We start from the raw sequence: 144,179 nt of genomic DNA on the forward strand, positions 1-144,179 counted from the left end.
GCAGATCTGTCAGGAGATAAGCGTTGATGGACAAGATGCAACTAACATTGCTATTTACTCCCAGACACGTAGCTCTGAACTCCATAGATGGAAACATCCAACAGTGAGACTTTGAATTTAACAAAAGAATGAGAGAACAGGACTTGAGGATATACTTAACAGTGAGCAATAAACCTTCAGGATGAAGTGAAAGTTAAATGCTTCTCATCCAAACGCATACATTTAAAACACTCAGCCACAGCCATGCCTGCTCCAGGGAACGTGTCTCTTCTGTGCACATGGGATGTGTGACATTGACTGCAAAGGCTGAGCCACTCCCTCCTATCAGCTGCCTCCACCTTTGCCAGTGAATAGACACCTCCAACCGGCATGTAGTAGGTAATATTTATTGGATAAATGAATGAGGAAAATCTACGGCTGTATGTCTTTTATCGAAATGTTCTTGGGCCACAATAAGAAATGCTGGCCTCTGATAAAAAGGTAACAGAGACTGTCTTGTTGGTGTTAGTCAGTCTGAGCCACTAAGCCTACCCTCGATGTTTCTTTCCTCTGCATGTCATCTCAACTGGCCTTTCAAGGTATCCAAATCATCTGGGCCTGGAGAATCTCAAGACCAAGTACAGTAAACAGCTTTCTCTCAGAGCATGGCCTGGCCTGGCCTACCAGCATGGAAGACTAGCATCTCAGTTCCTACTAACTTCTATTGAGGGCTAAAAAAGCACTTTTTCTAGTCCCATGGCTGATTTGTTGTTGATTTCTAGGTTCAATTTATGAGCTCAGGATGGACTTCCATTCCCAAGTAGAATACCAAAATCCCCAGGTTAGCTGTCATGCCCAGTATCCCCTAAATCGGGGCTTTGCCCCTCTGCATCCAGACATTCTCTCTTTAGCGCTCTAAAATACCTTTCTGCTAATCCATCCTTCCAGTCAACTTCTTCTTAGTCCAACTTTCAGTCGCTAAGCCGTCTGCTTCTTCTTGTTCCTGTTAGTCAGTGTTAAAGCAAACAGAAGTATGTTTTCATGGTTTGTGTGTTCACTGCACACGGAGGCACCTACCAGGCGATGTGAGTACACAGAAGACACGACACGTTTGCTCCCTTGGTCTATACCATCGGGAGAGCAGGAGAAATAGCTGAGAGGGGTGAGCTATTTCAGCTCCCAGGACACAGATGTGTGTATCATCTGCTATCCCCACCTTGACTCCTGCTCCCCCTGGGCTGTGCTACACAGTCGTCAGTTATCCTGCCCTAAGTGAGACCTCTTGGCTGCTGTAGCCCACTCTTTCATTTACGTACCTCTCTTCTGTATTTACTATGTACCTGCACCAGGTCCTGCTCCCTCCCACCTAATCCTTCACAGTCTTTCCAGCAGTTGTTTTTCTGAAACACAATGTGAGTGATCCACTTAAAATCTTTCTGTGGCTTCCTATTGCTTACAGAAAACTCTTCCACAAGAGGCTCTTCATCTACCCTTTCCCTTTCAGGCTCATATGTCCCCACCCCTCTTGCCCTACTTCAAACATACACCCCCAATGCATATGGCATCCAAACTCACGTTACTCCTGCCATATGGAATGCCTTTCCCCACATGCTAAACTGCTTTAAGACCTCAAACAGCACTTCCCCTGAGAAGCAGCCTTTGCTGACCATTTGGTCAGGAAGACATGTGCGGGGCACCGTGCTTGCTGCGAGGGAAGAATGCCCATCTGGCAGCTCACTGTTCACCAGCCTTCACCACAGCCCTGGCAAGGCTGCACACACTGTCGTTTTCCATTTACCCCTGCTGAAGGGGGCTGAGTTTTACAAGGACAGTCTACTCGACATGGTGCAGGTACATAGTAAATACAGAAGAGAGGTACGTAAATAAAAGAGTGGGCTACAGCAGCGAAGAGGTCTCACTTAGGCAGGATAACTGATGACTGTGTAGCACAGCCCAGGGGGAGCAGGAGTCAAGGCCAAACAGTACCTCTGTGATGACTCTGGTATTTTTAGGGTTGGGTTAGGCAATATCCTCTTGCTAAGATTGGTTTCGACTCTGAGAAATACTTTCTTCAGTTGTAAAGTCCCAGATAAACTGCTTTGTACCATTGGAGAAATAAAGCCTTTGATTGAAAACTAAAATTCCCCCAGCCCTCTGAGCAGGGCTGGGGGAGGGAAGCAGGTGTAGGAGAAGGTCTGATCTGTCATACTCTTCAGTCGCAGCCATAACCGTGTCGGGTAAGACAATCTGATGTTCTGATAACGTTGATAAAAGTAACTTGAAGATTGGGTCACAGGAAGCCCACGATAAATGCTGAGAGGAAACAAGTTCTTTTTGAAGTAGCCTCTTCATAATCATTTTCCCACACATTTGTTCAACTTCCGAAGGAGGACTGAATACCTGATTTGCTTTGCAAATGACACAGCTTAAAAATAAGAAATTCAGATAACAACCAAGTGTTTGGAAGGCTCCTCTTACTTGCTTTAAATTAATGCTGTGGCTTCAGAACTAACTTAACTGTTCCTGTAAAGCACAAGCTGGGGTATTTATTTATTTGTACACCACCACGTTTTTAAATAGATTCAAAGTGATTTACTGGGAGAGATTAAAACAGAAAATAGCAACAACATTATTTAGGACCAAAGAAGAAAGGGAGTAGGAAATGGTGATCCAGATGCAAGATAGACTACAAGTAAGCAGGCCGTCAGATTTTGCAGCCCTGTCAGCCCGAGCAAAATGAAAACACATTACCTAACTCTGTTACATAGGAGGGAGTAAAACAGTCCAATTAGGCAGATACTTAGCTTTAAAAGAGATTTCTCTTTGAGGATCTACAACATAGACAGTAACAGGTTTCCTAAAGGAGCACCTTAGTGGTATTTATTGCATGATGGAAGTGAGTATCACAGCTCCAAAACTCAGCTGGGGAGGAGGGACAGAGGGCACAGAGGGCACAGAGGCAGCATTACTATTATCTTGCTTATGCAATGGCAGGCCTTTATTTTCATGTTCTACAAACATGTAGGATAGTTTAATATAAACTGGAATTTGGGAACAGGAAGAGAGCAAGGCCTGGAATGGCCCGAGGATGCCTCTCCTATGCAAAAAAAAAAAAAAAAAAAAAAAGTCCTTTGAGACACAAAATTACAGCTAAATAGGAGGAAAGTTCGGGCTTTTGGAGTATACCACTATAGGATGACTATTGTTAACAATAAAATATTATACACAGAGGGTGCCATAAAAGTATACACATTTAAGAAAGGAACAAACTGTATTAGAATTGTAATACTCAAGCCACATATAATGTCTGTGATTACAAGAGATACAAAATAATAAACACAGGTATATACTGAGTATTACAATTTTAATAGTTTTTTCCTTTCTTAAAATGTGAACACTTTTTTGGCATACTATCTATTTTCAAATAGCTAGAAGACAGGATACTGAATTAAATGTTCCTAAGTCAAAGAAATGATAAATGTTTGAAAAGATTGATACGCTTATCATCCTGATCTGATCTCTATACATCGTATGTACTGAAATATCACTATAGACCCTAGATATACAATTAGGTGTCAATTAAAACAATTTTTTGAGGTTGGGTGTGGTGGCTCATACCTGTAATCCTAGCTAGGACTTTGGGAGGCTAAGGTGGGAGGATTAATTGAGGCCAGTAATTTAAGACCAGCCTGGGCAATAGCAAGACCCCCATCTCTTAAAAAAAAAAAAAATTATTTTGAGATAGTCTCACTCCATTACCTTGGGTAGAGTGTCATGGCATCATAGCTCACAGCAACCTCAGATTCCTGGGCTGACGCAATCCTCTTGCCTCAGCCTCCCAAGTAGCTGGGACTATAGGTATCTGCCACAACACCCACCTAATTTCTCAATTTTTAGTGAGACGAGGTCAGTCTGCTCCCAAACTCCTGAGCTTAAGCGATCCACCCACCTCAGCCTCCCAGAATGCTAGGATTACAGGCGTGAGCCACCATGCATGGCCCCCAACATTTCTAAATTAGTCAGGTGTGGTGGTGTGTGCCTGTAGTCCTCACTACTTGGGAGACTGAGGCAGGAGGATCACTTGAGCCCAGGAGTTGGAGGATACAGTGAGCTATGATACACTGCACTCTAGCCCAGTTCACAGAAAAAAAAAAAAAAAATTTTTTTTTTTTTTGAGACATAGTTTCACTCATAGTTTCACATAACCTAAAACTCATGGGTTCAAGTGATCCTTCCACCTCAGCCTATGGAGTAGCTGTGACTACAGGTGGCCACCTTAATGCTGGGCTAATCTTTCTGTTTTTAGTATAGGCAGGGTCTTGATCTTTTCAGGCTGGTCTTGAACTCCTAGTTCAAGGGATCTTCCTGCTTCAGCCTTCCAGAGTGCTAGGATTACAGGCATAAGCCACTGTGTCCAGCTTGAATTTGAATTCTTTCTTTTTTTTTTTTTGAATTTGAATTTTTTAAGGCTGCCTAGTACAGTGCCTGGAAATCAATGTTTGTCAAAAGAACATATGGTTAACAATAATCCAAGCAACATTATTGTTTTGGAGATACTGTAAGTTCATGAGGAATTTCTGAATGAGGTCGTGCTATTGTTATCACCAAGCAATGTTTTCTCTTACCTTTTAGTGAGATACATTCTGCACACACACTCTTTATTACCTAAGAACTGGTTTCTATTCTCTAACACCTAACAAAAGGATAACAAAACTTGGATAAATATATTTTTGCTGAAAAATAAATTTTATCAGAGTTTCTGTTTCATGATTTCTGTTTATTTTTTTATTTTTATTTTTTTTTGAGACAGAGTCTCACCATGTCACCCTCAGTAGAGTGTCATGGTGTCATAGCTCACAGCAACTTCCCACCCTTAAGTGATTCTCTTGCCTTAGCCTCCCAAGTAGCTGGGACTACAGGCGCCTGCCACAGCGCCCGGCTAATTTTTTGTTGCAGTTGTCATTGTTTAGCTGGCCCAGGCTGGGTTTGAACCTGCCAGCCTGGGTGTATGTGGCCCGCACCCCACCCACTGAGCTACAGGTGTCACCCCATGATTTCTGTTTAAAAGGCTGACAACGTTAAGAGTTTCTGAATATGAAATTACATAAGTATCTTTTAAACATACAAAATTAAGATTTCAAGCACAAAGAACCTGCTCATTAATGTCATATTGAAAGGAAACACAAAGATAGTTCAGAAAAGAGAAAGACCACAAATACAGGCCTTAGATAAAAGACTTTTATTCTTATTTAACCATGCTGCACGTATACCTACAATATCAATATATACAACTTGAACAAATACAACTTATACATAAAATACAATGAAAGTGTGGCTTCTGAAACTGATGCAATAAATTTACTCTACAATTTGTCATTTTGGCCAGTATACAGCATTATAGTAATGTTATTAAAGTTATTAATAATTTTAAATTAATCAGACTACAGTATAAGTTCAAAGGCACTAGAAAGATCTATGTTTTCTTCTAGTATTTTAAGAACAAAGAATAATTAAAAAGGAAAACAAATGTATACATTAAGAAATTGGGCAGACACTGGCACACTTAAATGTAAACTCCACCCATTCCTTAATTCACAGCCCTGTAGGAAAGAGAAATACCTTCCTTAAGAGTTAAGGAGAAAGATATTAAAAATAGACTAAAACAAAACAAAACAAGAAAGCCACCCCAAAACCATAATCATAATTTTAAAAACATGTTACGAATAAAATACCACCACCCTTTCTCCCAAAGTAACATTAAATTTCCTGCTGCAGAAAAAATTCCCCTTTCTCTAGAAAAGTATATGAAATAACTTGTCAAATGGATTCTACCTGTGGGACCAACATGTAGATACAGACTCTCTCCTTGATTAGCTTTATACTTTACAAGAATCTAAACAAAAAATGGAGAATGTTATTATATTTTAATATCCTAAGTATTAGTATATGTAATTATAAGAACATACTATAAACCAATAACTCTACCAAGACACCTTTTAATAAATAAATATTACTTTTTAAATTAAAGAGGAAAAAAAGATGCCCATTCAATAACCTATATATCTATATGAACTCATTTTGAATTTGCATATTTATTTCAAATAATGAGCAAGTTTGTTCATCTATATCCTTTCATAAAATTAACACTGAAGTTACAAAATATTTCTTTTGTGGACAAAGACATCATCGATATGAAGATATCACAGAACTGCTATAACGAACTGAATGAATAGCACTAAAGTCAATGTCCCATATTTTCATATGGATATTCAGGCCTGGCTTGAGTAGCAAATTTTGGTATTTTGTAAGACAGATATTTAACGTCTATCTAGTATAATCAGTTTTAACATATTGCTTTTTTCAAAAAAAAATTGTTATAGAAGCCTGCTTTAAAAATTTCTCAATTGACTTTTTACAGATTGACTTTTTATTTTGACTTGTTTTTGTTTGTTTCTTTCTTTCTTTTTGAGACAGGGTTCCGCTCTGTTGTCCAGGCTGGAGTGCAGTGACATGATTATAGTTCACAGCAATCTCAATCTCCTGGGCTCAAGTGATCCCCCTGCCTCAACTTCCCAAGTAGCTAGGAGGCCTATACCACCAATGCTTAGCTAATTTCTTTTATATTTTGTAGAGACAGCTTCTTTTTTTTTTTTTTTTTTTTGCAGTTTTTGGCCAGAGCTGGGTTTGAACCTGCCACCTCTGGCATATGGGGCTGGTGCCCTACTCCTTTGAGCCACAGGCACCGCCCTTTTGTAGAGACAGCTTCTTACTATGTTGCTTAAATTGGTCTCACACTTCTGGCCTCTCAAAGTTCTAAGATTACAGGTGTGAGCCATTGTGCCTGGCCTATTGTGCCTTTTTATAGATTTCTTTCTGTGGTAGGGTGGGATAGAAAAAATGTCTGAGATACTCGCTTAAATTCCTATGATGTTTTAAAGCTTAATTCAAAAGTTATTCCTCTCCTGTTTAATTGAATTGTTGAAGTCTGGGAACGTGGACTTTTAAAAAGAAGCACTGATCTTTTTTATCTACTAGCAAAATTAAGTTCTCTATAGAGTAATTTCTAACACCATTATGTGTACATCATCAAAAACATTTTACAATTATCAAAATATTCTGCTCACACAGCTTTTATAAGACATGTATTCACCTCAAGTCTCCACAGTACCTAAACAATGACCCACAGAATAAGTTATAAACTTCTAACTATCTAACACATTACAAAGAAAATGCTGCCAGTGAAATGCAATTCTAATTACCTAGAAAATATTCACCATGTACAGAACATTGAGTCCACTTCTGGAACGTACTTTAAATTTACGGACACATTTTTACCATCACTCATCCCCACTGTATAACAACTTTGTATTATAAACTAATATTTAATCAAACTTACTAAAATATTAATTTAATAAATACTAACTTATGAAGTCTCAAAACCTTTTCAACCAATGTGTTTCATGGCTAATTACATAATTTTAAAACCCGTAAAACATATATTATGTGGTTTAGGAGTAGAGTAGCTTTCAAAAGAAATCAAAATTCTGTAAGCAGCCACAAAAGAATGATTTTATTACAACTTATTTAACTATAAAATGAACATAATTTTAATTATAGAGAAATATGGTCTAACTAGATTAATCAATAGTTAAAATTAGGGAAAAATTTTTTTTATAAAATATGAAAAACAAAACAAAGTGTTTTATTTTATTTATTTATTTATTTTATTTTTTAGAGACAGAGTCTCACTTTGTTGCCCTCAGTAGAGTGCCATGGTGTCACAGGTCTTGGCAACCTCCAGCTCTTTGGCTTAGGCAATTCTCTTGCCTCAGCCTCCCAAGTAGGTGGGACTACAAGCGCCTGCTACAATGCCCGGCTATTTTTTTGTTGCAGATTGGCGGGGGCCCGGTTCAAACCTGCCACCATTGGTATATGGGGCTGGCGCCCTACTGAGCCACAGGCGCTGCCCAAAACAAAGTGTTTTAAAGACAGGACTAAAAGACATTTTTCTTGCTTAGCTGCATTTTCTGGAAGATGTATACCCTTAATTGGGAGATACAGAGTAATTTCCATCAAAATTCAGAACTCAGAAAAATGCATCCATAAGTCACACTTCAAAGTTAATATTTAAAAATACACAGACAGGCAAGGATAAATGGCCTCCACTTAGCTACTTAATTTTCTGCCACCATGGCCCCGTCATATTTAGGTGCAATTCAACATTTCAAGAGAACATGAAATCAGAACGACAAAAATGTGTATTTGATTTGACTCAAAGTAGCCAGTCAGGAGAGGTCCAGATAAAACACATTTTCAACTTTTTTTAAAACGTATATTTGCAAAGATTGTTGAGTTATAAAATTTTCTACAGGAGAACAATAAGATCAGTCATTTCATACTTAAAATGCAATGAATACTGGAAAATCAGAACATGTTTAAACAGGCTGGAAGGCTAATGTTAGGTCATTTATTAGATAAGCAGCTCAAACATTCATATATAACAGTGCAACATAGGACAATCTGATCTGCTACTTTCTGTGTGCAAAACGGGAGAATCGTTTTTCTATTTTGAAATTGTTTTCTAAATATACAGTAGTTAGGTAAATAGCTAACCGATTTACAAATACATCTAAACTATACCTCTCTATGGTATGAACTCCTTCCCCAACTTCCCTGCACAGTTCAAGTGAAGAGCAGAATGATCTCTGAACAGTACCGGTTGTACAATGTTATATGAACTCCATATATATAGACTAAAAGTTATTAGGCAAATTAATATATCCAGTCTTACTCCATCATTTATAGCTTCTCTTATTTGAACTTACTCAGAAGTCTTCAGTGTTTTAATTAAAGATTCTGTCCAAGCATGAGAATATCATTAATTTTTATTGTAACTTTAAGTCTGTAACATTTACTGAAGTAAAGAGTCAATTACAGTTTCAGGCTTTGCAGAACGCTTTCTGTTTGGAGAAGAGAAAAAGCAAGCATGAACGCTTTCCTAAAAGAATGAAATGCAAACACTTTACAATATGTAGCAGAAAACACAAGGTGGCCATGGAGTCTGGAAACAGACTAATTTTCAAATGTTTGATCATGTTTTTTTCTTTCTTTCTTTTTTTTATGAATGCTGTGGCATCATAGCTCACAGAAACCTCAAACTCCTGGGCTCAAGAGATCTTCTTGACTCAGCCTCCCAAGTAACTGGGACTGTGGGTGCCCACTACAATGCCCGGTTATTTTTTTGTTTTCTCTTCTTAGTAGAGACAAGGTCTCACTCTTGCTCAGGCTGGTCTCGAATTCCTGGGCACAAACAATCCACCCATCTCAGCCTCCCAGAGTGTTAGGATTACAGGTGTGAGCCACTGCAGCCAGCCCAAAATGTTTGACCATGTTAAGTGATCAATTAATTCCTACCTTTTCAGCTAGGGGAAGGTCACCTAGAGTAATATAAGTGGATAGAACCCCACCTTATTATGCCAGAGTAATGAGGGACTAGGCGGATGGTAATTTCCAAAACTGGACTAGACAACTGAGGCCAGGCCAAGAGGGCTGCACGCTTGCCATGTCTGAATCCCATGATTATCCCTTCTGGGGTATCCTAAAGGTAGAGGTGGATTTAGTGAAAATCAGAAACAGAAGTCATTTGAGGCAATACCTCACATATGCATGTTCAGGGATTAATGGAAATGCTATCTATAGTAATGTCCCGTATTTATTACAATTTTTCCCAGTGCATTGAACTATGTGTTTCTAATGAGGAATATCACTTTGAACATATCATGTAATGTAATGTAATTGATAAATCATTTATTGTTATATAGATTTGCCCGTGTTTATAGCTATCTATCATTTTCTTAGGGTTTTCATAATATGCAGGCTAATTGTAGTATACAGAGATGCTTGGCTTACATAATGTTGGTCCATACATTTTTTTTCAGTTAAACTAAAAAAGTACATATTTTAAAATAAGCATTCTGGCAATTATATTTAAATATCTAATTATTCATTTATGTTCACATGGTAAAAAAAAAAAAAAGGTAACTAAAAGATGAAAGATCTTATGTAAATAACCCTATTTTCTGGCTTCTTAGAAAAGAGAAGATCCAGAAACAAGCCCCACTATTCCCACAACAAACGAGGACGAGAACAGCAGCCACTCACTTTAGACAGAGCTGCTCTCCATTTTGCCCCAGTCCCCACCACTGCCTACTTTTCTCCTGAGGCTAAAGGGCTTACTATTTATCATCACACTCACACTGTCACTTTTCCTACTTACTGTAAAGAGGAAAATATCTCTATTAAAAGTAGAAAAGTAAAAAAATACATCTAAAGGACTAGTGTTTCTTAGAAATTATTTGCTTCATTCATTCATATTTGTGGCTTCTGTTGGCATATAAAATTCCTCATCTAAATACTAAAGAATGTAAAAATCTATAACCAGGCATGGTGGCAGCTGCAGTCCTAACTACTCGGGAGGCTGAGGCAAGGGGATCACCTGAGCCCAAGAGTTGGAGATTACTATAATCTATGATGCCATGGCACTCTACCTGGGGCAACAGAGTGAGACTCTGTCTTAAAAAATAATAATGTAAAAATCTATACACTTTAAATATGCCACTGATTCTCCCCTACCCCAAGTTCAACTATCTCAAATTTGTAAGCGTTAAGTTATAAATGAACACTTTAAATATTGTCTGTGAGATTATGTAACATAAAAATATCAAAACTATACAGCCTCATCCTACATGTAACTCAAAAGTCCACGTACTCAAAGTAGGGGGAAAAGCAGCTTATTATTTTCTACCATTTCAGGATTCCCAAAGTCTCCCAATTGGCTTAAGCAAATGGAAAATTATTTGATCTACGAAAGAGAGAAAAGAAATGAGGTCCAACCCTGGGCTCCCGCATCCTGGTTTCCCTGGGCTTATGTGATGATACACGGAGACGACCCAACAGTCAAAACCAGTGCCCAGAGAAGAGGAAAAGATGACCAGAGAAGTTTTCCTTGACTGAGGAAATCAAGGTTCTTGAGGCAATGTTTATGATAGAAAAACTAACCAGTTGAGTATAAAACCTTGGGAATCGAACCAGGCAAATTAATTAACATCTCACTAGAATTGATGCAAGAATTAAGGAATTAAACAAGATAGTATGTGATCTATTATACACTTGGAAAGAACAAAGCAAATCAAGAATAAATTTTACTACTCTGGAGGGCTAAGGAAGTTGAAAGACTTAATTCTTCACTCAAATTCTAACTAAACAAGGAATTTGATTTTTAATATAACAGCCAAAATATTTATCATGTTAACTAAATAAATTTTAATGTCCTTTAAAGGTGTCTAACTAGAACATCTTATATCCTTCATGTGAAGGGATTCAAGGGGCCCTTACCTTCTCCCTGTCTTGGGCCGTGCCTTCCCCTTTGAAGTCCGTGGCCTCTCTAATTTCATCAGAGACTGACGTAGACTCTCCTCAGTATAGGCAAGATACACATGGGAAAGGTCCACTTCGAAGGGCTAAGAAAAGAAATGCACACAGGGCACTCTTCCAGGAAGAAGCTGAGTTAGATTTGGGGGAAGAATTAAAATACTAAACAAACTCCTAGAAAAACACCACAGAAGACAAAACCAAACAAATAACTAAAGACATCTAATCCCAATATTCAAGGTGTAGTCACCAAACGGTAAACAGGAATCCCTCACATACACAAATTTCCTTAAAGAAAAACAGTTGCTGTTTTCCCTAAAGCTGCTCCCTCTTCTTGTTAACCTAGAATTAGAACTAGCTTTGAAAAGGAAGACAGACACATTTCAGTCTCTAACCATGTCCCCATGACCCAATGAGGTAATGAAAAGAGGGCTCTACTCAGTGACTCTACAACTGTTGTAGAAATGATAGGCCTACGATCAAGACTGATGGTGAGTAGAACTGTCTTAATAATCACCCCATCCTAGAGCCTTTATTCCCCTCAAATTAATCCATTTTTCAGCAGAGCTGATTAACAGATACCAGGTTGATAACACAATTTAATGACTCACATTTCTATAAAGCAACTGTAGTTTAAAAAAAAAAAAAGTATTCTTACATCTTTCTCCTTTTTATCAGGTACCGGGGTTTGCTTCCTCATATTATTTCCTGTGTATGCAACACATTTCTCAAAAAAAAAAAGGACAAAAATGTCTTAGTAATTAATACCATGAATCAGGCAAATTACTGTGCGATAACCTGTTATACTTGTGGAACACAATCTGAATGCTGGAACAGGCAAGCCCAGCATGTACCCCTGACCTTGACAATTTCCACCTAGACCATGATCTGTGTGTTTTAGTTAATTAGTTATTATGCAATGTAATACAACTAATTATAAAAATATCCTATCTGCCCTACTGGATTCTCCTCTAGATTCTCCTCTGGACCACCTCCCTCTCCATTGTAACTGGCACAATTTCTAGTCCACAGGAAGTACTTTGCAAGTATTTTGTGAAAGGATAAAGGCAATACTCACTAGCTGCCATTCTCCTATGTCTTCATTCCAATGGACATAGTTTTCAATCATTTCCTTTCAAAAGAGTCAAAGATAAGTCTATTTTTAATATGGAATAACATTTATGATATAGAAAAATATCCATAGAACTAAAAATCTCAATGCTAAGTGAAAAAAAGTTTTAAATCTTAACATTATATATTACATGACATTACAAAATAAGTAAATAAAAGCAGGCCATCCAAATAGCAACAAGGAGAGCATACTATCAATTTAGGATTAATTCTGTGCACTTGACGCCAAAGGGAAAAAAGATACCAAAACTTACTTTCAGACAACCTTCTTAAAGTTTATTGAGATTCAAAATAAGTTTTTTTTTTTAATCAAGATGTTAAAGTTTACTAAAACATATTAGAAAGACAGAAATTTTGAGTTAAAAAATTTTAAGAATTAGCATCTATCTGGAGATGGATATGGTTGTACAACAATGTAAATGTACTTAATGTTGCTGAAACGTACACTTAAAAGTAGTTAAAAATCTACAATGGAGGCTAAGGCAGGAGGATCCCTTGAGTCCAGGTGTTTGAGAGCAGCCTGGCCAAGACAGTGAGACCTCGCCTCAAAAAATAAAAAGGTTAAAATGGTAAATATCACATCAATATATATTTTGCCACATATCCACACACACAAAGAATCAGTATCCACATGAAAGGAGAAAAAGGAAGCACAATGGTTCCAAATTCCACTTATATGGTAAAGGACAATGAATGAAAAAAATAGGACCTATACCTTAATTTTGATTGCATTTACATGAATCTGAATTCTTCCAATGGGCTAATATTCTTGTTTAGATACTTAGGTACTCAAACAGAGAATTATGTACTAAGAAAAGTTAACAATGAAGGTGAGATGTGATGGCATTCATTCAAGAAAATTTTTTGTTCAATAACTGAAATGTAAATATTTACCATTGCTTAAATTGAAAATTACATTTCTTTGTTCCTTAACCACAGCCAAGTGACTTAGTATCTAGGTCAGAGCTTTACTGCTACCTGATAATCCTGAGGTATAAAGTTATCAATAATAAGCATCTGAAGTCGAAGCTCCCGGCTAAGCTGCCGAATGTTCTCCAGAAGGCCTTCAATTTCCCTCTGATGTTCTTGTTGAAGATCAGCCATCTACCAGAAAATCCACGAAAATACTATGAACAAACAAGATTTTAAACACAAAGCAGTTTCATTTCACATAGGATGCTAGTCTAAGAGAACTTGTGAGAGCTTACCTAGTTCTTTCACAAAAATAATGGACAGAGTGACACTATGACTATCTAGTCCACATTATTAGCTAAGGTTGGAAAGAAATTATTTAGCCAATAGGTAAAATTGAAAACAATAAAAGAAATATTTTATTTCTTTACAATTATTAATGTAAGCACACACTATTACTTATGGATTCTTAATCAAAGGAACTGCTTTTTAAAAAATTCAGAACTATATTAGTGTGTCATTTCTAAGAGACCAACCTCGGACTTTGCAGCCATCAGCATTGTCCAAACTTTCTTTAACTTCTTAGTCTTTCCCTGTGCTTCCTCTTGCAAACTGGTATATTTTTCTTCAATATCTAAGCGTTCTTGCTATGATAAAAATTAGTAAACTTCAGAATAATTTTCTTCATTAAACCATAAATCTAATTATTTAACATACAACTGTTTAGCAAAGCAATCCATAAATCCGCTTTAAAATTTCATCAAGATGATAGATTCTTAGCTTTTCACTAGAAAAGTTAAGTATCTTACACAAAATAATAAACTAAAAACAAAAAGTCCACATTACCTCTTTTTCTTCAAGTTCTCTGCGAAGTTGTTCTGCTCTTTTCCTTCTTTCTTCCAGTTCCATGTTAGATTCTTCAAGAAGTTTCTCTTGTTCCTCAGCTTTGGCCAACAAATCAACACCACCAACAATTACCTTTTTCTCCAGTGCAGATAATTTTTCTAGCAAAGATTGATGCTCTTGTCTGTTAATTAAAATGAAAATACCTTGTGGCTCGGTGCCCATAGCATAGTGGTTGCGATGCTGGCCACATGCATTAAGGCTGGCGGGTTCGAACCCTGCCCAGGCCAGCTAAACAACAATGACAACTACAACAAAAAAGTAGCAGAGTGTTGTGGTGGGTGCCTGCAGTCACAGCTACTTGGGAAGCTGAAGTAAGAGAATCACTGAAGCCCAGGAGTTTGAGGTTGCTGTGAGCTGTGACTCCACAGCACTCTACTGAGGGCAACACAGTGAGACTCTGTCTCAAAAAAACCAACAAACCAAAAAAAACTTGTATTTACTGATCATCCACTATTCTAATATCATTTCCCAAAATTTAACAAGTATTTGGATATATGATTGCAAAATAGAAACATAATTATGTAGTATTTCCACCAGACTATACGACTGTGTAGAGATAATTATTAATCTATAATTAATTTAAATTCACCATTTTTAAATAATATTTTTTCCTCCCATACAAAGATAATCAAAACGGATCTGATTTTTAAAAATGTAACACATACGTTAGGTTCTTCTACCCCAAAACAACTACACAGGAAATAAAAATCAAGCTTTTAATTAACTACTCAGTTTTCCTATTCATACACATTCTATGACAAATATTAGAAATTTAAATCATGGGGTGGCCTCTGTGGCTCAGTGGGTAGGGCGCTGGCTCCATATACCAAAGGTGGTGGGTTTGAACTCTGCCCCGGCCAAACTGCAACAAAAAAGAAAAACTAGCCGGGCATTGTGGCGGGCGTCTGTAATCCCAGCTACTTGGGAAGCTGAGGCAAGAGAATCACCTAAGCCCAGGAGTTGGAGCTTGCTGTGAACTGTGATGCTAAGGCACTCTACCGAGGGCAATATAGTGAGACTCTGTCTCTAAAAAAATTTTAAAAATAAAAACAAATAAGAAATTTAAATCATGAGTACTCACTGGGCTTTAAGTAGATCTTTTTCCCGTTTCTCCAGTTCAGCTCTAGCCTTGTTTCTTTCTTCTTCTTCCATGTCAAGCTTTGTTTCGAGTGCTTTTCTCTCCTCATCAATTTTTGCTTGCATTTCAACCATTTTATCTGGAGAAACTTTCTTTTTACCTATTTGAGTCATTTAATTGCAATAATCACTAAAATGAGTCAATGTTTCAGACTATAAATTACCTTCAATACAGAACTTCCTATACTCAATAATACAAAAGCAAATGTCAACATTTTAAGGAAGTCAAAACAATAATATCCTTCATTTCTATTTATTATGTTCCTAGAACTTAACTCATTGCTAAAGTTAAACTGTTGTCCAACTGTGCAAAGATAGTTAAAACCAAAAGTAAGTGAAAGAGAAGCAAAAAAGATGAGCTGAAAATAGGGAAAGAAAGATAAACAAGAAAGCCAAATAAAAAAGCAATGTTCAAAATGATTCTTCAGTTACTTTTTCCTGATAACCAAGTACAAAATCAAGCGGCTCCCAAAATCACATAAAATGAATGAATAAAAGTCACATATAGGTAGCAAATGCACAGATAAAAATTTCAGGCAGAATTTATATTGAATAGTTTTTAATATATTTTTCAGAGTTTTTCTAAAATTTATATCTAATAAAATTACTTGAAAGCACAGAATTTGATTTCTTAGTATAATTTTAAAGAAAGAAATTCTACACTATGGAATTCTGTAATAGTTACATAGTAATTCACCAAGCACTTTAGGGTTATTGAACTGTCATGACTTAAAATCATGCCCTCAATGAACAAGCTATTTTAGCTTGTTATTATGTCAAACTCAGGACCCTAAATCTCCCTAAACCCGATTAAACACTCAAGTGTCAAATATCAGTAGAAATACTATCAAATAATAAAGCTAGACTATGGCTTCCAACTATTTCTTTTCTTTTCTTTCTTTTTTTTTTTTGAGATAGAGTCTCAAGCTGTCGCCCTGGGTAGATGCCATGACATCATAGCTCACAGCAACTTCAAACTGTTGGGCTTAAGCAATTTTCTTGCCTCAGCCTCCTAAGTAGCTAGGACCACAGATGCCCACCACAACGCCTGGCTATTTTTGTTGTTGTTGTTGTTGCAGTTGCCATTGTTGTTTTAGCTGGTCCAGGCGGGGAACCTGCCAGTCTCAGTGTACCTGGCTGCTGCCCTACCCACTGAGCTACGGGCAGCGCCAGCTTCCAACTATTTCAGTTATAACATTTAATAAAGTATTGTATGTACATATACTAGGTGTTCAATGAAAGTTAACTGATGAATTTCAACATCATTAAATCAAAGTGAAAAAGAGAAAATAAAAGCTAGCTTATTAAATGGGTTATGAAACTGAATCAAAAACATTTCTAGTAATATAATTTCTTAGAAACATATTCCTTCAGAAAACCAATCAAACTTTTCATAGAATTGGTCTAAGGCTCTCCTGGAAACTTTCTGTCATTCTTAACTTCCTTCCCAAAGGACCACAGAAGGAAAGTAAAAACCAGAAAAGTTTGTAATTGTTAATGTCTCCACGCAAAAGCTAACCCTTCCTGCTAGCAAGGAAAAAGAACTGAAAAATAATTATGATGAAGATACTATCTCAATTAGTTTTTTTTTTTTTCAGAAACCATGAAATGAAGAATCATTCACAGGCTTAATCTTTAGGGCAAAATTATATCAAAAACTCAAAAGTTTAAAAACATATTACCCTTTAATTTTATAGAACTGTAAATCCAAAGCAAATCTATGCCACAGAACAAATTAAATAAAAAGAGTAAATAAAAGCACTGATTCAAATTCATGCTTTGGTGTGGTGTGATTCATTGCATTCCAAAAGTCAGGATGTATATTTGATTCTGTTGGCTTATTTGGCACAGTTACCTGTACTGACCCTTCTGAATTAACTGTTAAAAAAAAATTTCTAAAAATGATTTAATTCTTATTCCCAACAAATTCCTAGAAAAGTGTTTTCCATCAGTTATGCTATTTCTTAGAAATTTGCAAAAAAGTATTAAGTTCAGGTATATAGTAAGTGCATGCATTTAAAAAACAGTAACTTCCTTTCCACCTAAGAATTATAAATATTTAAAGAAAAACACGGGAAATATGTTAAGGCAAAAATAATAAACACATAAAGACATAGATATTAATGGTATAGCGGACATTGATCTGATCAACCTATGAACATTGATATTTTTTGGCTTGTAGGGTTCCAATTGTTCTGTTAATAGTTAAAAACATAATTTCAAAACCCATTAAGAGGCAATAAAATAAGAAGATTTTATATGTAGAAATAAAAAAAAACACATGAGTACTGATGAATTATTACATTGGTAATTCAAAACCATTTAGCTAAGTTTTTCAAACTGATACTTCAGTGGCAGAAATTTTATTGTGTTCTTGTAACATCTTCATGAAGATGACCATGCATACACAGGTAGGGTTAGTTTAAAAATCCCATATTTAAGTGACATATTACTTTGGCCAGAACCATTCTGACAAATCATTATATTTCTGTTCAAATAATATTTTAAGTTAAATATGAATATGTGCCAACTTCCCTAACCAGACATTTAAATGTGACAAAAGTAAAAATCACTTTTACATGTATTTGTTAAAAAAAAATTTTTTTTTAAATCTTATCAAACAAACAAACAAACCCCTTCTTTTTCTAATACTGCATGGTAAAATTTAGCACAAAATTTCAGGCACATTAAGTTTTGTAAAAAGGTAATGCCGGGCGGCACCTATGGCTCAAGGAGTAGGGCGCTGATCCCATATGCCGGAGGTGGTGGGTTCAAACTCAGCCCCGGCCAAAAACCAAAAAAAAAAAAACAAGAGGTAATGCCATATAGAGGGGTTATTTTGTTTGTTTTCTGTTTTGTTTTTGGGACAGAGTCTCTCCATTGCCCAAACTAGAATGCGGTGACAACATCAAAGCTCACTGCAATCTCAAACTGCTGGGCTCAAGTGGTACTTCTCCCTCGGCCTCCAAGTAGCTGATACCACGGATGCAAGCCACCATGTCCAGCTAATTTTTCTACTTTTTGTAGAGAGGTGTCACTCTTGCTCAGGCTGGTCTCAAACTCCTGAGCTCAAGGAATCCTCCTGCCTCTGCCTCCCAGAGTGCTAAGATTACAGGTGTGAGCCACCATGCCCAGCTCAGTCCATATAGTTTTATTTTAACCGAACTAAAATGTTTAGCCAAGTAGTAACATTTTAAATTGTCCTTTGCCATGAGCTATAACCAAAACTATAAGGTGAATTGGCAAGGGAAAGTTAAAGGGAAGAACTTTAGGGATGTACAAATTGAATTTTAATTTCTGAATTATTATTATTATAAGTTTTACAGTAGCCTTTTATTTTTAAGACCTATTATGCCATGAATTCATAGGTAATAGATTCCAGCAGTTCAGGGTCCTTTCCATTGGAAAGGAATATTGGAATGTTAAAAATTCCATATTATGCCATGAATTTAGGTTTGTAATTTGAAATTACAAATCCTTCCCATAAGTTCTCACAAAGTGTGCTTCTCTGTGTGGAGCAGCTGGTGTGTCAGTTGACCCCAGGTATCTTTCTCTTGGGCTATCTTCTTTTTCTGATCATTTTCCTTCACATGTTTCCGGAAGCTATCTCAGCTGTTAGAGTGCTTAACATGCTCAGAACAAACATTAATCCTTTTGGCAATACTCTTTACCTTAACTTGTTTGTTCACAACAACGCCAAGAGTACTCTGGGTAACACTGTAGACTTTTCCAGTTTTGCCATGGCAAGATTTGTGGGGCAAGTCTTTCAAAAAGTACCCATTCCCTTGATGTCTACAGTAGCATGCTTCTTGTAGATTTGCATGTATGTGGCCAAAGGAACAACTCCATGTTTTCTAAAAGAACATGTATTGGCTGCCTTTGTATTTGTCATTTTGGTGAATTACTGGAAGATGGCATCTCCAGCCAAAAGGAAGCTCAATTTTATTACATGAGCAGCCACAGGCATGGGTAACCAAGCATTTGACTATTGGCTTAAAAAGGGGGAGGGGATGTTTGAATGTGAAATTATTTACATTTGTATTTCCAAAATGTGTCTTAATGGGTCTTTAAGAATTTAGGAAAAAAGGAAGTTTTTTTAAAGGCTAACGTTGAAAGATTTTTTTTTTTAAATACAAAAGATGGATACTTACCTTGTAAAAAATTATTTAATTTTAAAAATTTAATGTATTTAAATAACAAAATTCTTTATATGATAAATTGTACCACGTGGAGTGCAAATCAATCACACCAACCTGCTTGATCTTGCAATAAGAAGTAGTAAGCAAATCGTAGACAGGAAGCATATGCACAGAGATGAGGAGGAAAAAAAGGAAAACATTACTTCTGTTGTAAAACAAAGAAAAATGCATAATAGCATTTATTTATAGTACAAGTACAGAAATAAATCAAATCATTATCAAAACTGAAATAAAGCCCATGTAAAAAGAAAGACACAATTCAGAGATGTAATGTAAGCAAGAATATTAATTTAGTCTAAGATTACAACTCAAATGAATCTTAAGAGCTCACACTGATTCCCAAACTCCTGAAATGTAAGAGTTCAATACCATGTAATTATGCTGAACAGTACACATAGAATTGGGAACCTGCTAAGACCTACAAAGTAATCAAAAAGGGCAAAACAGAAAATGACATCAATTTTAAAAATTAGTAAGTTAAAAATAACAAAATTGACATTGTCCATTTCCAAAATTTCCCAATTCAATGTTTCTCCTAGGGCCAGGATCCACTACAGGTGTGCCTCACTTTAAGAAAATCCAACACGAAAATCTAAACCAACTAAATAGATAAATTAAATTATACTAATTTGCACTAATTATTTGATTAATAGAAAGATTCAGTGAAGAATTTTTAAAGACAGCAAGTTCTCTCAATACACTTGATTTCCAACTTGATTTATAGACAATGTTTTCAGAAAAACATCTATTACATAAAATGAAGTACACCTGTATAGTAACAAACTTAAAATACCATCTATTAGATGATTAAGGATAATTATAATAATGATTCTACAGAAGTGAAGCTAATTGATGATTCAAGCAAGGGACACCTTAAAGGCCATTCATATTGTTGAAAGGGAAGATACATACAGGTTACAGCAACCACATGCTGGGACCTCTCTTCACTTCACCAACACGCCCACATTACAACAAAAAACATGTTATGTGCTAGTATGCAAACAGTAATTAAAACTTTTTAAAACTGGATAAAATACAATTCATTACATAATAAACTTCATGAAAGTATTCTTTAAGAATGAGATAAATTTTAAAACAGAAAATTAAACTACAATGCCTCCTACTTGGATATTTTCTCATATTCTACTGTTTATAATACAAAATAATACCTTTATATGGTCTCTAAAACAATTTCGTGTATTTTACAAATTATCCTCTGAAATTGTTTTGGTAATTTGCCTAAGAATTGTGAATAGAGAGAAAGAGTTCTAATATTTCTGGATGCTTCCTCTAGAAAGCTAAAAGCATAAGAATAATAAACAATTAGTTTTGTTACTAATTTTGGAAAGGGTAAGTATATAGATAATGCTTTAAAAGACAGTAAGCTGCAAGCTGGTACAAGAGAGCATCACTTCCTTTTTTCTGAAAATAAAATATAAATAGATAAAATTAAATAATACCTTTCATCTTAATTATAGTTTAAGAAAAAGCTTTTAAGGTTGAAATAAGTCTGGATCCTGCATGAACAATTTCTTGTGATTCTGAATCCTCTAATTACAACTTAGAAAATTTCTTAAAATCCACAAGGTAATTTAGAAATAGGGATAAATGTCCATTTGAAATAAAATATTATTTAATTTATCTTCATTTGCTTCAAACTTTTCATTTTTCTTTATTTGGTAGCCTTTAATCTTAAGCTACTCCTAAGAATAGTACACCAAAGTGTAAAATGCTTGTAACTATAGAACATGTTATAATGAGAATTGATATAATTCCAGATATAATTGTATTTTTAGAAATTTAGGATTTGATATTACATATCCCTTACACTGAGCAAGATTAGAAATTTATTAGGAAACCTAAAAAAGAATCATAAGAATTATTGTTTTATACAGCTTACTAGCTCTCTGTACATTATCTCCATTGCAAAAGCATGAATCTCTCTTCCATTGTCTCAAACACAAGCTAAAGCGTATGTTTTAACAATTATGGTTAACTGGAAGCAATGAAGGGTGGGGGGAATCATCACATGCTTTGTCCAACTGAGAAGTCCAACATGTATTCTTCACGTAATGACAGGGAACGGTACAGCATATCTCAAATGAAGCCCATGGGTTATGGAAAAGCCAAAGCTCTGTTAGAGAATTTAAGAGCTACCACTCACTAGGCAAGAACTTATCCAGAGGTTTCTCTATGACAGAACATGTGGAGTCTGAACTACTGCTGCTGCTACTGCCTGGAAGACAAAGAAATGAGCCCAACGGGAACCAAAGAAAGAGGAAACAAGAAAATGAACACATACACAGAGAAAAATTCAGTTCCAGAGAAAGAATTTTAAAGGACAATCAAGCTTTGCATTAAAAAACCAAAACTTACTTTCCCTTAAAACCAGTCTTGATGGTTTATCTAATATTCTCTACTTTACAAAGCCATATAGGGGAATTAGAAACTATCCCATTAAGCAACTACTATGGGCAACTCCCATTTAATCACCTAAAACATAATTAATTCAGAAGGTTGAAATGACAAGAATAAAAAATAAGCCAGTAATTTGGTGACATTTAAGTCTATTTAAACTCTTTAGATTGATAACATAAACAAAGTTTTAAAATTTAAAGTTATAAACAATTATTTTAATTTTGTGAATGATAAATTATGTCATTCCTTCATTATAGACAGGTTGGTCTGTCTCTACTTTCTCTTTCCAGAAAACCAAACTATCAAATATAATTAATGTTTAAAGAAAGTTTGACAGCAAAACTTTCAAAGGATCACTGAAAATTTTGAAATTTCTAAGCCTGGAAAGAAAGTCAGTGGCACTTTTTCTTTCTTTCTTTTTTTTTTGGCCGGGGTCAGGTTTGAACCTGCCACCTCTGGTATATGAGGCCAGCGCCCCACTCCTTTGAGCCACAGGCACCGCCCACAGTGGCACATTTTCTATTTAAAATTTTCCTTTTAACAAATCTATTGTCCACTTTAGCTTAAAAAGAATAATCTCCTCTGTGAAAAGCAGGTATGAACAAAAAACTATGTCTTTTAATCAGGGGTTGGCAAACATTTTCTGCAAAAGAACAGATAATGTGTTTTATGTTTTGCAGGCCACACAGTTTCATGCAAAAGCAGCCATAAACAAATGAGCTTGGCTGTTTTTAATAAAATTATTTACTAAAACAGGTGGTGGGCTGAATTTGGCTAGTGGATTGCATTTTGCCAACTCTTCCTCTAAATCATGCTTTTCTTGCCTTTCGAAGTTATAGAATCTTTATAGTTTTTAAATTTGGGACTCCTAATCAAGCAGTGATGAGTTTATTTTCAGCAAGATCATTTTAAGACAACAAGCAAAGTATGCACCAGCTTGAAAACAATGACCACATTAATGGAAGAGAGTTCTGAAATAAAAATTTACAGTAAAAAGGCTTGAAATGTAGGCCATTATATCTGTTTCTTTTGCATGTTATCTATATTCTTATCGCAACAAACAGTCCTAATTCACATTCAGCAACAAATGTCCCACAAAAGCATGAGAATGAGAGTACATTTTATAAAGAAGAATTAAATTAAAAAATAGAATCCTTATACAAATTTATTATTTAAAAATTCAATGACTTCTAAAGACTAACCTTGTTGAGGGAAAACTCCACATTACCCTAATTTCCTAAAAATGTAGGTCCCTATACAAAATTAAAACCTTACATGAAATTTTAAAATGGTATATCCACTATATAGAATTTTACTGTAGTAAATTCTACAAAAAAACCAGAAACACACAGTATTCTGAATCAGCTATAAACCAGAGATGAATATAGGAGGAAAAATACAAAGTTAATCAAGCATATGGCATATATCCTCTGTTTTCATTGCTGCCATAACTAAAATCAGTAAAACAAAAGGCATGCCCTCTACTGCCTTAGTAATGAGGAACATGGTAAGGTAGTAATTCTAGCTTATTTCTACAAATCAGAACGCTACACAGAACTTACCCTTTCTTTTTTTCCTTTTCTCTCCATCTTCTCCAATCTCACCATCTTTATCATCTTCTTCCTCTGACCCACTGATATCAGAGCCTGATATTTCTTCCCCTTGAATAGAAATTTAATATAACAATTTTTATTCCTATACCGAGTCACTGGCTATTTAGGAAATGCCTATACCAACTTTTCTTCATTAATTTTTTGTTGCCCTAAATAACGAATTTAAATGCTCTTCATTTAAATTCTCCTAGATAACATATTAGATATGCTAACCTCAGAAATAGATTACACTGAGACTTTATTTTTAATGTCCCTAAAGAGAAGTTAATTCTGACCCATTTAAAATTTCAAATCATTAGCTGAAGTAGTTATAAACATATAAAGTATGTAGAAGAATTATTAAATTAGTCTTCTAAAAATGTGATCACTTTGGGAAGGAACTTCTCTCCAGTTTCTTGTTTAAGATTTTTAAATAATTCATTCAACCTGTATTTTTTAAAGAACCATAAAACTATCATCTAACATAGTGATCCCACTTTTAGGACCATATGTTGGGGATTCATTGAGGGTACAAAGAACCAGGAAACGTTGGTTGCTTGTGTCAGACAAAGACCCTCCCATAACAGTGTTCCATCCCCAAAAGGGGTACACCCCTGTGATCCTCCCATTCTCTCCCTCCTTCCCTTTCTCTGCACCCCACCCCCCCAACCGTGTGCTACATCATTAATTGTTCTCATATCAGAATTGAGTACATAGGATTCATGCTTCTCCATTCTTGTGATGCTTTACTAAGAACAATGTGTTGCACTTCATCCAGGTTAATACAAAAGATGTAGTCTCCATCTTTTTCAGTGGCTAAGTAGTATTCCATGGTATACATATACTACTGCTTGTTAATCCATTCTGGGTTGGTGGACATTTAGGCTGCTTCCACATTTTGGCGATTGTAAATTGAGCTGCAATAGTCTAGTGCATGTGTCCTTGTGGTAAAAGGATTTTTTCCTTCTGGGTAGATGCCCAGTAATGGGATTGCAGGATCGAATGGGAGGTCTAGTTTGAGTTCTTTCTCCATACTTCCTTCCAAAAAGGTTATACTAGTTTGCAGTCCCACCAGCAGTATAAAAGTGTTCCCTTCTCTCCACATCCACACCAGCATCTGCAGTTTTGAGACTTTGTGATGTGGGTCATTCTCACTGGAGTCACATGATATCTCAGGGTGTTGTTTTGTTTTTTTTATTAAATCATAGCTGTGTACATTAACGTAATCATGGCGTATAATGTGCTGGTTTTATATACCATTTGAAATATTTTCATCAAACTGGTTAATCTTTACCGCATTTTCTTAGTTATTGTGTTAAGACATTTATACTTGGAATTCTGGCAAGATGGCCAACTAGCAGCAACCCTCGACAGAGGCTCCTGAACAGAGGAAGAAAAACTGGATGGAATCGGACTCTATGAAGCCAGAGATGGGGAGCTGAGCCAAGAAAGAAGTTCGGCAAGCTGTAACTCCAAGGAAGAGCATTCAAGAAACCAAATTACAGGTACAAAGCCTATGGACTACAGGACGGGAGACCTCTCGCCCAAGCAGGGGGCCTGCTGCAGGCTATCTGCAAACAAGCGGGGAACAAAAGACCTCTCATTTTACCTTGCTGGAGAGAGCTGCTAAATTCCAGGTCTCTTTCTCCTGGGAGGTTCCACTTATGAACCTAGACACCACCCCGCCAGGCATAAAATTGAACAGATATTTTCCCCCACAAGTCCAAACTCCCAGTCCACCTTCACCCCCTCCCACGGTGGTCTGAAGTTCTGCCCTCTGCAGAGCACAGAGTGTTTGGTCTTGTCCTGAGAGAACTAGGCATAGTGTGGACCGCCAACCATCAGGACGGAATCTGTGACTAATGGGGAAGAAAGAGGGTGTGGGAAGAAAGGGACACTCGGTGGGAGGAGGAGCTATGAGTATGCCTGGCCAGTGGTAGTGTTGACCCTCAGTTGGGGCTGTATCTGGCAGGACACGGTGCAGAACCCCCAGCTTTGACAGCACCCACAGGGGGAGAGTGGTTGCCCTGTGGGGACTGAGTTCAGCAAACACGGCTGGTCCCCAGCCCCTGCTGGGCCTGCAAGCAGAGGCTTGTTAGGTGTGCACTGTGACCTAAGAGCAAGGGCGTGATCCCCTGATTCCAACAGAACCCTCGAGCAGTGGCTTACCGGGTGTGAATCAAGACCTGAGAACTAGGGCATGGCCCACTGTTTACAGCGGGGCTGGTGAGCAGATGCTTACCAGGTGAGCACTGAAACCTGAGGGCAGAGTGCAGTGCCCTGACTCTAACAGAACCTGCGAACAGAGGCTTTCCAGGCAGTGGACTGAGACTGGCAGGCGGGGACATGGTCCCCTTACATCAACTGGTCTGGCAAGCAGAGGCTAGCTGTGTGTGGATTGAGACCAGAAGGTGGGACCCAGTGCCCTGACTCCAACAGAGCCTGCGAACAAAGGCTTTCTAGGCAGTGGACTAAGACTGGCAGGTGGGGGCGTGGTCCCCTGACTCCAACTGGTCTGGCAAGCAGAGGCTAGTTGTGTGTGGACTGAGACCAGAGGGTGGAGCCAGTTCCCTGACTCCAACAGAGCCTATGAATAGAGGCTTGCCAGGCAGTAGACTGAGACTGGCAGGTGAGGGCGTGGTCCCCTGACCCCAACTGGTCTGGCAAGCAGAGGCTGGTTGGATGTGAACTGAGACTGTGGGCAGGGGCGGCCCCTGGCTCCAGCTGGGCCTGTGAGCAGAGAAACAAACAACAGTGTGGACTGAGTCTGGCAGGCGGGAGTGGGGATTCCTACTCCAATTGTGCTGTTGGAGACCCTTGAATCCCTCTCTGTTGGGCAGGGTTTGCACTGCCTGAGACAATTTGGTTGGAACCCATGTCTGGAGCTGTCCACTTGGGGAAATTCTGAGGTTGACCTTCGAGTTCTGTAGCTGAAAAGAACCAAAGGGTGGGAGCTGGGCACCACAGCTGTTTGTATCTCTTCACAGTTGAGATTTAAACCTAATACTGTGGTTTCTTAGGATAGGGTAAAGGTTGGCTGATATCAAACAGAGCTAGCTTGCTCTATCTCACCAAGGAGGTCCTCAGAGTCTCTGGCTAAAACGCTGAAAGAGGTCTTTGTAAGGTTGTAGGAGACAAGCCACAATTACAAAGCCAAGCACCTTGGTGAGGTGCTATCTCTACTACTTGGGAACCCAATTCAATCTCACCCTACCAGTTCTAATAACCAAACAGTGGAAAATAAACATGGTGCAGACCCAACAGAAGAACCCTGGCAACATGAATAACCAAAACCTCCCCCCGCAAGAAATGACAAAGGAGATACAATTGAAGATGCCACACATAAATAAATGGCAGCAATGTCAGAAATCGAATTCAGAATATGGATTGCAAATAAGATAAATAGCATAGAAGAAAAGATAGAAATTAAATTCCAAAGAGTAGTTCTAAAGTTGTCTCAACAAGTAAATGAATTCAAAGCCCAAGTCACCAAAGATATAGACATAATGAGAAAAGAGATAGCAGAACTCAAGGAGATAGAAAAGTTAGTTGAGGAGCTCCAAAACACAGTAGAATCCCTCAGTAATAGAGTTGACCAGGCAAAAGAAATGATCTCTGAAACAGAAGACAAAGCTTTTGAACGTTCCCAAACACTCAAAGAGGCAGACAAATGGAGAGTAAAAACTGATCATTCCCTGAAAGAGTTGTGGGATCACTCTAAAAGATCAAACATTTGTCTTGTAGGAATTCCCAAAGAAGAAGAGGATGGTCCTAAAGGTACAGAAGCTCTACTCCAAGAGATTTTGGAGAATTTCCCAAGCATTGCAAGAGATACAGAACTTCAGATAGCAGACAGTTTCAGAACCCCAGCAAGACTCAATCCAAATAAAGCATCTCCTAGACACATTGTGATTAACTTTGCCAAAGTTAAGATGAAGGAGAAAATTCTGCAAGCAGCCAGACATATGAAAAGTGTCACCTACAAAGGGAGAAATATCAGAATGACTGCAGATATCTCAGCCAAAACGTTTCAAGCCAGAAGAAGGTAGTCATCAACCTTCAGTCTCCTAAAACAAAACAACTTCCAGCCCAGGATCCTGTATCCAGCTAAACTGAGTTTCATTTGTGATGGAGAAATCAAATACTTTAATGACATAGACATGTTGAAGAAATTTGCCATAACTAAACCAGCTCTCCAGGATATTTTCAGACCCATCCTCCACAATGACCAGCAAAATGCTCTACCTCCAAAGTAAACTCACCCAGAAATTTTTGAACAAAACCCAACTTCCACAGTGGTGAAAGGATTAAAAGTATCCACTGGACATCCAAAAATCACGACACCCAAAATATAACCAGGCTTATCAATTCTCTCAGCTAATGTGAATGGTCTAAATTGTCCTCTAAAGAGGCACAGGCTGGCTGACTGGATACATAAACTTAGACCGGATATCTGCTGTATATAAGAATCTCACCTTACCTTAAAGGATAAAAATAGGCTCAGGGTGAAGGGTTGGACTTGTATATTACAGGAAATGGAAACCAGAAAAAAGCAGGGGTTGCAATTTCAGTAGCAGACACAATTGTCTTTAAACCAATAAAGATAAAGAAAAATAAGGAAGGTCACTACATATTTGTCAAGGGAAACACCCAAGATGAAGAGATTTCAATAATTAACATTTACGCACCCTACCAGAATGTTCCTCAATTCATAAAGCAGACCCTAATGAATATGAACAACTTGATATCTTCCTGCACTATAGTAGTTGGAGATTTTTTTTTTTTTTTTTTTTTTTGTAGTTTTGGCCAGGGCTGGGTTTGAACCTGCCACCTCTGGCATATGGGGCCAGTGCCCTACTCCTTTGAGCCACAGGTGCTGCCCAATAGTTGGAGATTTTAACACCCCTTTAACAGTTTTGGACAGATCCTCCAAGAAGAAACTAAACCAAGAAATATTAGACTTAAACCTGACCCTAGAACAAATGGACTTTACAGACCTCTATAGAACATTTCATCCTAATAAAACTGAATATACATTCTTCTCATCAGCCCACAGGTCATCCTCCAAAATAGATCATAATCTAGGACACAAGTCTAACCTCAGCAAATTTAAAAGTGTAGAAATTATTCCTTGTATCTTGTGAGACCACCATGGAATAAAAGTTGAACTCAACAGCAACAGGAATCTTCATACTCAAAGTCATGGAAGCAAAATTATCTTAGGCTGAATGATAGCTGGGTCAAAGATGAGATTAAGAAGGAAATCACCAAATTTTTGGAACAAAATGATAACAAAGACACAAATTATCAAAACCTGTGAGATACTGCAAAGGCAGTCCTAAGAGGGAAATTTGCAGCATTGGAAGCCTTCATCAAGAAAACAGAAAGAGAGGAAGCCAACAACTTAATGGATCACCTCAAGCAACTGGAAAAGGAAGAAGAGTGCTACCCCAAACCCAGCAGAAGAAAAGAAATAACCCAAATTAGGGCAGAATTAAATGAAATTGAAAAGAAAAGAATCATTCAGAAGATCTACAAAACAAAAAGTTGGTTTTTTGAAAAGATTAACAAAATTGATAAACCTCTGGCCAACCTAACCAGAAACAGAAAAGTAAAATCTCTAATATCATCTATCAGAAACAATAAAGGAGAAATAACAACAGACACTTCAGAAATTGAAAAATCCTCAATTATTACTACAAAAATCTCTATTCCCAGAAATATGAAAATCTGAAGGAAATGGACCAATACCTGGAAGCAAACCGCCTTCCTAGACTCAACCAGAAAGAATTAGAAACCCTGAATAGACCTATATCAACCACTGAAATAGCATCAACAATACGAAATCTCCCTAAAAAGAAAAGTCCGGGACCAGATAGCTTCACATCCGAATTCTATCAAACCTTTCAAGAGGAACTAGTACCTATATTATACAACATTTTCCAAAGCATAGAAAAAGAAGGAATATTTCCCAAAACATTCTATGAAGCAAATATCACCCTGATCCCCAAACCAGGAAAGGATCCAACAAAGAAAGAAAAGTATAGACCTATATCATTAATGAATATCAAAGCCAAAATATCCAATAAGATCTTAGCAAATAGAATTCAACAATACATCAAAAAAATTATACACCATGATCAAGTTAGTTTTATTCCAGGGTTACAGGGTTGGTTCAACATACGCAAATCTATAAATATAATACATCACATCAATAAAATATAAAACAAAGACCATATGATTCTCTCAATTGACACAGAAAAAGCCTTTGATAATATCCAGTACCCTTTCGTGATCAGAATTCTTAAGAAAATAGGAATAGAAGTGGCATTTCTTAAGCTAATAGAGGCCATCTACAGCAAACCCACAGCCAATATCATATTGAATGGTGTAAAATTGAAAACATTTCCACTCAGATCAGGAAAGAGGCAAGGATACCCATTGTCTCTACTGATATTCAACATAGTAACGGAAGTCTTAGCCATCGCAATCAGGCAAAAGAAGGTGATCAAGGGTATCCAAACAGGGTCAGAGGAGAGCAAACTCTCACTCTTTGCTGATGATACGATCCTATACCTGGAAAATACCAGGGACTCAACTTCAAAACTATTAGAAGTGATCAAGGAATACAGCAGTGTCTCAGGATACAAAATCAATACTTACAAGTTAGTAGCTTTTATATATGCCAACAATAGTCAAGGTGAAAAAACTATCAAGGACTCCATTCCTTTTACAATAGTGACAAAGAAAATGAAATACTTGGGAATTTGCCTAACAGAGGACGTGAAATCCCTCTATAAGGAGAACTATGAAACTCTGAGGAAAGAAATAGCTGAAGATGTTAACAAATGGAAAAACATACCATGCTTATAGCTGGGAAGAATCAACATTGTTAAAATGTCCATACTACTCAAAGCAATTTACAGATTTAATGCAATCTCTATTAAAGCACCATTGTCATACTTTCAAGAAGTTGAAAAAATAGTATTTCATTTTATATGGAATCAGAAAAAATCTTGAATAGCAAATACATTACTCAGAAATAAGAACAAATCAGGAGGTATCACATTACCAGACTTTAGGCTATACTATAAATCTATAGTGATCAAAACAGCATGGTACTGGTACAAAAACAGAGGCAGATTTATGGAACAGAATAGAGAACCAAGAGATGAACCCTGCTACTTATCGCCATTTGATCTTCGACAAGCCTATCAAAAATATTCAGTGAGGGAAAGACTCCCTATTTAACAAATGGTTCTGGGTGAACTGCCTGGCGACCTGTAGAAGACTGAAATTGGACCCCCACCTTTCACCATTAACAAAAATTGATTCTCACTGGATAAAAGATTTAAACTTAAGACATGAAACTATCAAAATACCAGAAGAGAATGCAGGGAAAACATTTGAAGAAATAGGCCTAGGAGAATATTTTTTGAGGAGGCATAAATTGCCCCTGGGCAACTGAAGCAACACCAAAAATACATTACTGGGATCTGATCAAACTAAAAAGCTTTTGCACAGCCAAGAGCACAGTAAATTAAGCAAACAGACAACCTTCAGAATGGGAGAAGATTTTTGCAGGTTATGCTTCCGACAAATGTCTGATAACTAAAATCTACAGAGAACTCAAACTAATCAATAAGAAAAGAATAAATAACCTTATTTCTATGTGGGCAAGAGACTTGAACAGAAACTTCTCTGAAGAAGACAGGCACATGGCCTACAAACACATGAAAAAATACTCATTATCCTTAATTATCAGAGAAATGCAAATCAAAACTACTTTGAGATATCATCTAACTCCAGAAAGATTAGCCCACATCACAAAATCCCAAAACTACAGATGTTGGTGAGGATGCAAAGAGAAGGGAACGCTTCTACTCTGCTGGTGGGAATGCAAGCTAATACGACCTTTTTGGAAAGAAGTTTGAAGAACACTCAAGGAACTAAAAGTAGACCTACGGTTCGATCCTGCAATTCCTCTACTAGGTATAAACCCAGATGATCAAAAATTATTTTACAACAAAGACATTTCTACCAGAATGTTTATTGCAGTCCAATACATAATAGCCAATACATGGAAACAGCCCAAGTGCCCATCGACCCATGAATGGATTAACAAATTGTGGTATATGTACACATATACCACATATATGGAATATGGAATACTATGCAGCCATAAAAAAAGATGGAGACTTCACATCTTTTTTACCTGGATGGAACTGGAACATATTCTTCTTAGAAAAGTATCTCAAGACTGGGGGGAAAAGTATCCAATGTACTCAATACTACTATGAAATCAATATATAACCACCTACACACTCATACAAATGGCAAAACATAACTATAGTCCAGAAAGTAGAAGGGAAGAGGAAAAAGAGGGGAGAGGAGGGGAGATATGGGAGGAAGGAGGGTATTTGGGGGGGACCTCACCTAATGTGCATGATACAATGGTACATTTCAAAACTATTAAGAAATGAGTATAATTGTGATGGATGTGTTACTTAATTCAATGTAAACATTTCACATTGTATATTAAAGCAGTACCCTGAACCCTTTAAATGCATCAATGTACAAAGTTATGATTTAATAAAAAATAATTAAAAAATAAATATAGGCAAAAAAATAAAAGACATTTATACTCTACATTTAGTAAATTTAACACGTACCCTTGTAAAATGCACCATAGGTGTGATCCCACCAATTACCCTCCCTCAGCCCATCCTCCCCTCAGTGTGGTTTTGATTTGCATTTCTCTAATTAGGGATGATGATGAGCATTTTTTCATATGTTTGTTAGCCATTTGTCTGTCTTCTTTAGAGAAGGTTGTATTCATCTCTCTTGCCCAGTGGTATAAAGGATTGTTGGCTCTTTCTAAGTTTATTAATTTGAGTTCTCTGTAGATCCTAGTTATTAAGCTTTTGTCTGATTCAAAATATGCAAATATCCTTTCGCATTGTGTAGGTTGTCTATTTGCTTTGGTTGTTATCTCCTTAGCTGTAAAGCTTTTCAGTTTCATTAAGTCCTATTTGTTTATCTTTTGTTGTTGTTGCAATTGCCATGGGAGTCTTCCTCATAAAGTCTTTCCCCAGGCCGATAGCTTCAAGTGTTTTCCCTACACTTTCTTTGAGGATTGTTATTGTTTTGTGTCTTAGATTGAGGTCTTTTATCCATCTTGAATCAATTTTTGTGAGTGGAGAAAGGTGCAGTTCCAGTTTCAGACTTTACATGTGGATAACCAGTTCTCCAAGCACCTTTTATTGAATAGGGGTTCTTCCCCCACAGTGTATGTCCTTGATTGGTTTATCAAAGATTAGGTGGCTGGGAGATGTTAGCTTCATCTCCCTGTTTTCTATTCGGCTCCAGATGTCTATGTCTCTATTTTTGTGCCAATACCATGCTGTTTTAATCACTATGGCCTTGTGGTACAGCCTAAAGTCTGGTAGGCTGATGCCTCCAGCTTTGTTTTTATTACTAAGAATTAGCTATATGGGTTTTTTCTAATTCCATGCAAAATGAAGAATTATTTTTTCCAAGTCTTGAAAGTATGATGTTGGTATTTTAACAGGAATGGCACTGAATCTGTAGATTGCTTTAGGAAGTATAGACATTTTGACATTGATTCTTCCCAGCTGTGAGCATGGTATGTTCTTCCATTTGTTAATATCTTCTGATTTCTTTTCTTAGGGATCCTAGTTTTCTTTATAGAGGTCCTTCACCTTTTTCTGTGAGGTACATTCCTAGGTATTTCATTTTCTTTGAAGCTACTGAGAAGGGAATTACCTTCTCCTCTTGGTTATTATTGGCATATACAAAGGCTACTGATTTGTGGACATTGATTTTATATCCTGAGATGTTACTGTATTTTTTGATCACTTCCAGGAGTCTGGTGGTTGAGTCTTTGGGGTTCTCTATAAGATCGTATCATCAGCAAAGAGGGACAGTTTCACTTCCTCTGCTCCCATTTGAATGCCCTTTATTTCCTACTCTTTTCTGATTGTATTGGCTAGAACTTCCAGCACTATGTTGAAAAGCAGTGGTGATAGAGGACAACCTTGTCTTATTCCAGTTCTGAGTGGAAAAGCTTTCAGTTTTACTCCATTCAGTAAAATATTGGCTGTGGGTTTGTCACAGATAGCTTCAATCAGTTTAAGAAATGTGCTGCCAGTGCCTATATTCTTCAGAGTTCTAATTAGAAAGGGATGTTGAATTTTATCAAATGCTTTTTCTGCATCTATTGAGAGGATCATATAGTCTTTGTTTTTGCTTCTGTTGATACAATGAATTACATTTATGGATTTGCGTATGTTAAACCAGCCTTGCATCCCTGGGATGAAACCTACTTGACCGTGGTGTATGACTTTTTTTATGGTAAGCTGTAATCTATTGGCTAGGATTTTATTGAGTATTTTTGCATCTATATTCATTAGTGAAATTGGTCTAAAGTTCTCCTTTTTAGTTGGATCTTTTCCTGGTTTGGTATCAGGGTGATGTTTGCTTCATAGAACATGTTGGGGAAGATTCTATCCTCCTCAATTTTTTGGAATAATTTCTGCAGTATGGGAATAAGCTCTTCTTTGAAGGTTTGATAGAATTCTGGAGTAAAGCCATCTGGACCAGGGCATTTTTTTTTGTTGGGTCTTTGATCTCAGTGCTTGAAATTGGTCTGTTCAGAAGATCTATTCCTTCTTGATTAAGACTAGGGAGGTGTGATTCCAAGTATTAATCCATTTCCTCTACATTGCCAAATTTCTGGGCGTAGAATTTCTTGTAGTATTCAGAGATAATCTCATTTATCTCTGAGGCATCCCTTGTTATTTCCCCTTTATCATTCCTGATTGAGGTTACTAAAGCTTTTACTTTTCTATTTCTAGTTAGTCTGGCCAAAGGTTTATCTATTTTATTTACTTTTTCAAAAAACCAACTTCTTGTTTCATTAATTTTTTGAATGATTTTTTGGTTTTTAATTTCATTAATCTCTGATTTAATTTTGGCTATTTCCTTTCTTCTGTTAAGTTTAGGGTTAGGTTGATATTCTTCCAATTCCCTAAGATGGTCTGTGAGTGTGCTGATGCGCTCTCTTTCTGTCTTTTGAAGATAGGCATCTAGTGCTATAACTTTAGCAGGAATAAACTTATGTGGCAATATACTTTCTGGACACCGGGTGGCGCCATGAGTGGTTCCCAGGCTTTTACTGGTTTTCTAGCTTAGATTGTTCTTGGTGGTTGCCCATTTACCAGGTTGGCACTCAAGTCCCTGCACAACTGTGATTTCACAGATCTCAAAAAATCTTCAGAGGCAGGTTTCACAAATTCCCCCTGCAACAGTTCCTGTGAAATGTGGGATATCCTGGGCCTGTTCCCAGTGGAGGATGACTCCCCGCAAGTGGAACTCAGACTACAGTGCCTCGCCTATGGAAAAAGGCGTGCACACACAGCTGTCTCACAAATTTTATAACAATGGCCGCCTGCTATCCGGGAACTTTGCCGGCATGAATGTCTCACCACTGTCAAACCATGGCAGAGCCAATCCAAATAGCACCCCACTCTGGTCACCAAATTCTGCTCAAGAGTCTACACTTTACCAATCTTTCCACACAACACCTAGCTTCCCCAAGAACTGAAAGCTATAATGGGCTTCTGGGACCTCCATGGGGGAGATGGCTGGCAGAACCTTGCCTGGCAGTCTCGGCAGCCTCGGATTACACTCCAAGTCCAGTAATCCGCCACATTGCTGCACATCCCAAACTGCCACTCGGCGAATATTCCACATCAGTTATGATCTAGCCCACTCGCTCTCACCTGTTGTTCCAGGACAGCTGAGCTAAACATCTTTCCCATCTGCCATCATGCTCCGCCCTCTTCTTTTTTTTTGAGACAGATTTTCACTATGTCACCCTCAGTAGAGTGCCATGGTGTCACAGCTCACAGCAACCTCTAACTCTTAGGCTTAAGTGATTCTCTTGCCTCAGCCTCCTAAGTAGCTGGGACTACAGGTGCCTGCCACAATGCCTGGCTATTTTTGTTGTTGTTGTTGTCATTGTTGTTCAGCAGGCCTGGGCCAGGTTCAAACCCATCAACCCAGTGTATGTGGCCAGTACTCTAACCATTGAACTATGGGAGCCAAGCCAGGGACAAATCTTGAAGACAGTATGCTAAGTGAAACAGGACAGACACAAAAGGACAAACACTGAATCATTCCATTACATAAGATACTTAGGGTAGGGGGGAGGTTAGGGTGGAGGGAGGGTAATGGGTGGGACCACACCTATGGTGCATCTTAGAATGGGTACAGGCAAAACTTACTAAAGGCAGAATACAAATGTCTACATACAATAACTAAGAAAATGCCATGAAGGCTACGTTGAACGGTTTGATGAGAATATTTCAGATTGTATATGAAACCAGCACATTGTACCCCTTGATTGCACTAATGTACACAGCTATGATTTAACAATAAAAAAAAGATACTTAGGGTAATAAAATTCATAGACAGAAAGTAGAATGGTTGTTTCCAGGAACAAAGGAAAGGGAAGAACAGGGAGATACTGCGTAATAGGTACAAAGTTTCAGTTTTGCAAGATGAAAAAGTTCTAGAGATGGATGGTTACAGAACATAGTTAATGTTACAGAACTGTAGACTTAAAAATTGGTTAAAAGATAAATTTTGTTATGTATATTTTACCATAATTTTTAAAAAATAAATTCTGATAAATGTTACAACATGGATAAACCTTGAAGACTTTATGCTAAGTGTAATAGTCACAAAAGGACAAACACTATGACTTTACTTACATAGAGTATCTACAACCATCAAAGTCACAGAGACAGAAAGTAGAACAGTCGTTACCAGGAACTAGGGGTAAAGGTAATGGGAAGTTAGCATTTAATGAGTACAGAATTTCTGCTTGAGATGACGAAAAAGTACTGGAGATGAAGTGATAGCTGCACAACATGAATATATAATACTTAATGTCACTGAATCGTACACTTAAAAAATGGCTAAAATGGTAAATCTTATGTATATTTTACCACATCAAAAAATGTAGGCAGTACCTGTAGCTCAGTGGCTAGGGCGCCGGCCACAAGCACCGATGGTGGTGGGTTTAAACCTGGCCCTGGCCTGCCAAACAGCAATGACAACTACTACTACTACTACAACAACAAGTAAAAAAAAAAAAAAAGTCAGCAAAATGAAGTTATGCACTTAACATTAGCATTAACTAAGAAACGAAAACTATTTAAAACATACTGGCTATAAATACCACCTAGTGGTCACAGATGAAACACCAAACTTCATTATCTAAGTGAGAGTTCACTTACTGCTATTCCTCAATAATCTTACCCAAGTTTACTGAATCAGCACCTTTTCCAAACATTTGTAACATTGCCATCACTGGCTTTCACCTCTAACCTATTCCGTTTCCCCACACACTGCAAAGTTGCAATTTCAAAGCCCTCCGTTTATGTGGTATACAAAAGAGAAAGGGTTTGTCACTAGCAAGAGGATACAGGGAGTCATTGAGCACTTAATGATAACTGGGAGCTTCTTGTCTTCATGAATAAGATATTCAAACTTCCTTTCTAACATGATGCTGTTAGAAAAGAATTTCCAAAATAGAATCTCATGTTTAAATTTAAGTATGAAAGCGTATTTTTAAGGCCACACAATGTATTTTTATTTACAGCAAACTTGGTTTACCCAGGACTGTTTAGTATCTTTCTTTACTTCAAACATAGTGAACTGGTATTGATCACAAAGCCAGGACACTGGTCATTTTCACCTAAATACATTCATGGAAGAATTTCCTCTTGTACAGAGACAAATAAGAATTAACTACTTAGACTGGGTATGGTGGCTCACACCTGTAATCCTAGCACTCTGGGAAGCCAAGGCAGGTGGATTGCCTGAGCTCATGGGTTCAAGACCAGCCTGAGCAAAGGCAAGACCCCATCTCTAAAACTAGCTGTTGTGGCAGGCATCTGTAGTCCCAGCTACTCAGGAGGCAAAGGCAAGAGAATTACTTGAGCCTAGGAGTTTGAGGTTATTGTGAGCTATGATGCCACAGCATTCTACAGAAGGTAATAAAGTGAGACTCTGTCTCAAAAAAAAAAGAATTACTTAATAGGCAGACATGTGAAATCTATAAAAGGTCATGGGAATAAGGATGGCGGTTTAAGTTAATTTTTTTAAAAACCACACACACCAATATTATGTAATTTAACTGAAGCTTAATATGAAAATGCTAAAGTACCAAGTTACTTTCCAGAAATATTCTTTTAACTACCAATATCAGAGGCACAAAAAAATCCCATTTAATAGGTGGTCTTTGTTAGGACATTTAGGGATTAAACATATTTTTAGTCAACAGAAAGATTAATATTTTGAGAAAAAGTTACCTTCTTCAAGCTTTTTTTTCAGTTCTTCTATTTCTTTCTGAAACTGACGAAGCAGAGCATCCTTTGGATCTTCATTAATTCTAGCTTTATTTTTAATATTCTTAGCACGGTTAGCATACCGTAATGTACTGATAGTTTCATCATAATTGTAATCTGCTGGCCCAATATTTGCACACTGTTGAATTAGAAAAAAAAATTTACACTTGACACAGTTAAAATTAATGCTGCCATTAAAAATATATTTAAAAAAATTTGGAGGCCAGGTGCAGTGGCTCATGCCTCTAATCCCAGCACTCCGGGAAGCTGAGGCAGGTGGATCCCTTGAGCTCAGGAGTTTGAGACCAGCCTGAGCAAGAAAGAGCAAGACCCCATTTCTACTGAAAATAGAAAACTAGCCAGGCTTTGTAGCGGGCACCTTTAGTCCCAGCTACTTGGGAGGCTGAGGCAAGAGGATCACTCAAGCCCAAGAGTTTGAGGTTACTGAGAGCTATGATAGCTATGACACCACAGCACTCTACCCAGGCTGACTCTGTCTCAGAAACAAAACAAAACAAAAAATATATATACATATATAAATTAAAATTAAAATTTAAAAAAAATTTTTGGAGCACATATGCACCCTAGCTTTCTTGAAAAAGAAAGTGTCAACCACATGTGTTTCCAAATGACACTGCTGTGGGCTAATGCATATGATATACTACAGCAAGGACAGCCACACATTTTAAAAAGTAAAATAATCAATAGTTTTTTAAATGTTATACATGTCAAATATTGGCATAAATTGGAATCTTAAATTTGTCTGATGTTTAAGTATACCACCAATTAAGTCTTACCATCATGGTTTTTGAATTTCCTCCTAAAGAATCCTGAAGAAGACGTGTCAACTTAGAGTTGCGATAAGGCACATGAGTGCTTTTTCCATCGACCAAGGCAGAAATTACATTACCAAGGGTGGAAAGCGAAAGATTGATTTTTGTAGCTTCCTTTAGGCGTTGTCCAGTAGCTCCAGTTTTTGCTTGTCTTTCTGAACCCTAGCAATAAGTAGAGATAAAAGTAAAGCTAAAATTAAAAAATACAGACTGTCCTACCCAAGGTTTTAAAAACAGTAACTCAACAGTAAGAAAAATCTGATACATTATCTGAAATTCACATCAAAATAATATAGGAAGGTAAGAAGTAGGTAAGAGTAGATGAAGCAAGATTAGCCATGAGCCAATACTTCTTAAAGTTGTGTGATAGGTGAATGGGGGATCATTGTACTATTCCATCTACTTTTGTACGCCTTTGAAATATTCCATAATAAATAATAAATTAAACACACACAAGTAACAACTTAAAAATCATATGTAAATCATACCTTTCACTTTAATTCTTAATAATTTATGAAATACAAGAGTATTCCTTAAGTAGTATCCTATTACTTACAGCAAGATCTACAAGGTGGAGCTTCCCCATCCTGACATGCATATTCCCATCAACACCCTTCTCACTGCATTCTATAGTAATAGTAAAGATGGCGTGAGAACGGGAACTATGTTCATTCATATTAGTTGCACCAACAGAACCTTTAATAAAGAAGGAAACCATTTAGAAGTGGTATACAGAATGCCTTTAAAAATAATTAAATATCCAGAACACTCTAAGATGCCTAATTTTGTCACTGTCAGTGGCCAGAGAACATCGCCAAACCACAAAAACACGAATGTATACTTAGCTATTATATAAAATTTCTTACACTTTATGTTGATACCAAAATAACTGGTAATGTTTCTCATACTAAAGACATAATTTTAGCACTAAATAATTTCAATCCCAAGTATTATTGCCTAAAAAATTAACTAATTTACACTAAAAAAATACATTGTTAAAATTTTGGAAAAATTACGCTGATTCGGCTATATCCAAAAAGAATTATGTTCTGGGCATCTAAACCACATGACTACACAGTACTTCTCTATGCAAACTTTGATTTTATAAGTTAAACATTAAAAGGGTATTCTTTATTAGAATATAACTACATTAAAAGTCAGACAACTAGAATGTAAATTGCACTGATAAAGAAAAGCCTAATGATGAAAAATTAGTGAAAGAAAATGCAAGGATTTGTGATTTGATATATACTTTTTAATTTTTTTAAATCAAATTATGAATTTTTTTCCAAAAATATAGAGAGCTATTAAATTTGATACCACTTCAAATCATCTGATCAGTAGTGATACACATACATATTTTCACAGAGGACAATCTTTGGTCCTTATTTATCTTTTTTTCCACTTAACATTATTTCCTATATATAGTTCCATGTTAAAATACCTTAAAAATTTTACTGAAATTTTTTTTGCTATTCCCTTACTATAAAACATTTGGGACTGTTTGCTATTTAAGACTCTCATAAGTGATACTAAGCATCTTTCAAAAGTGAGCATCTTTCAAAAGCTCCCTTCCTTCTCTTTGGGGTTATTTCCATGGAATATATTTTCCAAACTGAAATTATGAGGTCAAAGGATAGGAACAGTTTCATAGGTATGTGGATTATCATACCACACTGTTGGCAGTGTTTTTCAATTAGAGACGAGAAAGAAATTTTTTTGAAAAAAACATACTTAATATTTTAATACCTGTTGTTTTTGTAATGTAAGTAAAGTATGCTATTTATGATTGTGATTTTTCTGTATTTCTAGTTATAAAAATAAAGCGCAATGTAACAGACATGCTGCTTAAAGCGACTTACGTTCAACTTTACAATCCCTAGGAGGAAATAGCTAATAGCAACCAAATAGACTCAATTTCTAACTTACTAACATATCACATAATGGAAACAAAAAACACCTTTACAATATTTATTTTGAAAAAAGAAAAGCAAATGTTCGTTTTTTCAAAGAGTATGAAAACAATTTGTCCTATAAATATGCCCGCATACGTATAAACTCGTGTACAAGAATATTTACTGTAGTATTGCTCATAATAGCAAAATTGAAAACAACCCCAAAGTACATCAATAAAAGATTAATAATGATATATCTATCCAATGAAATACTATATAATTATTTTTAAATGTCTATATATGTGCTAATATATGTTCATGTGAAATGATCTCCACGATAATATTATTGAGTGAATAAGAGTATGCTGTTATCTGACTAAAAAAGAAAGAAGACAAGCATGCGCTCCCTAAAAATATACACACATCTGTGCACATACAGACGGTATTAAGGAGTGTATCTTCCACGAATAACATCCATATCTTTTGCTGATTTTTCTAAGATTTGGTCTTTTTCTTATTAGTCTGTCTCTGTCTTTCTATTACTTAGTTTATAAGAATGTAATGAATTTTCAAATTTTTTCTTTAATTTCCTTGAGTTTGATAAATCAATAGTCAAGTCATAAAAAGTTTCAAAAATTTAATTTCCTATTTTTTATCTTTTAATTTCTAATTACTATTTTTTTTTTTTTTTTTTTATAGAGACAGAGTCTCACTTTATGGCCCTCGGTAGAGTGCCGTGGCCTCACACAGCTCACAGCAACCTCCAACTCCTGGGCTTAAGCGATTCTCTTGCCTCAGCCTCCCGAGTAGCTGGGATTACAGGCGCCCGCCACAACGCCCGGCTATTTTTTGGTTGCAGTTTGGCCAGGGCCGGGTTTGAACCCACCACCCTCAGTATATGGGGCCGGCACCTTACCAACTGAGCCACAGGCGCCGCCCAATTTCTAATTACTATTAATAACATTACTTGAACTATTTCAAGGACACGTATATATTAGTTATTGATTAACTTTCTTACTCTTTAGATGAAAACTTAGAAAAAAGTTACTAAAAACAATGCAATTTTTAAAATTTATGTTGTTTTTCTTGTCAGCAAAATGGAGGCAGTACAGTTCCTGGTTAATGCAGACTAATGGTATAGGTCTTAACACTCATTCTACCACTAAGAGGTTACATGAAGTCCTACCTTATACAGATTACTTTAACTAAGTCTCAGTTTCTTCATTCCTAAAGTAGGAATGTTATAGCATCATAGTCTCTTATAAGAATTAAAATAGATCATTCTTATAAAGTACTTAACACAAGCACTTTCCACTCACTAAGTGCTCAATAAATGTTATCGATATTATTATAGTTAACAAGGAACAGCTACAGGAGAGTTTCAAGGATTACCATTATTAAAAGGACACAAAATTTTGGTCAACATGGAAAATGATCTGTGATATTTTTTCATTTATATAGGCTTGCTACATAGTAAATAATCAAAGGGGAATGGTTTTTAAGAAATCTAAAAATCCAGTCTTTTCAGGGTAAAACATCATACCAGTTTTGTTTTAAACCATCCGACTCAACACACAAATGTTTAATCACAATTAAGGGCACTTACGGTTTTTGTGGCCTAGTGTCATAATTCTATCCATATCATCAGCATTATTTACCACATAAGCTGATAAATCTTTGATATAAACTCCCACATCAGGTCTTTCTTTAACCTAAAAAAAAATAAGACTTTACATTTATATCAATAACTCTCGCAAAATTTTTACTAAGCATCCACCATGTGTTAGACACTTTACTAGATGGTGGGATACAGTAATGGTGTATCCCAGTAATGGTGGGATACAGTAAGATGGACACAGTCCCGACACTCACAAAGGTGACTATCTAGAGGGAGAACACACAAATGAATTATTACACACAAAAATTATTTTATTTGTTGTGATGATGCCATGAAGAAAAAGTACAGGACAGTATGGGAATATATTACAGAATACTAAGGTAGTAAAGTAAAGATAAGCTAAGTTTCCCCAAGATAATGTTTAAGCTAAAACTAGAAGAAGAAATATGAGATAAATAGTCTGGGTTGTGGTAAGAGGAGGAGAATATGCGCTAAGATCCTGAAATTAGAAAAAACTAGGCACTTTAAAAAATAAAAAAACAAAACAAAAAAGACAGGATAGCTGGAGAGAGCAGGAAATAGGTATAATATTTACTTGTACAGACAGGCAGAGACAATTTAAGAATGGTTACTGCTCTTTGTTTTTTATTTTTGAGACAGAGTCTTAATTTATTGACTTGCCCTCAGTCAAGTGCCATGGCATCATAGCTCAAAGCAACCTCCAACTCTTGGGCTGAAGCAATCTTCTTGCCTTAGCTTTTCAGGTAACTGGGATTACAGGTGCCTGCCACAATGCCCAGCTATTTTTTAGAGACAGGGTCTTGCTGTTGCTCAGACTGGTCTCAAACTCATGAGCTCAAGCAATCCACCTGCCTCAGCCTCCCGGAGTGCTGGGATTACAGGCATGAGCCACCATACCCGGCCTTGGTTACTGGTCTTTTTGCTAACAGTAATTTAGAGAATTTCAAGCAGCTGAGTGAAATAATCAGCTTTACGGTATCTATGTCAAAATACTATCTTTCTGTGAGTTATAAGAACTTTTACCAAATTTAAAGAATGCATTTAGGATGGTTTTACCTAAAATACAAGTGGTGCTAAATACACAAAATTCACTATGGAGGGCCCAAGGAATCACCTCCACAAGCCCAGAATAAAATGAAATTGAGGCAGAAGTCTGTGGCTGCCAGGGGGGGAGCCATTCCATGGGTATTAAGACCTCACAGACATAGAAGACAAAAAAACTTTGAAAAACAATTCCAGAGACAAAAGTCACAAGAACAGACATGACATTCTCTGTGATTATTTTCAATCTAGTTGGGATTTGTGTTTGTCTGTGTTTCATAAGATATATTTACAAATTAAGAAAAATCATCCTGGCTCAGCGCCCGTAGCATAGTGGTTACGGTGTCAGCCACATACACCAGGGGTCCTCAAACTGCGGCCCGCGGGGCACATGAAGCGGTGTGATTGTATTTGTTCCCATTTTGTTTTTTTACTTCAAAATAAGATATGTACAGTGTGCATAGGAATTTGGTCATAGTGGTTTTTTTTAACTATAGTCTGGCCCTCCAACGGTCTGAGGGACAGTGAATTGGCCCCTTGTTTAAAAAGTTTGAGGACGCCTGACATACACCAAGGCTGGTGGGTTCGAACTCAGCCGGGGCCAGCTAAGCAACAATGACAACTGCAACAGAAAGATAGCCAGGCATTGTGGCCGGTGCCTGTAGTCCCAGCTACTTGAGAGGCTGAGGCAAGACAATCGCTTAAGCCCAAGAGTTTGAGGTTGCTGTGAGCTGTGATGCTACAGCACTCTATCAAGGGTGACATAGCAAGACTCTGTCTCGAAAAAAAAAAGAGAAAAATCATCCTTTCTGTCATGGGATATAAAGCCCCTATTTTATTAGCAATGTGCTGCTCTCTATAACTGTGGGTTTTAAGACTGTGCTCTGAAAAGCTGTAGATGTCCACAACAGTAGCACTGAAGGGGCCATGTGGAAGTTTAGGGTTCTTCAGGCCCAGAGAAATTCTAGAAAGACCTTCACTTTCATGAAATTTGCACAATAAGCTTCCACAAAGGTTTGGTCTGATGAAAGTGGGTTGTTTTTTCTTTTAGTTTTTTTTGGGGGGGAGTAGGGGGTTGGCTTCATTGAGAGTACAAAGAGTTAGGTTACACTGATTGCAGTTGTTAGGTACAGTCCCTCTTGTAATTGTCCTGCCCCTAAGAAGTACACCATACACCATGACCCCCCATCCCCCTCCCTTCACCCCTCTCCCCCATCCCTTATTCCCCTATCCCATCCCTTGTATTAGATCATCTACTGTCTTCATATTAGAATTGAGTACATTAGATTCTTGCGTCTCCATTCCTGTGATGCTTTACTAAGAAGAATGTGTTCCACCTCCATCCAAGTTAATACAAAAGATGTAAAGTCTCCATGGTAAACATATACCACAGCTTGTTAATCCATTCCTGGGTCGGTGGGCATTTAGGCTGTTTCCATGTTTTGGCAATTGTAAATTAAGCTTTAATAAATAGTCTAGTGCAATTGTCCTTATGAGAAAATGATTTTTTTCTTCTGGGTAGATGCCTAGTAATGGGATTGCAGGATCAAATGGGAGGTCTAGCTTGAGATCTTCGAGGATTCTCCATACTTCCTTCCAAAAAGGTTATATTAGTTTGCAGTCCCACCAGCAGTGTGAAAGTGTTCCCTTCTCTCCACATCCACTCCAGCATTTGCAGCTTTGAGACTTTGTGATGTGGGCTATTCTCACTGGGGTTAGCTGATATCTCAGGATAGCTTTGATTTGCATTTCTCTGATAATTAGGGACGATGAGCATTTTTTCAAATGTTTGTTAGCCATTCATCTGTCTTCGTCAGAAAAGGTTCTGTTCATATCTCTTGCCCAGAGGTAGATGGGATTGTTTACTTTTTTCTGTTGATTAATTTGAGTTCTCTATAGATTCTAGTTATCAACTCTTTGTCATATTGATACCCTGCAAATATCTTTTCACATTCTGAAGGTTGTCTTTTTGCTTTGTTGTGTCCTTAGCAAAAGCTTTTCAGCTAAATTAAGTCCCATTTGTTAATTTTTGTTGTTGCAAAAGGCCACTGAACTAAAAAGGAGAACTACAGACCAATTTCACTAATGAATATGAATGCAAAAATACTCAACAAAATCCTAGCTAATAGATTGCAGCTACTCATTAAAAAAATTATACATCAAAAAAAAAGAAAATAGTGACTAATTCTCACATGAATTAGATTTAATTTTGACCAAAGTACATTACTTAAACATTAATTTTTAATTCAACTTGTTAATATGTTGTTTAGGATATTGCATACTCATTTAGATATATGTTTATAATTTCCCCTTTATAATAATATGTTTTCTCCAATTTTAATATCAGGTGTACCCAGATCAAGTAGAATGATTTTGAAGTATTTCTTCTTTTTCTATTGTCTATAAGATTTGGCATGATCTTCCATTCAAAATTATCTTTTGCTTTTATTTATAAATATTAGTTGTCTACTTTTTGAGACTTAAAAAATAAACAAGAAGTTAACTGATGACTCCATACTGAATCTCAAAGCATTCTATAATAGACATACTCTTATTTGACAATGTGAATGTTACCTTATTTGTATTATTATTATTGCTTAATATTTTGATGTAGCAATTGTCTGATTCCTTTTCTGAATGTATTTATGTTCGTTCATTCTCTACTACAAGGTTTTTGTTTCTAGTCCTTATCTTAAACATTGTTATTGTTATTAAATTTTAAGCCTTTTTAATTTTGTGAAGGCAAAAAAATGGAAACCTAATAAACACATGTATATGTAAAAAAAAAAATTATACATCACGATCAAGAAGACTTCATCCAAGGGATGCAAGGTTGGTTTAACATATGCAAATCCATAAATATAATATACCATATCAATAAAAACAAAGACAAAGACCATGTGATCCTTTCAATACATGCAGAAAAAGCATTTGACAAAATTCAGCATCCTTTTCTAACAAGAACACTTAAGAAAATAGGCATAGGTGGCACATTTCTTAAGCTAATTGAGCCATCTATGACAAACCCACAGCTAATATCATACTGAACAGTATAAAACTAAAAACTTCCCACTTAGAACTGGAACCAGACAAGAATGTCCACTATTGCCAATATTATTCAACATAGTTCTGAAAGTTCTAGCCAGTGCAATCAGGCAAGAGAAGGCTATAAAGGGCATCCAAATGAGGGCAGAGGAGATCAAACTCTCACTCTTTGCTGATGATATGATCTTATACTTAGAAAACCCCAGAGACTCAACCACAAAACTCCTGGAAGTCATCAGAAAATACAGTAATGTCTCAGGGTATAAAATCAAGGTCCACATAGCTGGGCATTGTGGTGGGCTCCTGTGGTCCCAGCTACTTGGGTGGCTGAAGCAAGAGAATCGCTTGAGCCCAAGAGTTTGAGGTTGCTGTGAGCTATGATGCCACAGCAGTCTACCCAGGGCGACAGCTTGAGACTCTATTTCAAAAAAAAAATCAATGTCCACAAATCAGTAGCCTTTGTATATGGCAGTGACAGCCAAGTTAAGAAACAAAGCAAGGACACAATTCCCTTCATAGTAGCTTCAAAGAAAATGAAATATTTAGGAATATACCTAACAAAAGAGGTGAAAGATCTTTTCAAAGAGAATTATGAAACCCAAAGAAAAGAAACTGCGGAAGACATTAACAAATGGAAGAACATAACATGCTCTTAGCCAGGAAGAATCAACATTGTCAAAATGTCTATTCTACCCAAAGTAATTTGGGTACAGATTCGATGCAATCCCAATTAAAATACCAACATATTTTGAAGAACTGGAAAAAATAGTACTACATTTTGTATGGAACCAGGAAAGAACCCGTATAGCTAAGGCTATTCTTAGTAATAAAAACAAAGTCAGAGACATCACCCTCCCAGACTTCAAGCTATATCACATCCACAATAATCAAAACAGCATGGTACTGGCACAAAAATAGAGACATAGACATATGGAACAGAATAGAAAACCAAGAGATGAAACCAGTCTTGGCTTGCCATCTGATCTTTGATTAAACCAAACAAAAGCAGATCTCTATTCAACAAATGGTGCTGGGAGAACTGGATAATCACATGTAAAACACTGAAACTCAACCCACACCTTTCCCTCCTTACAAAAATTGACTCAAGATGGACAAGAGACTGAAATCTAAGGCACGAAACAATAAAAATCTTAGAAAAAAGTGTGGGGAAAACTCTTGATGATGTTGGACTGGGGAAAGATTTCATGATGAAAGTGTTTGGGCTCGATGCCCGTAGCTCAGTGGTTGGGGTGCCAGCCACATGCACCAGGGCTTGTGGGCTCACACCGAGCCTGGGCCTGCTAAACAACAATAACGACGACAACAAAGTAGCTGGGCACTGAGGCAGGCACCTAGGCTGAGGCGAGAGAATTGTTTAAGCCCAAGAGTTGGAGGTTGCTGTGAGCTGTGATGCAACCGCACTCTACAAAGGGTGACATAGTGAAACTCTGTCTCCAAAAAAAAAAAAAAGTGTTTAAATGCTTTACACTTTTGGCTCGGTGCCCGTGGCTCAGTGCTTAGGGTGCCGGCCACATACACCAAGGCAGGTGGGTTCGAACCCGACCTGGGCCTGCTAAACAACAATGACAACTGCAACAACAACAACAAAAATAGCCTGGCATTGTGGCAGGCACCTGTAGTCCCCGCTACTTGGGAGGCTTAACCCCAAGAGTACGAGCTTGCCGTAAGCTGTGATGCCAGGGCACTCTACCGAGGGCAACATAGTGAACTGTCTCAAAAAAAAAAAAAATGCTTTACACTTTAAAGAGGTTTAAAAATTATTGGTCTATGTCAATGATTCTCAAAAATGATAAACAACAATGTGTACATGTCCTACTGATAATTTTATGAAATACAAAAATCTTGTATGCCATGGAGATGTAAAATTGCTATGAAAGTTTTTAAGCACTTCTCTCACTGTTTGTGTTCATCTCACTGCAAAATGTACTTCAAACTGACATCAGTCTGTGAACTACTGATTTTAATAAACTCTAAGGTCTTACCCAATCACCATATTAATTCAAAATTCACTGATTAAGGTCAGTCACCTTGAGCAGCGCAAACAGTGTTGGCTGAGCAGGGGCTGCAGGGCCAAGGGAGTGCAGACTGAAAAAATGCAGACCACCACAGCACTGCTCATTTTGCTGACTCTGATCCGCTGCTGTACCAGGGGTCTAATCAGACCTATGTCTGCCTCCTTCCTGAATAGGCCAGAGAATTTGTCTAAACAGCCTTCCCACAACAGCTCCCCACTCTAGGTAGCCCAAAGGGAGTTCCAGACCAGTGTTGTCTCCTGGGACATTGACAAAGCAGCCAAGTTTATTGGTGCTGGGGAAGCCACAGTTGGGTGTGGCTGGTTCAGGGGCTGGCATTGGAATGGTGTTTGGCAGCTTTATCATTGGCTATGCCAGGAACCTGTCTCTCAAATAGCAGCTCTTCTCCTGTGTCATTCTGGACTTTGCCCTCTCTGAGGCCATGCGGCTCTTCTGTTTGATGGTTGCCTTCCTCATCCTGTTCGCTACGTGAGGCTCCATGAGGGTCACCTACCTGTCCCTGCTGCTGGGACTCCATGCCATTCCTGGTGCTGGGGTGTGCTAAGCTTTACCATTAAACACAAGTTTCTCTAAACTCAAAAAAAAAAAAAAATTCACTGATTAAATATGAAAGATGAAAAAATAAAATATGACGCTAAATTTGTAAAGTTAAAAAAGGGATAGTATTGCTAGCAAAGAATTTTTATCATAAACATATGAATTTAATTTCTATAATGAATACAATTTTTAAGAATGAATTTCAATAGGGGCAGTTACTTCTCTGCCCTAGAATGTTGAGAAATTTAGAAATTTGTGGAGGAGTTTCTAGTTCAGTTGAGGACACTATTAGCATATAAGCAGGGACAAGGGATATTAAACATCCTGAAATGGGCGGGATAGCTAGCCCAATAAAGAACTATCCCTTGCTATTTTGAAAGTCTTTCCAGTGGCTCGGCACCTGTAGATCAGCAGCTAGGGCGCCAGCCACATACACAGGAGCTGGCAGGTTTGAACCCAGCCCAGGCCTGTCAAACAACAATGACAACAACAACCAAAAAATAGCTAGGCGTTGTGGCGGGTGCCTGTAGTCCCAGCTACTTGGGAGGCTAAAGCGAGAGAATCACTTAGGCCCAAAAGTTTGAGGTTGCTGTGAGCTGTGACACCCCTGCACTCTACCGAGGGTGACATAGTAAGACTCTGTCTTTAAAAAAAAAAAAAAAAAAAAAAAAAAGTCTTTCCAGCTATTCACATGGGTGAAAAAACTATAATTATCTGAGTCAAGACCCAAATAAATATATCTGGGTCTATCTATATATAACTTTATTTCCATATAAAGACAGTGCTTTTTCATGGTAATAGCAATAATATAATACAGAAATATAAGCAAACTGAGGAAAGAATTGTGCTTCATTTTGCTCAGAATTCTACCAAGAGCTGGTAACTATTTTAAAAGACCATATTATTGACAATAAAACCAATCAAGCTGTTCAGGTCACCAATATTACATACCTATAACCCTCTGCATTGGCAGTTCTTATAATTAAGGCCTCTATTTCATTTTGAGTGTGGTCACATCTAAGCATTTACATACTGAAATACCAGTATTTTATTTTTTTTTAATTAGTTTTATTCTCCTTTGTATTGTAGTAGAGCCATATACTGATTTTTTAATTGCATATAAGTAGATTTTATCATTTATGAATTTCATTTCAGGACAGTCAAAGGAACATTACAAAATACATGTTATGAAAAAGGGACAATGAGACCAGGCACAGCGGCTCACACCTGTAATCTTAGCACTTTTGGAGCCTAACAAAGCAGGAATGCTTGAGGCCAGGAGTTTGAGAGTTGCCTGAGCAACACAGCAATTCCCTCATCTCTACAAAAAATAGAAAAGTCAGCCAGGCCTAGTAGTAGTGGCATGCACCTCCTAGTCTTAGCTACTCAAGAAGCAGATGCAGGAAGATGGCTCGTGCTTAGGAGTTTGAGGCTGCAGTGAGCTACTATTGCACCACTGACCGGGTGACAGAGAAAGACCCTCTCTCTAAAAAAGGGGGAGAGAGGGAGGCGCATTGGGTCTACCAGGGTTGAGAACTAATGATAAGAATGTTCCTGAGGATAAATCTGATCTATAAACACTGGTATAAAAATGGAAGTGTTCTTTCCAAATGATTTTTCCCTAGAATGTGCATGATAAAATAATAAACTTTCAAAAGATAAAAGTATAGAATTAACAAAGCATCCATCAAAACAAAAGATGACAACTAAAAACAAAGAAATTTGTTTCTAAATTTGCTGTACACATGTTATCATTACAGAATAAACATTCATTAAGGTCCAAAAAGCACAAAAAATCCCTAATGTTATAATATACTGCTCCAAAAACTCAGTTTATATAGTAAACCTAAAAAGAAAAAAAAATCAAGCTAACATTTATTATTTTGTTAGGCACTGATTTAAACACTTTGCTTTAATTTCTTAATGTTGGCCATAATCCTATAAAGTAAATACCATTATTATTTCCATTTTTATATTACAAAATTTAAGGCTTATGGAAGTGAAGACACTGGCCCAAGGTCAGAACCAGAATTCAAGCTAAGAATAGGATCCTTAGCATAATCCTTAATCCTGAATTAAGGATCACTTGCTATATGATCTTGAGCAAATCATGAAACCCCTCTAAATTTCAGATTCCCTATCAGTTTTACTGACAATTCAGTAATTCAATACTTAATTACTGACATTACTGATACATTAATTCAGCACTGAATAACTACTGGGAAGAGTAAATGAAATGAAGTATTTACTCTTACCACCAACTCCCAGGTACTGCACTGAATGCCTATACCACATTGTATGAGCTCAGCAATGCTGGCTGCTGTCATTCTAAAGACACTACTTTCTGATTAGTAAATAATGCAACTCCAACCAAAATTCCAATATTAGTATTTTAAAGGTGAACCTTTTCTTGTTGTTTCTCGTATCTTAAAATACTAACACATTTGGCAATCTCTATCAAATTTACACCACCTGACTCAGCAATCCTGCTTCACTTATTTACCCCCAGATATGTCTACACATGTATGAAAGTATAAAAGTACAAAGTTACTTAAAATATTAAAAGAACTTTTTTTTTTTTTTGTAGAGACAGAGTCTCACTTTATGGCCCTCGGTAGAGAGCCGTGGCCTCACACAGCTCACAGCAACCTCCAACTCCTGGGCTTAAGCGATTCTCTTGCCTCAGCCTCCCGAGTAGCTGGGACTACAGGCGCCTGCCACAATGCCCGGCTATTTTTTGGTTGCAGTTTGGCCGGGGCCGGGCTTGAACCCGCCACCCTCGGTATATGGGGCCAGCACCTTACCGACTGAGCCACAGGCGCTGCCCTAAAAGAACTTTTTGTACAAAAAGGACCTTAATATAGTAAACATTCTGTTGCTTTGGGAAGTATTCAATTTCAATTATCCTTACCTCTAACCTTTGTGTCTGATCCTTGCCCAAAAGGTCACGAACTTCTTCATTATATATTTCCAAATAAGACACACGAACCAAAAATCTATAAATAAAATAACATTTTAAAACATAAAAGACAGGGAAATATTTATTCATAAGAACAGTTTTTGTATTTATTTATTTATTTTTATTATTAAATCATAGCTGTGTACATTAATGCAATCATGGGGCACCATGCACTGGTTTTATAGACTGTTTGACACATTTTCATCACACTAGTTAACATAGCCTTCCTGGCATTTTCTTAGTTATTGTGTTAAGACATTTACATTCTACATTTACTAAGTTTCACATATAAGAACAGTTTTAAAATGTGTTTCCTGCATTTGTACTTCTCAATATTAGAAAATCAAAGAATTCTCCTTTACCTTGTGTCACCCTCTGCTTTTGCAATATGACCAAATATGTGAGCAAATGAATTGGGAATTATTCCTCTAAGTTCAGGAACAGCTCGAACACCTTCCATGGTAAAAGTTTTGCCTGTTCCAGTTTGTCCATATGCAAAAATAGTTCCTGAAAATGAGGAAGAGAATCAGTCACTTTTTGGAGTGAAAAATAGCTCTTAAAATTAATTCCTTTGACACTGATATAATTTCTTCCCTGGATTTGAAAATTATTCTAGCACAAATTTCACCTTTACTATCATACAGTTGTACCTTTACAACTGTAATATGTACTCTGTGCCCTATGAACAAAGCACTGTTAAAGCACCAAAGTCAATGAGACATTCCAAATTATTAATATAAAATATCCCAAGCCTTAAATGTAAGAAATAAAAAAATTTTCCAAGGGTGAAGCACTACAGCCTGGGCTGCAGCTCAAAACCCTGTCTCTTATTAAAAAGAAAAATAGAAAACAAAAAACAAAATCAGAACAGAGCATCAATGAGCAGTAGGAGTATTTCAGGCAGCTTAATATACATGACATTGAGCAAGCAACTTAACCACTCAAAGCCTGTTTCCCTAAATAAATTATAGAAATATAAATAGTACCTATTTCTTAGAATTGGCATGACAATGGAAAAAAATGCATGTAAAGTTTGAGATTACAGTAAGCTATGATCATGCTTCCTCTAACCTCAAACTCCTGAGCTCAAGCAATTCTCCCAGCTCAACCTCCCAAGTAGCTAGGACTACATACATGTATAAGATACCAACCACACTTGCGTAATTGTTTAATTTTTTGCTAAGATGAGGTCTCAATAATATGTTGCCCAGGATGGTCGTAAATTTCTGGCCTCATCAATCCTCCCATCTCAGCCTCCAAAGTGCTGGGATTACAGGTGTGCGCCAGGGCACTGGGCTGGTTTTCTATTTTCTCTCTGGATTGTTTCTATTGGTTTATTTTAAAGTTTACTATCTTCTTTTCTTTCCTTTATGCAGATTCATACTCCCATCTATTAATTTCCTTCTTCCTGAAAAATATTTCTTCTAGTCCAGGTCTACTGGTAATGAAGTCTTTCAGTGTTTGTGGTCTACAAAAGCATTTATTTCACCTTTGTTTTTAAAAGATATTTTCACTGGATATAGGATTATAGGTTGATGGTTTCTTCTTTCTGTACTTTAAAGATGATATGCTACTCTCTTCTCACTTGCATTAATTCTAACTAGAAATCTGCTTTCATCCTTATCATTGTTCTTCTATATACAACATGCCTTTCTTTCTCTGGTTGCTTTTTAAGATTTTTTTTTTTTTTTTTTGAGATAGAGTCTCACTATATCACCCTCAGTAGAGTGCTGTGGCGTCACAGCTCACAGCAACCTCAAACTCTTGGGCGTAAGTGATTCTCTTGCCTCAGCCTCCCAAGTAGCTGGACCTACAGGCGCCTGTCACAACACCCAGCTATTTTTTTGGTGGTAGTTATCATTGTTGTTTGGCAGGCCTGGGCTGGGTTGGAACCCTCCAGCTCTGGTGTATGTGGCTGACGCTCTAGCCACTGTGCTACAGGTGCCGAGCCAAGATTTTTTCATTTTTTAAGACAAGGTCTTGCTCTGTTGCCAGGGCTAGAGTACAGGGGCATCATCATGGCTCACCGCAACTTCAAATTCTTAGGCTCAAGTCATCCTCCTACCTCAACCACCACAGTAGTTAGGACTACAGGCCTGAGCCACCATGCCTGGCTAATTTTTTTTTCATTTTCTTGGAGACTAGGCCTCACTGTTACCCAGGATGGGCTCTAACTCCTGGCCTCAAGTAATCCTCCCACCTTGGCTTCCCGAAGTGCTAGGATTACAGGCAGAGGCCACTGCACCCAGCCCGATTTTTTTCTTTACTACAGGTTTTATACAGGTTTGATCATGATGTGCCTTGGTATATTTTTCTCCATGTTTCCTATCTTTGCACTTTGTTAAGCTTCTTGTAGTTTGTAGTTTTCATCAGATTTGGCAAAATTTCAGCTGTTACTCATCTTCAAATATTTTTTCTGTCCCCAGATAAAACAGGTTTCAAAACAAAGAATATTGCCAAGGATAAAGACAGCAATCTCATAATGAAAAAAAGGTTAATTCATCAAGACAACATAAAAACTTAAGCATTTATGTACCTACTCACAAGTTTTCAAAATACACAAAACAAAAACTGATAGAACTAAAAAATAAAAAGTCCAAAAATATAGTCAGAGAATTCAGTAGCCCTCTCCAATAGTTGATAGACTAAGTAGGCTGAAAACAAGTAAGTACATATAAAATTTGAATAACACTATCAAACAAATTGACCTAATGGAAATCTATAGAATATTTTATCCAACATCAGCAGAATATTCATCCTTTCCAAGTACACATAAAATATTTAATAATAACCAACCACATTCTGGGTCATGAAACAAGTCTCGATAAATTTAAAAAGATTCAAGTCATACAAAGCATGTTCTATGACTAAAATGGGATTAAATTATAAATCAATAACAGAATCTCTAGAAAAATCTCAAAATATTTGTAAACTAAGAAACACATTTCTAAATAACACAGGGATCAAAGCAAGGAGGAAAATCGAAAGTATTTTGAACTATATGAAAATGAAAACACAAATAGTATATAAAAACTACTACACTACAACACTACTTAGGGGTTAATTTACAGCATCAAACCCCCTACATTAGGAAAAAAGAAAGGCCTTAAAACAATGACCTCAGCTTCCACTTCAAGAAAGTAGGAAAAGAAGAGCAAATTAAACCCAAAGTAAGTAGTAGAAAAGAAACAATAAAGATCGGAGGAAAAACAAATGAAATAGAAAACATAAAAACAACATAGGAAAATTAGTAAAACCAAAAGCTGATCGTCTCTAAGAATATCAATAAAATTGGTAAACCTCTAGCCAGAGAAGACATAAATTACCAATAAAAGAATAAGGGGCCAGGGTGGTGCCTGTGGCTCAAAGGAGTAGGGTGACAGCCCCATATGCCAGAGGTGGCGGGTTCAAACCCAGCCCCAGCCAAAAACTGCAAAAAAAATAATAATAATAATAATAATAATAAGGGACTATAACCATTTGCTAATAAATTTGACAATTTAGATAGAACAAACCTTCCATGAAAGACAAACTACCAAAACTCACTCAAGAAGAAACAGATAATCTGAATAGTCCTGTAGCTATTGAAGAAAGTGAACCTAGAGTTAAAAACCTTCCCACCATGAAAACGCCAAGCACAGATGACTTCACTGACGAATTCTAGCAAATATTTAAAGATTAAATAATACCAATTTATTTAGCCAATTTTTTTAGAAAATTGAAAAGAAGGCAATATATCCCAACTCATTCTACAAAATAAGCATTACTGTGAAACCAGAAGCAGACAAAGACATTACAAGAAAACTACCTACTTATATCCCTCAGGAACATATATGCGAACATCTTAAACAGAACTTTAGTAAATCAAATTCACCAATGTATGAAAAGAACAATACAGCATGACCAAGTAGCAAAGCTGATTTCACATTCAAAAAACAATTAAGCCTGGGCACAGAGGCTCACACCTGTAATCCTAGTAATTTGAGAGGCCAGAGCAGGAGGAGCTCTTGAGTCCAGGAGTTTTAGACCATTCTGGGCAACATATCAAGACCCTGCCTCTACAAAATATAAAAATATTAGCAGGGCATGGTGGCACACGCCTGGAGTCTCAACTACTTGTGAGCGTAAGTTTGAGGCTGCAGTGATCTATGAAGGGGCCACTTGCACTGCACTCCAGCCTGGGGCAACAGAGTGAGATCCTGAGATCCTGTGTCTCAAAAAATATCAATGTAATTTAACATATTAATAAACTTTTACCGAAAAAATATGGTTTCCATAGGTGCAGAAAAAAACTGCATTTGACAGAATCCAATCTACATTCCTTAAAAAAAACTCTCAGCAAAGAATAGAAGCAAACTTCCTCAATCTAATAAAAAGTGTCTGTGATAACCTATAGTTAACATCATACTTATTTGGTCAAAGAATGAATGCATTTTCCCTAAGATCAGGAACAAGACCAAATACCCACTCACACCACTTCTATTCAACATTTAGTAGAGGTTCTAGCCAGTGAAATCAGACAAATATAAATTAAAGATATAAAGATTGGAAACAAAAAAGCAAAAACTATATTTTCAGACATCATAATATTATATACAGAAAATCTAAAGGTATTTACCAAAAAAACAAATCTACTAGAATTAAAAACTAAATTTAGCAAGGTTACAGGATACGAGATCAATATACAAAAATCAAATGCAAACCATAATGAAGTATCACTTCAAACTGACTAGGATGATTGTAATCAAAAAGACACTAACAAATGTTAGCAAGGTTATGAAGAAACTGGAAATCTCACATATTGCTAGTGGGAATGCAAAATGCAGCTATTGTGGAAAACAATGTGGCAGCTCCTCAAAGGATTAAGAAAGTTGTCGCATGACTTAGCAATTCCATTCTTAGGTATACACCCAGGACAATTAAAAATATATAGGGCAGCGCCTGTGACTCAGTGAGTAAGGCGCCGGCCCCATATGGGTTCAAACCCAGCCCTGGCCAAACGGCAACAAAAATATATGTTTACACGAAAATTTACACAAGAATGTTCAAAACAACATTATTCATAATAGCTAAAAAGTAGAATACAAATGTTCACCAATTAATAAACAAAATATGGTTTTGTATAGATATATACAATGAAATATTATTATTCATCCAGAAAAGGTAATGAATTGCTAATATATGCTACAATAGAGATGAAACCTGAAAACATTACTGTTAAGTGAAAGAAGTCATTCACAAAATGCCATATACTTTATAATTCCATTTACAGAAAACGTCCAGAACAGGCAAACTCATAGATACAGAAAGTACACCAATGATTGCTTGGTCAGGGGAAGGAGGGTGGTAGTGGATTGGGAGTGACTGTTAATGGGTATGGGGTTTCTTTGGGGGGTATTGGAAATGCACTAAAAATATGTAAAGGTGACAGTTGTGCAATATTGTGAATGTACTAAAAATTTATGAAATGCACACTGTAAGATGGTTAGAATGTTAGAATAATAAATTTATGTTGTTTGAATTTTATCTCAATGAAAAAGCTACCCAAAGAAATCAACTATATTTCTTTTTTTGGCCAGGGCTGGGTTTGAACCTGCCACCTATAGCATATGGGGCTGGCGCCCTACCCACTTGACCACAGGTGCCACCCAGAAATCAACTATATTTCTACATATTAGCAACATACAATCCAAAAATGAAATTATAAAAACAAATCTATTCACAATAGCATCAAAAATACCTAAGCTTAAATTAATCAAAAGCAGTGCAAGACCTACACACTAAAAGCTACAAAATACTGATGAGAAAAATCAAGCAAGATATAAATGGGGAGAGATATAATGTTCATGGATTGGAAGACTCAATATTATCAGAGTAACAATTCAACAATTTGATAGGATCCCTATCAAAATCCTAGCAGGTTTTTTTATGGAAATTGATAAGGTGATTCTAAAATTCAAATGAAGACACACAGGACCCAGAAACCAAAACAATTTTGAAAAAGAGTAATAAAGTTGAAAAACATATACTACCTAATTTCAAAATGTAAAGCTACAGTAATCAAGATGGGATAGACATGAAATACAATAAATGGTGCAGAAATAAGCCCACACAAATATAGCAAATTGATTTTGAACAAAAGTGCTGAGTTAATTTGTTAAGTCTGCTCAACAAATGATGCTGGAACAAGCAGATATCCACAGGCAAGAAAAAATAAAAATAAAGAGACAAGAAAGAAAGAAAAATAGGCCAGGCGTGGTGGCTCAGCCTGTAGTCCCAGCACTGTGGGAGGCTGAGGCGGGTGGATTGCCTGAGCCCAGAGGTTCGAGACCTGTATGTAACAGCAGTGAGCCAAAGTAAGACCCCGTCTCTACTAACATCAAAACTAGCCAGATGTTGTGGTAGGCGTCTGTAATCCCCGCTACTGGGGAAGCAAGGAGACAGAGCATTGCCAGAGAAAGAACATCTAAAAAAAAAAGAAGAAAGAAAATGAACAACAACAACAAAAAAAAAAAGTACTTCAAATGAAGAAAGAAAAATAACTTAGACCTTTACCTTACCCAATATAAAAGTTAACTCACAGGTGGTGCCTGTGGCTCAAGGAGTAGGGTGCCAGTCCCATATGCTGGAGGTGGTGGGTTCAAAACCCAGCCCCAGCCAAAAACCACAAAAAAAAAAAGTTAACTCAAAATGGATCACAGATCTAAATGTAAGACCTAAAATTATTCAATTTCCAGATTAAAACATAGAATAGAAAATCTTTGTGACTTTGGGTTTCACAAAAATTTCTTATTTGTATTAACAAAAGTGTGATCTATTAAAATAAAAGACCTGATAAACTGAACTTAAAAAATTCACATTTCTTCTCTTCAAAAAACATTATTAAGAAAATGAAGAGACAAGGAGAAAATATTCAAAAACCACATTATCTGATTAAATATTTAAGTCTAGGCTCGGGCCTGTTAGCACAGTTTTATGGCATCAGCCACATACATAGAGGCTGGTGGGTTCAAACCCAGCCTGGGCCAGCTAAGCAATAATGACAACTGCAACAGAAAAACAGCCAAGCCTTGTGGCGGGTGCCTGTAGTCCCAGCTACTTGGAAGAGGCAAGAGAATTGCATAAGCACAAGAGTTTGAGGTTGCTATGAGCTGTGACACTACAGCACTCTACTGAGGGCAACATAGTGAGTCTCTGTCTCAAAATAAATAAATAATAAAATAAATAAATAAAATAAATATTTCAGTCTAGAATATACAAAGAATAAGAAAATAGCCAACAAAATTATTATTTTCTATATTTTTATTATTTCAGATTAATATGAGAGTATATACAATTAGGTTACATTGTTTGTGTCTATTAGGAAAAGTTTGAGTTGTATTTGAGTTTTTCACCCAGTAGGTGTGCCATATACCTCTACATTGTACCCATTAGGTAGGAACTTACTAAGCCCCTTCCTGCCTCCCCCTCTTCCCTTCTTGAATTTAATTGTGTTTTTCCCCTGATGTGGGCCTACAGTTGTTCATCTACTAGTTTCAAATTAGTATTGAGTACATGAGATGCTTTTCTATCCATTCTTGAGATACTTCACTAAGGAGAATGTTCTTCAATTTCATCCAACATTTTTAAATGGGCAAAGTATGTATTTTAATAGACATTTCACCAAAGAAGACATTCAAATGACTAATAATTACAGGAATAGATGTTCAGCACCACTAGTCATTAGGCAAACACAAATTAAAACACAAGACAGCAATACAGATCCTCTAGAATGACTATAATTTAAACTAAGTGTGACAATCTAACTGTTGTTTCTTTACATTCTTAATTAGAATGCTCATACCATACTGGTGCAGGGGGGAAAGGTAATACAGTCTCTACTTTGGAAAACAGACATTTATGATAAAACCTCACAATTCCACTCCTTGGTTTCTATCCAAGAGAAACATTAAATATCTGCACAAAGACGTACATAGGAAGGTTTGTAGCAGCATTATTTATAATAGCCTGAAAACAATCCAGATTTCCATCAACTATTGAATGCAAAAACAAAATGTGGCAGATTCATGCAATGGAATACAATTCAGCAATAAATAGACACAAACTACTTATATATTGAAAAGATAGATGAACTTGAAAAATGCTAAGTGAAAGAAAACAGGTAAGAAAAATAACATATTGCATGATGTGATTTATGTGAAATTTCAAGAAATGGAGAAACTACAGGGACAGCAGATCAATGGTTGCCCGAGAGTGGGACTACAGATGGATATAAAGGAGCTTTTCGGGATGATGCAAGTTTTCTAAGCTGGATTGTGATGATGGTTTCATACCTATATATGTTTACAACTCATCAAACTATACAGTTACAATAAGTGAATTTATGGTACACAAATTATGCTTTAATAAAGATGCTTTTTAAAAATAAACTATATAGAGTATTCACTTACCATTGTAGCCTTCAAGAACAGAATCAATAATAGGTCTTGCAGTTAAATTATAAACATCAAGTTGTTTACTCTCTGGTCCAAAAACAGTATCAAAAGTAAATGTCTTTGGAGGTTCGTTGGAAGAATCAGTCTTGTGTACAGTGATAGTTCCCCTCATTTCATCCACACTGACAGCCTGTCTGTAGCACATTGATTTCTCTCTCTCATTGAGGGGCCGGCACCTAACAACGACCTTCACATTATCGCAGCTTTCTGGCTTCTCTGATTTATTGATCTGGTGGAGACAATATTTACAAATAATGATAAGAACATTTACTTTTACCCTTAACAGATTAAATTTATAATTTGAACAAAGCAACTTTGTCATCTCAGTGCCTTGTACACATTAAGGACTTCATAAATATTTGTTAAATGTAATTGAAGAGCTTACATATGTAATAGAAAAAGCTTACAGGGCGGCGCCTGTGGCTCAGTGAGTAGGGCGCTGGCCCCATGTGCCGAGGGTGGCGGGTTCAAACCCGGCCCCGGCCAAACTGCAACAAAAAAATAGCCGGGTGCTGCGTTGGGCGCCTGTGGTCCCAGCTGCTCGGGAGGCTGAGGCAGGAGAATCGCTTAGGCCCAGGAGCTGGAGGTTGCTGTGAGCTGTGTGATGCCACAGCACTCTACCAGGGGCCATAAAGTGAGACTCTGTCTCTACAAAAAAAAAAAAAAAAAAATAGAAAAAGCTTACTAAAAGATACAAAAAGGAAAATAGCATATTTTACACTAGGAGAGAGAAAATTTAATTTACATTTATACTAAATACTGTTCAAACAGAAGACGAACCAGTAAATCATAGATTGTCTTTCTGCACAAAAATCCCTGACATCCTTTTTGTGTTTCCTGCCTGTTGGAAAACACATGTGAACATGGTTAACATCTTTAATTCAAGAATATACTAGGTCCTTTGTTCCCCTAAGACTTCTAATTTTATTTTCTAGAATGCATTAGTAAAACGTTTTTTATCATGTAAAAATACACATATAGCTTATCTTCTCTACAGAAGACAGTAAGTTAAAGACAGAAAGGAAATTCTAATGGCAGAGAAAAATGTCTTAGCATGACCTAACCTTATGAACATTTGTAAAGTTTCTATTTCTGAAATTTTATATGATTAAGAATCTATGATAAAACACAATCCTATTACCAAAGTGAAAAAGTTCAGTTTTGTTGAACAGATACTTGTTCAATTCCTACTGTTTTAATACACTTCTAACCATTAAAGAGAAATATAATACCACAAGTAACAGATTATATCCATTCAATACATACTTTACTCCATCTCTATCTTCATCACCCTTGTCTAGGTCACATCATCTTGGCCCTGGATTATGGGTTCCTAAATTACTCCTGCATACAATTAGATTCCCCTATCTTCTGTTCTCCACACTGCAGTCAGTGTCAGCACAAATCTAATAAGGTCACTCTCCTTAAAATTCTTCAATGGTTTCCCACAGATCTTAGAATAACAATCAAAATCTTTAAGGTGCTCTGTACAATCTGGCTCCAACCCATGTGTGCTTCTTTGGGCTTATTCCACAAAATACTTTCCCTGACTCATTCTGCTGGGCTTCTTAGCCTTTTCTAGTCACCAGGCTCCTTCTGTTTATTTCCAAATATTATCCTACACCTTCTCACCACAGGCCTTTCCACGTGCCATTCCTTCCACCCAGAACATTCCTCAGACCCCTCTTAGTTAACATCTACTTATCCTTCAGATCTCAATAGCCAGTTCATCTGTAAAGATTCTCTGACTAGGTCAAATACTTTCACAGGCTCTCAGAGCACCCTGCACTCCCTTTCATGGAGACAATTTTACTTTTTGTCTGTTCATTATTTGATTCATGTCAGTAGTCAAGGGGCTGATTTCAGACCACAAATTTCCTTTGTTATGCTCATACCACTCAAAATCTTTTAGATTAGTTGCTAAAACTGAGAAATTTCACAAAAACAATTTCTGAAGTCTCTTGAAAAAAAAGATGATCTGATATCTTATAGGCCATCATTCCTACATGGCAAAACTTTCCAATTCACCAGAATCTATTTCCATCTATTGTAGAACACCCACCCATGTCATTCATTAAGGTCACGTGTCTCATCTCTGTAACTGTGTATGCAACTCTCTTTCCAAGTTCTTTGCTCACTATTCTATCTCCAGTACCTAGCGTGTGGCTGGCACAATATTTATTGAATGAGTAACTTGAAGGCAACGAACAAGAACAATTATAGAACATTTAATGCTGAATCCCAAGCACCATCCTTTAATTATATTTCACCCTGATAACAACGCCATGAGGAAAATTATGTGGGAACTAAGGATCCAGACAGATTAAATGATTGTCCGAGGAATCACAAGCAGTTCTCTCCATGACCCTTCATTGGGCTTACAATGTCCCATTACTAGAGCACGATAGCAAACTATGGAATCCTGGACGATAACATACCACCACCACCAGCACCATCACCACTACCCCCCACACACCTATACAGGTTACTCTCCGCACTGTAAGCTAAAGCGCCACAACAGGAATGACAGCTCGAGCCTAGGAGAGTCTGAGTCAGGGGCCTAGAACCGGGGCCGCGGCCTTGGCGCTGCCGCCTTCTGGAGCCTGGCTCCGGGGTGCAGGAGGTGCGGGGCATCCAGAGCCTCCGCGGCCGCTCCCAGACGCCCTATTCAGCAGGCAGGGCTGGGAGCCAGAGCGCATCCTCCGGCACAGTGCCTTTATGTCAAGCAGTGCAGGCCCCACTGGATGCAGCAGCAACAGAGGCAGCAGGGCCTGCCCCACGACCCCACCCAAGGCCGGCTAGACCGCTGTGGATCCGGGGCTGACCCTCCGGAGCTCCCTAACCGCCAAGGCCCACAAGGGCCGGGCCCTGCCCCGCCCCACCCCGGCCTCCCTCCTGCTCCGCGCCTCCATGGCAACGGCCGCGCCCCCAGGCCAGACCGCTGAGATGAGAAGAAACCCAAACGGCTGAGCGACTCTCCTCACCGGCATCGTGGCCCCCTCCTGTGCCCGGCGGACGTTCCCGCCCGGGGTGCAGCCCACCGACACCCGGTTCGCGAGACCAGCTTAGCCAGAGACTACTGAAACACCTTGGCGCTCTCGACACTGCGGCTTTTCGGGCGAGAGCGCGTACTGCGCACGCTCACTCCGAGCTCACCCCGCCCCAACCCCTACCTCGCTCGGCCTCTAGAATCACGCCTGCGCGGAGGCTCTTAGAGTCCATCTCTTAGGACGCCCGACTGAGGCCGCGCCTGCGCAATGCTGCCATGCCCCTGCGCTAGAAATCTAGCCCGCACAGAGGCGGGGACGCCTGGCGGTAACTAGTGGGGAGAAATCTCTTACAGATTGCAAGGCCCATTTTCTGGCGCTTGCGATACCCCGAATATTAAGAACAACAATGGCAATTGTACATCGTGTCCCATCAACACAGGAGCTAGAGCGGTGGTGTTAAAACATAAATCAGATGTTGTCTTTTCTCTGCTCAAAACCCTCTGCTGAATTGGGGTAGGGGAGGCTGAGGTAGAAGGATTGCTTGAGGCCAGGAAGTCAAAACCAACCTTCCCAATATAGCAAGACTTCCATTACTATATAAAAAAAAAAAAATTAAAAATTAGCTGAGCCTGGTGGCACATGTTTGTAGTCCCAGCACTCTGCAGGCTGAGGTGGGAAGATTGCTTGAGCCGAGCCCAGCGGTTCAAGGCTGCAGCATGCTATAATTCTGGCACTGCACTTAAGTCTGGATGACAGTGAGACCCTGTCTCTAAACAAACAAACAAAACAAACAAAAAACCCTCCATTGACTTCCCATCTCACAACACTTCCCTCCAGCTCCTAGTCTTCTTTCTTCTGGTCCAGCATCACCTGGCATCCGTGCTTGATCCAACATCGCAGGCATGCGTCCATGCTAGCATTGCAAGGCTATGTGCTTGCAGTAGAAACTAATGAACATAACCAGAAAGCATTTTGTTTAGTGCCAGTGTACTCTTCTAAGTGCTTTACTTACTTTTTAAGAGTTCATTTAATTCATATAATAACCTTTTGAAGTAGGTACTTTTTAAAATCATTACAGACAAACTGAAGCATAGGATCATTAAATAACTTTTCCAAGGTCATGCATAGGGGCAAGAACAAAATCAGGATCCAAACCCAGGCAGCCTGCAAAGCTTTTCCCCTAAATAGCCACCTAACTCACTCCCTCACCTCCTTCAGAAAGTCTTTGTTCGTGCAGTAACTTCTTAGTAAGCCCTAACATAATCTCCCTATTTAAAATCCCAAACTTCAGCCTCAGCTCTTCTTCCTGCCCTACTTTATATTTCTTCGTATCACCATCTGATATTTTATATATATGTACATACAAGCTTTACTGAGATATAATTTATATGGCTGGTCTTGACCTCCTGGCCTTAATTCACCAATTTAAATTGTACAAGCCAGTGGTTTTTACTATGTACATGAAGTTTTGCAACCATAACCACAATCGATGTAGAACATTTTCATCACCCCCAAAAAAACATTCCGTACCCATAAAAGTCACTGCTCCCCCCAACCTCCCATCCCAACCACCAATCAGCCTCTATAGATTTACCTCTTCTGACATTTCGTTTAAATGGAATTATACAATACGTAGCCCTTTTTGAATGACTTCTTTCACTTAACAATAATGTTTTCAAACTTCCTCCCTATTGTAACATGTTTCAGCAATTCCTTACTTTTTGTGGCTCAGAAATCTTCCATTGCACATTTTTTAGCTAATTGTCTTTGAAGGATAATTAGGGTGTTTCTACTTTGGGGGCAGTCATGAATAATGCTGCTGCAAGTTTTTTCGTGAATGTATCCTTTCATTTCTCTTGGCTATATATACCTAATGGTAGAAGGAGTGGGTCGCTTGGTAACTCTAATGTTCAGCATTTTAAGAAACTGTCAAATTGTTTTCCACAGTGACTGCACCATTTTAAATTCTCCGGCAATGTACAAGGTTTATGATTTCTCCACATTCTCGCCCACATTCGCTTTTTTATAAAACAGCATTTCATTGTGATGTTTTGCCTTTCATTTACTTCATGACTAATGATATTAAGCATCTTTTTGTCTGCTTATTGATAATTTGTATGGGCCGGGCGCGGTAGCTCATGCCTGTAATCCTAGCAATTTGAGAGACTAAGGAGAGTAGATTGTTTGAGCTCAGGAGTTTAAGACCAGCCTGAGCAAGAGTGAGAGCTGGTCTCTACTAAACATAGAAAATTCAGTTGGTTGTTGCGATGGGCACTTGTAGTCCCAGCTACTCAGGAGACTGAGGCAAGAGGATCAATTGAGCCCAGGAATTTGAGGTTGCTGTGAGCTATGATGCCAAGGCACTCTACCCAGGGCGACAGAATAAGACTCTGTCACACACACACACAAAAGACAATTTGTATGACTACTTTGGAGAAATGTCTATTCAAATCCTTTACCCATTTTATCTTTTCATTATTCAGTTGTTAAGTATTCTTTATGTATTCTGAATGCAAATCCCTTTTCAAATATATGATATGCAAATATTTATCCCATTCTGTCAGTTTTCTTTTTACCTTCCTGTTAGTATCCTTTGAAGCACAAAAGTTTTTAATTTTGATGAAGTCAAATTTATATATTTTTTCTTTTATTGTTGTGCTCAGGGTACGTAAGTAAGAAACCTTTTTCTAACCCAAGGTCATTAAAATTTACTCTTCTAAGAGTTTTACAGTTTTAAGCTCTTACATTCAGGTCTATAATCTATTTCAACTTTTTATTTTTTTAATATAGGGTGATGAAGGGATTCAAACTCATTCTTCTTCATCTGAATATACAGTTTCATTTGCACCATTTGCTGAAAAGACTATTCTTGTCTATCCTGAATGCACCTGATTCCCAATTTTGTCTGAAAAGAACTATTCCTTGTTTTTGTTTGTTTGTTTGTGTGAGACAGTCTCAAACTGTCACCCTGGGTAGATTGCCCTGGCGTCATAGCTCACAGCAACCTCCAACTCGGGATCCAGCAATCCTCTTGCCTCAATTTTCCTATTTTTCTTTTCTTTTTTTTTTTTTTTTATTGAGACAGTCTCACTTTGTCACCCTCGGTGCTGTGGTGTCATAGCTCACAGCAACCTCAAACTTTTGGGCTCAAGCAATTCTCTTGCCTCAGCCTCCCTAGTAGCTGGGACTAGAGGCACCCACCCAGCCATTTTTTTTTTTTGTTTGTTTGTTTGTTTAGCAGGCCCTGGGCCGGGTTCCAACCCACCAGCCCTGGAGCATGTGGCCAGGGCCCCAACCACTGAGCTGTGGACGCCCAGCCTGTTTGTTTTTTGATGTACTTCCTTCAACATAGCTCAGTGCAATCTCAAATTCCTGGGCTCAAGCAATTCTCCTGCCTCAGCCTCCTGAGTGTCTGGGACTACAGGTGCATACCACGAAGCTCAGGTAAGTTTTCTTGTAGAAACAGGGTCTCACTGTTGCCCAGGCTGGTCTCAAACTTCTGGGCCCAAGTGAACCTGATACCTCAGCTTCCTAAAGTGCTAGGATTATAGGCATAAGCCACCGCGCCTGGCCTTAAAAGACTATTCTTTCCCCCACCGAATTAACACTTTATTTGAAAATCAGTTGATCATAAAAGTTAGCATTGATTTCTAGACTCAATTCTAGTCTATTGATGTATGCCAGTACTACACTGTCTTGCCTACTAGCTTTGTAGTAAGTTTTGAAATCAAATAGTGTGAGGCCTCCAACTTTGTTCTTTTTCATGATTGTTGTAGCCATTCTCAATCCCTTGCATGTCCCTAGGAATTTTAGGAACACTTTGTCAATTTCCTCAAAAAGGTAGCTGGAATTTTAATAGAGATTATGTGGAATCTATAGATTAGGGGAGTATTGTCATTTTAACAATTTATCTCCTTCAATGTTTTCCCATTTAGTTAGGTCTTCCTTAATTGCTTTTAATTGATATTTTGTATTTGTCAATGTAAAAGTTTTACATTTTTTGGTTTATTTATTCCTAATTTTTTTTTTTTTGAGACAGAGTCTCATTATGTCACCCACGGTAGAGTACTGTGGCATCACAGCTCATTAGCAACCTCAAACTTTTAGGCTTTTAAGTGATTCTCTTGCCTCAGCCTCCCGAGTAGCTGGGACTACAGGCACCCGCCACAATGCCCGGCTATTTTTTTGTTGTAGTTGTCATTATTTTTTAGCTGGCCCTGGCTGGGTTCAAACCCACCAGCCCCAGTGTATGTGGCCAGCGCCCTAAACACTGAGCTTCGGGTGCCAAGCCTATGTTTTTCTTTTTATACTGTTGTATAACGGAACTGTTTTCTTAATTTCATTTTCAGATTTCTCATTGATAGTATATAGAAATAAAACTAACTTTTATAGTACATTGATTTCATACTATGTAACTTTCTAGAACTTGTTTATTCTTCTAATAGTTTTTTTTAAAGTGGATTCCTGAAATTTTCTATATACAAGATTATATCATCTGCAAATAGAGGTAGTTTTACTCTTCCCTTCCAAAGTGGATGCCTTTTATTTCTTTTTCTTGCCTAATTGCCCTGGCTAGAACCTCCTGTACATTGTGGAACAGAAGCGGTGAGAACAGATATCCTTGTCTCGTTACTGATCTTAGCTGGAAAACATTAAGTCATTTACCGCTATGTCTGGTATTAGGGGTAAGTTTTTCACAGATGCTCTTTATCAGGTTGGAAATTTTCCTAGTTTATGGAATTTTTCCTAGTTTAGGAAATTTTCCTAGTTTATTATGGAAGAATTTTGGATTTTGTCAAATGGTTTTTCTGGCTCTATTAAAATGATCATATGTTTTTGTCTTTTATCAGATATATATCGATTTGGGGAAGTTAGGCCATGTCATTTTCTTTTCTGTTTTGTTTTTAATTTTATTTTACAGCATCACAGTGATGTTTGTCTCATAGAATAAGCTGAGGTGGGGAGCAAGACCTTTTTAGGACGCTGATCCCATCATAAGGACCCCATCCTCATGACCTCAGTGAACAAACCCTAATTACCTTCCAAAGTCCTCATCTCCAAATAACATCACATTGGGGGTTAGGGCTTCAACATGTGACTTTTGGGAGGACACATTCAGGCTATAACACAGTCCTAGCACATTAATGCAATTGTTTAACCCATTCAAATTGATGTTATTATTGATAATATTGAATTGAAGTCTGCCGCTTGCTTTTCGATTCCTATATGTCTTACATCGTTTTCGTTCTTCTGTTCCTCTTCCATTGCTTTCTTTTTCATTAAGTGAATACTTTCTAGTTTAACATGAGTTTCTTTAATGATTGCTTTACTATTTCGTTGTTGTTGCTGTTATTTGTTTGCTTTTAGAGACAGGCTCTGGTGCTGTCACCCTGGCTGGAAGGCAGTGACACAATCTTAACTCGCTACAGCCTCAGCTCCAGTAATTCTCCCAACTCAGCCTCCCATAGTGTGGGAATTACAGGAAGGAGCCATCACACTCAGCCTTGTTTTACTATATATTTTTTCTTTTCTTAGTGGTTGCTCTAAGGCTTACAATATACATCTTATCACAAGATACTTTATATTTATACTAATTTCACTCCAGTGAAACATATAAATGTAACTTCCATATAGCTCTCTCCTGGCCTTTTTGTGCTATTATTGTTATATGTATAACATCTACAGAGTGTCCCAAAAGTCACTGAACATAAGGAAAATGGGAAATTGTAGCTAAATGTACTTTTATTTAGAAAAATTGTTACAAAATTTTACAAAATATTTACAAAATATTCTCTAAATGTTGCCCACCTCTTTTTGTACACACACATAGGCTTCTCTCCCACTCGTTGCAAAAACATTCTAAAATATCTGTTGTTATAATTTTTCCTATGTATGGAGACCTTTTTTAAAAAATATTACTTTATTTTGTTACTCAAATTGTCCCAGCTTTGGGAATTAGCAGCTCTTTCATTTGCCTGTTGTCCTTTTTTATTATTTATTTTTTGAGACAGAGACTCACTTTGTTGCCCTCAGTAGAGTGCTGTGGCGTCATAGGTCACCGCAACCTCAGACTACTGGGCTCAAGCGACTCTCTTGCCTCAGCCCCCCGAGTAGCTGGGACTGTAGGTACCCAGCTACTTTTAGAAGTGGGTCTTGCTCTGGCTCAGGCTGGTTTGGAACTCACGAGCTCAGGTGATCCACCTACCTCGGCCTCCCAGAGTGCTGGGATTATGGGAGTGAGCCACCGTGCCTGGCCCTGTATGGAAACTTTTGGAACACCCTGTATATATGTTATAACCCAATAATATATTGCTATAATTTTAACATTACACTTTTTTTCTTTCATACAGTCTCACTCTATTGCCAAGGCTAGAGCACATAGCTCACCACTGCAGCCTCGATTCTTTTAAGTTCAAGTGATTCTCCTTCCTCAACCTCCCAAGTAGCTAGGACTATAGGCATGCACTATCATGCCAACTTAATTTTTCTTTTTCTTTTTTTTGGAGAGATGACGTCTGGCTCTGTTGCTCAGGCTGGTCATGAACTCCTGGCCTCAAGCAATCCTCCCACCATGGCCTCCCAAAGTGGTAGGATTATAGGATTACAAGCACGAGGCCACCTCACTTAACCTTATTATACAATTTTATGTCTTTTAAATCTTTTAAAGAAGCTCAGAGAAGGAGAGCCAAGTTTATATTTGTACAGTTTGTTATATTACCTTCTTATATACTATTTCTAAATCTCTTCGTTTTTTCCTGTGGATTTAAGTTACCATCTGGTGCTATTAGCATTTTATATGATTCCATTTTCTCTCTTTTCTTAGCATATGAATTATACTTCCTTTAACAAAAACGTCTTTTGTGACGAGCACAAAAAAAATTTCCTTCTATCTTGCCCTTTACCATACATAATTACAACTAATGAAGGTCCACATTCAAACAGCATCGTGGGCTTGGTGCCCGTAGCTCAGTGAGTAGGGCACCGGCCACAAACACCGAGGCTGGCCAGTTTGAGCCTGGCCCGGCCCTGCTAAACAATGACAATTGCAACCAAAAAATAGCCGGGCATTGTGGCGGGCACCCGTAGTCCCAGCTACTTGGGAGGTTGAGGCAAGAGAATTGCTTAAGCCCAAGAGTTTGAGGTTGCTGTGAGCTGTGACACCATAGCATTCTACCAAGGGCTCTGTCTCAAAAACAAACAAACAAACAAAAAAAAAAAACAGCATCGTGTTGCTCCCCAGGTAGTGCAAGTCCCTCAAAACAAAGTATTCCTAATTCTTCCCGCCCATGCCTGAGTCACTGCTGTCACTCATTTCACTTATCCATAACCTATGATCATCAAATGCATTATTATTTTGAATAAACTGGTGTTAGATCAATTAGGAATAAGAAAAACAAAAGTTTTATTTTACTGTCACTTATTCCTTCTTAATATTCTTTTCTTTATATAGATCTAAGTTTATGATCTATATCATTTTCCTTCTCTCTGAAAAACTTGACGTTTCTTGCAAAGCAGATCTACTGTGAGAAATTCCATTTTTCTTTGTCTGAGAAAGTATGTCTCTTTTACTTTTGAAGGTAAATTTCACTGAACACAGAATTCTAGATTCTTTCTCTCAACATTTTAAATATTTCACTCCACTCTTTTTTTTTTCTTTCTTTTTTTTTTTTTTTTTTTTTGGTTTTTTGGCCGGGGCTGGGTTTGAACCTACCACCTCCAGCATATGGGACCGGTGCCCTACTCCTTGAGCCACAGGCGCCGCCCTTTTTTTTTTTTCATACATGATTTCTGAAGATAAGTCCATTGCGGTTCTTATCCTTGCCCCTCTATAGGTAACTTTCCCTCCTCCCCTCAGCTTCTTTCTTTCAAGATTTTTGTCTTTTTTGTTTTCTGCAGGGTTGTTTTTGTTTCGTTTTGGGTTTTGGTGGGGGAGGTATTGTTTTTGTTTTTGTAAAGACAAGGTCTCAGTTACCCAGGCTGGAATGCAGTGGTGTGATCACAGCTCACTTCAGCCTCTGAGCCCAGCAGACAGGCTCAAGCAATCCTTCCCGGACCTCAGGCTCCCAGGTAGCTGGGACTACAGGCTTGGGCCATCATAGCTGGCTATTTTTTAAGGTTTTTTTGTAGAGACAGGGATCTCACTATGTTGCTCAAGCTGGTCTCCACTGCCTGGCCTCAAGTGATCCTCCTTCCTCTGCCTCCCAAGTAGCTGGAATTACAGGCACCAGCCACCATGTCTGGCCTTTCCTGCAGTCTTAATGGGAATATTTAGGTGTAGTTTTGAGCATATATCTTGTTTGACATTCTCTGAGCTTTCAAGACTTGTGGTTTGATGTTTGACATTAATTGGGGAATATTCTCAGTCATTATTATTTCAAATATTTCTTCTCTTCTTCTCTTTCCCCTTCTTCTAGTATTCCTATATATTTTAAACATAAATTTAATGTAATGAATTTTTTTAATAAAATGTAACTTAGAAGCTGGGCATGCATGCATGTGTAAGTCCCTGTTACTCAGGAGGCTAAGGCAGGAGGATGGCTTACATGCTAGAGTTTGAGGTCATAGTGTGTACGATCACATCTGAGGATAGCCTGGGCAACACAGCAAGACCCCCATCACTAAAATTCTAAAGAATGATATATGTGGCTCAGTGCCTGTGGCTCAAGCAGCTAAGGCACCAGCCACATACACCTGGAGCTGGCTGGTTCAAATCCAGCCCAGGACCGCCAAACAACAATGACGACTGCAACCCAAAAATAGTTGGGTGTTGTGGTGGGTTCCTGTAGTTCCAGCTACTTGGGAGGCTGAGGCAGGAGAATCACTTAAACACAGAAGTTGGAGGTTGCTGTGAGCCATAATGCCACAGCACTCTACCAGGGTGATAGCTTGAGGCTCTGTCTCAAAAAAAAAAAAATGATATATGTACGCCATATATCATAAGGAAAAGTATATAAATCATTAAGTGTACATCCTAATCAGTTTTTACGAGGTGAACTCACCTATGTAATCAACATCTAGATAAGGAAACCGAACATTTCTAACAAGCTCCTTGTGTTCCTTTTTCATTCATTATCCACCCACCTTCAAGGGTAACCACTGTCTTGACTCTGACATTATAGATTAGCTTTCCTTTTTAAACTACTTTATATTATATAAATGGAATCCTACGACATGAAGTCTCTTGGATTCATTTCCTTACACTCAGTATTTGTGAGATTCTTCTGTATTGTTGGGTCCGGCAGCAATTCATTCTTTTTCAGTAGGGTATAGTATTCCACTGTGTGAATATACCACAATTCATTTATCCCATTCAACTTTTCACAGACATCAGAGTTGTATCCATTTCGGGGGTATTACAAATAGTGCTGCTCTGGACATTATGTGGGTGCCTTTGGGTGCACACATGCGCATTTCTTTGGGGCATCTAAGATTGAAATTCCTGGGATTTCCATATAGTCTACTAATGTTAGTTGTCTTTCTCGTAAGTTCCACGCCTATTTCGTTCGTTATGTTCTAACGCCCCGAACAGAGTGGGCCTCCAGCATGTAACTGCTGATCGGATAAACGCGTGTGCGAATGAAGCACTTTGTGAGGAGAGTGTGACCTCTTTTAAAGGGAGTAACTGAAGAGTTTGGGGGGTGGACACGTGCACGAGGTTGCACAGGGGTCGGGGACTCCATCTCCAGCGTGTACGACTGAGGAGGGCGCTCCTGATGCTCCGCTACCTGGTCTTGTGTCCCCAAGTCTGTGCTATTAAGTAAAGATGCAGGTTTATGTAGTCAGGTGCCCTTGAGCAAGGGCGGGGTGACCCGCCACCTGATCCCAGGCTGGCAACTCAGCGCCTCGGACGCGGACTCGGGGTGGGGAAGAGGGGGGCATGAGCGCAAGTGGGGACCGGAGGAAGGGTGGGGGAAGCTCAGCCACGTGCGCGCCCAGCCCACCGCCCCGCCACTGCCGAGGGCGCGGCCTGGGGGTGGGGCGCGCCGAGCCCGCCCCGCCCCGGGGCGACCCGGCCGCAGGGATCCTGGCGGCGGGCGATAAGAAGCTGGTAACCTCCGGCTCGCGGCCCCCGTCGCAGCCGTCGGCCTCGGAGGGAAGACGCTTCCGCCGTCCCGGGGGGCGCCGGGTCGAAGCGGCCCTTCTCCCGCAGCCTCCGTTGAACGTCCCTCTGCCTGCGCGGAGCCGGAGCGGGGTCTCTGGGGCCCGCCGGCCCGAGGCGGCTTCCCTCCTCGCGCCGTCCGCGATGCGACCCCTGCGGCCCCGGCTCCCGGCAGCGCCGGCTCCGCCAGCTGCGGACCCGCAGCCCGAGCCGCAGTTGTCCGAGCCCGAGGCGGACTGCACGACGGGGGACTGGGAATTCTCCCGGAAGGATCGCCTGGTGCTCCGCCACCTGGAGGTGGTCCGGAGCCGCGAGGCGCGCCTGTGGCGGGGCGGCAAACCCCAGGTAGGGGGTCCGCGGCGGGCCCTCCCCACGCGCACGAGAGGCCACGGGCGCCACCTGCACCCGCGCTCAGCTGCTCTGCACCCTGGAGGCCAGACCCTGCCCAGGTGTATCCCCTTCACTGGCACGAGGAGGGATTCACTAGCTTCTCCCCCTCAGTGGAAGGTTGGTTAGCAGATGCTCCGGGAGAGCGCTGGTTGGAATCAGGGAACTCTGCTCAGGACAAAAAGTGCGACCGGGTGGGGCGTGTGAGCCGCGGAGAGGCACTTGAATCGCGCGGGGATTCAAGCTGAAGGGGCTGCTCGGACATTGGTGGACCTTCCCCGCGTGTCCTACCCTTTTCTCTAGCAGGTTGAGATCTGCAGAGCCTTTGAGGGAGTCGTGTTGTGGCTCCTGAGGCTTAATAACATCTTTGACTTCTCCCACGTGACTTTTAACCTGGCTGTCACTATCTTCAGCCGCCTCTTGGTTTCGGTGAAGGTAGGGAGGCGTCTAAGGGATGGTACAGATGGTGGGAGAAGAAACTGACCATTGCTCCCATTTTCTGTCTGCGAGATGTGGTGACCCAGATGCTCAAACCAACGTGTATAAACTAAGTAACTTGGGCCTGGCGTGGTGACTCACGCCTGTAATCCTAGCACTCTGGGAAGCCAAGGCAGATGGATTGCTTGAGCTCACGAGTTCGAGACCAGCCTGGGCAAAAGCAAGACACTCCCTCCACCACCCCACCCCCGCCCATCTCTACTAAAAATAGAAAAAAACTAAGGAATGAGCATTGCTTGAGCCCGAGTTGGAAGTTACTGTGAGCTATGATGCCACAGCACTCTACTCAGGCTGACAACTTGAGACTGTCTCAAAAAAAAAAAAAAAAAAAAAAAACTTGCTCCAAGTGTTAGAGCTGGGATCAGAACCTCTCTGCATTCCACTGCTGTCCAGCTGTGAGTCCTGTGGCTATCACGTGGGGAGCATGAGAGGACGGAGTTGGGGAAGGACTTCCTGTGCAATGAGGTAGGTTATGCTTGTCTGAACCAGGCTTGAGGCCAGGATGGGACTGTGTTCCTTGAGAAGGTGCCATATTCCCACCTCCAGCCAGTCCCCTGACAAAGGAATAATGACTAGTCACTTGTTCTGAAATCAAAAGCATCTTCATTGGTCAACTATAAAAATGTCACTGCCTTGTAGAGAAATACAGGTTTCTTTAAAAAGTGGGTAGGGGAAGGGCTTCTTTTCTTCTCTTTTTTTGGAGACAAAGTCTCACTCTGTCCCCCTAGGTAGAGTGCCCTGGCATCATAGCTCACAATAGCCTCATGCTGTTGGGTTCAATTGATCCTCTTGCCTCACTTTCCTGAGTAGCTGGGATTACAGGTGTCTGCCACAAAGCTTGGCTATTTTTAGAGACAGCCTCTTGCTCTTGTTCAGGCTGGTCTTGAACTCCTGAGCTCAAGCAATCTACCTGCCTCAGCCTCCCAGAGTGATAGGATTACTGGCAAGAGCCACCATGCCCAGCCCCTCCCGCCCAGCGCTTATTTTCTTAAAGAAAAAAACATGACAGATGCTTTTCAGTTTGTTTCTGGCATTCATATTCTGCTCAAATGTGTTTGTTCTATACTATAGATAAAAGAGAGGTTACTTCACTGCGTTATAATTACTTCCTTGAGACTTGCTGTAAAAATTAATGAAGAAGATGAGGTATGTATCCGTGGAAGTCCGCACTGGACTGCATTTGGGGTATAACACTGGAGCATTCAGATTTCCTGAAATGTCTGTGCCCTTGGGAATGGTTGGCATTTTGGAAACATCACTAACTTCCCAAGATCTCTTATGGCCTTTCCTTAGGCTTATCAGAGTCCAGGACCCCACAATGGACAATTAACAATTAAACAGCTGACCTATCCTGGCCTGGCATACCCAGCAGCCCAACCTCGTGGCAGATACATCTTGCTTCATTGGTTGATGCCAGATGCCACTTCCCCTTGCACAGAAGCACCTGCTGTTAAGCTAGGAAAAGGTCTCCCAAACCATGGAGACCACTCCAATGTCCACTCCCAGAAACTATGTCTAAGAAAGCTTCTTGAGACTTAAGCACTTGGCTGTGTCAATGAAACCAGTTCTCAGGAACTCTGGGACCCCACTTTGAGAGGGGCAGGAGGCCACATGCTGGTGGTAAAGAAGAAGGCCCCACAAGGGGGCTTTAAAAGGCTTGCTTGGACTACACGGTGGCCTCTGTTCAGGACAAGAGAGGCTCCTAATGCCCTTCCCTTACCCACCCCTGTCTGACCTCTCCCATTTCGGGGGATGGTCAAACCACTGCCATTCCCATAGAGTCTCCCTTGGCTGAAACCTGGTCTGAGGAGCCAGGGAATAAGTTTGTGTCCAATTTCAAACATTCAATAAAAATGTTTTTAGCTTTTTTTTTTTTTTTTTTGACAGAATCTCACTCTGTAGCGTGCAGTGGCATAATCAGCTGAGTGCAGCCTCAAATTCTTAGGCTCAAGTAATTCTCCTGCCTCTGCCTCCCAAGTAGCTGGGATTACAGATGTCTGCCACCACAGCTGGCTAATTGTTTTCTATTTTTAGTAGAGAAGGGCCCAGGCTGGTCTTGACTTAAATTGATCCTCCAGCCTCAGCTTACCAGAGTGCTAGGAGTATTACAGGTGTGAGTCACTATGCCAAGCCCCTTTTTATTAGAATATAATTTGTGTCCCCAAAATGTTGCTCTTGTCCAACTAAAAAGTAAATGACCCTTAAAACAAGTATTTCTGGAAATTATAGGAATGCTTCATTTATCTAAAAATGTAGGCCCAACTCTTTAATGCAGTTGGTACTTGAATGTTTACTCACAGACAAGCCTTTAGTCCCTGTGGAGGAAAGTCAGAATTTTTCCAGAATTAAACCACCTTCAATTGAGGTTGAAGGAAATGTGTTTGCAGTTGTGATGCTAAAAATGCCATAGGAGGTTTTCTCAATGGGCCTCTCTAGTACAGACCAGGAAGCGCAAAAAAGCATAGCTTTTCTCTCTAGGACAAATCACCATAGTAGAACCCACGGCTCCTGGAAAGCTTTGGGTGAGTTCTTACAGCTGAACAGGTTAAGATGGCCCAGCCCCTGCCTCCAAAGCACCTTTGGGTACGAGGTGGCATGCAGTTGAGGGAATTAAGACCCATTTGCAGACAGTGATAGGGTGAAATTCACTACACAACTACCTGAGGATTAGACAGCAACGATCTGGTTTAGTTCTTCTTTTTGAAGCATTTTCTATGGCAGGCCATTAGAAAACAAATTCTCTAGGGTCTTGGATGCCCAGTCCCCATGGATAAGAAAACAAAAGCTACTGTGACATGATGTAGGGCTTTTGCCTCTTTATTTTCATTTTACAGTTAATTCCACATGTAAAAGACTTCATAAAGCACTATGGCTCTGGCTATTCCCCAAATGAGCTGCTGAGGATGGAGCTGGCTATTCTGGACAAACTGCACTGGGACCTGTATATTGGGACGCCGCTGGATTTCTTGAATATAGTGAGTAGGAAGAGTTTGCAGAGTCTACCTAGACTCATTTGTGCCTTTGGAACAGCTGTTCACAACATAGGACGGCAAAGCACAGGCGTGCACACGTCCTTGCACATGCACCACAGTGAGGTGACCCACAAGGCTCACGACATACGGAAGAGTGAAAATGTATCTTAAATCCAACACAGTTCCACCTGAGTCCCACTTCCAAGGGACATTAATGTTACAAAGATTCTTAGATGGCACTATTATGGTGAGTTTCTCTTTTAAATACACACTGCAAAAATATTTAACTTTCCATTCTATGAATACTGTACATAAATATCTGTCTGCTTTTGCTACACTTTACACACATTCACTTAGCTGTCTTTATTCACCTACACACAATCCTTATTGAAGCTTTAGACCATATTGATCCGGCACTTAAAAAAATATCATACATCAGCTTGTATTTGTTTTAGTTGGGGAATGATGGTCATCCTTAAGGATATGATTCTGTTAGTAAGGCAAAATTATGCAATATGGAAATGTCATGGGATTTTGGTCTGTTATGAAACATGAAGATTAAATCACTAAGGGCTGTTTCATTATGAAAACTGGCCACCTGTTGCCAACTGGCAGTTTCTTATGTCAAGCAGAGACAAGTAACTTCTCTGCTACTTTGATGTTGAATAATATGTTTCTGTTTTTCCGAATTGAAACATTGTTATCAGAGTACTTTAGGCTCAAAATGACCGTGTCACAAAGCTGACTGTCTTTTCTCTCCAGGGTTGAAGCTCAGCTTGGCCACAGAATGAGCATTAAGCCTCATGCCCCTCATGGAGCCATGGATAGGAATGAAAAGGGTTGGGCAACATCTGATGCTCCCTGATGGAAATTTAAATTGTTTGCACTTTTGGTCATTGATATATGAAAAGTATGGGGTTTTCTGTTCTAACATTAAAAACCATGGTCTCCAGTTCCATGCCCTGGTGCTCCTGAGCTGGCCCCGTGTGAAGGAGCTGATACCTCAGAGGAATCCTTCCCGCCACGTCGCATCCCTGACCAGGCAGCTGCAGCACTGTATGGCAGGCCACCAGCTGCTGCAGTTCAAGGGCTCCACACTGGCCTTTGTCATCATCACCTTAGAGTTGGAGAGGCTCATGCCCGACTGGTGGACTCCTACATCTGATCTGCTAAAGAAAGCACAGGTAGACATCAACTTTGCCCCAGACCAGGCTTTGCATTTTGCCCCTTTCGTTGATGTACTCTGCCCCCAGTAGGGTAATTTTGGCCCTTCTGGGCACCAAAAGATGTTATGGCGATAACTCTGGGAAGAGTCTGCTTCAGGGCTAAGCTTTCCACACCTGGCCATGCTGTATGGACTTGAGTATGGGACACACATGCCCTTCACTGGACCAATGATGGTGTGTTTCTCTGGCAGTGAGAGAAACTTTATCTTCATGTAGCCAAGAGAATTGCAGGGCAGGCAAGGACATGTCTAGCTCAGGAAGAAGCAGCCTCAAGCTTAATATTGGTGAGTGTAAGTTCCAGACCCCTCACCCTGTGTATGACAGTGTGGTGTCAGATACTGGGGTACCATGAGGCAGGCACTGAGGAGAGGCATGTCAGGGCAGATAGGTTAGGATGGTATGCAGAGTTAGACTGATGAGGCCAGAGAAGGATGACCCTGAGATGGTAGGATTAATGCTCTTTTAGTTGGGTGGCTGGACCTTCCTGCAGTTGCTTCATGTTAACATATTGGCATTCAGCTGCCTACTTCTCAGAATGTAAGATGCTTCTACTTCAAGGATGGCTACTCTGTTTTCATACAGGTCAGTTTTGAGCAGTACAGACACTGCAAGGAACTTATAAAGCAGCAGCTGGGAAGTCTTTAGTCATCTTCCCGCACAGAAAACTTGGTTTCACCTGCCAGCCAGCCCTTCTGCTCCGACCCGTGTCTTCACAGCATAAAGGGACAGCTCCTTGCTTAGACTCCTGTGAGTTCTCTGGCTTTATGAATCCTGTAACAAGGGAAGAAGGCCCTAGAAGAACAACTAAGAAAAAGTTCCTGAGTCCTTAGAAGAAAATCAGGGGGGAGGCAGGTTGTTGGAGGTCAGGGTGGTCTGTAGGCCGTGATCCTGACTGCCCCTCTCCCCCCTGGGACTGAAATCAGGGAGAATGAATGAATATTCAAACTGCAGCTTGTTTGTCCTTCCTCCTCCAAGCAAGGATGAGCATGGGCCCCTAAAAGCTGGAATATGAGGCCAGGAGGCATGCCTTGCTTAGGGCTGATGGCCAGGGCTGTCTGACAACCAGTCCTTGCTGTTCCAAGGCTGGCCAGGTACTTCCCACTTCCCAGGCTTATCCCAAATCTATGTGTAGTGCTTCAAGTCCCAACTACCCTGTCTGTCACTCCAAACACATTTACCCTGACATGGCCATGACTTATATCTTCTCTTCACAAAGACTGGTTTATAAAGTATACTTTATTTAATGTACAGTAACTTGAACAAGCTTTAAGCATTCTTGACCTTGTTACTATGCAAGTACTTTATTGGTTTAACTAGAAGAATTTTACACTAATGAAGGGGTATTACAGGCTAACACCTGTGATGGGAAGGCACCGCTCTAAGAGCCTTTTGTGGGGATGAGCAGGTTCTAAGGCCAACCCTGCTCCAACCACTGCTGCCAGGAGGAGGAGATGATTTGCATGGCTCTGAGAAGCCAGCTGCTGCTCTGAAGCTGTGTAGAGCCGTTCTCTAAGCAGGGGAGTCCAGCTGACAACGATACCAGCTGGAGCTGTGTAAATAGTCTTGGGGACATGAATGGCTGAGCCACACATTCAGAGGTGTTTTGTGAAGTTCTTCAACTGTGAACAATTTTTTGTAAATATGCTAAGCCATGGGGTGGGGGCAGCTACTCAATGCAAAGTGGTCAAGGGCCAGATACACTATAATTGTCTGTTATAAAGTAAGATTATATCTCCACCTTTTCTTGGCACAGATTTGCTTATTGGAGCTTTTGGGGAAAAACCTTGTTTCCAAGCCTGTCTGAATGTTATTTTGCATTTATGAGATACTGTGCCTTTTGTCTGCTGTCATCCTGGAATGCTATTTCCTAGGTCCTATCAAGAATCGGTCTCTAGTCCTGCACCCATTTTGCAGGTGGAGATGCGGAGGCCATACTGCTCACGGCCACAGCTTCCAGTGGTGGCCATGACTGCCCTATGCTTCCTCCCAGTGTGATTGGGCACTGTAGTGGGTGGGGCAGGAGCTCATCCTGATGGCCCACAGCAGCTCAGGCTGCCTCAGTCTTTGGGAAACTGCTGGGAGGCATCTGGGCTTTTTAATCAGGTGGCTCTGGATGCAAGATGGATCCCCAGAGCTGGTCCAACTCTCCATCTCTTGGAGAAAATAGAACTGTGAGCCCTAGTCATTGGGTAAGAGACTAACTTGTTGCTTCACCTTTCAGTAAGAGATGTGACTCTTCTCTAGGGGTCAGTAAGAGATGTGACTCTTCTCTAGGGGTGCTAACTGTTGTACTGCCAAAGTACCTCTTCTAAAAAGTCTCGTGTGTGCTATTCAAGCTTGCTGTGGTCCCAGACCACGTCCTACTCCTCTCTCATGTTCTCTGACATTAACAACTCACATCCCACCTCAACTCAGAGACTGGGAATCACTGTTGTGGGAGAAATATGGACACATTCCATCTTCTTGTCCCTAGAAGCAGAAGGGCAGCAACTGGTGAAGCACTGAGGCTGCAGGAGATGGAGATAGGAAAAAACTCAGGCAGCTGCTATGACAGTGGGCGGAGCAAGCGGCCTGAGGGAGGCACAGGGTAGAGGGCCTCACGGACCTTTCTTAAACTTGTCCAACAGTCCTTTCCCCAAATGGGTGAGTTGCACAATGATGTTCCCTCTACCAAGGAGGCCCTTGATCCCCTGGTCGCCTGAAGACTCTCAAGACTCTGCTTCCCTACCACCTGCCTTCCCATGGGTAGAGTTGAGCCACACCTTCAGTAGGGATATCTGCATGCCGGTCTCCCTGCCAGGCCCCCAACCTCTGCCCATTTTCTCATTTTGTTCCTCCCAGTCTACCTACTACCCAAGGAGAACGTTCCTCAACAAATAACCCCCTGTAGGTGTTATCACTTCCTTTAACCACCAGTCTGTCCTTCCTCAGCCAAACCTTTGCCTGCCCCCCAGGGAATCCTCCCCATCTACAAAACCATTTCAGGCCCACCGCTGTTGACTGCATACTTTTACATCAGCCGCATTTCCACTATTCCATCATTTCAATGGGGTGCCAAGGAGCAGCTATAGCTCAGGAATTAGGGTACAGACTACCAAGTTCACATCTCAGCTTCAGCTACTTACTGTGTGACCTTGGGTAATTACTTCTGTATGCCTCACCATGAATAATGGTACCTAATCATGGGATTATGATGAGGATTAGAGGAATTAATGCATATAATACACATCAGAGAAATCCTGGCACATAATAAGCACTCAAATGTTAGCAGTCCCATGTCAAGCTTCTTTGATAAGGATGTCACCTCCTCCAGGGCAGGGTGTACCTCTTATGTCATGTGCCCAGTTGCCCAATAAAGATTCATGGGTCACAGGCTACATCTTCTCTTTCCTCCATCCCACACCCTTCCGAGAGACTTCCACAGCTGAATAACAGGATTCCTTATTCAAATGCAATTCCTGTAGAAGTAGCGGGACCTCCACAAAGACAAGCTGTCTTTTACCACAGTTACAGCAGATTAATAGGCTCAGGAAACTTGTTAAATCAGAAAAGCTGCTGCCCAAAAAAGACACCACAAAAAACTCAAAATAAATGCAAAATTTAATGAAAAAAAAAATGAGTACAAAGTGAATGGAAAGGAACAAAAACAGTCAATGAATGAAGGAGTAAATGAATTAACAAGTGAAGCAGTTTTAGAAAAGCATGTTAACAGACTAGCAAGCCACACTTCCTTCAGGCCTTATCCAGTAATATGAGTCCCTCTTAAAAGATGGTCCACCCATAGACATACACAAACATATATGCAGTCAGTCCGCATATTACAAACCACCTAGATCAAGTGACCCATCGCTAGGGAGATCATGTATCCCCCTCTGCTTGGGACAATTCTGGTTTAGGCCTGTTGGCCTGGAGTAATTACTAACAGCATCCCTTTTCTCAAAAGTCCCAGTTTGGACAATAAATTACATGGTGATTCTTCTACCCCAAACCAACATGGTTTATGAAAGACATGATAATAAATGCCAACATGATCCTATATGATAGCCCTAAGGATGCAAACAGATGATAATGAGGGAAAAAAGGGATAAATTAGATCCTGTGGATAGGGTCATATTTCATGAGGCATATCTTGTTAAATAACGGTAAGTTTTAAGCTCACCTTGTGCACCAAGGATTAATTTGGTCTCAGCTAAAGACGAAATTCCGGACACAAACAGCAGAGGGAGAGGAGCAGTGAGGCTTGCTAGAGCTGATAGGACCTGTGGAGGCAGCTCAGACCCCCCAAAATCCAAGTCTGTCAGGTCTCCCTAGAGATGCAGGAAGTCTTGGGCCCATAGGCCAGCAACCAGCCACAATTATGCCCTTCCAGTATGCCCTGGGTGGGGTCCATATCCTGTCCACTCCAGAGTCCCCAGGTTGGCCTATAAACCAGAACTTGTCATTTCTTACCTAACCAATAAACCTGCTGGGTCACCAGGCCTCATCTTCAGAAAAATGTTAGCTGAGAAGCTATCTTAAAGGTCACACTTGGACCCAACCAAATATACTTTCAGACATAATTACCCTGCAGACAGGCTCCCGCGGCCAACATTTGTCTTATTGTGCTAATTTACCTTTTGAGATTTTACCCACATCGAAGCAGTTTTCAGTTACACCCAGAGGTGGATTTATTGCAAATCTAATGAAGCTTGATCTTCAGGGCCCCTTTCAAAGCCCTGTACCTAATTTTATTTTCCTATTCTTTTTATTAAAGAAGTTTTCCTAAATAGGTCAAGCTTCCAGCCCCATAAAATCTGGATCTACTCCTGCTCATGGCTTAACGGTTGGAGAATTTTCCCTGTGAACATCACTAGAACCCACTCTACTCCTGGCACGTGAAGCCCCTCCCATGTGAAGGCCGCCTCTTTTTGGCTGTGCCTCAGTGGACACAGACAACTCAGCCTGAGTGGAACAAGATCTCAGAAGGGCAGCAGGAAGCCAGGGCTTCCTGGAAATCAATAAAACAGGCCAGGAAGAAAGAGGGAAATGGTGATGGGAGGGAAGATAGCAGGCACGAAGAGCAAATACCGATTCAACAGTAAGTTATCACAGCCTCCCAAAGCTTCCAGCCAGGCAGTGCACTAGTCTGGGAGCTGCTCGAGGGGAGTGCTGTGCATTCCTCCAAGCAGCACGGGTGCCCAGCACAGTGCGCCATCAACATTAAAGGATGTCCTTCCTTTCATCTGTTCATTTTTATCTCCTATTTTACCAGGCCATATTCTCAAACTTGGTAGTCTTAGTGGTTTGTAAACTAATAGGTGCATAGGAGAATCAGTGTCGCTGGTACTTTCTTAAAATATTCCCCTTTGGAGTACAGCTGAAGGGGAAAAGCTCCTTGTCTGCTCGTTTTTTCTTAAATCGTCTATACACATCAGACACCTTCCTTTCTTCACCCTGTGCTTCAGACTTAGGAAGGAAGAAACAATGACCTTGAGGTAACAGCCGTTTTCCCACTGAGCACTCTTTGCATATGGAATATTCAGGATTGGGTTTGGGGAGGGGGGACTTAATTGGAGTTAAACACTTAACACACACGTACACACATGGACTTGGTCCCTGTTTACAGGTAGCACCTCTGGGACACAGACAATGGCTTTGGGCTGCTGTTCCATTTACATTCACAGTAAAAACACTGGACATGGTCTTGTTCACGTCCCACGTTCATCCATAAAGAAATTCCAAACACTGTCATTACAGGAAGTTTATTACCCACCTCTCCCTGTATATTATAGGGGTACTTTTATACATAAGAAAGGTTTAGAGATATTTTTAGTTTTTAAAAACCAGGGAATCTGTGTTACTTATTAAAATAATGGGAGAGGATATTATTTGTCTTTTATGCTGGTGCCAAAATAAAAATTTAGAAGTGCTTTTAAGTTATTATTAAAATTAGGCTCCAGGTTAGGAAATTAAAATGAAGGGGAATCGTGTGAATTTTGCAGCATGTATACCAGACCACGCGGCTGCACCTAGGGCAGCAAGGGAGTTGCCATCTTGACGCTGAACAATTAGGCCTAGCATCGCCAGCTGGGGCCTTCACTAGAGTGGCACATAACTGCTCCATCAAGGAATAGTGACACTGTAAATGGAAGACCAGCCACTGGCTCTGAAAAAAATAAACCTCGTCAGTTTTGGATTCCAGCATTCATGGCTTTTACATGTTTGCATAGAGAGGGGTGGCCCACCAGGCCCAGAGGCGGCCTGGGGCCGGGGGCAAAGCAAAGCTGTAAACACTGGAGTTGGTACCGGCTCCCAGTCCGTCCTCACACCATGTTATGGGAGAAGGGTCACAAGGTGTAACTCAAGCAACTTAACACATGAAAGTCTAAAGTCCACTCTTGACATGTAAATCTGTGCGTGCGTTAACTGAAAAATAAAAATAAAACAAACAAAACAAAAACAGACACATTAAAATATACGCAGACCAAATCAAACAGAAGCAAAAGACAGCAAGATGGACACCAGGAAAGGGCAGTCAGTTTGGCATTGTGTCGAGCAAAGCAGAGAATTCACTTCGGTTTGTGGCATCCCAGACTGAGGGTCAAGATCTGATGGGGAAGTAATTTTGCAAAAGTGGATTAAAATTGGAAGAATAAGTATAATCAATTTAAAGCCATTTAACTAAATGGTTGTGAAAAATACCCCCTGCCACCCTTCCCAAAAAAGTCCCTCCCAACTCACCCTATACCCTTGACCAAAGCAGGAGGAAGGGGTGCTTCTGGCCTCCAGAAGGCCAGCAGAGGAAGAGAGTTTTCTCTCCCAGAGAGAACTAGGAGGCCAAACTGATTGGAGCTTTCTGGCATGTCCAGCAAACAGAAAAGACCTGTTGTTCAGGCCCAGGCCTGGAGAACATATTAAGGAGCCCAGGCCACATGGGAAAAGCAGGGAGACCAGACACTGGTCACGAGCCCCCACACTGAGAGCTGTGCCGGTGAACTCGCAGCCTGCCTGTACCCCAACCTCACTGGCCCTCACACGCTGACCTGGCTGCAGGTCCTTGTCTTCAATTTCGGAGTGGCTTCTCCACAACTTATCTACTAAGAGAACTTGCCTACCTTTTCTTTAACAAGATGGCCTGGGCCAACCTAGCAAGAAGCAGGGCAAAGTCACTTTGGGTGCCAGCCTCTGGGTCATAGATCTCTACAACCCCACTTTCCACACCAGGAAAAACTAAATATTTCTGAGTGTCAGCTTGAAACCTACACAGGTTCCAACTCAGGGAGCCTCCATGCTTACCACACAGAGCTGGACAAGGGATCAGGGCCAGAAGCAAACACAAAGCAGAGGAGAAATGCACAAGGCTAAGGGGAACGTGGTTCTGGGGTTCCCCCTGGGGCTAAGCAGGGGTTCATCTCTCCCAGCATTGCCAGCAGCTAGGGAAGGGGCCCTGGGCATCGAGGTAGGTGAGATTACACAAAGCAGGAGAGTGTCCCAAAGCAGAGGACAGACCTTAAAAACGACAGTTGGTAGCCACTTCCTAAGTGCTTGGTTCTATGTCACCACCACCACCACCTCCAGGGCTCCCCGGGAAAGTGCCCTTTAAATATCCTTTCCTTAGTCTGTATCTGTGCCTCTGTGCACGGGCATACTGTGTGTTGGTAGACGCGTACCTGAGCCTGTGTATGTGATGGAGCATCAGGGAGAGTAACGTGTGTGTGCGCGCACGGGTGTATGTAATGTGCTGCCTGTGCATGTCAGGAAATGCAACACTGGGAGTGCCAACAAGGGGTTGCTAATGCCAGAAGCAACACCGTAGGGCTACAGCTATGTACTTTATGGCCCCAGCCATAAGGCTCAACTGCCACCAAGGAAGGAAAGGTCTGGACACAAACACCCCCAAACATTTCAGGAAGAAATGGATCTCAAGAAGGCAGGCAGGAGGGGTGCACCTGCTTAGTTCCTGTATTGGCGAGAATGTTACCTGATATGGGCCAGGGGCAGGGAGAAACAGAGATGGATGAGACCCGTACAGTGTGAGCTGGCCTGTGAATGAAGTGTAAATGAAGTGGGTGGGGGAGGGAGGTCCCCAGGAGCCAGAGCATCTGTACTCCGGCTATGTGGAAAGAGGTTATGAAGAACCCTGAGAAGTGACTCAGAGCTGCCCCCACCTGGCCACTATGTTGACTGCACTCCTGGTGCTGGAAACCCCTCCACGCTGTCCAGTCTTTCTCCTCTACTCTGCAGCAATTCCACCCTCTACGTGAGGGGTCGCTCTCTCCCCTCAGCAGACCTCTCAGAGCCCCTACAGGGAGATACTGTCCTTTCTTTCCGTCCTACATGCCCTTCAAAACAACTGCGCAGTGATCCAGTTGTCCAGGGGGCCGGTGCAGCTGGGCTTGAGTCCCTACAGCCATCCAACATGGGGCCCACACCCATAACTTCAAAGCCTCAGGAGGGATGTGCCACTGCTGTCCACGCAGAAACTAGAGGAGCCTGGAAATGCTGATATTCCCTGGCTGCGTCCCTCTCCTGGCTTGAAAGACTTTCCCTGAGGCCCTACAGCTACCCCCTCCAGAGGCCACTCCCTCCCACAAGGCAGCAGAGGCCCTGTTTCTGGGGAGAGAACTGGGAACCCCAAGGGAGCAAGGGTAGGGGCACAGAAGGGAGACAGGGAGAAGGCAGGCACAAGACCACCTGTGCAGCAGACAGTGTAATCCAGACTGTGGATGTCAGACCACTAGTGAAAGAAAGAGGAAAAGAAAGGTAGAAAGGAGGTGGGAAAGCAAGTGAAAACAGGGAAGAGCAATGCGGGGAGGGAGCAGGGGGGAGCAGGAGAGAGCGCGAGACAGCAAGGAGTGCGAGCAGGGGAGCAGCAAGAACCAGGGCAGAAGCCAAGGGCCCAGAGCAAGGGAGAGTGCACAGGAGACAGGAGCCAGGCCCGCCACCTACTTCTTCTTGTCCTTGTCCTTCCTCAGGGGCTGCTGCGAGGTGGCGTGCAAGGCTTGTGACTGCAGGGCCTCCACCGCAGCCTTCCTGCGGTTGAAGGCGTTGGTCTCCTCCTCCAGTTCCCGGCGCTTCTCCTCCACCTTGCGCTTCTCCTCCTGGTGGACCCGCTTCAGGTGCTCGAACTTCTCATGGAGCTGGGAGCAGAGCGGAGGGGGTGTCAGCCTGGGCAGGAAGGCCCAAGGAGTTCCCACCTCCCCCCACCAGCCCCACCCTCCTCCCTGGTCCCCACCACACCCCCAAGCCCAGCACACACCTCCCTTTCCTTCTCCTTCAACTCCAGCTCTGTCTCCTTCACTTTGTTGACGAACATCTGCCTCATCTCTTCCTCCTTCCTCTGCAGCTCACTCAGAAACTCCTTCCTCTTGGCTTCGTATGTCTCTTGGAGACTGCAAGATGCAGAAAAGAAGGGCCAGGGCGGGTTATGGAGGAATGGGCAGGCAGGGCCGGGAAGCAGAATCCGGTGGCACTGGTGGCAAGAGGACGCTGGGGTCCCAACAGCTTCTGCCTGGCTCCCAAGACCCCAGGGCACAGATGCCAGTGTGGTGATTCTAGCTATGCCACGGAAGACGGGCCTGCTGCCTGCCCTGGCTGTCACCTGAAGGGCTGGCTGTCACCATCGCTGTCCTGGAAGCCCATCTCCTCCAACTTGCAGCGCCGGTAGAGCTCGTAGTGCCGACTGTGGGTCTGCTCCCGGAGGTCCTCCATGTTCACCCGGATCAACATCTCTCGGAGCTTCACGAAGTCGCAGTGATTCTCGTTCTCCACTGAAAGCAGAGGGCACATGGGGAGTGAGGCAGGCCCCTGGTGAGCAGAGGGAGGGCAGTGCACAGGACAGTGGTTGGGGTGCTTTAGACACAGGCTCCACAGAGTCGGGGCAGGCCCCCACGTGAGAGGCGACAGGACAGCATGTGATCGTGGCAGGGCAGCACAGGGGACTAAGTTCAGGCCCCGCACTGGGGATGTGCTCTCCCCTCCACACTCACCCTGCACCACTCCCCAAGGGTACTGCCGGGCTCGGACCAGCTTGTTTCCCACCTTCACCTCCTCGGTGCTGCCCACCACAGCAAAGGGCAGGTGTGCCTGGAAAGGGGCCCAAGTGAGGGTGAGCGCTGAGCCGACACAGGCTGATGGAGACTCTCCCTCACTCCCCTGGGCCCTGGGGAGGAACTGCCAGACTGAACAAAAGCCCGAGGGCCAGATGCTCTCTACCTGCTCTCTTCTAGAGAAATGTTCCAGAACTCGAACAGGGGAATGGACTGAACCCTCAACTCCCCTCCCTGGTGCTTCTGACTGTCTGGGCTGTTCCTTTACCCTTGGGCTCCCAGGGGCTGTTAGAGCTCCCTGAAAACACCTATGGGCCTAACTGCCTTCCAGGTCCCCAAACTCTGACCCCATGCCTGCTCACTCTTACAGATCTCACCTTCCTACCCTGAGTCCAAGATCTCCTCCCGGGGGGACCCCCAGTGCAAGCCCAAAATCAGATTCCTCCTGTCCCCTACCCACAAAACCTAGCCTTAGCCAGCTCCAGATGCCCACCCTTCTGTCCTGGAGAATCTCAGGCTGGCATCCCGGGGAACAACTCTCCTGGGGCTAAATGAGCTCTGTGCTGGCCCTAGAGCCCCAAGACCCTTGCTCAACACTCACATTCATAACTGCATTAATCTCTGCAACTGCCTCATCATCCGTGGGAAACTGGTAGATCTGGACCCCGTTGCTGACCAGCTCACCCATGATCTTGATCTTGAACTTGTGGAGCTCGCTCTTGGAGATGGTGTCGGCCTTGGCGATGATGGGAATAATGTTCACCTGCCCAGATCAGGGGTGGGGACAGTAGGTTGGTTGTCTATTTTGAGCAATTGCTCCCTGACCATGGACAGCCATGCCCTAGGCAGAGGGGCAGGAAGCCAGAGAGATGGAGTAATCCTGTGGGCAGTCTTGAACCAAACCCAGCCACCTGTGGGCGTTCTGAGGGGGATAACAATTGGCTACAGTGCTTCTTGCAGCCTTGGTTCCCCCGAATCACCCTCCATGTCCAAAGTGGCCCCTGTTGGCATACCCGGCATTAACTCAGAATGTTCTGAAGGTCCTAATTGGCCTGAGGCCTCACGGAAGCAGTGGGGAGGGGCTGAGCTCCCCACTAAGCAGTAGGATGACCATCAGCCATAGCAACATCTGAAAATCTCCCAGGCCAAGGTCATGCCATTTTTCACAACAAAAATTAACTCCTGAGATGCAGAACGTAGTCGCATGAGAGGAGACTATGGGGTCACATGCCCTCCAGGGCCCCCAACCCTTCCCGTCCTCCCCATGGAGCTGCCCTCACGATCCCTCATTCACATCCCAGTTCTGGAGATTAACTCTCCTCCTCCTGCTGTGCTCAGATGAACCAAGGGAAATACATGTCAGGAAGGAAAGGGGAAGTGAAGGCAGGAAGTAGAGTTAGGAACTGAGAGAGAAAAATGAGAAGAGGCTGAGATGGAAGGGGGATACCCTGGGGCGAGAGGCAGAGTGAACTCTAGGTGGGGGGAACTGCAGGACTGAGGATGAGGATGGACTCAGCTGGAAGGGACGAACTCAGGGCCAGACCCAGAGCACGGGGCTCTGAGGAGGGGCCCAGAGCAATGGGGGTCCTCTGGGCAGTGAGACAGATGAAAGACAAATATAGAGAAGACCAAGCAAGGGGGGCTGTCTGTAAGCCCCAACCAGGTCCTGAGGACCACGGTGGGTAGTCACACTGCAGCCGCACCCCTCCCAGTGGAAGACTTGGAGCCTATGAAACGGGGTGAGGAGTGGGGGAGACACACCTTGCTGTCCAGTTTCTTCATAGTCACCAGATCGAGGGACTTCAGGGAGTGCCCTGTGGGTGTGATGAAGTAGAGGCAAACGTGGATCCTTGTGTCATGGTAGTCAAAGAGCGAGCGGCGGATCTTCAGCTCCTCCTGGAGATAGTTTTCAAACTGCGCGTCGATGTAGTCAACGATGGGCCTGTAACTACAGACAGCTCTATCACCTAGGAGGCAGGCAGCTGAGCCTGGGCACCCACCTGCCTTTCTTCTCAGGAACAAACAGCGATTCCTGAGGATCCCTGTCTGGGTATAGGTGGCTGGCTGCCTCTCATGACCCTCCGAGGAGTCGCTGGTCAATTAGATTCCCCAAGAGCCCCACCCCCACCCCATCCCCAGAATGTGGGAGCTCAGGCCGAGCTTGGTCACTTTGTGACCAACGTGGGTAGGTTGGGATGAGGCTGGCTGGGGCCGCCCTTTCCGCCTCTTGCCTCTCATCCTTGTTGATCTGATCCCCAAAGCCCACAGCATCCACAATGGTCAGCTTGAGCTGCACGTTGCTCTCTTGGAGGTTGTAGGTCTGGGGCCGCAGGCGCACACATGCCTCGTGGTGACTGGCTTCCTCAGTCTCAAAGGTCGTGTTGAAGAGTGTGTTCATCAGTGTGGATTTGCCAATGCCAGTCTCCCCTGCAGAGTGGGGACCAGAGGGGAGGAGTGGATGGATGTCAAAGGCTGGAAGCAGGGCTGCCCCTGGCCAGTGGCTAGGCCAGGTGGGGCTCAGGCATCTGCAGCCCCACATGAGAGAGGGGAACAGGCCTCACACCCTACCCCTTGGTGTCCCCATGCCCAAGAGCTCTCCTTTTTTCAGTGGCCTCAGAAATACCATGTGGAAGAAAGAGCCAAAAGGCAGACCTGGACATAGGGAGGGCCCTGCAGGATGTGTGATGTATTTCTTGGGGAAGAGGCAGAGTGGGCAGCTATGGGGGCACCATTGGATGTCGGCCCTGCTGGCCTCTGTGGGACCGGCAGAGCCAGTGTCTGAAGCCACCTGTGGCACAGTCCATGTGCTCTGGGTAGCTCCAGCTCCATGTGCCTTTAATGGGGAAGTTCTGTATCAGCTGCCTCTCAGGGGGCATCTGCAGAGGGTCCAGCAGAGCACTCTGTGCCTCTCTGAGGGACCCAGGCCTTGAGGCAGAGGGACCCTCCCAGACCGCCCTGTCTGGGGTTATATTCATTCAGATGTGTGCTGGAGCACTCACTATGTGATATGGTGACGGGCGCAGAGTCCTGTTTGCCATATGTCCTTAATAAATAGTAGGAACAAGTAAATGAGTAATAAATGTTTTTGAAATAAACAAATGAATAAATTAATCTAAATCTGTGATAAACACCCACAGTTTACAAAGAAAGTGCCTAATCCCTGTTTACTCTTCATGACAACTCTGTGTCAGGTCCAGGCTCCAACTCTGTCCTTGACTCTGGCAGGGACACCAAACAAACTCTCTTCGTGACCCCTCAAAGTTTCACTCCATGCCCGGGAAGCCACCTTGCAGCTCTACAGGTGTCTGGGGCAGGAGCACTATGTCCCAGATGGTTCTCATCCGTCCTCCGCCTGAGGCTGTCCCACCAGGCCATGACACACACCCACACAGAGGATGTTGAAGCTGAAGCCCTGAGTGACGGACTTGCTGACCAGCTGGTCCGGGAGGCTGTCGAAGCCCACATGGCCGCCCAGGGAGAGGCTCCGTGGTTCTGGCTCTGTACTCTGCCAAGAGAGAAATAAAGCCAGGGGGTAAGCACCCTGGGGAAGCAGGGCCGCTGGGGGAGGCTAAACCAGAGTTAAGCCAGCCCCGCCCCCTTGTCTGGATTCTCAGCAAATCTCAAGACAGACCTTGAGCACAGCAGAGCTCTAACTCCAGACTCCAGGCCTCCAGGCCTCCAGGCTAAGTTTCCACAAAGAGCCCAGTGACCCTCTAGGCCACCAAGTGTCACCTTGTAAAAGGACCTTTCACCCTGGGAAAAGGCTCTGCTCTACCTGGGATGGCCAGGGATGCCCGGGCCTGGGCTCTTCCCTCCTGGAACAGGTGGCCCCAGTGCCTGTGGCCGCTACTCCTGAAGCACACACCAAATCTCCCGCCCAGGATGAGGCCCACTTGAAGAGTTTGTATGTTCCTGCAGCCAGCTCTGAGCACCATGGTGATGTTGCTGCCCCTCCCAAACCTCCTCGACCTCCTAGACCCCCGTCTTGAAGCAAGACTCAAGCAGGGGCATGTCTGGCCTGACCCTCCCACACACACACTCCATCAGAGTGGCCCCCATCTTCACCCCTGCTCCTCACGCACCCAAGAGAGGAAAGGACAAACGGGCCCTGCTAAAGAAGCCAGCCCTCACTCAGCCCACCACTGGGGCTCTGGGGTGGTCTCCAAAGGGATCATGACTCTCTAAGGCCTCCTGCCTCCTGCTTCAGTGGAATTTTCTGGACCCCCAAGTTCTTGCTCCTGCCGTTCTCCTTCTCTCAGCCCAGCCTGGCCCTGGTTGTTGGACAGAGGGTTCTGGGTGAGAACTGGGGGCCCGGCCTTAGCTGAAAGAGATGGCAGCAGGCCCCATGGAGCTGGGCCACTGGAGCTGGCCCACAGCACTATAAAAAGCAACCACAAGGACCTGACTCAGAGGGTCACCATCAGACTCCAATTTATGTGAATGGTTTCCCCAGCTACTCTGGGAATAGGGGCAAAATGTTCCCAGGCTCAGCCCCTCTTGGGGGCAGGCCCCAGATAGCTCCATGTTAGACAGAAACATGCCTCCTCCATGCCTGAGCTCCTCTGCCCTGTCAGTTAGAAAGAGGAAGTACAGGAAAGACAGGAGTTCAGAGCCTCCCCTGCCCATCTACCCAAGGCTCCAGAAGAGAGGCAGGCCCAGCTGAGGACAGCCCAAGCTACTCACTCATCGGGGCAATGGCAGCCCTGGTGCAAGTCCAGATACAGGCCCAGTGGGCAGGGGGTAAGGACTAGATGGGGCCCTGGCCCTTGCCCTACAGAGGGCTCTCCTGAGCAGCATAGCTGACCTCCTGCAGTGGCAGCAGGCTGTCACACCTGACCCCCTCTGATCAGAGCCCTCTGGCACTCAGACCCAGCTTTCTCTCTGGCTCTGCGACCCTGCCTCAATGACTGTAAAGTGCATGTGCTGCCAGCCTAGACCCCACATGGCCCTTCTGGGCAGCTGCACTACCTCTCAAACAAGTCAGGGTTACCCCTAAAAGTGTTCCTGAGTGGAGCCCTGTCCCTTCCTATCTCCTGTCCTCGGGGTGTCACATGCCAATCTCTCCACTCAAGGCAAGTTCCTCTCAGGGCTGCAAACATAACCCAACAAAGAGGTCCCAAAGGCAGCTTCCTCTCACTGGTGCCCACATGATAAACAGCAAACAGAGCTGAGGACGCACTGGGTCAGGTCCAGATCCCTCAGCACAGTGTTCCCGGCCTTCCTCCCAGGCCCAGCTCCAGACCAGCTGGTAACTCAGGATTCACTTTTCAAACTCTGTCCTCCCCTGGGCTCAAGCACTCACCCTCCCTTGTACCTGCTCCCACCTGGCCACTAAGTACTTACTTTCCAGAGCCCTCCCTTGGCAGGGATCCCATTTCCTTGTACTATTGGTTATCCTATTTTTTATAAATCTTGTTTCTCCATAACTTGGCTGCAGGTTGGGGAAGGTTTGCCATTCTTCTCCCCCTATCCCCACAGCTATGCCCAACATGCTAGAGGGCACCACCATTCATCAGTTAGTGGACACCATCTTCAACTGCTGAGGCCCCAGGCGCCTGCCACCTTACACAGGGTTTCATTATTAGGCTCCATCCCACCTGCTCCCAGCAGCTTGAGGATCAAATGGAGGACAGAACAGTCAGTCTATAGCATTTTTCTTTTCAGGCGAGACTGAAAGTCTTCAAAATTTAAGGCGTGCTGTGCTTGCAGAGAAGGCTATGTGTTTATTCATCCTCTTCTTCCAAGGGTGACACAATCAGGATGCTATCCAACATCCTGTAGTCTGCCGCCAAAACCCACCAAGTCAGCTGCATCTGGAAACGCACACACACGCTCTTACACACACACTCACACACAGTCGCATGCTCTCTGCTGCAGAGCCATCCTGTTCCTCAGTTTCCCCACTTTCTTTTTTTGTGTGTGTGTGTGGTTTTTGGCCAGGGCTTGGTTTGAACCCACCACCTCTGGCATATGGGACCAGCGCCCTAGCCCTTTGAGCCACAGGCGCCGCCCAGTTTCCCCACTTTCTCACAGTTCCAGGCCCCAGTGGCAGGAAGCAGCACCAAGGGTCTGGTTATCCACCTCTTATCCACCTCTGCAAATGCTGCCCACCCTCCCTCACACAGCTCTGCTCTCTTGGGAGAAGTGTATGGAGTTCAGAGCGGTCGTCACCCCCAACTTGTAGTTGGAATGCAGTCTGTCATTCCAGGGGCTGCAGACCAGGGGCCACCAGGACCAGTGGGGTGTCAATCTATGGAGCACGTGTGTACACCTGCACACACACAGGATGCCACGGGCCCTGATGGAGACGGTGCTGTTTCCCCTGGTGTCAGGAGATTGACCCAACCTCCCTGCTTTGCTGAGGGGTGACTCTCATTAATGCAGACTCTCTGGCCACGATGTACTTGGCATCAACAAGTGATCTCAGCCGCGCTGCTTGCCCCAAGGTGCCTGCCCCAGAGAGCTCTTCTAAGCTAGGTGGGCTCACAGCAGCCTCCGAAGCATTTCCTGCACATTTCAACAACCACAGCTCAGAAATAAAGTCAGGCTGCCCACTGGCTACCAAGCCCAAGGGGTGGGAACAGTCAGCAGGATCCCATGACTGGTTCAGGAACAGACAAGTGACTGAGGTTTGCTCATTAGGAAAGCTCACCTAAGCCTAAAGTCACAGAGGATAACAGAGCCATTGTCTGCCCAATCTCTGGGCTTTCCCCTTTTCCCTGGCTGTATCCCCTTTGTTGAATGAGTTAATTGATTGGAGTTCTCTGTTATTTGCAACTGAAAGCATCTTGACTGCTACAGTCTCCAAAGTGAAACTCTTCCGGATACAGAGGAATCGGGAGCAAGTAAGAGACAGCAGGATGGTGTGGAAAGTAAAATGTCTCAGTGTTTTTTTGTTTTTTTTTTTTTGAGAAGGAAGGATGTCAAAGATGACACCAACACCTCACTGAGGACCACCATGTGCAAACTAAGCCAAGTGAATCACAGTCTCTCAGTCCTTTCCCACTTCAGGGAGCAGACATCACCCCATTTTATAGGTGAGCAAACTGAGACACACAGAAGCTATGGAACTAACAAGGGCAGAGCAGGGACTTGACAGCAGGCAACCCCAAATCACTCAGACATCGCCTCCCCTACTGTTAGCAGCCTCCCAGCTCAATCATTTGGTCACTCTACACACACTCCCTGGACACATCTGCTATGTGCCAGCACTGGGATGGCTGCCAGTGAAGAGATGAGGACACCAGCCCCTTGACCTCAGGGGGCTCAGTTTAAACACAAGTGCCTAGAGAGCCCCCCAGGTAACACACATGGGTGAAGGGGAGCAGTAGAGTAATAACTAGGAGGACAACAAGAGCAGCAGCTAACAGTGCTCACATGCTCGCCGTGTGCAACTCTAATCTCACCTAATCCACACATCCGCCCTATGATGTAGGCTGGAATAGCATTTCCACTGCACAGATGATACAACTGAGGCACCAGAAGATGATATAATTCGCCCAAGTCCACACTGGTCAGGAGAGTGAAGCCAGGGCATGACTGGAAAACCTACGCTTCTAACCACTTGGCTCTGCAGACTGCTGGAGGAAAGACAGATGCTGACCTGGCCGAGTGTGAAGTCTCACAGCAGAGCCTGTGCCCAGCTATGTCTGCGGTGGCCACAGCTCTACAACTTCCAACTGACTGTGGGAATGACCGCAGGTCTACTGTTGCTAAATCTTACAATTTTTCAAGAGAATCCAGAAATCTAGATTTTTATGTGAAATCTTATTTTCAAAGGTTGACAATCAATGCAAACTGAGAATACTATGAGGACCCGACACAACATGTCAGGGGGCTGGTCTGGGCCAAAGGCCTGACAGTCTGCAACCCGGGTCATGCAGAAGAATGAATGGAAAAGACCAGGGTGCACCACCACCACCACCCCTTTGGAGACCCACAAGAGGCTGCTCGACAGCAAGGAGCCTTCAGGCAGGGCAACTTAACTTGGAGCCTGGTGGGAGGAGAACACTACAGCCTCTGGCCCTTTCCACACACCCAGCTCTCTGGGGGGCTCACTCAGGGGGCTCTCCATGTCTTCAAAGCTAGCAGAATATAGAGTTGGCATCTCTAAGCTCTGCACACACAATGAGGAACCCCATGGGGCCATTATCCTCTCTCTAATCACTAACAAGCTTTGGGCTCCTGAGCCAGGCCCCAGCTTCTGTGTCATCATTTCTTTGGCACATCAAAGACAACCACCAAAATAATAGCTGCTCAGGCGGGCTGCATGCTTCCAGCCTGGCCTTCCAGAACAAAATAGAGAACAGCATTTTGTTATGCAGCCCAGTGGATAACTAGGACGTCCTTTTCCAGACCAGGAAATGCTCTGTCTGAGCCTTCTAAAACCGCTCTAACCACCAGCCAAGAAGAGCAGCCCCTTTAACCAAGAAGCAAGGTGGGATTTGGAGATACCACGTCTCACAGTTTGCCCACACACAAAAACAGGCTTTTTATCCAAAAGGAATTAGAATCTGCTAAATGACCTAAACCAACAAAGCCAGTGAAGCTGTGAGTGAATAAAGACCCTTGAGATCAAACCTCTCAAACTAGATTGGTTTTTCGGGTAGGAGTGGAGAGATACCCCAGGTCTTCCATGAAGTTCTCTAGTGCCATGGACCACGGACACTTTTCTACCACTGGGGCTCCCATGCCCAGCATCCACTCCACCCACTCACCTCTGTGCTCAGCCAGACAGACAGGAAGCCCACTCCCCAGGAGAGCTCCAGCCCTGGGACTGGCCCTAGTAAGTCACTGAGCGATAAACCCAGGAGTCATTGCGCCACTGGGAGCCTTCTCTAACCCTGTTCCTGGCACAAACTGCCCTACCCCCAGCTTTAGCTACTCCCAGCAGCATGGGCCTTAAATAGCCAGAGCAGAGGCCTCTGGCCAGAACCCACGGTCATAAGCACAACTGTCCTTGAGCCCAAGAGGAATCCTAGGAATTTTCCCAGGAAAGGCTTAGGCTCTGGTTCCAGGATTCCATAGTAAGCCTCTAAGCCCAGGTCAGAGGTTACGAGAAATAACCAAAGGATTGTATACGGGAAGGTGGGGGGTAGGGATTCTGCTACCCTACTCCAGGAGGGAAGGAAAGCAGGAGATACCTGTCTCAAATCAAGAGAACACCTGGGAAACAAAGCATCTCTCTCCTACAGCTGCAACAGAAAACTTGGGAGAAGCCTCAATCAGGGATCAGCCTTCATGGTGCCAGCAAGATGGCAGACAAGATAATAATGGTGAGATGGTAGTGAGGGCACCGGTCATCCTCATAAGGCCAGCCCTGCCCCACCCCACCCTGGGAAGAGACGGAACCTTTGGGAACAAAACTATCCCTAGGAGCCCATGGCCACCTCTCCCCTGACCCCAACACTCCATTCTCCCTGCTCCCCTATTGAGACACTTTCTTCTTTTACCGCCTGCAGACAACCAGGCTGCAGCATATTAACTTGAGATGGTTTGTTTCACACTTTTCTAGTCAATATTCCGTTTCCAGGAAGCTCATAGTCAGTCACTGGGTGCTGGGCCACACTCATCAACCTTACCCCCAGGCAGAGGACACAGACACATTGTTCAGCTTTGTTGCACTGTCTGAAAGGAAGTGGTCCATCTCACCACATAGGAGGTGAGGGAAGCGCTCAGAGCAGAAGGTACGAGAACCCTAGGTGTTTTTATTTCCTCACTGGGATCAGGGACTTCAGCAGCAGCCACCACTGCCTTACAATAGAGAAAGCCACGGGTGGTCTTGACATCACTGGAAGGGGAAGACAGCCTTTGTTCCACAGCCAATGAGACCCCACCCTTGGAAGGGGGAATGTGGGCAGCAAAGGTGCCCCCTGGTCCCTCTTACCCCTGGATGGACGCTGGTAGTAGGAATGGGCAGAGGAATCCATGGGCACCTACATGGGCCGGGAGAGGCTTACAGGGCCCTGCTATCCTTCTAACATACCCAGACCCCACAGCCAGGTCTGGCGAGTGGACTTGGGTCCACACCCACAGGGAACAGCCAGCCACTTGTGATCTGAAATGGATCCTTACTCCCTCCACGTGTATGATGGTGGCCGAGAACTGACTACGAGCTATGTGTTCTGAGGAGGATATCTAATTTGCCCCAGAGCACATAGGGCAACTGCAGCTAGAGCCAAGTTGCCCCTTGCCTCATCCCCTGCTGCCTATTCCCAGCCACAGTTGCTCGCATGAGCTCTGAGGATGCAGACGGCACCACAGGAAGCTAGCAAAATGCCCACAGCTCTACCACACGGGCATGCAGACCTTGGGGGTATCCATTTCCCAGGCAGATGTGTCTCCTTCCTGCCCACACAGCTCCACCACATCTGGTTGTCTGGTAAGGCTTGTGCCCTGGGGGCCATGCCTGGAGATCCTGAGACCCAAGCTGGCAGCGCAGAGGCTGAAGGCTCCAAAGGATACACAGGCTGCTGGCCCTCAGGCTCTTTGCTCTATCATCCTGCAGTTGCTTACTTCTAGTGACTGGACTCAAGCCACAGAGACACTCATGGTGGTGACTGCCCCAAATACACACCTCCACTAGCCCATCGCAGGGCTCAAATCTCAGAGGGCTCATCCCCTCTTTCACCTCAAGGGGTACTGAGGTGCTGTGGTTTAGACCTTGGACTCACCCTTTACTAATCAATGACCAAAGTGTACATCCTCAACCAACACCGGGCTGCTGGCATCAAGATGATGGGCACAAAGCACCCAGTGCCCTCCCTGCCATCTAAAGCATTTGATAAGAGTCAGACCCTGGGTTCCCAGCCACTGTCTATTCTCCCTCCTCCTTGGCACTATGATCAGCCTTCTTCTTGCTACTTCTCTGTTCCTGTCCCTAAGGTCAGTCCCTTACCACGTGCTCCCTTAGATCACCAATGCCTTCCCTCCGGCCTCATAGCTCTGACCCATTCCGATCATGATGCCAAGCAGACGTTCCTAAGGTAAGCACCCATGGCAAGACACAACGCCCACAAGGGAGGGAAGGCAAGGCAGACCCACCTCCCAGGAAAAGGGGTGGAGCTGCGGCCTTGCAGGTGGGGTTCACACAGTGACCCCTTAATATCACCAGGCACTGAAGTCTGCAGTCATCCCTTGCTCAGCTCTCATTTCTCCTTCAGAATGGATCTACAAGGAGGTTACTAGCCATTTTTACAGGACAGGGAGTTACCATACCACTCTGTGACAGGGGCCTTAAGCCTCACTTAGGTGAGAGGGCTGCCTCCCACATCTCCTCCCACTAGTCCTTGCTTCAGGAGGGAATAGACACTCTCTGGATAGCCTGCTTCTTGGAGAAGTGTCAAGATTTCAGGGGTGACAACGGAAGTGACAGATGGTGCTGGGGATAAAGCAGAGACGGGGGTGAGTGACTGGCTGGGAAAACTGCCAGTGTGAGGCTGCCATGCTGCACGTTTCTTTTTTTTTTTTTTTTTTTGGTTTTTAGCCGGGGCTAGGTTTGAACCTGCCACCTCCAGCATATGGGACCAGCGCCCTACTCCTTGAGCCACAGGCGCCGCCCAATGCTGCATGTTTCTTTCCTCTCCTCCCCTCAGCCTTACTTTCCCCAGGCCTTAGAGGATCCCTCACCATGGAGTCTGAGCCTGCCCCATGAGATTCTGGCAAGAAAAACATAGAAGCTTGCCCTCAGGGCAAGAAGGGATAAGCCCCAGAGCCAAAGCAAGAGTGGGCAGGAATCTGGCAGCCCAAGGAGGGCAAAGGGCAACAGAAACTGCCCAGAGGGCTATCCCACGCATGCATATGCAGGAGACATCAATCTTAATCCATGGCTGAACTAGGATTGAGCAGGGCCTCGTCAGGATGTCAAGGCTGCTGGGTCTGTGATGTATACACAGTGCTGATGCTGAGGCTGACAAGATACTTTAGCATATTTCCAAACATGCCACAGACTACAATTAACTCCTCATGAACTCTTAAGAATCAGTATGGCTATGCCCATTTTATAGCAAGATAAAGAAAGGAATGATTTTCCCAAGATGATGAGCCAGGAGGGGAGAATAAAGTCTAGACTGCTAAATTCAGGCCAAACTCCACCCAAATTCAACCCTGTCCAAATCCTCCCAAGAGGTTGACAGCCCAAAGAGTGAAGGGTGTGGAAGGTGTCCATCCCTCCAGCTTAACCTGGTACAATAACCAAGGCTCCTGAGCTCAGACTCTACACCCTTACCTGAGTTGGTCCCCTCTCTGTGCTTGAGCCCACCTGGGGATAACACCCAAACTCCTCCCATGGGGGGGAGCAAATGGTGCAAGAGCAAACACAGGAGGTGAGGAGAGGCCAGCCAGAGCCTGGCAGGGCAGACGGGCCTCTCAGATAACTCTCCGTGGACCATCTTTAACCCTAACCCAATGGAAGTCGCTACGGAATGCTAAATAAGAGGCAAACACATTCTGTGCTGCCTTCTTACACAGAGGGCTAGTCTTCATATACACATGAGCCCTAAGTAACATGGATTACTTACTGTGTCCTTACCACATACCAGACACAGCTCCAGGTACCTCACCTAGATTCTCTCACTGAATCCTCAAGAACCCTATGAAGGGAGTAATACTTTTATCCAATTATATAGATGAGAACACCAAAGGGTTAAATAATTTGCCAAGTGCACATGGCCACCAAATACCATCTCTGATTTCTATCAGGCTGTCTGATTCTGGTTATTCTACATACCATTCCCACCTGCAAGATCAACTGTTAGAGCAAGCTCTGGCCACAGACAAGACCCAGACATAACTTTCTGGTCAGCTGGAGAGAGAAAATGTACACAGACGCACACGCAGAGACGCTGGAGCCTCACAGGTCTCTTGGCCTCTGGCTAATCAGTATGTCTGTCAGAATCCAAGCCTGCCCTCCTCTTTACACAAATTCCAATTCACAGCACAGGGTGAAGGGAATCTCTGAATGGCCCAACCTCTGAATCTGCTCCTCCTGTATTTAAACTTACTTAACTGACACACAACCCCCCCCCTCAATGGGAATAACCCCCCCAGTCTAGAAATTATGAAACCAAGAGTTTCTGCTTTAATTATGCATATTTCCAAAGTAGACCAACAAATGTATTTTCAGATTAAAGGGAAAATTTACATATATAAATTCAGATGACAGTATTTATAGCATTAATTACATAAGTCCTGGTTCCCTTATTTAGCCCCAGAAACGATTCGTTATCATCCACATGTTCAGAATTCCCCCCTCCTCCCAACAGCCCTGAGCCCTCCCTCCCCTCACCCCTCCTCTCTCTCCTCCCCCTTCCAGCCGACCAGGGCCTCGCAAGCTGGCAAGAGGACACAGCTTCCTTCACTGTCACAGCCCAGCCTCCCAGACACACCCAGATCCAGCCTTACACACCAGGGGACGTGCAGACACAAACCCAAAAGGCCTCCCTCCCCGAAAGAATTGTAAAAACCTTTAGTGAGTTGGCGGCGGGCTCAGGTCCAGGGACCCCAGCAGGGACCACCAGGGACGTCGACCCGCCAGAAGGCGGACCTAAACGCCCACTGAGCTGTATCTGGATTCGCTCCAGTTCCTGGGGAATGGCTGCCGCAGACCCGACCACTGAGGCCTGACCTGCCCAGAGTCGCACACCGGATCCTGGCGCGGGGAAAGGGGCGGAGGGGGGAAGAGGTGGAAGGAAAAGCGGGCCCAGGGTCTTCAGGGCTCAAGTCTGCAAGTGGCGAGCTCGTTTGGGGGACTCCCTCACATCCCTGGGGCTTCGTCCTCACCCGCTGTACCTATCCGACAGCACCTGCGTTGCAGGAATCTCCCCAACTGTGCTGAAACAAACAACCTGGGCGATGGGGTCAGGAGTGTCCCGGATCCTCCCCTGCTGCCCCTGGAGTCCCAGTCTCCCCGCACCTGCCCGGAGCCAAGTGGGTCTTTGGTTCTTCCCGCGAAATGGGTTTGCCTGGTCTGCGCCCGAGGGGAGCGAGCCCAGCCAGCCGCCCCACAAGGCGCCCAGTCCGACGCTCCGGGGCCCCCAGCTAACGCGGCCGACAGCCGGCTCCGGTGTCCCCGAGCTGGCCCGGCGTCGAGGCCCGGCCGCGCGGCGCTGACAGCCCGCTTCGCGCCCCCCGGCCGGCGGCAGGGCGGCCCCTTCCCGCGCCCTGCGCCTCCCGCGCGCGCCGCGACCCAGCGGGGCCTCACCGAGACGCGTTCCAGATCGGTGGCCGCCATGGCGAGCTCCGCATCGGGCGGGCGAGCGCCAGGGTCTGCGACGGGGACCAGCCGGCTGCGGGACGCGCTCCGCCCGGGCGGCTGCGGCTGAATGGATCCAATATGGCCACTTCCTGGAAACTCCCCTTGGCGGCGGCGGCGGGAGAAGCCGCGGAGCAGCCCCCGCCCCCGCCCGCGGGACCGGCCTCCCCGCCCGGCCGGGCCAAGAGCGCAGCCGGAGCCTCGCCGCTGGGACGGCCGGGGGTCTCCGCTGCGAAACGGGAGGTGCCAGGTGCCGGGGCTGCTGGGACTTGTAGTCCGCGAGCTGGGGGGCCGGGATGTCAGTGTGTGGGGATCTGGGGGTCCGAGATCGGTCCCCGGCGGCCTGCCGCATGTCCCCTGGAAGCCTGGGGCCCAGCCGGGGTGGAGGTATCCTGAGCCAGCGGGCTAGGAAGCTTGTGCGCTGGGAAGAAGCAGGACTCAGTGGGTGACCTGGGGGACGCTCCCACCGGGCTGCCTCCACCCGCTGGAGCCTGCAAATGTGCTGGGACCACTCGCCAGAGTGTGGCCGAGCTGCAGGCGGCCAGCCGGGTCCGGGAAAGGCCGCCTCGGCCTCGTCAACCCGTGCCTTGGGCCCCACCTGATGCTCCGGCCAGAGCCAGGGCGGGAACCCGGGCGGGACCCGCGCGTCTGGCCAGACGGCCTTCCCTGGCAAGGGACCAGCCTTCGGTTCCTTGCGCAACCAATGAACAGGATGCGCCATTCAGGCTAGGGTTGGTGCAAGTGAAAAGCCAAGGTTGGTAGTGAAGGCATCACACTGGGAATATGGCAAGGTTTGCTCCTTTCCGTCCATTGGCCTCATCCCAGGTTGGTCCACTCTCCACACGTACACCCCACCCCAATATCTTCCCAAGAAACAGTCTGGCCTCTCCCTCCTACTCAGAAACCGGCTGCTCCAGGTTCCTGAAGACCACGTTAGGACTTGACACACCTCGCTTAAGAGGAGCCCCCTCCCTAAACGAAGACGCTTTTGACCTTCTCACCCTGAAGCCGCTTTCCCTTCCTTACTTTTCCAAGCAAAGTGTAGCTTGTCACCCAGAGAACTGACATCCTGCAGGACCTTGCAGAGAACGTTTGCACTTTCTTCCTCTCTGTATCCTGCTGCTTCCCATGTAGTAACCACAAGAAATAGGACAGAACCCTGATTAGGGGACCTGAATCTACCGCCAAGCCTTCCTGGTTGGAATCCTGCTAGCTTTTTAACCTTAGGCAAGGGTGACTTAACTATTCCTTCCTTCTCTCATCCTAAAAATGAGATATATGGTACTTATATATCTCACAGGACTAAATGAGGTAAAACAAGTAAATGGCTTTAAACTGTACTTGAAATATAGTGTTGAATAAAATCTCCCTGTCTAGACTACAGGGGCCTTAATGTCAGAGCCCAGAGTGTGGGGTCAATGTTAAATTGATCATCCTAGACCATATTTGCCATTTCTTTTTTCTATAACTGACAAGAAATCACTCCTGGGCGGCACTTGTGGCTCAGTGAGTAGGGCGCTGGCCCCATATGCCAAGGGTGGCAGGTTCAAACCCAGCCCCCGCCAAACTGCAACAAAAAAAAGAAATCACTCCTAACTGCCATTTCTCCATCACAACTCTCTGGAATTTGCCCTAAATTATCTTTAAAATGGTCTTTTATCCATAAGCATATTTCAAAACCTCTACTTCTAGCAGTCCCGGGCAGTGGTTATGAGAATGAAAAGCCCAGATTATAGCTAACTTCCTCCTCTTGCCATATGTACACTCTACTAGGAGAATTTATTTCTGTTTCCCAAAGCCCAGATTTCTTTGTCCTTTTCTGCTGCCGCTGGTCAGAATTTTTGAGGTAGTGAGAAATACCCGTGAAAACCCAAAAGGTGGACATAGCAATCATTTCTCACATGGCAAAGCGTAATCTCTTATGGAAGCACTTCTGAGTATTGCATATACACCCAAGAGGTATTCATAGATGCTACAATAAGAAAAGATTGGTCCCACAGCCAATTAACTGTGAGAAATACTGAGTTCCATACAGGAAATCATTTCTTTCTTTCTTTCTCTCTCTCTTTCTCTCTTTCTTCTCAAACTGTCGCCCTGGTAGAGTGCCCTGGTGTCATGATACCTCACAGCAACCTCCAACTCCTGGGCTCAAGTAATCCTCTTGCCTCAGTTTTTTATATTTTTAGTAGAGACAGGGTCTCCCTCTTGCTCAGGCTGGCATCCAACCTGGGAACTCAAGCAATCCACCTGCCTCAGGCTCCCAGAGTTCAAGGATTACAGGCATGAGCCACTGCTCCTGCCAGGAAAAAGGCTTCTGTAGAAGCCTTGAGAACTTTTGACAAGCTAATACTCCCTGTCCCTGTCTGAAGAGAATGCAGAATGTGCAGCTCTTTCCCAGTGCTGTTGCCGGGCCACCCCCAACCTACATACACACCCAGCCCCAGAGTGAATTGGAACGTGATAGACCTCACTCTAGGAAACTGGAGTGCTGCCCTGACTTCTCATGCTTGTCCTTTACTTTTGTTTATAGTTTCTTTTGTCATATAGAAGTTTAAATTGTAGATATTATCAAGTTTACTGGTTACTTTATGCTTTTTTACCTTTGCTTCTAAAAATAAAGACTCTTCCCAAGTTCACAAAAACATTAAAAACAAAATTTTTTTTTGTCACATTTAGGTGATTTATGTGTGTGCTGAACCAGTTGTTTTGTCTTTCTCCACGGATGTACCAAGCAAATAATATTATAGAGTAAACTTCTCCGTGTGTGCGTAGTGCGTGGAGGTCACGTATCAGTTAGGATTAGGGTCAGTTGCTTCAACAAGATAGGAGTTTCATCCTCTTATCTTGCCCACATAGGGCATACACCACTCTCTACACACACCCTCCTCCTGTTCCTTGTCCTTGAATGGTCTTGTCCTCTTGGTTCAATATGGTGAAATTTGCATTCCAGGCAGCAAGACGAAAGGGTGCTAAGACAGAGCAAATGAGCAAACTTTCAAATGATTCCCGAAGCTGCCATATGAAACTTCCGCTTACATCCTTTTGGCCAAAGCTCTGAAATGGGGTCTTTATTTTGGCCATCATGTGTACAGCTAAATACTCCATAAAATGTTAGAGGAGGAGAGCAGAAGTGGGGAGAAACCGACCATCTCTGCCAAGTCCGTTGCTGAACTATTCTGTTCCAGTGAGACGTCTGAAAAAAAGTTTTTCCAATACTTTAAATTTTGTATATGTTTATTTATTCAAAAAGTAAAATATACAAAATGACAAGCAAGAAAATAATCAGCATTCACCCCCCCTTGAGATGATTTCTTAGCCTAGCCACCCCCTTTTTAGAAAAATTGGAAGGCAGCTATGCTAACCACTATACCACCAACCCTCCCTTTTTATTTTTATTTATTTTGTTTGCTTGTTTATCAGGCCCAGGCAAGGCTTGAACTCTCTGCCCCTGGTGTGCAGGCATGGCACACTAACCACTAGGCTACAGCAGCCAGCTCACATCCCCATTTTTAGAAAAATTGCATAGTTTTAGAAATATTATATATATGTATACACACATATATACTTTAATTCCAACAATACAGAAAAGTTTAAATTATCCCACTCATACCATCTGGGAATGACCATCATGAATGTTCCATTTACAGCATTCTAGAAGGTTTTCTATGCATATTTGCTGATAGAAGAAAACATAATAGAGATATTTTACAAAAATTTGAGCCATACCACAGATGCAATTTTATTTATTTATTTATTTATCTATTGGTCAGCAGGCCCTGGCTAGGTTCAAACACGCCTGGGTTCCGGGCGGCACTCTAACCACAGATGCAATTTTTAAAAAGTATTAATTTTACTTGAATTTAAAAGAAAAAAAAAAAAGTTGAAGTGAAACTGAAGGAAGAGTTGAACTTCAGAGAATGTTTCTTGACCACGAGTAATATTACTTCCTAAAAGATACCATCCTAAAAGATACCTCTGAGGTTAAACAAAAATTGTGAAAAAATTAAGAGGTTAAGAGTCATTTTCTTAAATTATACATTTCAATTATATATAAGTGTGTGTGTGTTGCTTTGAAAAATTTGCACTCCTGATTCTTTCCATCTCCCCAACCCTATCTCCTAACTTTGTTACTTATTATTGTTACATTGTCCAGGTTTATAAAACTCATATTCTGCTCCTTAATTGTAATTCCATAGTTACTGGGTACACATTCTAAATTTAAATGAACTCAATGCTCATCACTGGTCCTTTTACCAAGACTTTTCCATTTGCAACTTCTTTATGTCAATTCATCTCAGAATGGATTGAATTTCATTGATAAACTTTTTCCAAGAAGGGTTGTGGATGTTTAATAATGAATGTCTGTTGCCTCTGCACTGGAACCATAACTTGACAGGGTACAATATTCTTGGGTCTCACTGTCTTTCCCACATAATGTGCTATTTTACTCCTTTTTCTCCTGGGAAGAAATCTAAGGCCAGCCTCAACTTTTCTCTGCATAGATGATATTTTGTCTGCTTGGATGCCTAAAGAGGTCAATCTTTTTTTTTTTCTTTGAGACACAGTCTCACTCTGTTGCCTTGGGTAGAGTGCTGTGGCATCATAGTTCACAGCAACCTCAAATTCTTGGGCTTAAGACATAGTACCCACCACAATGTCTGACTCACTCTTTTTTTTTTCACTTCAATAACTTAACTAATTCATATTTTAATATTAAACATTTCAAATCCAGCTTTTCTGGAACATACTGTGTTCTTTTAATCTGCAATTTTAGTTTTGGAGGATTTTTTTTTCCTGCACTAAAGAAATTATTTTTGGTTCTGTCTTTTGTTTCTCTTCAGGAATATCAATTAATATTATATTGGATCATCTTTGTCTGTTTTCTGTTTCTGCTGATTCTAATTGTTTTAATCTCTTTGCCCAGTTAAGCTACCCTAAATCAGTAATTTAAGTTTCAATGGGGCCCATTCTCTTTCTTGTTAGTTCCAATTTATTTATTCTATAATACTATTGTTTTTCGCTTCAGTTCGTTTCTTTCCATTTCATTCTCTTGTTTTAGTATCCGTCTCCACCACCACCCCCACCACTTTATTAAATTCATATATATTTTTTTCTTTTTTAATTGAGACAGAGTCTCAAGCTGTTGCCCTGGATAAAGTGCCATGGCATCATAGCTCACAGCAACCTCCAACTCTGGGGCTCAAGCGATCGTCTTGCCTCTGTTTTTCTATTTTTAGTAGAGATGAGGTCTCACTTTTGCTCAGCCTGGTCTCAAACTTGCGAGCTCAAGCAATCTACCTGCCTCAGCCTCCCAGAGTGCTAGGATTACAAGCATGAGCCACTGCGCCTGGCCAAAATTCATATTCTTTTTTTTTTTTTTTTTAAGAGAGACAGTCTCACTCTGTTGCCCTCAGTAGAGTGCCATGGCATCACAGTTCACAGCAACCTCCAGCTCTTGGGCTGAAGCAATTCTCTTGCCTCAGACTCCCGAGTAGCTGGGACTACAGGCACCCACCACAACGCCCAGCTATTTTTGTTGTTGTTGTTGCAGTTTGGCCGGGGCTGGGTTCAAACTCACCACCCTCCGGTATATGGGGCCAGCACCCTACTCACTGAGCCACAGGCACCGCCCCAAAATTCATCTTCTTATTAAGTCATTTTATAATGTGAAGTAGTTGTAAGGATGAAAAAAAATCTTTCTTAAGGCTTTTTGGGGTTTTTTTAGGAGTAAAGAAGGGTCCTTATCAAAATTTTGCCCTGTGTCTCCCCTTATTTAGCATTAACATTTTCCTGCCATGTGTTTGTGTCTGTTCTCATCTTGGTTTGCTGGCTCTGTCCCGACTTTTTTTGTGTGTGTGGTTTTTGGCCGGGGCTGGGTTTGAACCCCCCACCTCCAGCATATGGGGCCGGCGCCCTACCTCTTTGAGCCACAGGCGCTGCCCTGTCCTGACCTTCTTTGTGCTGCTGTACCATGGCCGTGGGGGAGGGAGGCTTACTGCCTGTCTCCCCACTGTTGGAGACCAGTCTGTTCCTCCCTCTGAGCTACATGCAAGGCTGGGTATTTGTGTTCTCTACACATTTTGGTAGTGCGGGAAGGAGGGAGGAGGGAGAGCTCAGCCCAGGCAGAGCACAGTCTTTGTTGGACTACCTAGACATACTCCTATCCCAAGGTCCTATTTACTGTCCTGAATGAGGCTTCTCCCATCAGACTGGGGCTGGAAACAAGGACACTATATATTTCCTCCAAGGAAGGAGGATTCTCAGGCTCAGTGTCCCTATTCGGAGTGCTGTTATGGAGGCTTTGTTTCCACCGGCCGAGTCAGCTGGGTGGCTCACACTCCTTGTGTGCCCACTTGCCCTCAGCACCACGCTCGTACGGCTCACTCTGAAGAGGAAGAAGAGACAGGCACGACTCACATTTGCTGCCTTTCAGATTCAGGGTCCATAGGAAGAAAGTTCAGGATTTTGTCGATTTCTGGGCATTGACGACAGGGTAGGGGGCAGAGATGTGCTGTATCTCTCCTTGTCACTCCGGAATCCTCCATATTTTCTTCGTATGCCAGATGTGAAGTGTATGGTTTGGGTTGCTGATAGTAAATTCCCCTCCCCCACCCCCCCTTTCAATTTACTTTCTTTTTTTGTTAGGAATCAAGAAAGAGAAGTTCTGTGGGGAAGCTTTAATCAACTCTCTATCTGGAAGTGTCTCTGCACATTTTAAAGCAGCATTTGTTATCTCCAGCTTACAGGCCTGACCCACATCAACGGTGCAAAGCAAGAGCAGACCTGAAGGCTTGCTAGGACCTAGCAGAGTTCAAAAGTCCCAAGATGGCCCAACCAAGCAGGCAAACTCCCCATTTTGTAAAATATGATTCTTAAAAGTTAGGAATTATTGTCAAATGGCAATACTGGCCTAGACCAGGAGTGGTGGCTTAGATGGGAACCATGTTCTGACTCCTGCTGCCAGGACAACTGGCAAGAGTTTGCACCAAGAATGGGTGCAGGACCAGTGTGACACAGGATGAGGAATGAGCAGAAAGCAGCTCTTCCCAGCCTCATGAATTTCTGGCCATCCTGTGCCTCAGAGTTCTACAGTGGATCTGTGCTGTAAACTGAGACAGGAAATCTCCCTGTCTTCTACCAGAGCTTTGTCATGGATGCTCTTGAGACTTGGTACCAGGGACACCTTAGAAAGCCCCAGAAATGAGAATCTGCCTTTTTTAAAAGAAGAATTTCGTAGCACATGGGTCACTGGGTCCCCTGGAACAGTCCTGAGTTCAAGATTCCCAGAGATGCATCCAGGTTTTATAGCGCCTAAAGCTCATGGAATTTGGAAAACTTTCTTTGAGGAAAAAAAAACCAATGTAATCAGAAAGACAAAATTAGATATGAAAGTAATTACTTATTTAGAATGAGAAAAGAACAAGACTTAGAAGGGGGCTGGGCATGGGGGCTCATGCCTGTAATCGTAGTACTCTGAGAGGCTGAGGCAGGAGGATCCCCGGAGCTCAGGAGTTCAAGACCAGCCTGAGTAAGAGCAAGAACCCAGCTCAACTAAAAACATAAAAAATTAGCTGGGCATTATGGTGAGCACCTGTCGTCCCAGCTACTCAGGAGACGGGGCAGGAGGATCACTTGAACTCAGAGGTTTGAGGTTGGCTGTGAGCTAGGCTGATGCCATGGTACTCTAGCTTAGGCAACAGAGTGAGATTCTGTCTAAAAAAAAAAAAAAAAGACTTAGAAGGGGCCCAAGAAACTGAAAGGCCTGGAAATTAAAGCTTTGTGGGTTTCCAAGGTACCCTCAATAATTGGACCACAGAGGCATCCACAGGTTCCAAGTCCCTGAGTCTGTGGGTATCCCTGAAGCAACCTCACAGTTCAAAATTACCTGCTGGGGAGGAAGCCCCCCTCCAAGCCTAGCCTGGAGGGCCTGAGGACAGGGAATTGACACTTTACAAGGGGCTTCATAAAACTTCCCCAGAGATTTCGCCCATGGCCTGCCCTGTCCCAAACACTGGCAACCTGGGCCTCTCTGAGGTGGTTGTGACCAAAAAGAATTCTCTGGAAAAAGATGTCACCTGTCTAATAACCCAGAGTTACAGCCTGTGTACTGTACATGCATTAATAAGTGGAGGACTTTAAGGCACTCACACCTCAGAGAGGCCATCCAGCCCTTTCAGTGTGGTCTCCACCCCTGAAGCAAGGAGCAGGTGGGGTACGAGCAGGGGAGAAGCAGCCCCGTGTAATGTCAGGCAGAGATGAGGAAGTTTAAATACTTTGCTCTTTTTGGAAAAATGTGACCTTCAAAGGGCATGAGGGAAATGGAGAGACAAAAAATGCTTCATGCTGCCCGAGGCACTAAAGGAAACCACTAGGAAAGAGACAGTTAACTGGCCAGGCTCATCAGCAAGGCAAGACTTAAAATGGGAGCGGGCTGCAGAGCGAGGTTTTCAAACTGGGGAGCCACGGGGGACAGAGGACAGGAGTCCAGCCGGTGAGGCTCTACCCTCTCTCCGAACAGCTCCCTTCCATCTGCTTTATATATTGGGCTTTCATTTCAACAAAGGGTTCTTCTGCAGCTAAAAATAAGTCTGAAAACCACATCTCTGGGGGAAATTTATTCAGACAGACGAAATAGGTCTGGAAAAGGCTGCTGAGAAGAATCCAAGGCAAGCACCAAGTCTGGGTTAAGATCCCTGGCCAACCCCTTGGTTCCAGGTAGAAAGAGAGATTAGAAGAAAGAATTCAGGGCGGCGCCTGTGGCTCAGTGAGTAGGGCACAGGCCCCATATAATGAAGGTGGCGGGTTCAAACCCAGCCCCTGCCAAACTGCAACAAAAAAATAGCCAGGCGTTGTGGCGGGCGCCTGTAGTCCCAGCTACTTGGGAGGCTGAGGCAGGAGAATTGCCTAAGCCCAGGAGTTGGAGGTTGCTGTGAGCTGTGTGACGCCACGGCACTCTACCAAGGGCAATAAAGTGAAACTCTGTCTCTACAAAAAAAAAAGAAGAAGAAGAAGAAGAAAGAATTCAAGGGAGAGGAGAGAAATTACCTTCACACACACACACACACACACACACACACACACACACACACACACACACACCTGGCTGGGGCTGTCCAACTCGGGAATGAAAATAAGAGAAAGCTAAGGACCTAACTGATGTACAGAATCCAGTCTAGATGAACTGATGAACAAGAGGCCCAGGCCCCAGAAGGCACTTATTTGGTTCAGACTACTGGTTTACTAAACACTGGTTACTAAGTGCTTCTCCCCAGGGGGGCTGGGGTGGGCCGTTGTGAAGGAGGGGTAACAAGGCAGAAGCCTTTGGGGAAGTGGGAGAAGGTTTGAGGGAACACACTTCCATCCCCTGCTGTGCGGCAGACCTGCTGCTGCAGGACTTCTGAGGTGTGGTGTGGGTTATAGGACCCCGCAGGCAGGATGGTGTGGTGGTTATAATATGGCCTCCTAGAGATGTCTATGTCCTAGTCCTCAGCACCTGTGGACATATTACCTTATAGGGCAAAAGGATTTTACACATGTGATTGAGTTAAGGATCTTAAAATGGAGAGATTATCCCAGATTATCAAGATGTGCCAAATAAAATCACAAGGGTCCCTATAAAAGGGACAGAAGAGTCAGAGAAGGGGATGTGATGACCGAAGCAGGGGACAGAGTGGTGTAGCCACAAGCTGAGGAATTTGGGGACTTCTAGAACTGAAAAAGGCAAGGACATGGATTCTGCCCTACAGCACCACAGTCTCTCCAGCACCTCGATTTTAGCCCAGTAAGACTGTTGGACTTCTGACTTCCAGAACTATGAGGCAACAGGTTGTGTTGTTTTAAGTCACAACATTTGCAGTAACCTGTTACAGCAGCAATAGGAACCCTAACACAGAGAGATGGCGGTGTGTCTATCTGTGTGCTGTCTGAGCTCAAGCTGTCAGATTCACCACTTGCCAGCTGAGCGACCTCAGGCAAGTTCCCTTACATTCTGTGCCTCAGCTTTCTCATCTGCAAAATGAGGATAATGATAATTTCCACTTTATATGGGTGTGGTGAGACTTAGAGCCACTTCTGATACAGAGTAAAGGTTTTCCAATAAATACGAACAGCTGTTAGTATCAGTATTATTATTATGAAATTATCACCACGAGTTTTATTTTAACCACCTTCTTTTACCTTCCCAACCCTGGACTCAGAAATAAATCTTGATCAGAAAACAAAGCCTAATTTCAGTATTGCAGATGTTAAGAGTAGGCATCAGCACCATTCACTCAGTCAACAAAATATTTATTGAGTGTCTATTATGTGGCAGCCACTGTTTGAGATGCTGAACACATCGGAGGAGAGGAAAGGGGACCAAGGGCTTCTTCCTTGTATTGCTCTGGCCTTTCATCAAAGGAAAAAATCCTTCCCAAATGCCCCCCCCCCAGAACTCCCTCCGGGGTCTCATTGACCAGAACTGAGTCATACAACCACAGAGAAGTTAAATTGCCAAAGGTTGGCTTGGACTAGTGGAATATGTGTTGGCCGTATTATTGAGAACATTTCAATCTGTTGTTGAAGGCAAGAAAAACAGCAAACAGTAGGCAAAATTCATAAGATGTGTTAAGAATAGATAGTAAGTTGGTAACTTGAGAGACATGCTAGACATAGAATAAATGAAACATATGGGTGTCAAGCATAGATTTTTAAAAAAGGATAGAATGCACAAGAGTGTTGTTTTTATTTTGTTTATTTATTTATTTTTGAGACAGAGTCTCACTATGTTGCCCAGGGTAGAGTGTTGTGGCGTCACAGCTCACAGCAACCTCAGATTCTTAGGCTTAAGCGATTCTCTGGCCTCGGCCTCCCGAGTAGCAGGGACTACAGGCACCGGCCCCAATGCCCAGCTATTTTTTTTTGGTTGTAATTGTCATTGTTGTTTGACAGGCCCAGGCTGGGTTCAAACCCACCAGCGCCAGTGTATGTGGCTGGTGTTCTAGCCACTGAGCTACAGGCACCCAGCCAAAAGTGTTGCTTTTAGATAAAAAGAGTTTGAAAGGCCAGCTCTGGTGGCTCACACCTGTACTCCTAGCACAGTGGGAGGCTGAGGATGGATTTCTTGAGCTCAGGAGTTCAAGACCAGCCTTAGCAAGAGTAAGACCCCATCTCTAAAAACAGCCAGACATTGTGATGGGCACCTGGAGTCCTAGCTACTCCAGAGGGTGAGGCAAGAGAATCACTTGAGCCCAAGAGTATGAGGTTCCTGTGAGCTATGACACTACAGCACTCTACCCAGGGTGACAAAGTGAGACTCTTCTCACCAAAAAAAAAAAAAAAAAAGAGGCTCGGTGCCCTAGCTAGTGAATTTGAATTCAGCCAGGGCCTGCCAAACAACAATGACAACTACAACCAAAAAATAGCCAGGTTGTAGTGGGTGCCTGTAGTCCCAGCTACTTGAGAGGCTTAGGCAAGAGAATAGCTTTAAGCCCAAGAGTTTGAGGTTGCTATGAGCTGTGACCCCAAGACACTCTACCCAGGGTGACCTAGTAAGACTGTCTCAAAAAAACAAAAACAAAACAAAAAAAAACAGAAAAAAAAGAAGAGATTGAAAATTCAAATGAGGCTCACACCTCTAATCCTAACACTCCAGGAGGTCAAGGTGGGAGGATTGCTGAGGGCCGGAGAAAGGAGTTCAAGACTCTCCTGAGCAAGAGCAAGATCTTCTCCACTCCAATCTCTACAGATCATAGAAAAAGTGATGGGCTACACCTATAATCCCAGCTACTCACCTGTAGTCGCAGCTACTTGGGAAGCTGAGGTAAGAGGCTCACTTCGGCCTAGGATTTTGAGGTGTCAGGGAACTATGATGACACCACTGCACTCCAGCCAGGGCAATAGAGCAAGACTCTGCCTCAAAAAAAGAAAGGAAAGGAAAGAGAAAAAGAAAACTCAAGTTATACTGTAGGGATAATGCTGTCATCCTCAAGTTGGTCCCCCAGAGATCCCCGTTAGGTCCCACGCTGGTCCCTCATGTATTCTGCCCCAGCTGCTTGGCTGGGTGCACTGTGGCTAGAGCCGGGCGTGCTCACCCCTGTTGCTTTGATAGCGCATGTTAGCACCAGGTACTTCCTGTGTGCTGAGCCCCTTTGTTCAACCTTAACTCATGTTTTCATACATGGTCAGTCAGGATAGATGATGAGAGATGGAGAGAAGGGGGCCAGGGGAGGAGAGATGGAGAGAGAGGGAGGGTATGTGGGCGCTCTGCAGCATGGGAGTCGGGCAGTGCGCTCCTTCCACCCTGCTTACACCTAACCCTAACCAGGCTGACCTGCCCCATCTCTCTCCCCTGGTTTCTCTCTGTAAGCTTTAAATTGAATCAATAAACTGGGTGATTAAGGGTCTTGAATTGGTCTATGAGTCTTTCTGCTCATGATCTCCACACAGAGTACTGGGAAGCCACATTGCATCAAGATAATTTCCCACATGGCAAATAAGAATGATTTGTCCCCTAGGGCTGGACACATTGCTAACTAGAGTCCTGTTAGAAAGGAAATGAGAAAATGGCTGTTAGGTAGGTGCCTGAAAGCAGAGAATTCACTTAGTCTGGTCTTCTGACTCCAGGTCAGGTACACTAAGTTCATTTTAGATGAAGGAGAGTCTGTTTTTCTGGTAAATTATAAATCCAGGGCCCTTAGAATTTGTTCTTATCAATGAAACTCCTCTTGGAGGGCAAAGGAGGGACCGCTGACTTCTCAGGATCCCGATGGCCCAGACTATCAAGACCATAGAAGTTCCTGGCCTGACTGTACCTGAGGTCCTTTATCCAGCAAGGATTTCCTGAGTACTTATGATGTGCAGTGAGCATGGATGCTACCTGCCAGAGTTCAGAGTTCAATAGGAGAGCAAACAGAAAATTACTCATAATAAAAATATACAGCCCAACTGGGTTACCCCTTTAAGAAACTGCCTTCAGGGCGGCGCCTGTGGCTCAAGGAGTAGGGCGCCGGTCCCATATACCAGAGGTGGTGAGTTCAAATCCAGCCCCAGCCAAAAACCGAAAAAAAAAGAAACTGCCTTCAGCAGTTTGTGCTGAAAGTAAGATAAAATGGCAAAAATACGAGCATTATGACACCCAAATCCCCAGCCACCTTGTGCCAGCAGCCTGCTCCCGTCTCTCACTGCCAACCTCCACCTTCTTCTCTCCTATGTCTGTGTCACTCACCTTACCTGCTCAGTATGACGTTCCTTTAGTTTCCTGTTGGCCTCCAGAACCCTGTGTCCTGGCTCACACCATCGTTCTTGCTTTCTTTGACGCAGCAATCTTACTGAAGGCCTGCTGGTGGGTGCCCGATGGCTCGACCTGCCTTCTGGGTTATGCTATGCCCTGGCAAATGCTGCACCACCAGCCCAGGCTGGCCTGGTGGGACCCAGACAAACACAAAGTTCAGGAAGTGTATTGGAATGGTGGCCCTTGCCATGGATCCAGAGGAGGTTGGGAGGAGGGAGAGGGCCAGAGAAGTCTTCCCTGGAGATGACATTTGAGCTCAGGCTTAAACACTAATTGGCTTTGGTCACCAGCAGTTTCAAACACAAAAGATGAGCCCACCCAAGGCAATAGCACTCTCTAGGAATGAAGCCAAGGCCTTGGGGAGCTACATTAACTCTTCCAGGCCACCACTGAGAGAATGACAGCAGGTCAACTCACATTACAAAAAACCCATCTGCTTTCTCGGCATGCTCCTGAGCTGCCCAGAATTGCTTGGAGGGGGGAAAGTGCCACAAACCCTGCTGCCTGACAGCATCTACATCCTGATGGCTCCATGCTCGGCAGCCCTCTCAGAGTTGCTTGGAAATACTGCACTTGTTTCCTAGTCACCACCCTGTCCCATTCATTGATCATTTTCCCCCACTCCATCCCCCTTCACACTAAGCTGATGTTTTTCCCCCTTTTTCATAAAGAAAATCCATTCATGGGCAGCACCTGTGGCTCAGTCGGTAGGGCGCCGGCCCCATATACCGAGGGTGGCGGGTTCAAACCCGGCCCCGGCCAAACTGCAACCAAAAAATAACCGGGCGTTGTGGTGGGCACTTGTAGTCCCAGCTACTCGGGAGGCTGAGGCAAGAGAATCGCTTAAGCCCAGGAGTTGGAGGTTGCTGTGAGCTGTGTGAGGCCACGGCACTCTACCGAGGGCCATAAAGTGAGACTCTGTCTCTACAAAAAAAAAAAACAAAAAGAAAGAAAATCCATTCATTTGGTCATCAAACATTAATTAAAGGCCTACTGTGTGCTAGAGCCATGGGGATAAATCAGGGCTGGTGCCTGCCCTCACAGTGTAGTAAGAAGTCAGAAAAATACAGGCGGATGTGACAGAGGACAAACAAGCTACACTGTGACAGCAGGTGCTGGGGATGGGCCAACCTCTGACTTATGTCCCACTGTGCTACCTGGACAACCTTCCTCCTGGGCTCCAAGAAAGAAGCGCCCCGCCCCTTCCCTGAGTACTCCTGTGACAGTCTCACTTATTCCTTCCTTTTCCCACATCTTAAATCTCTCCCTCCCTTCTTCTGTTAGACCCTCATCTGGCCAACACCCTGAGTCTCCTCCATCTAAAAAGCCCCCCTATGGGTGACACCTGTGGCTCAAGGAGTAGGGCGTCGGCCCCATATACCAGAGGTGGTGGGTTCAAACCTGGCTCCTGCTAAAAAACTGCAAACAATAAAAATAAAAAGTCCCCTACTCAGTCCTCATCTCTCCACTTCCCTTCCCTTCCCTCTCCTGCTCTTGAAAGAGCAAGCTACTTGTGTCTTTTGTCTCCACAACTCCAAGGAAACTTTTTCTTTGAGGTCACAAATGACTTCTTAGGGCTAATCCCAGAGGCTTCTTTTCAATTCTGATCCTATTCCAGCCACACAGCACTAGGCCCCCGTAGCTTTCTCTGTAATATTGTATGTATTCACTGAGAAAAAGAGCCAAGTATATCAGGAGGACATAAAAGGGAAAGAGAAGGAAACCTCTTACTCCACTCCTTGAGTTGAAGGGTTGACTGCCAGATATTTGTCCAGCTAAGCAAAGGTAGAATTCCCTTAGAGTCTGAATTTAAAAAAGGAAAACATGAAAAACTATATATCTCATTCTATAAGCGCCATCCCAGCACCCAATTTCATACAGTGGGCCTGGCTCTAGTTCCCCACCTGGTGAGGAACAATTTTAGCCTTGGACATCTGGCGAAAGCCAAACTCCTGGGTATTTCCAAGGCATCTGGACTCCAGACCCACCAGGCCTGAAGCCTGAGTCTCCGAGTTTACATGTAGTTTCTGGCCTATGGAAATTTCTCCTCCCACTTCTGAATTTTCTCCTTCTGTACTTTACTTATCATTAGCTTGGGGCAAAAAGCATGAACTTTCGATGCCAGTATTCTTGCTCAATTAATGAATCTATTAAAGCATAAGTCAGATACTATCCCTACCATGCTCATAAACCTGTAATGAATCCCATCTCCCTGAGAGTAAAAACCTAAGTTCTCATTATGGCCTGCAAGGCTGCACGAGATAGGAGCCCCTCATTACCTCTTTGGCCTCTTGCTCTCTTTGCTCCAGCCACACTGAACTCTTTCCTGCCTTCAAGCACTCGGAGATCATTCTTTCCCCTTCCTGGTGTGCTCCTCCCCCAGATATCCACTTGGCTTACTTCCTCTCCCAGTGTTTTTTCTTTTTCTTTTTCTTCTTTGTAGAGACAGAGTTTCACTTTATGGCGGTAGAGTGCTGTGGCGTCACACAGCTCACAGCAACCTCCAACTCCTGGGCTTAAGCGATTCTCTTGCCTCAGCCTCCCGAGTAGCTGGGACTACAGGCGCCGGCCACAACACCCGGCTATTTTTTTGTTGCAGTTCGGCGGGGCCGGGTTTGAACCCGCCACCCTCAGTATATGGGGCTGGTGCCCTACCGACTGAGCCACAGGTGCCGCCCTCTGAGTGTTTTTTCAAAAGTCATCTTCTCAGTGAGGCCTTCCCTGACCCCCCTATGTGAACCCACAGCCCTCCCTGCATTTCATACCCTTCTCCCTTGCTTTATTTTTAGCTCCTTAGCGCTCACCGCCTTCTAACGTACTGTGTACTTCATTTCCTAATCTTCATTTACTGACCTCTGTCTCCTCTACTATATTGTGAGCTTCATGTTGACAGGGATTATGGGCTGTTTCGCTCACTAATTACTCCCCCAGGCCTAACAACAGTGACTGGCACTTAGTAGGTCCTCAATAAGTATTAGTTAAATTAATAAAATTGTTGATTTTACTTAGCAAATATCACACCTAGACTTTGCTCCTAGTTAGTAAATACAGCTCTTCCTCATTCATGTTCCAAGGGGATGGCCATACCACAATTTAGCCATTTTTTACATCTAGGGTTATTCAATTTTTTTTATCTCATGGCACACTTGAACCTACAGTTAAACTTCCACAGCACACTTAAATTATATTGATTAAAAAAGAAGAGTGAAAAAAAGAATATGTTTACCATGTTTTAAATTTCTTTTGAAAATAATTTAATTAATTATCTTTAAAAATTTTTTTTGTGAACTTGGCCAGGCGCAGTGGCTCATGCCTGTAGTCCTAGCATTCTGGGAGGCCGAGGGGTGGATTGCCTGAGCTCACAAGTTCAAGACCAGCCTGAGGCAGAGCGAGATCCTATCTCTAAAAACAGCAGGGTGTTGTGGCAGGCACCTATAGTCCTGGCTGGTTGGGAGACTGAGGCAAAAGAATCATTTGAGCCCAAGAGTTTGAGGTTGCTGTGAGCTGTGACACCAAGGCTACTGAGGGTGACAAAGAGAGACTCTGGTCTCTAAAAAAAAAAAAATTTTTTTTTGCAGCACAGCTAAGATCCTCTCAGGGCTCACCAGTGTGCTGCAGCGCAATTATTGAAAATCACTGATCTAGCAGCTCAGTGACCCCCACATCTCCAGCCCAGAGGTATGTCTTGAGGTCCATATCCTCATTTCCAGCTTCCTCCAAGGTGATCTACAGACACCTCTTACCTTAAAAACTTAACCTGCCCAAAGTCAACTGGCACCTTTCCCCTTCTGTTATCTTTCCTAAATCAGCAAACAGCAAGACTGTTTTTCTCTGCTCACAAGATGTGGAATCATCTCCATCTGAAGGTTCAACAAATCCTGATGGTGCCCTTGGAAACATCACCTTAGCTGTGCTATATTCTCTTCTCTCTCCACATCCTGATATTGCCCTTGCCCAGGGCTTTTTCTTTTTCTTTTTTTTTTTTTGTGGTTTTTGGCCAGGGCTGGGTTTGAACCCGCCACCTCCGGCATATGGGACCGATGCCCTACTCCTTGAGCCACAGGCGTCACCCAACCCAGGGCTTTTTCATCTCTGCAGACTGTAGCAATAATTTCCTCATTGACCTCCCTGACATAGGACTCATCACCCACATTGCCAGCAGGGAGCTTTCTGGAAGGTGGGCTGGCCACCCATTGACTCCTGGCTGACCACACAGAACTCCTTTGAGACATGAGTATAACCTTGAACAAGGTGAGATCCTGCCTGCAAGGGGCTCCTAGGCTGAAGGCAGGCACTGAGCAAATAATTGCTATAGCTGGAGATGCGGTGATGCGGAACACATAGCATATGATGGGAGCACTAATAAGGATGACTTGCTCTAGGGGAGGCCCAGAGGAGACCACCTGAAAGAGGAAAGGGCACAGATTGGAGCAGGAGCTAGACAGCACCAGGTCTGTGTGGGGTCGTAGGTGGGGAAGGAGAAATATCCCAAGATGAAGGAACAGAATTTGAGGAGGTCCCAAAGAGAAAGAAGACCCATTCCAGGGACTGAGAAGAGCCCAGGGTCTGGGCAGAGTAAGAGACAGGGCCAGAGCCGCCCAGCTCACAGTCCTCTCCTCTCTTTCCAAGACCCCATTTTAAAGTACATGTCTTTTTGCCAAAATGCAGAAAAGGAGAAGAGGAAGTATCTACAGATAAAGAATTTTAATAAATTTCTAGTAGACAAAAAGTAGCAAGAGGAGTGTTCATGGGCATAGCTGAATGGTTGAGGCCCAGAGCCCTGGGTGGGGGTGGGGTTGGGGCGATCCTCTCTAGGCTTTGGACTCAGAGACCACAGAGGCCAGGAGACCTGGCATCAGAAGAGGAGCTAAAAGCTAGGAGCTAATTGACCACTTATGTATTGAATATTTCCCACCATCCATCTCCCTAACCAGGTATGGATCAAGGGTTAATTTTAAAAGACCCACACCTAGACATGTTATAGTGAGATTTCAGAACTGCAAGGATAAACAGAAGGTCCTAAAAGCTCCCTTAAAAAAAAAGCAAGCCACATAAAAGGTAAACAAAACTGAGAATGGCATTAAACTTCTCATTTGCAATATCAGTTGCCTAGTGGAAAACTGAGCAATGTCTTTAAAGTTCCAGGGGAAACTACCTTCAACCCAGAATTCTATACCAAGCTAAGCTGTGAATTAAGATGAGAGAAAAAAAAATGTTCAGGTATTATAAAAGGTATAAAACCTACTTCAGGGCGGCACCTGTGGCTCAAAGGGGTAGGGCACCAGCCCCATATGCCGGGTTCAAATCCAGCCCTGGCCAAAAAACAAAAAAACAAACAAAAAAACCTACTTTATATTGGGTGTGGGAGAAAGGAGAAATAAGATTCATGAGGTTAAGTAAAAATTCTTAGCTTCCAGTAAGATTATCCCACATCACAAAATCTCAAACCTGAGATGTTGGCATGGATGTGGAGAAAAGAGAACACTTCTACACTGCTGGTGGGAATGCAAACTAATACGTTCCTTTTGGAAAGATGTTTGGAGAACACTTAGGGATCTAAAAATAGGCCTGCCATTTGATCCTGCAATACCTCTACTAGGTGTATATCCAGAAGACTAAAATGACATTATAACAAAGATACTTGTACCAGAATGTTTGTTGCAGCCCAATTATAATTGCTAAGTCATGGAAGAAGCCCAAGTGCCCATCAACCCATGAATGGATTAATAAATTGCGGTATATGTACACCATGGAATATTATGCAGCCTTAAAGAAATATGGAGATTTTATCTCTTTCATGTTTACATGGATGGAGCTGGAACATATTTTTCTTAGCAAAGTATCTCAAGAATGGAAGAAAAAGTATCCAATGTACTCAGCCCTACTATGAAACCAAGTTACAGCTTTCATATAAAAGCTATAACCCAATTATAGCCCAAGAATATGGGGAAAGAGGATAGGGAGGGTAGGGGAGGGGGGAGGATGGGTGGAGGAAGGGTGATTGGTGGGACTACACCTGCGGTGTATCTTACAAGGGTACATGTGAAATTTACTAAACATAGAATACAAATGTCTTAACACTATAACTAAGAAAATGCCATGAAGGCTATGTTAACCTGTTTGATGAAAATATTTCACATTGTATATAAAACCAGCACATTGTACCCCACGATTGTATTAATGTACACAACTATGATTTAATAAAAAAGAAAAAAAAAAGAGTAGAGGCTCGGCGCCTGTGGCTCAAGCGGCTAAGGCGCCAGCCACATACACCTGAGCTGGTGGGTTAGATGACGGCTATAACCAAAAAATAGCTGGGCGTTGTGGTGGATGCCTGTAGTCCCAGCTACTTGGGAGGCAGAGGCAGGAGAATCGCTTGAGCCCAGGAGTTAGAGGTTGCTGTGAGCTGTGATGCCACAGCACTCTACACAGGGCAAAAGCTTGAGGCTCTGTCTCAAAAAAAAAAAGAGAGAGAGAGAGAGAGAAAATGAAGAAAGGCAGGAAAAAAATTCTTACTTTCCAATTGGATTTAGAATATTTAGTATAAATTAATTATGTACCCTATCTTTAAAGAAATGCATTTCTGGGCAGCTCCTGTGGCTCAAAGGGGTAGGACGCCGGCCCCATATGCTGGAGGTGGTGGGTTCTAACCCAGCCCTGGCCAAAAACTGCAAAATAAATAAATAAAAGAAAATAAATGCATTTCTAACTCTACCCACTAAAAAGCCTAGGAAAATGATCAGCCCAGTAATAATGAGAAATAGTTTATTCCAGGACTAGGCTAGAAAATATAAAAGATAGAACTAGAATATCTTATCATTTCAGATATCAAGGAAGCGTCAAGACAAGCGGCTTAGAGCCAGCTAAAAGATGTTTCCTCTTGCAAAAGAAGAAATAATGTGAATAATGTGAAATAATGTTATAATCATTAAGGATTATAACTGTAAAGAATTGAAACACATCAAATATGTTTAAATTCATGAGGAAAAAAAATTTTTTTGAGATAGAGTCTCACTATGTCACCCTCTATAGAGTGTGGTGGCATCACAGCTCACAGCAACCTCTAATTCTTAGGCTTAAGTGATTCTCTTGCCTCTGCCTCCCAAGCAGCTCAGACTACAGGTGCCCACCACAACACCCAGCTATTTTTTTTGCAGTTGCCATTGTTGTTTAGCAGGCGCAGGCCGGGTTCGAACCCACCTGCCTCTATGTATGTGGCCAGCGCCCTACCCATTGAGCCACAGGCGCTGCCCAGGAAAAAATTTTTTAACTAATAGGTTGCTTTTGGAAAATGCTAAGGACTCATTATTTTGAAAAACGATAGATAAAGGGAAAGAATCAAGAATTTATCCTACCTTTCCCATAGGACCTCAGGATAACATAATGGCAGATTAGGGAAAAATTCTCTCTAACATAGAAATCTTCTAGCTAATGAATGAGGGATAAGAAGATTAGAAAGAATATAACCATGTGGTAATCCCCAATAAGATAACAGATCTATACAAAGACCATCAAGGACTGCTCACATCATAAAAGACAGACAAGTAGATGTGACATGCTTCTTTTTGGAAGCACACAATACCACCTATGAGGTGGTGCCTGTGGCTCAGTGAGTAGGGCGCCAGCCCCATATACCGGAGGTGGTGAGTTCAAACTCGGCCCCGGCCAAAAAACTGCAGAAAAAAATACCATCTATGAAGGGATCCCCAAAATAGTCCAACTTGAATCTGACCAAAAATCTAGATTTAATTACTAAGTCACAGGAACTATAGAGGATAAAGAACTATGTCAAAAGCCACAAGAGGAATGCAATCAGCAAAATCCAGACTCTGGGAAACCTTACAGAACAAAAAGTCCATTTTTTTCAACAAATAAATTTTAAGGAAAAAAAACAGTTGAGGACCACAGCTAACATTTGAAGATAGAAAAGCTGAAAGATTTCCTCTAAGAACTGGAACAGATAAGAATGTACACTCTCATTACACTTATTCGATATAGTACTGGAAATTCTAGCTAGAGCAATTAGGCAAGAGAAAGAAATAAAGGGCATCCAAATTGGAAAGGAGAAAGTAAAATTGTCCCTGTTTTTAGACAACATGATTGTATTTATAGAAAAATCTGGGGCGGTGCCTATAGCTCAGTGAGAAGGGCGCCAGCCCGATATACCAAGGGTGATGGGTTCAAACCCTGCCCCGGCCAAACTACAACAAAAACATAGCCGGGCTTTGTGGCAGGCGCCTGTAGCCCCAGCTACTCGGGAGGCCGAGGGAAGAGAATGACCTAAACCCAAGAGCTGGAGGTTACTGTGAGCTGTGACATCATGGCACTCTACCCAGAATGACAAAGTGAGACTCTGCCTTGGCTCAAGGAGTAGGGCGCCGGTCCCAAATGCCGGAGGTGGTGGGTTCAAACCCAGCTCTGGCCAAAAACCACACACACACAAAAAAGAAAAATCTTAAGACTCTATAAAAAAGTTCTAAAAAAAAAGTTCTTAGAACTGATAAATTCAGTAAAGTTTCAGGATACAAAATTAATATATAAAAATCAGTAGCATAAACAACAAACTAGCTGAAAAAGAAATCAAAAGGGACTCTGCTTTATGATAGCTACCAAAAAACAAACAAAAGAAACTAGGAGTAAATTTAACCAAGGAGGTGAAAGACCTCTACAAGGAAACTACAAAACACTGATTAAAGGAACTGAAGAGGCTTGGTGCCTATAGCAGAGTGGTTATGGTGCCAGCCACATACACCAAAGGTGGCAGGTTCGAACTTGACCGGGCCAGTTAATCAACTGCAACAAAAAAATAGCCTGGCATTGTGGCGGGTGCTTGTAGTCCCAGATACTTGGGAGGCTGAGGCAAGAGAATCACTTAAGCCCAAGACTTGGAGGTTGCTGTGAGCTGTGACGTCATAGCACTCTACTGAGGGGGACAGGGTGAGACTCTGTCTCAAAAAAAAAAGGAATTGAAGGGTGGCGCCTGTGGCTAAAGGAGTAGGGTGCCGGTCCCATATGCCAGAGGTGGCAAGTTCAAACCCAGCCCCGGCCAAAAACCACACACACAAAAAAAGGAATTGAAGAGGAAACAAACAAATGGAAAGCTATCCATGCTTATGGATTGGAAGAATGAATGTTGTTAAAATGACAATACCATCCAAAGCAATCTATAGATTCAAGGCAATCCCTATAGAAATACCAATGACATTATTCACAGGGAAAAAAAATCTAAAATTTAATAGAGAACCACAAAAAAAATAGCCAAAGCAATCCTGAGTAAAAAGAACAAAGCTGGAAGTTTCACACTACCAGACCTTAAAATATGCTACAAAGTTGTAGTAGCCAGAATAGCACAGTCCTGGTATGAAAACAAACACATAGAGAATAGAGAACCCAGAAATAAATCCACATGTCTACAGCCAACTGATTTTTGACAAAGGTACCAAGAACATTCCTTGGAGAAAGGGCAGTCTTTTCCATAAATGGTGCAGGGAAAACTGGATATCGATATGTAGAAGAGTGAAACTTGACCTCCACCTTTCACTTCTGTACAAAAGTCAACTCAAAATGCATGACAGAGCCAAATGTAAGACCTGAAACTATAAAACTACTAGAAAAAAAAAGCAGGGAAATGCTTTTAGGACATTGGTCAGGGAAAAAGTTTTATGAATAAGACCTCAAAAGCACATACAATAAACACAAAAATAAATAAATGGGATTCTATCAAACTAAAAAGCTTCTGTATGGTTTGTTAAACCATATCCGCTAAAAGATAACCTGTAGAAGGGGAGAAAATATTGGCAAATTAGTCATTCAACAGGGAAATTAATATCCAAAATATGCAGGAACTCAAACATCTCCACAGAAAAATAAAACAACTCTGATTTTAAAAATGGGATCTAAACAGGTATTTCTCCGAAGAAGGTCTTTTGCCATACGACTGCCAACAAATACATGAAAAAATACTCAGCATTACTAACCATCAGAGAAATGCAAATCAAAACCACAATGGGGTAGCATCTCGCCCCAGTTAGGATAGCTATTATCAAAAGACAAAGAACAAAAAATGCCGATGAGGATGCAGAGAAAAGGGAACTCTTATACATTGGTGGAAATGTAAACTAGTATAGTCTCTTTGGAGAAGATGTTACTATGGAGAACAGTATGGAGGTTGCTCAAGAAAGCAAAAATAGAACTATCATAACCCAGCAATCCCACTACTGGGAATTTATCCAAGGGGAAGGAAATCATTATATCAAAGAGACATCTGCACCCCTATGTTTATTGCAGCACTATACATAATAGCCAAGACACGGAATCAACCTAGGTGTCCAACAACAGATAAGTGGATACAGAAAATGTGGTAGATAGATACAATGGAATACTATTCAGCCATAAAAAACAATGAAATCCTATCATTTGTAGCAATGATACAATAGTTGGCACTGGAGAAGATTATATTAAGTAAGACAAGAACAGAAATTTATACACTGCTTGTTCTCACTCATATGCTGAAGCTAAAAAAAGTTGATCTCATAGATGCAAAAAAATAGAACAGACAATATTAGAATCTGGGAAGGGTGGGTAGAAGGGAGAGATGGAGAGACATTTGTTAAAGGATACAAAATTACAACTAGATAGAAGGAATACGTTCTATTGTTCTAAACCACTGTAAATAGACTACAGACTGTAATGATGGAAATGGTATAAGAGTTCCCTTTTCTCTGGATCTTTACCAGCATTCGTTGGTTTTTTGTCTTTTTGATAATAGCCATCCTAACTGGGATGAGATGTTACCCCATTGTGGTTTTGATTTCCATTTCCCTGATGGTTAGTAATGTTGAGTATTTTTGTGTGTGTATTTGTTGGCATTTGTATGGCAAAAGACCTTCTGAGGAATATCTGTTCAAATCATTTGACCATTTTATAATATCTTAGTGAGGTATGTGGAACTTTGTCTAGGACGAGTTCGCAAACTTAATTGTCCAACCTTGTATAGTTTCATGTAATGATATTGGATCTTCCCAACACAAAGAAATGATAAATGTTTGAGATGATGGATATACTAATTACCCTAATCCGATCACTAGGCATTATATGTATCGAAACATCACTGTGGACATCAGGAATACATGTGATTATTATTTGTCAATTTAGCAAAAAAAGAGGTGAGGAAACAAGAGATTAAAAGAGACTCAAAGCTTGTTGAAGTGGCCCCAGCACTCTGGAAGAAGGTGAGAAGGATACCTTGAGGCCAAGAGTTTGAGACCAGCCTCAGCAAAAGTGAAACCCTCATCTCTATAAATAATAGAAAAATTAGCCAGGTATGGTAGCATGTGCCTGTAGTCCCAGCTGCTGATGAGACTGAGGCAGGAGGATCTCTTGAGTCCAGGAGTTTGAGGTTGCAATATGCTATGATGACACCACTATCCTCTAGCCAGGTGACAAAGTGAAACCTTGTCTCAAAAAATAATAATAATAAGCTTGGTCAGCTTGATCAGCAGCTAGGGCCATATACACCGGGGCTGCCAGGTTCAAACCCAGCCTGGGCCTGTTAAACAACAGTGATAACTACCATAAAAAAATAGCCGGACATTGTGGCAGGCGCCTGTAGTCTTACCTACTTGGGAGGCTGAGGCAAGAGAATTAAGCAGTCCAAGAGTTTGAGGTTCCTGTGAGCTGTGATGCCACAGCACTCTACCAAGGATGACACAGTGAGACTCTGTCAAAAAAGAGAGAGAGAGAGAGAGAGGAAAGAAAAGAAAAATTAGCTGGGCGTTGTGGAAGACCCCTGTAGTCCCAGCTACTCAAGAGGCTGAGGCAAGAGGATCACTTGAGCCCAAGAGTTTGAGGTTACTGTGAGCTATGATGCCACAGCATTCTACCCAGGGCGATAGAGTGAGACTCTATCTTGAAAAGATAAAATAAAAGAATAGAATAGAATAGAATAGAATAGAAATTTAAAAATTAAATTTTTATTTTCAATTATTATGGGTACAGAATAGTTGTATATATTTATAGGTTATATGTGATGTTTTGATACAGGCGTGTGTATTGATACGATGTGTATTAATCAAATCAGGGCAGTTGGGGTATCCATCGCTTCAAGTATGTAACATTTCTTTGTGTTAGAAGCATTCCAAGTCTACTTTTTTTTTTATTGAGACAGAGTCTCACTATGTTGCCCTCAGTAGAGTGCCATGGTGTCACAGCTCACAGCAATCTCAAACTCTTGGGCTTCAGTGATTCTCTTGCCTCAGCCTCCCAAGTAGCGGGGACTACAGGTGCCTGCCACAACGCCCAGCTATTTTTTTGTTGCAGTTGTCACTGTTGTTTAGCTGGCCCGACGTGGTTTAAACCCGCCATCCCCAGTGTGTGTGGCCCGTGCCCTAGCCAGTGAGCTACAGGCACTGAGCCTCTAAGTCCACTTTTTTATTTTTTCTTAGTTATTTTAAAGTACATGATAACTTATTGCTGACTATAGTCACTTCTCTGTGCTATCAAAGCCCTTCTCCTTGTTTCCCCAGTGTGTCTTCTCCTCTTCTGTCTTTTATAAAAACATTGGTCGATTCTCTTGCCTCAGCCTCCCGAGTAGCTGGGACTATAGGTGCCCGCCAAAACGCCCAGCTATTTTTTTGTTGCAGTTCGCCAGGGCCAGGTTTGAACCTGCCACCCTTGGTATATGGGGCCAGCGCCCTACTCACTGAGCTACAGGCGCCTAAGTCCAGGAGTTGGAGGTTGCTGTCAGCTGTGATGCCACAGCACTCTACCAAGGGCCATAAAGTGAGACTCTGTCTCTACAAAAAATAAATAAATAAATAAATAAATAAAAACATGGGTCGGGTGGGGCCTGTGGCTCAAGGAGTAGGGCCCCATATACCAGAGGTGGTGGGTTCAAAACCAGCCCCGGCCAAAAAAAAAAAAAAACATTTGTCATGGGATTTAGAGCCCACCTGGATAATCTAGAATGTTCTCATCTTGAGATCCTTAATTTAATTACAACAGCAGACGTTTTTTGACTTTTTTTTTTTTTTTTTTTATTGAGACAGAGTCTCACTTTGTCGCCCTCAGTAGAGTGCTGTGGGGTCATAGCTCACAGCAATCTCGAACTCTTAGGCTTAAGCAATTCTCTTGCCTCAGCCTCCCAAGTAGCTGGGACTATAGGCACCTGCCACAACGCCCAGCTATTTTTTTTTTTTTGGTTGTAGTTGTTATTGTTGTTTGGCAGGCCCAGACTGGGTTCGAACCTGCCAGTTCTGGTGTATATGGCTGGTGCCCTAGCTGCTGAGCCACAGGCACCCAGCTCAATGCCCAGATTATTTTTGTTTTTGTTTTCGTTTAGCAGACACCAGTCTGGTTCAAATCCACCAGCCCTGGAACATGTGTGGCACCCTAACCACTAAGCTATGGGTGCCTGGCTTGTTTTTTTTTGTTGTTGTTTGTGTGTTTGTTGAGAGAGTCTCAAGCTGTCACCCTGGGTAGAGTGTCGTGGGATCACAGCTTACAGCAACCTTCAGTTCTTGGGCTCAAGTGATCCTCTTACCTCAGTTTTTCTATTTTTAGTAAAGACAGGGTCTTGCTTTTGCTCAGGCTGGTCTAGAACACGTGAACTCAAGCAATCCACCTACCTCATCCTCCCAGAGTGCTAGGATTACAGGCGTGAGTCACCGAGCCCAGCCTGTGTTTTGGTGGGTTTCTTTTTTCTTCTTCTTTTTTTTTTTTTTTTTGAGACAGAGTCTCACTCAGTTGTCCTGGGTAGAGTGCCATGAAGTCATAGTTCACAGCAACCTCAAATTCTTGGTTTCAAGCAATCCTCTTTCCTCAGCCTCCCAAGTAGGTGGGACTACAGGCACCAGCCAGAACACCCGGCTAGTTTACCTATTTCTAGTAGAGATGGGGTCTTGCTTTGCTCAGGCTGGTCTTGAACTCCTGAGCTCAGGGATCCTTTGGCCTCAGCCTCCCAGAGTGCTAGGATTATAGTCATGAGCCACATGCCTAGCCTGAGATTTTTTTTCTTTTTTCAAAATAAGTTCACATTAACAGGTTCTGGGACATAGATATATCTTTGTGGGGCCCCTATTCAACTCAGTACACCTTCTGAATGTAATGTAACATGCAGAAGACAGGATCTGTAACTTTCAGACATACATAGTTTCTCTTAACAAAAACACAAACAATGTTCTTTAACAATTTGGCTGAATAGTGAAAAGCTGTCCCAAAGCAGCAGCAGCAAAAAAGCCCAATCCTGATGAGCAACATCAACATGATTGTTTTTGTCCTTGCTGTCACAGCCACACAGAAGGCTCTGTGCAGACTGTGGTCTTATTGTCTCTCCCCTGGAAAGTTTCTGAGGCCCAGTATTCTGAGCTCTTAGGACACTAGAACACGGTGACATTTTGCCAAAATTTTCCAGTTAAAAAAGAAAGGATTATTTTGCCCAGGAAATTCTATCATCATTGCTAATGAAGAGAAAGATTGGAGAAGGAGGAAGAGAGGAAGCAGCACGGTGCCACGCATGACTAGGCAGACACAGCCTCCATCCTCTTTTCACCAGGAGAGAAACCTCAAGAGTTTGTTCTTTGAAAGGTTGGCGCCTGTGGCTCAAGCAGCTAAGGCACCTGCCACATACACCTGAGCTGGTGGGTTTGAATCTGGCCTGGGACCACCAAACAATAATGTTGGCTGCAACCAAAAAATAGCTGGGCATTGTGGCAGGCACCTGTAGTTCCAGCTGCTTGGGAGGCTGAGGCAGGAGAATCGCTTGAGTCCAGGAGTTGAAGGTTGCTGTGAGCTGTGATGCCACAGCGCTCTACCCAGGGGAACAGCTTGAGGCTCTGTCTCAAAAAAAAAAAAAAAGTTTGTGTTTTGGAGAAGGTATGGGGAAGCAGACTCCATCCTCTTGCTGACACCTCTGTATTTTGTTTGGTCCTTGCTCTTGCTCCAGCCATTGTATCTGGCATTGAAACATTGTAGCTGCCATAATAAATTACTACCAAGGGGGAGCTTAAAACAACAGAAATTTATTCTCTTATGGTTCTGGAGACCAGACATGCAAAATCAAGTTATCAACAGGGTCTCATTTCCTCTGAAGGCTTTAGCAGAGGATCTTTCCTCGCCTAAGGGTTAGTGTGGATATTTGTGCTACTAATACGCTTGCTCACTCATTCAATCAACATCTAAGATAACCAGAAGTTTATGTTCAGAAAAGTTCCAGAAAAGTATCCCTCTTCACGACCCCACTCCAGCTTCTAAAATTAGGGGACTCATACCACATTCACCCACATTAACATATTCAATTGTGTACAGACTCTCACCCCAGGATGAAAGTCAAATATGTAAAAAGTAACCTCTGGTTCCTTTTTGAAAAGAAAAAAATCAAAGTGATGAGAGTGGTGTTGGTGTTACCGTGGTGAGCAGCCTTCCAAGGTGATGAGTCACAACCATATGACAAATGATTTATCATATGATTTACTGTTTTATCATTATAAAGAGTTATTTAACATAAAGTATATAGACAGCACCACCTGACCCAATTCTAAAAAAGGAAAGTCTAAGTTACTATTACGTGACAAATGATTGCCATTTCATTACTATCAATATTTATTGAATATTTAGAATTATACTCCAGGGTACCTGTAGTTCAATGGTTAGGGCACCAGCCACGTGCTCCAGGGCTGGTGGGTTCAAACGTGGCCTGGGCCTGCTAAACAAACAAACAAAATAGCCCAGCATTGTGGTGGGTACCTGTAGTCCCAGCTACTTGAGAGGCTGAGGCAAGAGAATCACTTGAGCCCAAGAGTTTGAGGTTGCTCTGAGCTATGACACCACAGCACTCTACAAAAGATGACAAAGTGAGAGTCTGTCTCAATAAAAAAAGAAAAAACTATACTCCAACAAATGAGGACAGAATCCTATTCTCGGGAGTTTGAGCCATTTTGAAAATAGGTAGCTGAAAAGAGACCTATGTTCACCCTTGTTTTCATTTAGCACTGCTATTATTTCATTAATGCTTAGTTAGAAAAGTATATCCTGTATTATTAGTGAACTCTTCCCCAGAGCACACAGCCTCAAAGGCTGAGTTCATCTTCCTGTTCCTTGCTTATTGTTCAGTGTGACAAATTATTACTCTGAGGGCTGTTACTAAAACTGTTCAGGGCTGGGTGTGGTGGCTCACACCTGCAAGACTCTGTCTCAAACAAACAAAAACAAAACAAAGGCTCCGTGCCTGTAGCACAGTGGTTATGGCGCCAGCCATATACACTAAGGCTGGCAGGTTCGAATCTGGCCTGGGCCAGCTAAACAATAATGATATCTGCAATAAAAAATAGCCAGGCATTGTGGCAGGCGCCTGTAGTCCCAGCTACTTGGGAGGCTGAGGCAAGACAATCACGCACAAGAGTTTGAAGTTGCTGTGAGGTGTGATGTCACGGTACTCTACCCAGGGCGACATAGTGAGACTCTGTCTCAAAAAATAATCATCATAATAATAATAAAATAAAAAAGAAAACAAAACAAAATCTGTTCAATATTTACTTAGCTGATAGTCTCATGAGGAGGACCTGAAAGTAGACCTTCGGCAGCCCATCCACCCTACACCCGCTCACGTCCTGCTCCATCTGCTATGCTCCTCAGCTTGACTCATCCCCCAAACACATCCCCTCTGGAAAGGAGAGCCTCCATCAACACCTAACTTTCAGTCTTTTACTACAACTTACTTCAAATTATCTTATTTTGAACTGTTAATGAGCTGAATCACTAACTAGGAAGCTGGATAAGCTGATGTCTAAGGATTCTTTCCATTTTTTTTTTTTTTTTTGAGACAGAGTCTCAAGCTGTCACCCTGGGTAGAATGCTCTGGCGTCATAGCTCACAGCAACCACAAAATCTTGGGCTTAAGCGATTCTCTTGCCTCAGCCTCCCAAGTAATTGGGACTACAGGCACCTGCCATAATGCCTGGCTATTTTTTGGTTGTAGTTGTCATTGTTGGTTGGCGGGCCTGGGCTGTCAATGTTGCTTGGCAGGCCCCTCCAGCTCCGGTGTATGTGGCTGGCACCCTGGCCGCTGAGCTACAGGCGCTGATCCTGGATACTTTCTATCTTTAATCAAGCTGCTAAATGGAGGGCAAGTAAAACAGGGTATACTAGGACAACAAGAGTTTAGGAAATAACTAGCTATTTCTACTTGTCCATCTTTAAAGCCAGGATAACATTGTTTCGAAGTTGAATGCTATTGGTGGGTTTCACTTTACCAAATATTTGGTGCTGTAATGTCTAAGCCCATCCGAATGGGTGATCATGTAGAAAGTAAGTCTGGAATTTGAGTTGTTGATTCATCCACCTTGACCAAGCAGGGTCTCCTTTTCACAATTAAGGAAATGGTTTAAACAGCACTTTGTAGGCCTTTCAAATTAGGCCAATTCTAATTCAGATACTGACCCATGTGAAAAGAAAAACTGAGCCCCCAAATGTCCTGGGGCAGGAAAGTGGGCAGGTGGAATGTTTTAAATCAAAACTCATATATCGGGTGGTACCTGTGGCTCAAAGGAGTAGGGTGCTGGCCCCATATGCCAGAGGTGGCGGGTTCAAACCCGGCCCTGGCCAAAAACTGAAAAAAACAAAACAAAACAAAAACAAAACCTCTCATATATGAAAATAAAAAAGGCAGCCAGGTGCGGTGGCTCACACCTGTAATCCTAGCACTGTGGGAGGCCACAGCAAGTGGATCATCTGAGCTCAGGAGTTCAAGACCAGCCTGAGGAAGAGTGAGACCGTGTTGGCACTAAAAATAGAAAATTACCCAGGAGTTGTGGTGGGCACGTATAGTCCCAGCTACTCAGGAGGCTGAAGCAAGGAGATTGCTTGAGCCCAAGAGTTTTAGGTTGCCGTGAGCTATGGCGCCATAGCACTCTACCCAGGGTGACTGAGTGAGACTCTGTCTTAAGAAAGAAAAGAAAGAAAGAAAAGAGTCTGAGAATAGTTGAATTAAGAAGGGTAGCAAGGACAACGACTGATTGAAATTTGCCTAGCCAGAACAAGGCTTTCCAAGTCTCCACAGACCAGGCCTGCTGGTTCCCTACCTAGCAACCAAACAACAGTCAGAGGAATCAGAGAAAACAACCTTAAAAATGAACCATAGAGAAAAACTCACTTTACAAGAAAAACATATGATCTGACATTTGTCATTCAGATTTAAAACTAAAGTCCCTTTGACCTCAGAGAGGAATGGGCATCCTGCGATGCAGGCATGACAAAGGAGAGGCCTTTGTTGCTTCCCCTGGGTTGATAAGCAAGAAAAAAATACAGTTTGTTCTGGAAGTTGTGAGTGTAAAAGCTTGCTATGTGGACAAAATCCCCTTGGATTCCCTGCTGGGCAGCCCTTCCCCTCAGGTGCCCTGTAGCTCCTGCCCACAGGGCCTGAGACAGTCCTCTTCTTTACAGTTGATGAAGCACTGTTGAGACACCAGAGGGCACAGGTGGCAGGCGCGACAGACTTAGCCCAACAGAAGGGGTTGATTGGTACTGCCAGGACAGGGGACAAGACAATCACAAACATAAAGTGTCTTTAGTGGCTCTTGGTAGGGCCTAGGCATGGGGTTCAGAGGGTAGTGGAGATTGGAATTGGCAATGTAATATAAAACAAGTTTATGGAGGTTTTTTATGCATATTTAATTACATGCCATTACACACTACAGACAGCCTCTACCCTGACCCCCTTCAAATAAATTTAAGACGCTGAGACAAGAACAAACACCCTTCCTATTACATTGTCCATGTTCAAGACACATTATGGAATTTTACCCTTGCTATAAATATACATTTTCCATTTGATTTTCCTAATGTCTGTGAGCAAACTGCTGGGTCACTGGAAGAATTGATTAAATGGTCTCACTGGCAGTAGGGCACCATGATTAAAAAGCAGCCTGGGGAACTGGATGTCATTGGCATCTTTACTCTAATGTTTGCCAGACTATAAATTTGTCACTTAAAATATTAGAGTTATGTTCAGATGCACAAGCACAAAGGTTTAAGTTAGATATTTGTGAAGAATTTTCCCCTACTTTATATATTAACATTTAGAACATTGATTTTAAGTTATTGGTGATCTAACTTTGCATGGTAACCTAGCACATGCAGGTAGCTTGGGGTTCAAATTTGGGGTCAGCCAATTATTAACTGGGCAAGTTTCTTTGGGCCTGAAGCCTATTGAGCACTGTCAATAAACTTTGCTTTACCAGCAATTCCTGTTCAATCAGTATTTCATCCGTGTCTATTCTTAGTGATTATAGTCAAAATGAGTTAAATAAATCAATAATGATCTTTAACAGGGGCATCCCTCCCTCCTCTCCTTGGAGGGAGGGGCAGTAACAAAAGTACACACTAATTGAGCTCCACTACCTAAGATTATGGAAATGATTTTTCAAGGAACCCAGAAACTGGCTCAGTAAAAGTGAAAAAAAATATATACGTGTGTGTGTGTATATATATATATATAGAGAGAGAGAGAGAGAGAGAGAGAGAGAAACTGTTGACATGAAAATCACAAAAAAAGGAAAGTGAGTTTGAAAATGAAAATAAGGCGCCTGTGGCTCAGTGAGTAGGGCGCCGGCCCCATATGCCGAGGGTGGCGGGTTCAAACCCAGCCCCAGCCAAACTGCAACAAAAAAATAGCTGGGTGCTGTGGTGGGCACCTGTAGTCCCAGCTACTCGGGAGACTGAGGCAAGAGAATCACTTAAGCCCAGGAGCTGGAGGTTGCTGTGAGCTGTGTGATGCCACGGCACTCTACCAAGGGCCATAAAGTGAGACTCTGTCTCTACAAAAAAAAATAAAAAAGAAAATGAAAATAAGGCAATTCAAATTCTGCTTCTGAAATATCTTTGGCACCCATCCTGCTGTCCTAGCTTAATGATCTCCACTATCTCCCACAGGGCCCCTGCCATCACCTCCCCAGAGGCCCCTCTTCTACCCATTTGCCACACCAGCCTTGCTTATGGCAGCCAGTGAAGGAGCATGGGTTTTGAAGCAACTTGTGGCCTAATCCTATCAGTATAGATTGGTATAGTTGTCTGTGTAGATATTTATGGATATATAAGGAAAAACTGCTCACAGCATAATCCAAAAAATATTAAGAGTGGCTCTCTAACATGTGACATATTCTTTTTATATTTTAGAAACACTAAAGATTGGAGAAACACTAATTTTATAATAAGAAAATGATTACAGCTTCTTTTTAAAAAGAAGATAGAAAGCTTTCAAGGACATTCTACTGCAAACAGGATAAAGTCCAAAGTAATATTTAAGGTCTCCACCCATGACCCCAGATTACTTTTCCAACATTATCTTCTTCTGTATCCCTGGCACAGTCTCTAAATTGCAAACACACAAGACATTATTTACTCTGAATTCAGCCTTCATAGTCTCACTTCCAAGCCTCCACTGATCCTGTTCTCACAGCCTTCCTCTTGAAGACTTCCTATGTCCTCTCCTTCCCCTACATCTAGAATTAACCCTCTAGTAAGCATCTACAGCATTCATTTCATTTGGCTATGTAATATAATTAATCTTATGTTCCTTTTTCTTCTGCTTAAGTGGGTAAGCTCTTTAAAGGCCCATCTTCTTCCTGGAGTACCTGGCTCACTGCCTTGCACTCAAAGATAGTCAACAGATGTTTGCTAAAATAAATTATAGAAGAAGTGCAGAGCATGATACACCTGGGGCAGGTGCAGAAAGCTTAAGGTAGGTTTAAAGAAGGACTAATATTTATACAGAAATGGTACCCGATTACAGTATCATCATAGGTTAAAAACACAAGGACTTCTTCCCAGGGCACTGCAATCATTCTGATGTAGACTGATTGATACTACAGGGTATATTGATCCTAAATGTTTTCCTTTAACTGGGAGATATACCTTCTTATTTTGCACTTACATTAAGCTAAAAGGATGCAGTATTTACAATTTAAAAGTTGGCTAAAAATGAAAACGTCACTAGGTGCAGTGGCTCACATCTGTAATCCCAGCACTTGGGAGGCCGAGGTGGGTGGATTGCCTGAGCTCACAGGTTTGAGACCAGCCTGAGCCAGAGTGAGACCTCATCTCTAAAAATAGCTAGGTGCTGGGACGGACACCTGTAGTCCCAGCTACTTGGGAGACTGAGGTAATAGAATTGCTTAAGTCCAGGAGTTTGAGATTGCTGTGAGCTGTGATGCCATAGCACTCTACTGAGGGTGACAAAGTGAGACTCTGTCTCAAAAAAATAATAAAATAAAATAAAAATGAAAATGTCATCAGAAAAAAAAAAGAAAATGTCATCAGAAAATAAAAAGACAGTGCAGTGCCCATAGCTCAGTGGGTAGGGCGCTGACCAAACATACCAAGGCTGGTAGGTTCAAACCCAGCCTGGGCCAGCTAAAATCAACAATGACAACTGCAACAAAAAATTAGCCAGGTGTTGTGGTGAGGCTGAGGCAAGAGAACTGCTTAAGCCCAAGAGTCTGAGGTCGCTGTGAGCTGTGATGCCACAGCACTCTACTGAGGGCGACATAGTGTGACTCTTGTCTCAAAAAAAAAAAAAAAATGACAAATGACAAACTGGGAAAATATAACATATATAACAAAAGGTTAATAACTACACATAAACAAGCAAAATATTAATAAATGGGTAATGGGGGAAAGGCAATTCACAAAAGAACAAATCCAAATACACAGTAACAGGGAAAGTTTAACTCTGCTATAATAAAATAAACGTGAATTAGAGTAAGATACAACTTTTTGTGTTTCAAGTTAACAAATTAAAAGATACCACTCAATGTCAGTGAGGGAAAAACAAGTTACTTTCATGGAGCTGTAATTTGGGATATAATTTAACAGTAAGTTTCAAGAGTCTTAAAAATAATTAACATCGGTGGCGCCTGTGGCTCAATGAGTAGGGCGCCAGCCCCATATGCCGAGGGTGGCGGGTTCAAACCCAGCCCCGGACAAACTGCAACAAAAAAATAGCCGGGTGTTGTGGCAGGCGCCTGTAGTCCCAGCTGCTCGGGAGGCTGAGGCAAGAGAATCGCCTAAGCCCAAGAGTTAGAGGTTGCTGTGAGCCGTGTGACACCACGGCACTCTATCTGAGGGCGGTACAGTGAGACTCTGTCTCTACAAAAAAAAAAAAATAATAATAATTAACATCGTTTGACCTAATAATTCTACTTGTAGGGTTCTATCCTAAGGAATTAATCAGAAGAGTACATAAAGTTTTATATATCAGCAGCACCATTCATAAGAACTGAAAATTAGAAACAATATAGACAAATAAGAATAAGAAAACAGGGCGGTGCCTGTGGCTCAGTGAGTAGCGCGCCGGCTCCATATGCTGAGGGTGGCGGGTTCAATCCCAGCCCCGGCCAAACTGCAACAAAAAATAGCCGGGCGTTGTGGCGGGTGCCTGTAGTCCCAGCTGCTTGGGAGGCTGAGGCAAGAGAATCACTTAAGCCCAGGAGCTGGAGGTTGCTGTGAGCCGTGTGACGCCACGGCACTCTACCCGAGGGCGGTACAGTGAGACTCTGTCTCTACAGAAAAAAAAAAAGAATAAGAAAACAGTATAACACAGCATTTAATTGATGTAATCATTAAATATATATATATTTTTAAAAGAATAGTTACTGTCATTGGGGAGAAATGCTTACAATATACAGTGAGAGGGAAAAAAGGTTTAAATTGTATGCATCAGTGGATAGGGCTGGACTCAGAAATTGCCACTGGGGATTAGGATTGGGGAAAGGGAGACCCTTCACATTTTACTGTTCTTTCACTTTTTATTTTTTTGAGACAGAGTCTCACTATGTCGCCCTTGGTAGAGTGCTGTGGCATCACAGCTCACAGCAACCTCAAACTCTTGCCTCAGCCTCCCAAGTAGCTCGGCCTACAGGCACCCACCATAGTGCCCAGCTAGTTTTTTTTTTTTTTTTGGTTGTGGTTGTCATTGTTGTTTGGCAGGCCTGGACTAGGTTCAAACACGCCAGCTCCAGTTTGTGTGGCTGGCACCCTAGCTGCTGAGCTACAGGCACTGAGCCTGTTCTCTTACTTTTCAATGAATAATAACAGAAGTGGCTATACCACTAATAATAATTTGAATAATTACTGTAGGCCACCCATGATTCTAAGTGCTTTGTCTTATTTTCCTACTTAATCCTCACAACCACCTTAGAAGGTAAAGCATGATTTTCATCCTGGCTTTACAGAGAAGAAAACTGAAGAACAGAGAAGTCAAGGCACCATATGCTGCCTCTGGTTATGTATTTGTCAAATATTTGTAGTACTGTGTTTTTAAATTAAGAAACTAATTCCAGGGCAGCGCCTGTGGCTCAGTCGGTAAGGCGCCAGCCCCATATACCGAGGATGGTGGGTTCAAACTCGGCCCCAGCCAAACTGCAACCAAAAAATAGCCGGGCGTTGTGGCGGGTGCCTGTAGTCCCAGCTACTCGGGAGGCTGAGGCAAGAGAATCTCTTAAGCCCAGGAGCTGGAGGTTGCTGTGAGCTGTGTGAGGCTACAGCACTCTACCAAGGGCCATAAAGTGAGACTGTGTCTCTACAAAAAAAAAAAGAAGAAAGAAAGAAACTAATTCCAGGTGGGGCGTGGTGGCTCAAGCCTATAATCCTTGCAATCTGGGATGCCGAGGTGGGTGGATCACCTGAGCTCAGGAGTTTGAGACCAGCCTGAGCAAGAGCAAGACCCCAAATCTCTAAAAAATCTCTAAAAAAAAAAAAAAAAAGAAGAAAGAAAAACTAGCTGGGCATTGTGGCGGGAACCTGTAGTCCCAGGAAATCCAGAGGCTGTGGCAAGAGGATGGCTCAAACTCATGAGTTTGAGGTTGCTGTGAGCTATAATGATGCCACAGCACTCTACCCAAGGCAACAGAGTGAGACTCTGTGGAAAGAAAAAGAAAAGAAAGGAAGAAGGAAGGAAGGAAGGAAGGAAGGAAGGAAGGAAGGAAGGAAGGAAGGAAGGAAGGAAGGAAGGAAGGAAGGAAGGAAAGAAGGAAAGTGAAAGAAGTGAAGGAAGTAGACTAATTCCACCTTTGCCCCAGCAGTTCCCTGGGCTAAGAAAACTCTTATCTATGTAACTCCCTAATCTCTTTCAAGTCCTTCGTCACCTTCACAACATGTCCTACCCTGACTATTCAGTTCCAAGTTGCAACCATTCCCCCATCTGTTTTACCCTGCTCTATTTTATCCACAGTATTTACCTAGCATATTATAGTTTTCAGATTCACCATATTGCTTACTTCTGTTTTCCACCAATATATGAGCTCCACTAGGTCCAGTTATGGGTGTGTGTGTTTAATCTTTCTTGCTAACGGATATACTGCTGTTGGAAAAGATCCTGGCACAAACTAGGTGGACTAAATGAAGTTTTAAAAATATAGCATGCCCCTGCTGTTGCTTTATTTAGCATGGACGTGTATACGTGTGTGTGTGTGTGGGGGGGGTGTATTTCAAATGTGAATGGTGATTTCAGGTGACTTTTTTTCCTTCTTTATGTTTTCCAGTAATTTTGTTCCCAAAATTTTATATAAAATGTATTATTTTATGAGAAAATTGCTCTTTCAATCATCTCTCAAAGCCTCCTTTAATGAGCATGGCACGCATAGCGAATTGTTTTACTGTAAATTGAATGAAGCCATCCCCCTGAATGAAACTCAGGGGAAAACTGTAGAGGTGCTGATGTCTTTTTAAAAACAATTGTTGCTTTTAAATCGTGGCAGGTATTTTTAGTGATTAAATATTTCTTACAAGAATAAAAATCCATTCCTTCCTGGTCGTCCGCAGCATCCCTAGTGAACACACACCCACCTAGCAACCGGGAGGCGAGCTGATGCGCGCTGCGCCTTTAATTCCAAGGTTGGGGCGGGGGGGATTTCCGCTCCCCCAGTCCCTCCGCATTGCTGGTGGCAGCTGTCACCTGTAAGGCGAGTACCGGGAGTGGGGCGATGGAGCCCGGCGCCCATTGGACAGAATATAAAAGGAGAAACCTACTCCAAAGGCTGAGGACCCGGCAGGGTGCTGGCGGTGGGCTCTCGCCGCAGCCCCCAGCGCCCTTGGCCCGGCAACACAGAGGCCAGGCAGCGTGGGCGTGACCAAGACGCAACTCCGGGTACACGCCCGTCCCGCCGCGGTGAAAACGATCAGGTGAGTGCGGCCGAGACGGACCAGACTCTCAAACCTCCGCTCCAGCGCGTCCCTGGGGGACACCTGTCCCAGCAGCCGGGAACCGAGAGCCAGCGGGGTGACCCCGGTTCCCCTCCGGGACCGGGACTTGACCATGGCGCTAGCCGCCGCCGCAGCGGCTGCGGCCGCCGGGGTGAGCCAGGCTGCAGTGCTGGGCTTCCTGCAAGAGCGCGGCGGCAAGGTGCCCAACGCCGAGCTGCTGAGCCGCTTCAAGCCGCTGCTGGACGCCGGCGACCCGCGCGGCCGAGCCGCCCGCAGGGACCGCTTCAAGCAATACGTCAACGACGTGGCCGTAGTGAAGGAGCTCGACGGCGTGAAGTTCGTTGTGCTAAGGAAGAAGCCACGGTCCCCAGAGGGACCAGGGCCCTTGCCCTCCTGCACCCCCGCGGCACCAGCCCCGCTGTCGCAGGCCACTCTTGGCTCTCCAGGAGAACACTCAGCCTCAAGAGCTCTATCTTTGGCCTCCGTGCAGCGGCCGGTGGACTCGCCAGAGGACCTAGCCCAGCCATCAGAGAAGCAAGACGCCCCCGGGGCTCCGGCCTCTGAGCCCACTCAGCCAACTCGGGAGCTGTGGTCAAGCTCGGCCCCTCAGCCAGGGGGCCCCGCCGACCCCCAAGTGCCAACCTTTCAGCTAGCCCAGCCTGCAGAGGGACTCTCCGCAGACGTGTCCCCACCGTCTCGGGCACCGTCGGAGGTTTCAACAAGCGCGGAGCTGCCAGCCCTGCCGCCCGCCGCCCCGCGCGCGCCGCCGCAGAAGCCCTGCATGCTGCCGGTGCGCTGCGTCCCAGGCCCCGCCGCGCTCCGGCTCCGAGCCGAGGACCAGGGCCTGCGCCGGCAACTGTCGGAGGAACCGAGCCCGCGGAGCTCCCCGCTGCTGCTGAGGCGGCTGTCCGTAGAGGAGTCCGGCCTGGGCCTCAGCCTGGGCCCCGGCCGCTCTCCGCACCTGAGGCGCCTGTCGCGTGCCGGCCCGCGTTTGCTGAGCCCCGACACCGAGGAGGTGCCCGCCGCGCCGCCGCCATCCGCCGTGCCCCTGGAGCCGTCCGAGCACGAGTGGCTCGTGAGGGCGGCCAGTGGTCACTGGACCCACCAACTCCACGGGATGCTGCTGCGCGACGGCGGCCTGGCTGCCAAGCGCGACTTCATCTCTGGCTTCACGGCCCTGCATTGGGCAGCCAAGAGCGGCGACCGGGAGATGGCGCTGCAAGTGGTGGAGGTGGCGCAGCGTGGGGGCTCACCAGTCGACGTAAATGCGCGCTCGCACGGCGGCTACACACCCCTGCACCTGGCCGCCCTGCACGGCCATGAGGACGCCGCCGTGCTGCTAGTGGTGCGTCTGGGTGCGCAGGTGCACTTGCGTGACCACAGCGGCCGTCGCGCATACCAGTACTTGCGGCCCGGCTCCTCGTATGCGGTGCGACGCCTACTCGGCGATCCCGGCCTGCGAGCCACGTCGGAGACAGATGCGACCGACGGTGTAAGTGGTAGTATTGCGACTCGGCGTCCAGTACAGGTAGCTGCCACCATCCTCGGTTCCACCACCAGTGCATTTCTGGGTGTCCTGGCCGACGATATGATGCTCCAGGACCTGGCCCGTGGCTTGAGGAAGTCTGGCTCCTTCAGCAAATTTTTGAGCGCCTCGCCCATGGCTCCACGTAAAAAGACAAAGATTCGCGGTGGCCTGCCAACCTTCTCTGAAATATCTCGTCGACCTACTCCAGGGCCTTTTGCTGGTCTCGTGCCCAGTCTGCCTCCCACAACCTGATGGTCCCAGGGGCTATGGCCTGGTTGATCTATCCAGACCTCCCCCCACAGTCTAAGCCTATCCAAGGCTGGGGTCTAATACCTGCAGTCCCATTCTGTTTCCAGCTTTGTCCACTGCAGCCCGTTTTACCCAAATGGGCTTGCACCTGTCTCCAGAGATTCCAGATCTCAGTAAGAGTCTCCTATGAAGAACTCTAGTAGTCAGGCCTGAACTCATGAGACTTGAAATTTAGGGTTGAAGGTTAAGGGGCAGCAGCTGGTCTGGCCCCTGAATGCCTCCATTACCTACACAGCCCCAAGCCAGAACTAGAGCTAGGGTCTCTTTAAATATTTGAAGGTTTAATGTTGTTTATCAGCTTTAAGATATGTGGTAGTTTTGTAATTTGATGCTTTTATTCTGTTTTTAAATTGAAATGAGGTAAAGCAACTTTCATAACACCCTTTTGAAATTATATTTTTCCACTCTTAGGCAAAGTGCTCAGACATTTTCAATTTTTTGCTAAGCATTTTGGAATTCTATTTAAAATATAGATTATCAAGATCTAAAGGAAATTTGTCCCAACCAACAAACTCTTTAAAGTTTATCTACCTCACTTAAGGCAGTCAGGATTACAGAGAGTCTTGAATGCAGAATAATCATTGTGACCATTATGAATGTAATTAATTTCAGTTGTACTGTGAAGGCTAAATATTTGGAAACAAGTGCATCTTGGGAGTAAAGATGACAAAGAAAAAAGAAACATTTTGGGGGTAGTACCTGTGGCTTAAGGATTAGGGTGCCAGCCCCATATGCTTGGGGTAGGGGGTTCAAACCCAGCCCTGGCCAAAAATGCAAAAAAAAAAAAAAA

General features: G+C 42.7%; 4 protein-coding genes and 1 pseudogene across 13 annotated transcripts in view; 3 read left to right on the top strand and 2 right to left on the bottom strand.

Annotated features, from left to right (window-relative positions):
• Positions 1-5,202: 5,202 nt before the first annotated feature.
• On the bottom strand, positions 5,203-63,788 carry KIF3A (kinesin family member 3A). Of its 3 annotated transcripts, XM_053566985.1 has the most exons (18): positions 63,625-63,788; positions 60,596-60,869; positions 52,508-52,652; positions 52,098-52,182; positions 42,477-42,582; positions 39,532-39,671; positions 38,940-39,137; positions 38,107-38,281; positions 23,675-23,773; positions 21,859-21,930; positions 15,440-15,596; positions 14,299-14,479; positions 13,989-14,099; positions 13,519-13,644; positions 12,488-12,541; positions 12,068-12,136; positions 11,374-11,498; positions 5,203-8,939 (listed from the first exon to the last, which is right to left on the bottom strand). In XM_053566985.1, exons 1-18 carry the CDS (start codon positions 63,628-63,630, stop codon positions 8,891-8,893), a joined length of 2,172 nt encoding a protein of 723 aa, XP_053422960.1. In that variant the 5' UTR covers positions 63,631-63,788; the 3' UTR covers positions 5,203-8,890. The 3 variants fall into 3 exon arrangements, with proteins under 3 accessions (XP_053422960.1, XP_053422962.1, XP_053422961.1); XM_053566987.1 differs by lacking the exon at positions 21,859-21,930 and having other exon boundaries at positions 63,625-63,752; XM_053566986.1 differs by lacking the exon at positions 21,859-21,930 and having other exon boundaries at positions 23,666-23,773; positions 63,625-63,752.
• LOC128568965 (ATP synthase F(0) complex subunit C1, mitochondrial-like) lies at positions 48,660-49,217 on the top strand (annotated as a pseudogene).
• A 9,719-nt stretch (positions 63,789-73,507) lies between the features above and the next one.
• On the top strand, positions 73,508-78,354 carry CCNI2 (cyclin I family member 2). Its single transcript, XM_053566196.1, has 3 exons — positions 73,508-74,074; positions 75,686-75,760; positions 78,349-78,354. The coding sequence occupies exons 1-3, from the start codon at positions 73,508-73,510 to the stop codon at positions 78,352-78,354; spliced, it is 648 nt and encodes a 215-aa protein (XP_053422171.1).
• Positions 77,416-103,381, bottom strand: SEPTIN8 (septin 8). Of its 8 annotated transcripts, none has more exons than XM_053566293.1 (10): positions 103,041-103,381; positions 92,225-92,345; positions 91,072-91,267; positions 90,602-90,788; positions 89,442-89,603; positions 88,781-88,877; positions 88,393-88,561; positions 88,051-88,183; positions 87,741-87,931; positions 77,416-78,755 (listed from the first exon to the last, which is right to left on the bottom strand). In XM_053566293.1, the coding sequence occupies exons 1-10, from the start codon at positions 103,068-103,070 to the stop codon at positions 78,590-78,592; spliced, it is 1,452 nt and encodes a 483-aa protein (XP_053422268.1). In that variant the 5' UTR covers positions 103,071-103,381; the 3' UTR covers positions 77,416-78,589. The 8 variants fall into 8 exon arrangements, with proteins under 8 accessions (XP_053422268.1, XP_053422261.1, XP_053422260.1 ...); XM_053566286.1 differs by having other exon boundaries at positions 90,602-90,782; positions 103,041-103,214; XM_053566285.1 differs by having other exon boundaries at positions 77,416-78,752; positions 103,041-103,214.
• A 37,921-nt stretch (positions 103,382-141,302) lies between these two features.
• Positions 141,303-144,179, top strand: part of SOWAHA (sosondowah ankyrin repeat domain family member A) — a 3,425-nt gene continuing 548 nt past the window's right edge. Inside the window, exon 1 of the mRNA XM_053566729.1 lies at positions 141,303-144,179. This exon is cut by the window's right edge and continues 548 nt beyond it. Coding sequence (XP_053422704.1) covers positions 141,665-143,332 — 1,668 coding nt within the window. The 5' untranslated portion in view covers positions 141,303-141,664 and the 3' untranslated portion in view covers positions 143,333-144,179.

The sequence above is a fragment of the Nycticebus coucang genome, chromosome 17 (assembly GCF_027406575.1).
Source record: "Nycticebus coucang isolate mNycCou1 chromosome 17, mNycCou1.pri, whole genome shotgun sequence".
In the NCBI taxonomy this organism is placed as follows: Eukaryota; Metazoa; Chordata; class Mammalia; order Primates; family Lorisidae; genus Nycticebus; species Nycticebus coucang.

What these genes read in the sequence shown, in the direction of transcription:
- SEPTIN8 (XM_053566293.1), bottom strand. Translation starts at nt 103,070, where the DNA reads ATGGCGGCCACCGATCTGGAACGCGTCTCG. An exon ending in AGATTAATGCAGTTATGAAT is followed by an intron (nt 88,878 to 89,441) that starts GTGAGTGTTGAG and finishes GCCCCTTTCCAG; the next exon opens with GCACACCTGCCCTTTGCTGT. An exon ending in TGAAGGAGAAGGAAAGGGAG is followed by an intron (nt 87,932 to 88,050) that starts GTGTGTGCTGGG and finishes CTCTGCTCCCAG; the next exon opens with CTCCATGAGAAGTTCGAGCA.
- KIF3A (XM_053566985.1), bottom strand. An exon ending in AAAGCAGAGGGTGACACAAG is followed by an intron (nt 52,183 to 52,507) that starts GTAAAGGAGAAT and finishes TTTTATTTATAG; the next exon opens with ATTTTTGGTTCGTGTGTCTT. An exon ending in GAGAACTTGAAGAAAAAGAG is followed by an intron (nt 14,100 to 14,298) that starts GTAATGTGGACT and finishes TTTTTATCATAG; the next exon opens with CAAGAACGCTTAGATATTGA.
- CCNI2 (XM_053566196.1), top strand. Translation starts at nt 73,508, where the DNA reads ATGAGCGCAAGTGGGGACCGGAGGAAGGGTGGGGGAAGCTCAGCCACG. An exon ending in GGCGGGGCGGCAAACCCCAG is followed by an intron (nt 74,075 to 75,685) that starts GTAGGGGGTCCG and finishes TCTATACTATAG; the next exon opens with ATAAAAGAGAGGTTACTTCA.